Source organism: Macaca nemestrina, chromosome 20 (assembly GCF_043159975.1).
Source record: "Macaca nemestrina isolate mMacNem1 chromosome 20, mMacNem.hap1, whole genome shotgun sequence".
Lineage (NCBI taxonomy): Eukaryota > Metazoa > Chordata > Mammalia > Primates > Cercopithecidae > Macaca > Macaca nemestrina.
Window position 1 is genome coordinate 16586234 of NC_092144.1, and position 123722 is coordinate 16709955.

General features: G+C 51.4%; 6 protein-coding genes and 1 long non-coding RNA gene across 11 annotated transcripts; 2 read left to right on the top strand and 5 right to left on the bottom strand.

Annotated features, from left to right (window-relative positions):
• Positions 1-1208: 1208 nt before the first annotated feature.
• On the bottom strand, positions 1209-26835 carry PLVA (plasmalemma vesicle associated protein). Its single transcript, XM_071087622.1, has 6 exons — positions 26337-26835; positions 14304-14400; positions 13492-14204; positions 8316-8376; positions 8070-8151; positions 1209-2141 (listed from the first exon to the last, which is right to left on the bottom strand). The coding sequence occupies exons 1-6, from the start codon at positions 26703-26705 to the stop codon at positions 2135-2137; spliced, it is 1329 nt and encodes a 442-aa protein (XP_070943723.1). The 5' UTR covers positions 26706-26835; the 3' UTR covers positions 1209-2134.
• A 9532-nt stretch (positions 26836-36367) lies between these two features.
• Positions 36368-42787, bottom strand: LOC105490224 (coiled-coil domain containing 194). The gene is made up of 5 exons (XM_071087623.1): positions 42464-42787; positions 40045-40141; positions 39507-39639; positions 38816-38962; positions 36368-37553 (listed from the first exon to the last, which is right to left on the bottom strand). Exons 1-5 carry the CDS (start codon positions 42785-42787, stop codon positions 37460-37462), a joined length of 795 nt encoding a protein of 264 aa, XP_070943724.1. The 3' UTR covers positions 36368-37459.
• Positions 42788-50206: 7419 nt separating this feature from the next.
• On the bottom strand, positions 50207-52859 carry BST2 (bone marrow stromal cell antigen 2). Of its 2 annotated transcripts, XM_011755564.3 has the most exons (5): positions 52484-52859; positions 51608-51674; positions 51366-51426; positions 50916-51057; positions 50207-50603 (listed from the first exon to the last, which is right to left on the bottom strand). In XM_011755564.3, exons 1-4 carry the CDS (start codon positions 52775-52777, stop codon positions 50931-50933), a joined length of 549 nt encoding a protein of 182 aa, XP_011753866.1. In that variant the 5' UTR covers positions 52778-52859; the 3' UTR covers positions 50207-50603; positions 50916-50930.
• An 80-nt stretch (positions 52860-52939) lies between these two features.
• On the top strand, positions 52940-65404 carry LOC105490124 (uncharacterized). Its single transcript, XR_011617835.1, has 5 exons — positions 52940-53593; positions 59619-59713; positions 60230-60309; positions 61339-61436; positions 62679-65404. It is a non-coding gene; the product is annotated as an uncharacterized lncRNA (long non-coding RNA).
• Positions 65405-67449: 2045 nt separating this feature from the next.
• On the top strand, positions 67450-73041 carry LOC105490046 (multivesicular body subunit 12A). Of its 3 annotated transcripts, XM_011755322.3 has the most exons (9): positions 67460-67665; positions 67753-67851; positions 67979-68075; positions 70116-70242; positions 71272-71391; positions 71467-71573; positions 71780-71841; positions 72396-72452; positions 72685-73041. In XM_011755322.3, exons 1-9 carry the CDS (start codon positions 67576-67578, stop codon positions 72745-72747), a joined length of 822 nt encoding a protein of 273 aa, XP_011753624.1. In that variant the 5' UTR covers positions 67460-67575; the 3' UTR covers positions 72748-73041. The 3 variants fall into 3 exon arrangements, with proteins under 3 accessions (XP_024652247.1, XP_011753707.1, XP_011753624.1); XM_024796479.2 differs by lacking the exon at positions 71272-71391 and having other exon boundaries at positions 67450-67665; XM_011755405.2 differs by lacking the exon at positions 72396-72452 and having other exon boundaries at positions 67455-67665.
• A 13246-nt stretch (positions 73042-86287) lies between these two features.
• Positions 86288-99602, bottom strand: LOC105489943 (transmembrane protein 221). Of its 2 annotated transcripts, XM_011755202.3 has the most exons (4): positions 99053-99597; positions 96154-96239; positions 87676-87906; positions 86293-87023 (listed from the first exon to the last, which is right to left on the bottom strand). In XM_011755202.3, exons 1-4 carry the CDS (start codon positions 99370-99372, stop codon positions 86962-86964), a joined length of 699 nt encoding a protein of 232 aa, XP_011753504.1. In that variant the 5' UTR covers positions 99373-99597; the 3' UTR covers positions 86293-86961. The 2 variants fall into 2 exon arrangements, with proteins under 2 accessions (XP_011753438.2, XP_011753504.1); XM_011755136.3 differs by having other exon boundaries at positions 86288-87906; positions 99053-99602.
• Positions 99603-106100: 6498 nt separating this feature from the next.
• Positions 106101-114537, bottom strand: LOC105489855 (nucleoredoxin like 1). Its single transcript, XM_011755082.3, has 2 exons — positions 114155-114537; positions 106101-106756 (listed from the first exon to the last, which is right to left on the bottom strand). Exons 1-2 carry the CDS (start codon positions 114478-114480, stop codon positions 106444-106446), a joined length of 639 nt encoding a protein of 212 aa, XP_011753384.1. The 5' UTR covers positions 114481-114537; the 3' UTR covers positions 106101-106443.
• Positions 114538-123722: the final 9185 nt, after the last annotated feature.

Below are 123722 nucleotides of genomic sequence, written 5' to 3' on the forward strand. Positions count from 1 at the left end.
GTGGAATCAGAGCCCACTGCAGCCTTCAACTCCTGGCTCAAGCAATTCTCCCACCTCAGCCTCCCAAGTAGCTGGCACTACAGGAGCGCACTATCACACGCCTGGTTTTCTTTCTTTTTCTTTCTTTTTTTTTTTTTTAATTGAGACGGAGTCTTGCTCTGTCACCCAGGCTGGAGTGCAGTGGCGTGATCTCGGCTCGCTGCAAGCTCCCCATCCTGGGTTCACGCCATTCTCCTGCCTCAGCCTCCTGAATAGCTGGGACTACAGGCACCCACCACCATGACCGGCTAATTTTTTGTATTTTTAGTAGAGACGGAGTTTCACCGTGTTAGCCAGGATGGTCTCGATCTCCTGACTTCGTGATCCACCCGCCTATGGCCTTCCAAAGTGCTGGGATTACAGGCGTGAGCCACCGCGCCCGGCCCACACCTGGTTTTCTTTAAATTTTTCATAGAGACGAGGTCTCGCTATGTTGCCCAGGCTGACCTCGAATTCTGGAGCTCAAGCAATCCTCCTACTTAGGGCTCCCAAAGTTCTGAGATTACAGGCATGTGCCACCACACCCAGCCTGATTTTATTATGTTTCACTAAACTAGTTTCTGGAAGGGCCATTACAGGACTTGAATTTCTACTAGTCTTGTAGGAAAAGGCCCTTTTTTTCTACACCTTTAGTAGGTGTTACGTGTTATGGCCTTAAAAAGACATTTTCCCAGTCTGCTGGGTGCAATGTGATTTCCCTGTGTTCTTTCGATTTGCTTTTCCCTGACTGCTGGCTAATTTAGTGATATCAGTGAGCCAAAGTGTCTTTAAACTGGACACTGGTACCTTTTCTGGAGAATTCTTTGCAAACCTAGAACTTTCTTTCTCTTTTTTCTTTTTTCTTTTTTTCTGAGACAGGGTCTTGCTCTGTTGCCCAGGCTGGAGTGCAGTGGCATGATCTCGGCTCCCTGCAACCTCTGACTCCCAGGGTTCAAGAGGTTCTCATGCCTCAGTCTCCCAAGTAGCTGGGATTACAGGCACGCACCACCACACCTCGCTTTGTGTTTTTTGTAGAGATGGGGTTTCTCATGTTGGTCAAGTTGGTCTCAAACTCCTGGCCTCAAGTGATCCTCCCGCCTTGGCCTCCCAAAGTGTTGGGATTACAGGCCTGAGCCACCTTGCCCAGAAACCATGTGGTACCTTTAAAAGCAGAAATCGCACTTCTGGAGTCTTTGAAGGATTCACTAATATTTATTAAGTGCCACCAACGGGCCACAGGCAGGGCTGGGAGTGGGCGGAGAAGGAATGGCTCCCCTCCCGACAGCAGGTGACCCTCACCCCCGGATCAGGGCCCCAAGCGGGGGCTGGAAGCACTCACACTCAAGAAGCGGAGGTGAATAGCTTCCTGTTCTCACCTCCGGGTACAGGCACTGGGGGTGAGGAAGTGGCTGGGAGGCAAGGAAGCTGGAGGAGGGGAGGTGCTGGGGCCCAGGGCTGTGCGGGTGGGGGTGGGATGCTGTGGATACCTTGGCCCGTGTGCCAGGGTCGGGGGGACGTGACGCTAGGTGAGAATTGGGTAGAAAGAGTGTGTGAAAGGACATGCGGGCATGTGATGTTGGTGCCATATCTATAGGTGACGTTGTGACGGTGTGTGTTGTCACTGTGTCTGTGTATGACATCATCACCATCTGTGTGATGCCATCGCCGCCTCTATGTGACATTGACATGACGTGCGACGTCAACGTGGCCCGTGACGTCATTGCTGCATCTTATTGTGACGTCATGCCACGCCCCCCATGTCTGTATGCGACGTGCGCATCTGCGCGACGCCATCGCTAAATCTCTTCATGACCTCTACATGGCCGCGTGACATCTACATGGCCACGTGACACCATCACCACGGTGATATGTGACGTCAGCGCCGGGTCTTGCGTGACGTCATCTCCGCGGCTGCGTGTTCTGGGCGAGGGATCTTGAGGCGCGGGTGCGAGTGTGAGAGAGTACTAGGGGTTTGCATGCAGGGAGTTGTCTGATGGTGGCCCTGGGTGGTTGGGGGCGGCGGGAGGGGGTAGTGTCCGGCGCTGTGAGCATCTCACTGCATCCTCCGCAAACCGCCGAGTCGGGCCATCCCTTGGTCCTCAGGCCTGGAACCTCCTCAGCCACTAGGGCAGGAAGGGGATGGTAACACAACAGAGTGTCAGACAGAGGGAAGGGCAAACCTCGCCGGGCCCTGGAGGCTCGTCCTCAGTGGGGGCACAACATCCTGGGGACCCCGACCCTGCCTCCTCCCACCCTGGGCCCCTACTTGTTCCTCAGGACCCCAGTGCTCCTTCGGGTTTAGCCTCGCCATGAAAGTCGCATGTGTTGAACCTCCCCAGGATGGTGAGACTGCGGTGTGTTCCTCCCCATTATACAGACGAAGATACTTAGGTTCAGAGTGGCCACTTCCAAGCCCCAAGCCTCTGCTACAGCTTGTTTGACTCTCCCCAGTGCCTCCCAACATTCTAGGGATACTGAGAATTTACCCCAAAGCCTCCGCTCCCCCAGACACCTACGCTGGTTGCCAAGGCAAGGCTTCAGTCTCCCTCTTTTGCCTGCTCCTGCTCACATGTCCTCCGTGGCTCCCCAGTGCCCTCAGGACAAAATCCAAGCCTTACAACACGGCATTCAGGGCTCCACCCCTCTGCCCCTCCCAGGCATCCCCATCAGGGACTCCTACTATGCCAAAGACCCAACAATTCCAAGGGCCATCACACTGCTTCCGCACCCCCAGTCCCGCTGCCTTTGCACGAGCGGAGTTGTCTTGCTATCCGGGATGCCCTCCCCCCTCCTGGGCCTGGCAGAGGTTCCTGTGAGGGGTCAGGGGTTGGCTTAGAGGCTGTTTCCTGCTGGGGGAGGAGGGGGCTGTGGCCAAGTCCCGCTTCCGCTGGTCCTCTCCCTTCCTTCCCCGGCTCTTCCCTGGGGCCCAAGCGGCCTCACGTTCCTTGGTTGGCTCTGGTCCCTGGCCCTGGCCCCAGACTCCATCCTCAACCACCATTTACCCAGCTCTGGTCCCTGCTGCCAGCCTGCAAGGCTCCATCTTTCAGAGACGGAGGCATCGAAGCCCCCATCATTGTTTGAACTAGTGCAACCGCCTCTGTCCTGGTCCCCAGCTCCTTGTCCCCCAGTCTGTTCCCCAACAGTGACCAGAGGAACCTGTGGATGCTTGAACTGGGTCATGCACATCCCCCGTCTGCTCAGGTCCTCACAGCAGCCACAGACAGGGCTTGATCAGCTCCCATCACTTCCTTGCCCTTACCTCCTCCTCCTGTTCCCCTCAATCACTCCGCTCCAGCCACACTGGCCTCCTCCCCTCAAACACACATGGCACGGTCCCACCTTGGGGCCTTTGCCCTGGCTGTGTCCTCTGTCTAGCGCACCCTTCCCGGAATCCCTCCATGGCTCCTCCCTCACCTCCTTTGGGTCTCTGCTTCAATATCACCTCCTCGGTGTAGCCTGCCCTGTCTCTGGTAGAAAGTTCCAACCTTCTGACGCTTCCTGCCCCTTCCTCTGTCTCCCCATCACCAAAGGTCCCTCGAGTGACCCATTCATCTGATTTGTCATCCATCTCTCCCACTAGACTGTGAGCCCCTTGAGGGCAGCGGTTTCTGTGCCTTGTTCCCAGCACCTAATACCATGCCCAGTTCCCAGCAGCTGCTCAATAAATACGGCTCGAATGGACAAACAAATTATGAGAGTCGTAACAGGAACTTGAACAACATTAACCATGTGCCCGGCTCAGAGCCAGGCCTGGACTCCCATCTTAAGCCCATATGGCCAGGCGCAGTGGCTCACACCTGTAATCCCAGCACTTTGGGAGGCCGAGGCGGACGGATCATTTGAGGCTAGGAATTCAAAACCAGCCTGGCCAATGTGGTGAAACCGCATCTCTACTAAAAATACAAAAGTTAGCCGGGCGTGGTGGTGCATGCCTATAATCCCAGCTACTTGGGAGGCTGAAGCATGAGAATCACTTGAACCTGGGAGGTGGAGGTTGCAGTGAGCCGAGATCACACCACCACACTGTGGCCTGGACAAGAGAGCAAGACTCTCTCAAAAAATAAAAAAGATTAAAAAAAAAAAAAAAAAAAAAAAAAAAGGCCGGGCGCGGTGGTGGCTCATACCCGTAATCCTAGTACTTTGGGAAGCTGAGGCGGGCAGATCACCTGAGGTCAGGAATTTGAGACCAGCCTGGCCAACATGGAGAAACCCTGTCTTTACTAAAAATACAAAAATTAACCAGGTATGGTGGCTTATGCCTGTAATCTCAGCTACTTGGGAGGCTGAAGTAGGAGAATCACTTGAACCTGGGAGGCAGAAGTTGCAGTGAGCCGAGATTGCACAATTGCACTCCAGCCTGGAACACAGAGCAAGACTCTGTCTCCAAAAAAAAAAAAAATTACATTAAAATAAAATAAAATAAAAATAAAATCTTGGCCAGGTGTGGTGGCCCACACCCATAATCCTAGCACTTTAGGAGGCTGAGGCGGGCAGATCACCTGAGATCAGGAGTTCAAGACCGGCCTAGTAAACATGGGGAAACCCCATCTCTACTAAAAATACAAAAAAATTAGCCAGGCGTAGTGGCGGGCACCTATAATCCCAGCTACTCAAGAGACTAAGGCAGGAGAATCGCTTGAACCTGGGAGGTGGAGGTCATGGTGAGCTGAGATCACACCACTGTACTCCAGTCTGGGGGGCAGAGTGAGACTCCATCTCAAAATAATAATAATAATAATAATAATAATAATAATAATAAATAATACAATCTTTTTTAAAAAAAGCTCTTCCCATTGCAATTTTTGCCATATTCAGCCACATTGCTCCTGGACCAAGATTTACTTAATATTTGCCCTTTAAAAAACGTTTTAGGCCGGGCGCGGTGGCTCAAGCCTGTAATCCCAGCACTTTGGGAGGCCGAGACGGGCGGATCACGAGGCCAGAAGATCGAGAGACGATCCCGGCTAACACGGTGAAACCCCGTCTCTACTAAAAAATACAAAAAAACTAGCCGGGCGAGGTGGCGGGCGCCTGTAGTCCCAGCTACTCGGGAGGCTGAGGCAGGAGAACGGCGTAAACCCGGGAGGCGGAGCTTGCAGTGAGCTGAGATCCGGCCACTGCACTCCAGCCTGGGTGACAGAGCAAGACTCCGTCTCAAAAAAAAAAAAAAAAACGTTTTAGAGGCCGGGTGCGGTGGCTCAAGCCTGTAATCCCAGCACTTTGGGAGGCCGAGACGGGCGGATCACGAGGTCAGGAGATCGAGACCATCCTGGCTAACACGGTGAAACCCCATCTCTACTAAAAAATACAAAAAACTAGCCGGGCGAGGTGGCGGGCGCCTGTAGTCCCAGCTACTCGGGAGGCTGAGGCAGGAGAATGGCATGAACCCCGGAGGCGGAGCTTGCAGTGAGCCGAGATCGTGCCATTGCACTCCAGCTTGGGGGACAGAGCGAGACTCCGTCTCAAAAAAAATAAAAATAAATAAATAAATAAATAAAATTCCGGTGACTCTCCCCAAGTTGCCCAGTGAACCCAGAGCAGACAACCCCAGCCCACTTGCCCCCAGCGTCTCTCAGGGGAGGGGGAGTCAAAGGCAGAAGCCAGCAGGCCAGAGGCCCTTCCTGCAACCGTGAGGAGAGGAGGTGGCGAGATTCAGGCTTAAGCACACATTGTTTTCTCAGCAGATGGACGTCATTTTGGGGTAAACAATGTCAAGAGCTTCCCCGGTTCTCAGCCGAGGCCCTGACAGTCCTGGGCTGGGAGCCCGGGCCTGGCCCTGATTCTCCACCGTGTGACCCCGGGCTGCTCACTTCCCTGGGGCCTCAGTTTCCTCCTCTGAGAAGTGGGGATAATAATAGAACCTCCTTCCTTGCCGTGAGGGCTTTGGGCCAAGATGGAGAGAGGAAAATTGTGTTTGCTTGGAGTGGGGAATCTCCTCCTCACCTTTTTGTTTCCCTCCCTGTGGGCTGCTCAGGGCTGAGAACTGAGCCATCTAGAGCAAAGGGGCTGAGAGACAGCCTGGCAAGGGAGTGAGCTCCCTGTTGGAGAGGGTATGCAAGAAGGAAAAACAAAAAACAAAAAAAAGAAGAGGTGGAAATGGAGCTGGACATGCTGCATCCTGGGGAGTTGGCGGCAAAGCTTTCGGAAATCTACTTGGCCAGAAATCCCGTATTATCCCTCTGAGGCTGCAATAGACCCAGATTGACAATAGCCCCGTGGCAAAATGGTCATTGGCACAGTGTTTGGGGTCAAAGGGATCTGACTTAAAGTCCTGGTGCCTTCCTGAGCCTCGGGTCTTAAACTGCAAATGGCAGTGCCAGCCCTGACTCCGTCAGTGGTGCAGCAGGACCCCAGAGAGAGCACAGGCAGTTCTTGGGGCGGTGGCCTGAGTCACCATCCCTGTGACGCACAGGCCGCCCTCTGAGAAGTGACTGACTCTGGGAGGAGGCCGGGGGCACAGGCCTCAAGCCATGACGTGAGCATGTGCCAGGAGCCCTTGCTGCTTCCTACAGAGGCCCCTAGCCCCTTGCTCTGGCCATTTTTGGATGGCACCTTGCAATTAGCAAAGCATTTCCAGGCCCTTGACTTCAGACACTGTCTTTTTTTTTTTTTTTTCAAGATAGGGTCTCACTCTGTCTCCCAGGCTGGAGTGCAGGGATGCGATCTTTGCTTTCTGCAGCCTCCACCTCCTGGGCTCAGGCGATCCTCCCACCTCAGCCTCCTGAGTAGCTCAGACTACAGGTGCCCACCACCACACCTGGCTAATTTTTGTATTTTTTTTCCTTTTTTTTTTTTTTTTTTTTTTTTTTTAGTAGAGACAGGGTTTCACCATGTTGGTCAAGCTAGTTTTGAACTCCTGAGCTCAGGTGATCCACCCACTTTGGCCTCTCAAAGTGCTGGGATTACAGGCGTGAGCCACCGTAACTGGATTTTTTTTTTTTTTTTTTTGAGATGGAATCTCACTCTGTTGCTGGGCTGGAGTGCAATGGCGTGATATTGGCTCACTGCAATCTCTGCCTCCCGGGTTCAAGTGATTCTCCTACCTCAGTCTCCAGAGTAGCTGGGACTACAAGCGCCCGCCACCATGCCCAGCTACTTTTTGTATTTTTAGTAGAGACGGGGTTTCACCGTGTTGGCCAGATGCTCTTGATCTCTTGACCTTGTGATCCGCCCGCCTCGGCCTGGGATTACAGGCGTGAGCCACCGCACCTGGCCTCTTTTTTTTTTTTTTTTTTTTTTCTGAGACAGAGTCTCACTCTGTTGTCCAGGCTGGAGTGCAGTGGCATGATCTCGGCTCATTGCAACCTCCGCCTCCCAGGTTCAAGCGATTCTCATGCCTCTGCCTCCCGAGTAGCTGGGATTCCAGGCATGAGCCACCATGCCCAGCTGAGACTCATTTTCTAGAAATTAAAGGTCAGGAATCACTCCTGGATGCCACTCCCCCCTCTCTCCGTTTGCTCATTACCTTCCCTCACCCCTATCCAGCTTCCAGGCCTTTGACCTGGCTGTTCCTGCTGCCTGGAACACTGTTCCCCTTGCTTTCCCTAAGGCCAGCTCCGCATGCTCCAGCTCCTCCTCACCAAGGCTCTCTCTTGCCTGTTTGGGGTCCGATGGCCTGGGTTCGTGTCCCAGTTGTGCTGTGCTCCCTGGGGTACAATGCATGCCCTCCCTGTGCCTCACTCTCCTCATCTGGAAAGTGGGTAGAATAGTGGTTTGCCCTACTATTGTTGTTTAGTTGTGAAGATTACATGAATTAATCTTGCAAAGTACTTAGAACTGCGTGGGGCTCACAGTAGGTGCCTAATACTTGTAGGCTCCTTGGTAGTCCCATCATGACACTGTCTCACCCACTATTCAGGGAGTTTCATGAGGACAGAACTGGGTGTGTCTTGGATACTACTGTGTCCCTCACGCCCAACCATACATGTATACAGCAGGTGCTCAATTAAGGAAGAAGCAAGTATGAGATCAGCCTCCCTCCACCCTCAGTCCTGTCCTAGCTTTGCCCACAGCCCTAAGACTGAACAACTGCAGCCTGCCCAGTGCCTTACCTGGATGGGGCTACAGGGATGCCTGCAGGGGGCCTCTGGGACTCCAGGATCTTCCTCTTGAACTCCTCCAGGCTAGCTGGGTCTGTGGAGGGAGGGAGAGGTGAGGCTTGACCTACAGCTTCAGTAGCCCCTGCCCCTGGGCTAGGGATGGGCTGGCAGCCCAGGGGAGTGGGAGAGTGAGGCTGGGGTGGGGTTCGAGGTGGAAAGGGGCCCCTCCCCTACTTGGCTCTGTCTTTTGTCACTCACCGATGGTCTGGGGGTTGGGGACAGGGCCCATGGGCCGTGGCACTGGTATAATCGGCTGCGACTGTGAAAGAAAGATGGAGGGAGGTTGGTAGAAGCCAGGGCTTCCCAGACAGGCTTCTGCCTTTTTTTTTTTTTTGAGATGGAGTTTCGCTTTGTTGCACAGGCTGGAGTGCAGTGGCATGATCTTGGCTCACTGCAAACTCGGCCTCCCAGGTTCAAGCGATTCTCCTGCCTCAGCCTCCCGGGTAGCTGGGACTACAGGCACGCGCCACCATGCCTGGCTAATTTTTTGTATTTTTAATAGAGGTGGGGTTTCACTATGTTGGCCAGGCTGGTCTCGAACTCCTGACCTCAGGTGATCCGCCTGCCTCGGCCTCCCAAAGTGCTGGGATTACAGGCATGAACCACTGTGCCTGGCCGGGTTCTGCCCTTTCATGCCCTTCAAGACCAGTGTCTCTAAAGTCCTTCCAGGGCAGCGTAACAGACCCCATGTAGAAAGACATACATGGTCATGAACGTAGAATCACCTGCAACCACCACAAGACTTCAGATGGCTTGGGGACTTGTGGGACTGCTCACCTCAGCAGTCCCGAGGCCCCATGCTGCACAGCTGGTCTACCCTTATCTCCATCAGAGCCTCAGGGTGAATCCAGGTCCAACCCATGACCCCATCGGAGTCTACTCACCCACCACAGCCCCCTTCAGGCTGAAGTCAGCCTACCCTGTAGACCAGCTGGACCCCGATCCTAAATGCCACCCCTGGAATATCCCTGAGCCAATCCCCCAAAACCTGAAATCCAAGGCCAATTCTGAACTCAATCACCTAAAATCTGATCCCAACATGAAAAGTCAATCTCAGAATCAAGCCCCAACCTAAACCCAGTCCTAATTATAAACTGGATCTGACCATATCTTCAGATCTCATTCTGACTCCAACCATTCTCTTGACCCAACCACTATGAAAATACCCATTTCCAGCAGGGCGTGCTGGCTCACGCCCGTCATCCCAGCACTTTGGGAAGCCGAGGAGGGCGGATCCCCTGAGGTCAGGAGTTCGAGACCAGCCCGGCCAACATGGCGAAACCCCGTCTCTACTAAAAATACAAAAAAAAAATCAACCAGGCGTGGTGGCAGGCACCTGCAATCACAGCTACTCGGGGAGGCTGAGGCAGGAGAATTACTTGAACCTGGGAGGTGGAGGTGGCAGTGAGCTGAGATTGTACCACTGCACTCCAGCCTGGGCGACAGAGCGAAACTCTGTCTCAAAAAAAAGGAGAGAAAATATCCATTTCCCCAGCCCCAGCCCTGGCCTCCACCATGCCCTCCTACAAATACTTGTGCAATGTCATGCTCAGCACCCACTCAACCCCAGATCCCAGCCTCTACCTAGCTCCCATCCTAAACCCACACTCAGTTCCAATCCCAATCCAAACTTCACCCTAATCCTAAGGCCCTATCGAGCCCCTGATATTAACCGGAAACCGTCCTAAGCTGGTCAGTTACCCCAAATCCACCTCAACCCAGTTCCACGCCGAGATTGGCATCTACCCCAGATTTTACTCTCAACCCAGCCCTGATCGTCACTCAACCCCAATGTCTCCCCAGCCATAACCCAGGGTCACCCAATCCTTCAACTCAACTGCAAGCCCACTCAGCCTTCCACCAGTCACCCTAAACCAACCCGAGCTCAACTCCTAACCCATTGTCAATACCAATCCCTATGTCAATGCCAGTGAAATCTGAAATTCACCCTTGGCTGCAACCTCTAAGCATTTCTAGATGCACCAGTCACCTCCAACTACCAGAGCCTCAAATCCGACTTCAGTGCTTCAACTCAGTCCCAAAGCAAATGAGATCCTAGATCATTCTTCACCCAACCTCACCCCCTACAAGCATCCCTGACTCAATTTGCAAGCTTTTCTCACCATCCAAATTCCAAATTCAACCCCCTTCTAAAATCAACGAAATCCTAAGTGAAATCCTGACTTTAACTCAAGTCAACTCTAGACACAGCAGTGACCAAAAACTCATCTCAGCCCAACTTAAACACGAGTTCAACCTTCACATCAACTCTTCCTCTAGGCATCCTCACCCCAGTATCACTCCCAACGCTAAACCAACTCCCCTGGTTCCTCAACTCAACTCAAATACATGATTTTAACTCTGACCCTAACCCCAATCCCAATCCCAACAGTAGAATAACCCACCAGCTCCCTACACTCAAACCCAGCCTCAATTCTTTCACTTTTCTCTTTTAGGATTTGGAGCAGATTTTATTTTATTTTAGATTTAGTGGGGATGTGTGCAGGTTTGTTACACTGGGTATATTGCATGATGCAGAGGTTTGGGTTTCTTTTTTTTTGAGACGGAGTCTTGCTGTGTCACACAGGCTAGAGTGCAGTGGCGCGATCTGGACTCACTGCAACCTCTGCCTCCTGGGTTCAAGTGATTCTCATGCCTCAGCCTTCCAAGCAGCTGGGATTACAGGCGTCTGCCACCAAGCCTGGCTAAGTTTTTTTTTTTTTTTTTTTTTTGAGACGGAGTCTCGCTCTGTCACCCAGGCTGGAGTGCAGTGGCCGAATCTCAGCTCACTGCAAGCTCCGCCTCCCGGGTTCACGCCATTCTCCTGCCTCAGCCTCCCGAGTAGTTGGGACTACAGGCGCCCGCCACTGCGCCCGGCTAGTTTTTTGTATTTTTTAGTAGAGACGGGGTTTCACCGTATTAGCCAGGATGGTCTCGATCTCCTGACCTCGTGATCCGCCCATCTCGGCCTCCCAAAGTGCTGGGATTACAGGCTTGAGCCACCACGCCCGGCCCTAAGTTTTGTATTATTAGTAGAGACAGGGTTTCACCATGTTGGCCAGGCTGGTCTCGAACTCCTGACCTCAGGTCATCCACCCACCTTGGCCTTCCAAAGTGCTGGGATTACAGGTGTGGGACACTGCACCCGATCATAGAAGTCTGACTTTCCAATGGTCTCATTGAACAAGCAATGAACTCAGTCCCCAAAATGTAAGTTTTTAACCTTTTCCCCCCTCCCTCCCTCCCTTTCCCATTTTGGAACCCCAGTGTCTGTTGTTCCCATCCTTGTTTGTATCTAATATTTTGCTCCTACTTATAAGTGACAGCATATGGTATTTGATTTTCTGTTTCTGCATTAATTCTCTTAGGATAATGACCTCCAGCTGCATCCGTACTGCTGAAAAGGACATGATTTCCTTTTTTTTTTTTTTTTTTTTTAATGCCAGCCTCAATTCTTTCCTTTTCCTTTTTTTTTTTAAGATAAGGTCTTGGTCTTTCACTCAAGCTGTAGTGCAGTGGTGCAATTCCGGCTCACTGCAGCCTCAACCTCCTGGGCTCAAGCAATCCTCCCACTTCTCAGCCTCCCAAGTAGCCAGGATTACAGGTGTGTGCTGCCACACCTGGCTTCTTTTTTTTTTTTTTTTGAGACAGACTCTTGCTCTGTCGCCCAGGCTGAAGTGCAGTGGCATGATCTTGGCTGACGGGTTCACACCATTCTCCTGCCTCAGCCTCCTGAGTAGCTGGGACTACAGGGACCTGCCACCACACCTGGCTAATTTTTTTTGTATTTTTAGTAGAGATGGGATTTTACCACATTAGCCAGGATGGCCTCAATCTCCTGACCTCGTGATCCACCCATCCCGGCCTCCCAAAGTGCTGGGATTACAGGCGTGAGCCACTGCATCTGGCCTAATTTTTGTATTTTTTTTTTTTTGTAGGGATGGGGTTTTGTGTTTTGTTTGTTTGTTTGAGACGGAGTTTTGCTCTGTCACCCAGGCTGGAGTGCAATGGTGTGATCTTGACTCACTGCAACCTCTGCCTCCTGGGTTCAAGAGATTCTCCTATCTCAGCCTCCCGAGTAGCTGGAATTACAGACACACGCTGCCATGGCCAGCTAATTTTTTGTATTTTAGTAGAGGCGAGGTTTCACCGTGTTGCCCAGGCTGATCTCAAACTCTGAGCTCAGGCAATCCACCTACCTCGGCCTCCCAAAGTGCTAGGATTACAGGCGTGAGCCACCACACCCAGCCTGGGGTGGGGGTCTTGCTGTGTTGCCCAGGCTGGTCTGAACTCCTGAGTTTAAGCTATCCTCCCACCTCGGCCTCCCAAAGTGCTGGGATTACAAGTGTGAGCCACCACGCCCAGCCAGCCTCAATTCTTAATCCTTCCTCAATGTCATTCCTAATTCCAAACTCTACCCCAATCCTAATGCCAACAAACTTCTCCATCCACATGACTACAATCCTATAACCATCCGTAGAGTGGATAGCCACCAACAGGTCATCCCAGCATCCATCCTAAATCTGCCCTCCATGCCTCAACTCAACCCAAACCCAAAGGCAACAGAAATTCTAGATCCACCCCCTCACCCAACCCTAGACCCGATATCCACCCTACCTCTAATTCCAGGTTTTGTTTTGTTTTGTTTTGTTTGAGATAGAGTCCTGAGTAGCTGGGATTACAGGCACCTGCCACCACGCCCTGCTAATTTTTGTATTTTTAGTAAAGAAGGGGTTTTGCCATGTTGGCCAGGCTGGTTTCGAACTCCTGACCTCAGGCGATCCACCCGCCTTGGCCTTCCAAAGTGTTGGGATTACTGGCATGAGCCACTGTGCCCGGCACTCTAATTCCATTCTTTTTTTTTTTTTTTTTTTTTTGAGACGGAGTCTCGCTCTGTAGCCCAGGCTGGAGTGCAGTGGCCGGATCTCAGCTCACTGCAAGCTCCGCCTCCCGGGTTCACGCCATTCTCCGGCCTCAGCCTCCAGAGTAGCTGGGACTACAGGCGCCCGCCACTGCGCCCGGCTAGTTTTTTGTATTTCTTTAGTAGAGACGGGGTTTCACCGTGTTAGCCAGGATGGTCTCGATCTCCTGACCTCGTGATCCGCCCGTCTCGGCCTCCCAAAGTGCTGGGATTACAGGCTTGAGCCACCGCGCCCGGCCTCTAATTCCATTCTTAACCCTACACTCTTCGCAATGCCCATCCCCATTACAAGCTCTATCCTGATCTTAATGCCTGATCCTAGAGAGTCGTAATTCACCCAACCTAGAACAGGAAGCCATCCTCAAAGCCAACTCCAAGTTCAACGTCACCACCACCCCCTTGGCATCTGGACCTAACTCCACTGCAGCCTCCCTCTGGGGCCCGTATGCCCACCTTGGCCTTGATGCAGGTGTCCAGGGCCGAATTTCTGATGGCCAGCTCCATCCTGAGCTGCTCCGCCTCCCTCTTCTTCTCTTCCAGCTCCTTGGCCAGGTTGTCTCGTTCCTTCCGCAGCACCGCCTTCTCCTCCAGCGCTAGCTGAGTCTGCCGGGAGCATTCGGCTTGGAGCTTGGCCTCCCGGGCCTGAGCCTCCTTCTCCACTTTCTGTTTCGCCTCCTGACTGGCCTGCAGGCCCTGCTGGGCTTCCAGCTTCTGGCGTTGGAGGTCCGAGTTCTCGCGGGCCACGCGTTCGATACCCATCCGCAGGCTCCGGGCCAGCTCCTCCACCTTGGAGGTCATGAGGCTGGGCATGTGGTCGCAGGCTCTGCGGATGGAGGCCAATTCCGAGCCCAGGGGATGGTAGAGGTTGTAACCCAGGTTGTCCAGGCTGCGTGGGATAATGGAGTCCCTCCACAGGTTACGAAGATCCATCTCAAACTTGTCCTTGTCGAGGGGCAGGCAGAGGGCTTGAACCTTTCGCAGTTGCTCCTCGGCCAGCTGGCGCTCTTGATGCTGCAGCGCCCGGGTTTTCACACATTCAGCCAGCTGTTCCTCCACCATGCGTTTGTTCAGCAGCACGCTTTCCTTATCCTTAGTGCAAACGGTCTTCTCCTTGATTATCTCCACCTCCAGCGTCTTCACTTTCTGATTCAGCATGAGGAGCAAGGCTAAGGAAACAGGACCAGGAGACCCAGGAAGATTAGGGGCTGCCGCGAGCACTGGGCGGGGAGTCCACCACCCCGGCTCCCTGCGGCCTTAGTACTCACCATCGCAGCTCTTGTTCATGTCTTTGAATTGTTCTCTGCATTGTTTCTCGCTCAAGATGATGGCAGCCATGTACCGCTGATTGTTCGTGTAGATGACCTGCCCGGAAGGGAGGGGAAGGGCGCAGGACAGAGCTTAGTGTCTTGCCCCCGGGACTGCCTGGGCCCAGATCGAGCACCCTAGTGGCCGGAGTGAGCTGAATTCACAAGGGCACGGTCCCTTTATTGAGGAGATGTTGGAAGCCAGGTGTGGCAGCTCACACCTGTCGTCCCGATTACTCAGGAGGCTGAGGTGGGAGGATCACTCGAGCCCAGAAGTTTGAGACCAGCCTGGGCAATATAGCGAGATCCCCATCTCAATAAAACAAACAAACAAAAATAAATAAATAAAAATATAGTGGATGTTTGTCTGATTTTCAAAAGCTTTTACAGTTACTACTGTCTAGAAATAAAAAGACACAAAGTATAAATAAACATGGATGAACTTTAAAAATATTACATCCACATTTATGGTCAACTGAATTTTTTTTTTTTTTTTTTTTTTTTTTTTTGAGACGGAGTTTCATTCTTGTTGCTGTTGCCCAGGCTGGAGTGCAGTGGTGCAATCTCGGCTCAACGCAACCTCCGCCTCCCATGTTCAAGCAATTCTCCTTTCTCAGCCTCCCAAGCAGCTGGGATGACAGGGGCCTGCCACCACGACCCGCTAATTTTTTTGTGTGTTTTTGGTAGAGACAGGGTTTCATCATGTTGGCCTGGCTGGTCTTGAACTCCTGATCTCAGGTGATCTGCCCGCCTCGGCCTCCCAAAGTCCTGAGATTACAGGCTTGAGCCACCGTGCCCAGCTCGTTTTTTTTTTTTTTTTTTTTTTTTTTTTTTAGACAAAGTCTCACTTTGTCACCCAGGCTGGAGTGCAGTGGCCCTATCTCAGCTCACTCTGCAACCTTGACCTCCCAGGCTCAAGCAATCCTCCTCCATCAGTCTCCCGAGGAGCTGAGACTACAAGTATGCACCACCACTCCTGGCCAATTTTTTGTATTTTCCTTACAGATGGCGGTTTTACCATGTTGTCCAGGCTGGTATGGAACTCCTGAGCTCAAAGGATCCATCCGAGCCCTGAATGTTTTTTTTTGTTTGTTTTTTGTTTTTTTTTGAGACGGAGTCTGGCTCTGTCGCCCAGGCTGGAGTGCAGTGGCCAGATCTCAGCTCACTGCAAGCTCCGCCTCCCGGGTTCACGCCATTCTCCTGCCTCAGCCTCCCAAGTAGCTGGGACTACAGGCGCCTGCCACCTTGCCCAGCTAGTTTTTTGTATTTTTTTAAGTAGAGATGGGGTTTCACCGTGTTAGCCAGGATGGTCTCGATCTCCTGACCTCGTGATCCGCCCGTCTGGGCCTCCTAAAGTGCTGGGATTACAGGCTTGAGCCACCGCGCCGGGCCTTTTTTTTTTTTTTTTTTTTTAAAGAAACAGGGTCTCACTCTGTTGCCCAGGCTAGTATACAGTGGAGTGATCACAGCTCATTGCAGACTCCAACTCCTGGGTTCCAGTGATTCTCCTGCCTCAGCCTCTCCAGTAGCTGGGACTACAGGCCTGTGCCACCACGCCTGGCTAATTTTGTATGTTTTAGTAGAGACAGGGTTTCTCCATGTTGGCCAGGCTGGTCTCAAACTCCCGTCCTCAGGTGATCTGCCCACCTCAGCCTCCCAAAGTGCTAGGATTACAGGTGTGAGCCACCGCGCCTGGCCAAACTAAGTTTTGCATTTTTAGTAGAGACGGGGTTTCACCATGTTGGCCAGGCTGGTTTCAAACTCCTGACCTCAGGTGATCTGCCCCCCTCGGCCTCCCAAAGTGCTGGGATTATAGTCGTGAGCCACCTCTCCTGGCAGAAGTAGGGTCTTCAGAGAGGTAATTAAGTTAAGGTGAGGTTCTTAGGGTGGGCTCTAATCCAACATGGCTGATGTCCTTATAAAGAGAAGAGATTTGGACACAGAGACACGGACAGAAGGAAGACCAAGAGCAGACACAGGGAGAAGATGCCACCTGCAAGCCCAGTTAGAAAGACCTGGAACAAGCCAGCTGTGGTGGCTTACGCCTGTAATCCCAGCACTTTGGGAGGCTGAGGCGGGTGGATCAAAAGGTGGAGAGTTCAAGAGTAACCTGACCAAGATGGTGAAACTCCGTCTCTACTGAAAATACAAAAAAATTAGCTGTGGCCGGGCGCGGTGGCTCAAGCCTGTAATCCTAGCACTTTGGGAGGCCGAGGCGGGTGGATCACGAGGTCAGGAGATCGAGACTATCCTGGCTAACATGGTGAAACCCCGTCTCTACTAAAAAAATACAAAAAACTAGCCGGGTGTGGTGGTGGGCGCCTGTAGTCCCAGCTACTTGGGAGGCTGAGGCAGGAGAACGACGTGAACCCGGGAGGCGGAGCTTGCAGTGAGCCGAGATCACGCCACTGCACTCCAGCCTGGGCGACAGAGCGAGACTCCGTCTCAAAAAAAAAAAAAAAAAAAGTTAGCTGAGCGTGTTGGTGGGTGCCTGTAATCTCAGCTACTCGGGGGGCTGAGGCAGAGAACTGATTGAACTCGGGGAGGTGGAGGCTGCAGTGAGCCGAGATCACGTCTCGGCACTCCAGTCCAGCCTGGGTGGTGATGGAGTGAGACTCAGTCTCAAAAAAAAAAAAAAAAAAAAAGACCAGGAACAGATCTTTCCCTCACAGCCTCAGAAGGAAGCAACACTGCTAACACTTTGATCTTGGTACCACCCAGTCTGTAATACCTTGTCATGGAAGCCCTAGCAAATTAATACAAATGCTAACACCATCTCATGAGGCAAATAAGAGTCTTTTAAAAAAAAATCTTCGGCCGGGCGCGGTGGCTCAAGCCTGTAATCCCAGCACTTTGGGAGGCCGAGACGGGCGGGATCACGAGGTCAGGAGATCGAGACCATCCTGGCTAACACAATGAAACCCCATCTCCACTAAAAATACAAAAAAATTAGCTGGGTGTGGTGGCGGCGCCTGTAAGTCAGCTACAGGCTAGAGCTACGGGAGGCTGAGGCAGGAGAATGGCGGGAACCCGGGAGGCGGAACTTGCAGTGAGCCGAGATCGCGCCACTGCACTCCAGCCTGGGCGACGGAGCGAGACTCCGCCTCAAAAAAAAAAAAAAAAAAATCTTCTTTTTTTTTTTTTTAATCGAGACAGGGTCTCGCTCCGTCACCCAGCCTGGAGTGCAGTGGCACGATCTTGGCACACTGTAACCTCCGCCTCCCGGGTTCAAGTGATTCCCCAGCCTCAGCCTCTTGAGTAGCTGGGATTACAGGTGCGCACCACTATATCTGGCTAATTTTTGTATTTTTAGTAGAGACAGGGTTTCACCATGTTGGTCAGGCTGGTCTCGAACTCCTGACCTCAAGTGATCTGCCCACCACCAGCCTGGCCAATATGGTGAAACCCCATCTTTGCTAAAATTACAAAAATGAGCTGGGCATGGTGGCGCACGCCTGTAGTCCCAGCTATTCAGGAGGCTGAGCCAGAAGACTCGCTTGAATCCGGGAGGCAGAGGTTGCAGTGAGGAGAGATTGTGCCACTGCCCTCCAGCCTGGGGAACAGAGTGAGACTCTGTTTCAAAAAAAAAAAAAAATTAAAATTAAAAATAAAGAAGATATGCAAATGACCAACAAGTATATCAAAAGATACTCAAAATCATTAGCCATTACGGAAATGCAAATCAAAACCACAGTGAGATGCCACTTCACACCCACGAGAGTGGCTATTTTAAAAACCCATAAAACCCCAAAATGAACAGTAACAGGTGTTGATGAGGATATGCGGAAATCAGAATTCTCAGACAGTACTAATGAGAATGTACAATGTTGCAACTGCTTTGGGAAAGTCTGGCAGTTCCTCAAAATGTTAAACATAGTTACCACGTGACCCAGCAATTCTACTTCTCAGCATATACCCAGAGCAATGGAAACATATTCTCACATAAACTTGCCAGTAACGTCCACAGCAGCTCAATTCACAGTAGCCAAAAGGTGGAAAGAACCCAAATGCCTGTCAGCAGATGAATCGAGGCACAAAATGTGTCCTTCCATACATAGAACATGATTCAGCCATAAAAAGGAAAGAAGCACTGATCCATGTTGCAGTGTGTGTGAACCCCCAAATTATGATGTGCAAGTGAGAGAAGCCAGACACAAAAGGCCACATTGTGCGACATTCCATTGACATGAAATGCCCAGAACAGGGCAAATTCATAGAGACAGGAAGCAGGTTGGTGGCTGCCAGGGGTTGGGGGAGGGGAATGGGGAGTGACTGCTGATGGGGACGTGGGTTTTCTTCTGGGAAGGTGAAAATGTTCTAAAATAATGTTCTAAAATGGATCATGGTGATGAATGTACAACTCTGTGAATGTACAAAAAATCATGAAATTGGCCGGGCGCAGTGGCTCATGCCTGTAATCCCAGCACTTTGGGAGGCCGAGGCAGGTGGATCACAAGGTCAGGAGATCAAGACCATCCTGGCCAATACGGTGAAACTCCATCTCTACTAAAAATACAAAAATTAGCCAGGCGTGGTGGCGGGCGCCTGTAGTCCCAGCTACTTGGGAGGCTGAGGCAGGAGAATGGCATGAACCCGGGAGGTGAAGCTTGCAGTGAGCTGAGATCGTGCCACTGCACTCCAGCCTGGGCGACAGAGCAAGACTCCATCTAAAAAAAAAAAAAAATCAACAAATTGTACACTTATATATCAATAAAGCTGTTTTTAAAAATTATTTATTATTATTATTATTGAGCTGGAGTCTCGCTCTGTTGCCCAGGCTAGAGTGCAATGGCGTGATGTCAGCTCACTGCAACCTCTGCTTCCCAGGTTCAAGCGACTCTCATGCCTCAGCCTCCCAAGTAGCTGGGAATACAGGGGTGCACCATCATGCCCAGCTAATTTTTGTACTTTAGTAGAGATGGGGTTTCATCATGTTGGCCAGATTGGTTTCGAACTCCTGACCTCAAGTGATCCACTGGCCTCAGCTACCTGCCTTGTCCTCCCAAAGTGCTGGGATTACAGGTGTGAGCCACCACGCCCAGCCAGCTGTTTTTATTTTAATTTAATTTTATATTTTTTGAGACATGGTCTCACTCTGCCACACAGGCTGGAGTGCAGTGGTGCCATCACAGCTCACTGCACCCTCAACCTCCCCAGGCTCAGGCAATCCTCCCACCTCAGCCTCTCAAGTAGCTGGTATTACAGGCGCATGCCATCACTCCTGGCTAATTTTTGTACTTTTTATAGAGATGGGGTCTCACTATGTTGCCCAGACTGGTCTTAAACTGCTGAGCTCAAGCAATCCACCCACCCTGGCCTCCCAAAATGTTGGGATTACAGGTGTGAACCACCACACCTGGCCAGCAAGGCTGTTTTTAAAGAAAGTGTTCACAATTCAACAAACTAAAGCTGTGCCTTTCAAACTTTGGACGAGAACCCTCTGCAGAAATATCATAAGATATGAAGAATGAGGAGAGTTTGTCTTTCTGCAACTCTCTGTCCTTCGTCCTTTTGAAGCTGGCCCTGGATGAATGTCCTGGGGGGACATGGGGAATGCCTTCTGTTCTCAAAAGCCTTAGTCACTGGGAGGTGGAGGTGGGAACATTGCTTGAGGCTGCTTGAGCCTGGGCAACGTAATGCGACCATGTCTCTAAAAAAAAAAAAAAAAAAAAAAAATGGCCGGGTGCAGTGGCTCAAGCCTGTAGTCCCAGCACTTTGGGAGGCCGAGACGGGCGGATCACGAGGTCAGGAGATCGAGACCATCCTGGCTAACCCGGTGAAACCCCGTCTCTACTAAAAAATACAAAAAACTAGCCGGGCGAGGTGGCGGGCGCCTGTAGTCCCAGCTACTCGGGAGGCTGAGGCAGGAGAATGGCGTGAACCCGGGAGGCGGAGCTTGCAGTGAGCTGAGATCTGGCCACTGCACTCCAGCCTGGGCGACAGAGCGAGACTCCGTCTCAAAAAAAAAAAAAAAAAAAAAAAAAAAAAAAAATTAGCTGAGCATGGTGATATGTGCCTGTGGTCCCAGCTACCTGGGAGGCTGAGGTGGGAGGATCACTTCAGCCCAGGAGTTTGAGGCTGTGGTGAGCTATCATCGTGCCACCACACTCCCGCCTGGGTGACAGAGTGAGACTTTGTCTCTAAAAAAAAAAAAGGCTGTAATTTTTTAGTTTCTTATTTTTAATTTTTTTTTTTTTTTTTATAGAGAAGAAGTGTCTTGGGAGGCTGAGGCAGGTAGATCACCTGAGGTCAGGAGTTCCAGACCAGCCTGGCCAACATGATGAAGCCCTATCTCTACTAAAAATACAAAAAATTAGCTGGGTTTGGTGGCGGGTGCCTGTAATCCCAGCTACTCAGGAGGTTGAAATAGGAGAATCACTTGAACCCGGGAGGCAGAGGTTGTAGGGAGCTGAGATCGTGCCACTGCAATCCAGCCTGGGTGACAGAGTGAAACTCTGTGTCAATAATAATAATAATAATACTATAATTAAATAAATAATTTTTTTTTTTTTTTAAGACGGAGTCTCGCTCTGTCTCCCAGGCTGGAGTGCAGTGGCTCGATCTCCGCTCACTGCAAGCTCCGCCTCCCGGGTTCATGCCATTCTCCTGCCTCAGCCTCCCGAGTAGCTGGGACTACAGGCGTCCGCCACCACACCTGGCTAATTTTTAATATTTTTAGTAGAGACGGGGTTTCACCATGTCAGCCAGGATGGTCTCGACCTCCTGACCTCGTGATCCGCCCGCCTCGGCCTCCCAAAGTGCTGGGATTACAGGCGTGAGCCACCGCGCCCGGCCTAAATAAATAAATTTTTTTAAATGAAAAGACAGGTCGGGTGCGGTGGCTCACGCCTGTAATCCCAGCATTTTGGGAGGCCAAGGCGGGCGGCTCATGAAGTCAGGAGATTGAGACCATTCTGGCTGACATGGTGAAACCCTGTCTCTACTAAAAATACAAAAAAAAAAAAAAAAAAAAAAAAAAATTATCAGGGCACATTGGCAGGCGCCTGTAGTCCCAGCGACTCGGGAGGCTGAGGCAGGGGAATTGCTTGAACCCAGGAGGTGGAGGTTGCAGTGAGCGGAGACCGTGCCATTGCACTCCAGCCTGGCAACAGAGCTAGACTCTGTCTCAAAAAAAAAAAAAAAAAAAAAGGAAAAGAAAAAAGAAAAGACACCAGTTAGCCAGGTTCTGGTCTGAGAGGGGAGGCAGGGCTCTCCTCTGAGGATCTGAGGGGGCAGGCAGGACCCTATTATGAGAGTCTGAGGGAAGGGGCACAGTTGTGCCCTGGGGACTGAGGGGTGTTCCATCCCATCTTGGGGGGCTGAGGTGAGAACCACCATACTCTGGGCATCTGGGGAGACAGTGCTTTGCCCTGGGGTTTTGGGGATGGAGACAGGGCCCTACCTCTGGGGCTCTGAGCAAGGGGGTTGTGGTGCAAGTATGGCCCTGCCATTAGGGGTCTGAGGTGAGGAGACTGAGTTCTGCCTTGCGCAGGTCTGAGGGGCTGAGCTTACCTTCCCGCCCAGTGCGGAGGGCTGGGCGGTCTGAGGTCCTATGGGAGGCCTGTCTTTGCCACTGCCTTGGCCCTGGCCAGCCAGGTCACCTCCTTGGAAGACCTCGAAGCTGCCTCTTCAGCCTTTCCTCACCCCACCCTCCCATCTCTCACCCACCTCACCCTTAAGGAGAGAGCCCCACACCTGCTCCCCACAATGTCTCAGGGCAGGCAGGACACCCCGGGGACGAAGTTGTGTCTGAGAACATGGGGATAATTGTCTAGTGTGTTTGACACAAGCTAGGGTGCGAGAGTGGCGCAAAGGTCTCCAGGAGACCCCAGATTTGCATCTGTGACTGTGCCCAGAGAGCCCACCTGTTTCTGACGCTTCAAGAAAGTCAACTCGGCCCGGGCGCGGTGGCTCAAGCCTGTAATCCCAGCACTTTGGGAGGCCGAGACGGGCGGATCACGAGGTCAGGAGATCGAGACCATCCTGGCTAACACGGTGAAACCCCGTCTCTACTAAAAAAATACAAAAAACTAGCCGGGTGAGGTGGCGGGCGCCTGTAGTCCCAGCTACTCGGGAGGCTGAGGCAGGAGAATGGCGTGAACCCGGGAGGCGGAGCTTGCAGTGAGCTGACATCCGGCCACTGCACTCCAGCCTGGGCGACAGAGCGAGACTCCGTCTCAAAAAAAAAAAAAAAAAAAGAAAGTCAACTCCCCTCTCATGCCTTCACTTTCCTGCCTGCAAAGGGTTTAAAACTTCTGCTGGCCGGGCACAATGGCTCACTCCTGTAATCTCAGCACTTTGGGAGGCCAAGGCAGGCAGATCGCTTCAAGTCAGGGGTTTGAGACCAGCCTGGCCAACATGGCGAAACCCTGTCTTTACTAAAAATACAAAAATTAGCCGGGCATGGTGGGGCACACCTGTAATCCCGGCTACTTGGGAGGCTGAGGCAAGAGAATCGCTTGAGCCTGGGAGGCAGCAGTTGCAGTGAGCCAAGACCTTCCGCTGTACTCTAGCCTTGGCAACAGAGGGAGACCCTGTCAAACAAAACAAAACAAAACAGCCGGGCGCAGTGGCTCACGCCTGTTATCTCAGCACTGTGGGAGGCTGAGGCGGGCAGATCACAAGGTCAGGAGATCGAGACCATCCTGGCTAACACCGTGAAACCCGGTGTCTACTAAAAATAGAAAAATTGGCCGGGCGCGAAAAATAAAAATAAAAATAAAAATAAAAATAAAAATAGAAAAATTAGCTGGGCTGGGCGCAGTGGCTCACGCCTGTAATCCCAGCACTTTGGGAGGTCAAGGCAGGGGGATCACGAGGTCAGGAGATCGAGACCATCCTGGCTAACACCGTGAAACCCGGTGTCTACTAAAAATAGAAAAATTGGCCGGGCGCGAAAAATAAAAATAAAAATAAAAATAAAAATAGAAAAATTAGCTGGGCTGGGCGCAGTGGCTCACGCCTGTAATCCCAGCACTTTGGGAGGTCAAGGCAGGGGGATCACGAGGTCAGGAGATTGAGACCATCCTGGCTAACAAAGTGAAACCCCATCTCTACTAAAAACACAAAAAATTAGCTGGGTGTGGTGGCGGGTGCCTGTAGTCCCAGCTACTCAGGAGGCTGAGGCAGGAGAATGGAGTGAACCCAGGAGGCCCAGCTTGCAGTGAGCCGAGATCGTGCCACTGCACTCCAGCCTGGGTGACAGAGCAAGACTCCATCTCAAAAAAACCAAACCAAAACAACGAAAGCTTCTCCCTACTTCCTGGGATTTGGCAATGAGTTAATATTTCTAAATTCAACACCCAGCATACGGCAAATATGGACTGTTTATACATGCTAGAATTGAATAGGAACAAAACACTGTGAACTTTTATTCAGTCCATCCTTTTTTTGTTTTTTTGTGGTTTTTTTTTTCCATTCTGGATCTCACTCAGTCTCCCAGGCTGGAGTACAGTGGCACCATCTTGGCTCACTGAAGCCTTGACCTCCTGGGCTCAAGCGATCCTCCCACCTCAGCCTCCCAAGTAGCTGGGACTACTGGCACGTGCCACCATGCCTGGCTAATTTTTGTATGTACGTATTTATTTATTTATTTATCTATTTTTAAACAGAGTCTCCCTCTGTCGCCCAGGCTGGAGTGCAGTAGTGAGATCTCGTCTCACTGCAATCTCTGCCTCCCAGGTTCAAGCGATTCTCCTGCCTCAGCCTCCCGAGTAGCTGGGACTACAGGCACGTGCCACCATACCAGGCTAATAATTTTTATATTTTTAGTAGAGACAGGATTTTACTAGGTTGGCCAGGCTAGTCTCGAATTTCTGACCTCGAGTGATCCACCCACCTCGGCCTCTCACAGTGCTGGGATCACAGGTGTGAGCCACTACGCCTGACCTAGTTTTTGTACGTTTTGTAGAGACAGTGTTTCACCATGTTGCCCAGGTTGGTCTTGAATTCCTGGACTCAGGTGGTCCTCCTGCCTCGGTCTCCCAAAGTGCTGGGATTACAGGTGTGAACCACTGTAGCCAGTCTTCAGCCACTTCTTATTTGCAACTAGTGTGTGCTGCCACATTCTGGGAGCTTTATGCATAGTAAGTTACGGGCTCAGGACTGCCAATTAACACACAGGAAGAGAGCTAAACTTGGATTCCAAAAAGACAACGAATAATTTTTGAAAATTATATCTCGGCCGGGCGCGGTGGCTCAAGCCTGTAATCCCAGCACTTTGGGAGGCCGAGACGGGCGGATCACGAGGTCAGGAGTTCGAGACCATCCTGGCTAACACGGTGAAACCCCGTCTCTACTAAAAAATACAAAAAACTAGCCGGGCGAGGTGGCGGGCGCCTGTAGTCCCGGCTACTCGGGAGGCTGAGGCAGGAGAATGGCGTAAAAACCCGGGAGGCAGAGCTTGCAGTGAGCTGAGATCCGGCCACTGCACTCCAGCCTGGGCGACACAGCGAGACTCCGTCTCAAAAAAAAAAAAAAAAAAATTATATCTCAAATATTGTATGGAATATACTTACAGTAAAAAAAAGAAAAAAAAGTTGCTGGCTGGGAATAGTGGCTCATGCCTGTAATCTCAGCACTTTATGAGGCTGAGCCTAGGAGTTCAATACCAGCCTCGGCAGCATAGTGAGATTCTGTCTCTAAAAAAGAAGTTAGCCAGGGCGCCAGGGCAGGACATGGTGGCTCATGCCTGTAATCCCAGCACTATGGGCAGCTGAGGGGGATGGATCACTTGAGGTCTGGAGTTTGAGACCAGCCTGGCAAACATGGTGAAACCCCGTCTCTACTAAACATACAAAAATTAGCTGGTATGGTTGTACGTGCCTGTAATCCCAGCTACTCAGGAGGCTAAGGCAGGAGAATCACTTGAAACTGGGAGGTGGAGGTTGCAGTGAGCCGAGATCGTGCCACTGCACTCCAGCCTGGATGACAGAGCGAGACTCCATCTAAAAAAAAAAAAAAATTGCCAGGTGTGGTGGTGCCCACCTGTAATCTCAGCACTTTGGGTGGTCCAGGAGGGAGGACTGCTTGAGCCCAGGAGTTCAAGACCAGCCTGATCAACATAGCGAGACCCCATGTCTACTAAAAATAAAAAATGACCGGGGCATAGTGGCACGTCCATAGTGCCAGCTACTCAAAAGGTTGAGGCAGGAGGATAGCTGGAGCCCAGGATGTCAAGGTTGCAGTGAGCTATGCTCACATCACTGTGCTCCAGCCTGGGTGACAGAGTGAGACCCTGTCTCCAAAAAAAAGAAAAGAAATAAAAAAAAAATTAGCTGGACGCAGTGCCTCACCCCTGTAATCCCAGCACTTTGGGAGGCTGAGGTGAGAGGATTGCTTGAGCCCAGGAGTTCGAGACTAGCCTGGGCAACATAGTGAGACCTCATCTCTGCTAAAGATAAACATATTAGCTGGGTGTGGTGGCACATGCCTGTAGTCCTAGCTACTCAGGAGGCTGAGGCAAGAGGATCACTTGAGCCCAGGAGATTGAGGCTGCAGTGAGCTATGATAGCCATTGCACTCCATCCAGCCCAGGATACAGATGGAGACCCTGGCTCTTACAAAAAAAAAAAAAAAAATCAAATCTGTCGGCTGGGCATGGTGGCTCACGCTTGTAATCCCAACACTTCGGGAGGCCAAGGTGGGTGGATCACTTGAGGTCAGGAGTTTGAGACCAGTCTGGCCAACATGGTGAAACCCCATCTCTACTAAAAATACAAAAATTAGCCGGTTATGGTGGCACGTGCCTGTAATCCCAGCTACTTGGGAGGCTGAGGCAGGAGAATCACTCGAACCCGGGAGGCGGAGGTTGCAGTGAGCCGAGATTGCACCACTGCACTCCAGCCTGGGAGACAGAGCGAGATGGTGTCTCATAAGAAAATAGAATATTTGTCCTGTGATTGTCCCCCTCTCTTGGATGAGGAAACTCAGGCTCAGAGAGGTGAGGGGGCTTGCCCAGGGTCCCCAGGACAAGTGTCCTGTCCACAGCCTTACCCGGTCACCCTGGCACTGGCGGAAGCTGGCATTGATGCGGTCCAGGTCGCGGCGGGCACTCAGCAACATCTGCATGATGGCATCCTTGGCGCGGGTGGTGAGGTTGAGCTCCTTGGTCAGGTTGGTCTGGGAGGCCGTGAGCCCCAGGACCTGGCTGTACAGGCCCTCGGCTCGGCGCTCAGTGGCCTGCAGGTTGGACTCCGTGCTCACGTGCACGTTGCCATAGACCATGAAGAGCACAAGCCCCAGGATGATGAGGAATTGGATGAGGGAGACGAAGAGGAAGAAGTAGCGCAGGTAATACCAGCAGCCCCGAGAGCTGCTCCCGGCCCGAGCGTAGGACCCTCCATGCTCCATGGCCAGACCCATTTGCTCACTCCTGCCGTCTAGTGCACCGTCCCTGCTTGCCACCCGGCCTGCTCTGGCCTCCGCCTCGCAGGGGGGAGTGCTTATATTACTCCTCTTAATACTTCCTCTGCCTGGCTCCTTCCTGGCCCGGAGGAAACGGGGGCTGCGGGTTATCACAACACTCCCACTCTGGCTGTGAGAGGGCGGGGGTGGGGCTGGGGGCGCAGAGCCAGGGCACCGGCTGGACCCCTCTGATTAATGCTGGGTGGGGCGCTGGCTGGCTGGTCAGGCATTCTCGGCCTCTTTGAGCCTCGCGTTCGCCTTTACTTGGTGGACGGTGCTGTTCTCAGTCCCTGCTGTGATTAGATCACCGAATCATGCCAGGTGTGTTGCTGTCACCCTTGGGTGGCAGAGGAAACTGAGGCACAGGGAGGCGAAGGGGCTGCCTTGGGGTCTCACGCGGTTAGTTCAGGGGGCTTGACTTACCTGGAGACAGGCTGGCTACAGACATGCACCCACTTCACTGGGGCGGTGCTGATTAAATGCCACAAAACGTGGGAAATGTGCCGGGCGCGGTGGCTCACACCTACAATCCCAGCACTTTGGGAGGCCGAGGTGGACGGATCACCTGAGGTCAGGAGTTCGAGACCAACCTGGCCACTATGGTGAAACCCCTGTCTCTACCAAAAATACAAAAATTAGCTGGGTGTGGTGGCGCATGCCTGTAATTCCAGCTACCCAGGAGGCTGAGGCAGAATAGTTGCTTGAACCCAGGAGGTGGAGGTTGCAGTGAACAGAGATCGTGCCATTGCACTCCAGCCTGGAGTACAGAGCAAGACTGTGTTTCAAAAAAACAAAAAAAGGCCGGGCGCGGTGGCTCAAGCCTATAATCCCAGCACTTTGGGAGGCCGAGACGGGCGGATCACGAGGTCAGGAGATCGAGACCATCCTGGCTAACACGGTGAAACCCCGTCTCTACTAAAAATTACAAAAAACTAGCCGGGCGAGGTGGCGGGCGCCTGTAGTCCCAGCTACTCGGGAGGCTGAGGCAGGAGAATGACGTAAACCCGGGAGGCGGAGCTTGCAGTGAGCTGAGATCCGGCCACTGCACCCCAGCCTGGGCAGCAGAGTGAGACTCCGTCTCAAAAAAAAAAAAAAAAAAAAAAAAAAGTGTGAAACGCTTAGCTAGCCTAGGGATGGACAAGCAGTAGGTGATCAGTAATTGCACAGGAGGGCATCACGGAGGGCTGAGCCATGGATGGTGGTGGCGCTGGCTCCCTAAGCTCTGTCATTGCCCACAAAGCCCTGTTCACTTAGGTGCTCAATAAATGCTCCAGGAAACTGCAGCACAAGGAATAATGAACTTAGAGCTGGGAAGAGCTGGCTTTCCCCATGAGAGCTTGGGCGAGAGGCCTCACATGACTGTGCCTCACTTTTCCCCTTTGTGAGACAGGGTATACCGGTGCCTGGTCACTCTGTGGCTGTTGTTATGATTAGGATCATTTCCTGCTGGAGGCACTGCTGGGGGCTCTGTGAGATGGTGAATGAGAAGTGGTGGATAGGTGGGACCGAGATTCCTCCCTCGACACTCAAAACCCTATGGCGGGGCTGGGCACAGTGGCTCACGCCTGCAATCCCAGCATTTTGGGAGGCCAAGGCAGGCAGATCACCTGAGGTCAGGAGTTCCAGACCAGCCTGGCCAATATGGTGAAACCCCATCTCTACTAAAAATACAAAAATTAGCCGGGTGTGGTGGCGGGCACCTGTAATCCCAGCTGCTTGGGACGCTGAGGCAGGAGAACCACTTGAACTCAGGAGGCGGAGGTTGCAGTGAGGCGAGATCAGGCCACTGCACTCCAGCCTGGGAGATAAGAGGGAAACTCTGTCTCAAAAACAAAAACAAACAAACCAAAAAACCATGGGAATTTTCTGGCGTCGCTGTGGGTCACCCCCACAGTTGGGCCCGGAGGGGTCTTGGGGACCAGGAAGCAAAGGATTCTGTGTGTCCTGCCTATCTCCCAGAATCAGGAGCTCCAGCAAAACGCTCCCTGGAGTCCCTTCTTTGTTTGCTCCACGCTGGGTGATGCCAGGCCCCTCCAAGACGCATCAGTCCCAAGCCCAGCCACAAGCAACTCCCAGTCTTGGGAGACAGACTGGGACAGGTACCCTCCCACCCCGTGGAGTCAGGGTGGGCTAGAGGGACAGGAGCAGGGAGCTGGAAAGGAGACTGGACTCCGGACAGGTCACAATCGTGCAATTGCTGTTCTCTGTAGGGGAGTGTGAAGGCTGGGGCGTGTAGACCCGTCCTCCCATTAGCCAGGGTAACAGAGTGGGGAGGGGTCGTTGACAGAGCAGAGGGGTATTCCAGGGTGGTGCTCAGTGAGGCAAGAGTAGAGTTGAGAAGAAGGAAGTTCCCAGGGGTGGGCAGGAAACCCATGTCTGACCTTTGACCTTTGCAGCTACCCGGTGGTGGTTCCTGATTCTGATTCCGGACCCTTCCCAGCGGCGTCGTCGGTGGCTGCTAGTGGGGGAAGGAGGGCTGGGGGTTGCCATGGATGCCCAACCAGTCATTTCTCCAGGTTGGCCAGCCCCACCCAGAGCCCCCCAGAGCTGGGCAGGAGGAGAACATCCTCCGTAATGGGGGCAACATAGTCTGAGTAAACCCAGCATTACAATTTAGAGTTTTGGAGTTGAGTTCTGACTGTGTCACCTACCAGCTTTTGTGGCCTTGGAGAAGTGACTTTCCCTCCCTGGGCCTCAGTTTTCTCCTGTCCGAAGTGGAGATAGCCAGGCGCAGTGGATCACACCTGTAATCCCAGCAATTAGGGAGCCAGAGGTGGGAGAATCAATCACTGAGCCCACAAGTTTGAGAGCCTGTTCAAAAAAAAACCCCCCAAAAACAAACACAGAACAAAAATCAAGTGAAGACAACATAGCCAGTTTTCTTTTTTGAGACAGAATCTGGTACTGTCGCCCAGGCTGGAGTGCAGTGGCGCCATCTCAGCTCACCGCAACCTCCGCCTCCCGGGTTCAAGCGATTCTCCTGCCTCAGCCTCCTGAGTAGCCGGGACTACAGGAACACGCCACCATGCCCGGCTAATTTTTTGTATTTTTAGTAGAGACAGGGTTCCACCATGTTGGTCTTGAACTCCTGACCTCATGATCCACCCACCTCGGCCTCCCAAAGTGCTGGGATTACAGGTGTGAGCCACTGCGCCAGGCCTGATTTTTTATTTTCCCCCCTAACAAAAAAGGTAGGCCGGGCGCAGGGGCTCACACCCGTAATCCCAGCACTTTGGGAGGTTGAGGCGGGTGGATCACGAGGTCAGGAGTTCGAGACCAGCCTGGCCAATGTGGTGAAACCCCATCTCTACTAAAAATACAAAAATTAGCTGGATGTGGTGGTGGGTGCCTGTACTCCCACCTACACAGGAGGCTGAGAACAGAAGAATCGCTTGAACCCGGGAGGCGGAGGTTGCAGTGAGCGGAGATCGTGCCATTGCACTCCAACCTGGGCGACAAAGCAAGACTCCATCCCCCCAAAAAAAAAAGGTAAAGATAGACTTTCCTCTTTTTGCACAGTGTTATGTCTTTGAGATTCACTGACTCCTTTGGCCGGCTGTTTAGGTTTTCACCAGATACATTACAATAAAATTACGCATGGGCACTGAGATTGTTGCTGAGTTTTTTGTTTCAGTAAATAAAAGAAGATTTAAAATCAAATTTCCTGGCTATGTGCAGTGGCTCACATCTGTAATGCAAAGCGCTTTGGGAAGCCAAGGCAGGCAGATCGCTTGAGTCCAAGAGTTCAAGACAAGCCTGGGCAACGTGTTGAAATCCCGTCTCTATAAAAAATACAAAAATTAGCCGGGCGTGGTGGTGGGCGCCTGTAATCCCAGCTACTTGGGAGACTGAGGCAGGAGAATTGCTTGAATCCAGGAGGCAGAGGTTGCAGTGAGCCGAGATCACACCACTGCACTCCAGCCTGGGTGACAGCGTGAGATGGTCTCAAAAAAAAAAAAATGAAGAAAAAAAGAAAATCAAATCTCCAGAAATGAATGAAATTACTGGGTCTCAAAGCGGGCACATTTTTACATTTTGATAGTTGTCACCAATTTGTCCTTCAAAGAGGTGGTTTTCATTGACATACTTGCCTGCAAGGTCTGAAATCTCCAACATGGAGTTTATGAAAATGTTCTGTTTGTGTCCTTGGCCAGAAAAATCTGGAGGGAGAACGTGAGCGCCTGATCGAGAATCTACATGAAGTCAAATGCGTCGGCCCTGACGTGAGTGTTGGGTTTTTTTCCTGAAAACAATTTGTCATGTTCACAGGAAATTTTGCAAATGAATCCCTTCAAATTCCCTTGGAGGGGCATCAGACAATCAGGCTTGCTTTTTAAACCCTTTTGTTTTTCTAAACAGAAAACAATTGATTTGGTTTCATTTGTTTGTTTGAGTGGAGAAGGAAAAACTGTCATGAGGAAGTCAGCTCCGAGTCACTCCCTGAAAACTGACACTGAAGTCCTCATAGAGACACGAGTTAAAAAAAAAAAAAATCACTCAGAACTTCAGGAAGGTCCTTGAGGAAGTGATATTTCTGGTGAAGAAAGATTTCGGTGAAGTTCAGAAAACCCTCCACTATTTTTTTTTTTTTTTTGGAGACAGATTCTTGCACTGTTGCCCAGGCTGGAGTGCAGTGGCACAATCTCGGTTCACTGCAACCTCCACCTCCCGGGTTCATGCCATTCTCCTGCCTCAGCCTCCTGAGTAGCTGGGACTACAGGCGCCCGCCACCTCGCCTGTCTAGTTTTTTGTGCCTATAATAGAGATGGTGTTTCACCGTGTTAGCCAAGATGGTCTTGATCTCCTGACCTCATGATCCGCCTGCCTCAGCCTCCCAAAGTACTGGGATTACAGGCGTGAGCCACCGCGCCTGACTTTCTTTCTCTCTCTTTTTTTTTTTTTTTTTGATACGGAGTCTCGCTCTTTCGCCCAGGCTAAAGTGCAGTGGCGCCATTTCGGCTCACTGCAACCTCTGTCTCTCAGGTTAGAGCAATTCTTTTTTTTTTTTTTTTTTTTTTTTTTTTGAGACAGAGTCTTGCTCTGTCGCCCAGGCTGGGGTGCAGTGGCCGGATCTCAGCTCACTGCAAGCTCCGCCTCCCGGGTTTAGACCATTCTCCTGCCTCAGCCTCCCGAGTAGCTGGGACTAAAGGCGCCCGCCACCTCGCCCGGCTAGTTTTTTGTATTTTTTAGTAGAGACGGGGTTTCACCGTGTTAGCCAGGATGGTCTCGATCTCCTGACCTCGTGATCCGCCCGTCTCGGCCTCCCAAAGTGCTGGGATTACAGGCTTGAGCCACCGCGCCCGGCCTTTAGGTTAGAGCAATTCTGGCTCAGCCTCCTGAGTAGCTGGGACTACAGGTACACACTACCACCCCCGGTTAATTTTTGTATTTTGTTTGTTTGTTTGTTTTGTTTTTTTTTGTTTTTTGCTTTTTTTTTTGAGACGGAGTCTCGCTCTGTCGCCCAGGCTGGAGTGCAGTGGCGGGATCTCAGCTAACTGCAAGCTCCACCTCCCGGGTTCATGCCATTCTCCTGCCTCAGCCTCCCGAGTAGCTGGGACTACAGGTGCCCGTCACCTCGCCTGGCTAGTTTTTTGTATTTTTTTAGTAGAGACAGGGTTTCATGTGTTAGCCAGGATGGTCTCGATCTCCTGACCTCGTGATCCGCCCATCTCGGCCTCCCAAAGTGCTGGGATTACAGGCTTGAGCCACCGCGCCCGGCCAATTTTTGTATTTTTAATAGAGACTGGGTTTCACCGTATTGGCCAGGCTGGGCTTGAACTCCTGACCTCAAGTGATCCTCTCGCCTCGGCCTCCCAAAATGCTGGCTTTATAGGCATGAGCCACTGCACCCGGCCAACCCTCCACTTTTACGTGCACGTGTTTGGTTTTTGGTTAATGGAAGTGAAATTAAGTTTTGTGCTTTTGGAGGTGACAGAGGCGGCAAAGAGAGTCCTTCTGTGGGGTGGGGGAAACCTGTGATCTCTGGGACTCTGTGTTCCCTGTTGAAAAATAGGTACCTAGGCTGGGCACAGTGGCTCACGCCTGTAATCCCAGCACTTTGGGAGGCTGAGGTGGGTGGATCACCTGAGGCCAGGAGTTCGAGACCACCGTGACCAACATCTCTACTAAAAATACAAAGTTAGCCAGGTGTGGTGGCGCATGCATGTAATCCAAGATACTGGGGAGGAGGAGGCAGGAGAATCGCTTGAACCCAGGAGATGGAGGTTGCAGTTAGCTGAGATTGCACCATTGCACTCCAGCCAGGGCAACACGAGCAAAACTCCATCTCAAAAAATAAAAAATAAATAAAAAGGCCGGACGCGGTGGCTCAAGCCTGTAATCCCAGCACTTTGGGAGGCCGAGGCGGGCAGATCACAAAGTCAGGGGTTCAAGACCAGCCTGGCCAGCAAGGTGAAACCCCATCTCTACTAAAAAAAATACAAAAATTTGCCGGGTGTGGTTGTGCACACCTGTAATCCCAGTTACTCAGGAGGCTGAGGCAGGAGAATCACTTGAACTCGGGTGTGGAGGTCGCAGTGAGCCGAAATCGCGCCAATGCAGTCCAGCCTGGGCAAAAAGAGTGAAACTCTGTCTCAAAAAAAAAAAAAAGAAAGAAAGAAAGAAAAGAGAGAGAGAGAGAGAGAGAGATGACCAACAGAAACCAAGAGGGATCATTAGACAGGTGGAGACAGGGAGATAGAACAAGGACAGCTCAGTGGCTGGCTCTGTAGGGTGGGAGGCAGTTGTCACTGAGAAGTGCTGTTTGCCTCTCTGGGCATCTGGGGAGCCTCAATGCAGACCTAGTTCTCGGCCTGTCCTTCTCAAGTCACCTCAAATACTCACCGACTCTCTGTCTTATGACTTCCCTGGGGTTCAAAGCCTCCAGCCTCAAATTCCCCGCTTCCCAACATTCTTTGACACTAATTCTACTTGTGCCCCTCCTACTCACACATCTGCCACGGCTCCCTGTCACCCTCCATCCCCAGAACTGATTTTTTTTTTTGGAGACGGAGTCTTGCTCTGTCACCCAGGCTGGAGTACAGTGGCGCGATCTCGGCCCACTGAAACCTCTGTCTCCCGGGTTCGAGCAATTCTCCAGCCTCAGCCTCCTGAGTAGTTGGGATTACAGACGCCTACCACCACACCCAGCTAATTTTTTGTATTTTTAGTAGAGACGGGGTTTCACCATGTTGGCCGGGCTGGTCTCGAACTCCTGATCTCAAGTGATCAGCACGCCTTGGCCTCCCAAAGTGTTGGGATTACAGGAGTGAGCCACCACGGCTGGCTCAGAACTCATGTTCAGGAGTCCCTCAGGTATGGCCAAGATGGAGCCAGCAGGGGAAATAAATAAATGCATAATGGTGACAATGACTTAGTTCCTGTGGACAGCCCTGTGCCCTGCCCTTTACACGGGCCAGTTCTTGGACCACACAGTCCTGTGGTGAGGGGGTCTTGAGTCCCTAGGGTCCTGGCTGGAGCGAGGCCAGTCTCCAGGCTTCCAGCTCTGGCTGACTCCAGAAGGAGGAACCATTTCCTGCCGGCTTCTGGATTGACGCCAGGGCCGGGGGAGGGGGTTTCAGACCCACCCTGTCCGACTCTCAAAACTCTGGGCCCTCAGGAGGCGGCAACGGGATCTGCTGGCTGGGGCGGCCCCTGGTGGCCATTAGCGGAACACAACAGCTAGATCTCCTCTTCCTGAAGCCTCAGTTTCCCCATAGGCAGAGCCTCCAGGTGAGCCCCCTCTCAGGTGAAGGTCCTGATCAGGCACCTACAAACCCCAGGTGTGTGGGAGGATCATGAGCAGGACTGGCTAAAGGGGGTGGAACTCTGACAGAGTTCCAAGAGCTTCCAATCCCCTCTCTACACCAGCCTCTTAGGACTGTTTTAAATTTATTTTTATTTACTTAGTTTTTGAGTCAGGGGTCTCACTCTGTCGCCCAGACTGGAGTGCAGTGGCTATGACCTCGGCTCACTGTAACCTCCACCTTCAGGGTTCTCTAAGCAATTCTCCTGGCACAACCTCCTGTGTAGCTGGAATTACAGGTGTGCACCACCACGCCCAACTAATTTTTATTTGTATTTACTTATTTTTTTGAAATGGAGTCTTGCTCTGTCACCCAGGCTGGAGTGCAGTGGCACAATCTGGGCTTACTACAACCTCTGCCTCCCAGGTTCAAGTGATTCTCTTGCCTCATCCTCCCGAGCAGCTGGGATTACAGGCGCTCACCACCTCACCCCACTAATTTTTGTGTTTTTAGTAGAGATGGGGTTTCACCATGTTGACCAGGCTGGTCTCAAACTCTTGACCTCAGATGATCCACCTGCCTCGGCCTCCCAAGGTGCTGGGATTACAGGTGTGAGCCACCGTGCCCAGCCTATTTATTTAGTTTTCGAAACAGGGTCTCATTCTGTCGCCCAGGCTGGAGTGCAGTGGCGTGATCTTGGTTTACTGCAACCTCTATCTCCAGGGTTCAAGCGATTCTCCTGCCTCAGCCTCCCAAGTAGCTGGGACTACAGGTGCGCACCACTACACCTGGCTAATTTTAAAACTTTTCGTAAAGATAGTGGTCTCCCTACATTATTCAGACTTGTCTCTGGCTCCTTGGCTCAAGTGATCCTCCTGCTTCAGCCTCCCAGTGTGCTGGGATTATAGATACGAGCCACCACACTCAGCCCAGACACTTTTAAAAACTATTTTTAATTTTTAATAAGTAATACATGTTCATGGTTTTTAAAAATGCAATTTTTACAAAGGGTACATGGAGAAACATGAGAGTATGTCCCCCGCCAATTACCAGAGCCCTGGTTTGCTCCCCAGAGAGGGAGGCTGTGACCAGTGTCTCCTTCAGAGAGATTTGGATAAAAGTCACCTCCCCAAGCCCTGCATTTAAAAAAAAAAAAAAAAAAAAAGCGGGGGGACCGGGCACTGTGGCTCACGCCTGTAATCCTAGAACTTTGGGAGGCCAAGGAGGGTGGATCATGAGGTCAGGAATTCGAGACCAGCCTGGCCAACATGGTGAAACCCTGTCTTTACTAAAAAATACAAAATTTTTTTGTATTTTTAGTAGAGACGGGCTTCACCATCTTGGCCAGGCTGGTCTTGAACTCCTGACCTTGTGATCCACCTGCCTCGGCCTCCCAAAGTGCTGGGATTACAGGCGTGAGCCACCGTGCCCTGCCTCTTTTTTCTTTTTCCTTCCTTCCTTCCTTCCTTCTTTCCTTCCTTCCCTCTTTCTCTTTCCTTCTTTCTTTCTTTCTTTCTCTTCCTTCTTTCTCTTTCTTTCTTTCTTTTGCTTCCTTCCTTCCCTCCCTCCCTCCCTCCCTCCCTCTCTCTCTCTCTCTCTCTCTTTCTTTCTTTCTTTCTTTCTTTCTTTCTTTCTTTCTTTCTTTCTTTCTTTCTTTCTTTCTTTCTTTCCTTCCTTTCTTTTTGAGACAGGGTCTCAGTCACCTAGTCTGGAGTGCAGTGGCATGATCACGGCTCATTGCAGCTTCCACCTCCTGGGCTTAAGTGATCCTCCTGCTTCAGCCTCCCAAGTAGTTGGGACCACAGGTGCATGCCACCAAGCCTGGCTACTTTCTTCTCTCTTTCCCTCCCTCCCTCCCTCCCTTCCTTCCTTCTTTCTTTCTTTCCCTCTCTCTCTCTTTCTTTCTTTTCTTGAAGGTGTTTTGCTCCAGTCACCCAGGCTGGAGTACAGTAGCATGATCTTGGCTCACTGCAGCCTCTGCCTCTCAGGCTCAAGTGATCTTCCCACCTCAGTCTCCTGAGTAGATGGGACCACAGGTGCATGTCACCATGCCCAGCTAATTTTTAGTGTTTTGGTAGAGAATGGGTTTCACCATGTTGCCCAGGCTGGTCTCAAACACCTGAGCTCAAGTGATCCACCCGCCTCAGCCTCCCAAAGAATTTTAAAACAATTATTTGTAGAGACAGGGTCTCCCTATGTTGCCTAGACTGGTCTTGAACTTCAGGGCTCAGGAGATCCTCCCGCCTTAGCCTCCCAAAGTGTTGGACTTACAGGCATGAACCACCGTGCCCAGCATGATTTTCTTAATAATTTTTTTCTAACTTTAATTTTTCTTTCTTTTTTTTTTTTTTTTGAGACGGAGTCTTGCTCTGTCGCCCAGGCTGGAGTGCACTGGTGTGATCTCCACTCACTGCAAGCTCCGCTTCCCGGGTTCACACCATTCTCCTGCCTCAGCCTCCCAAATAGCTGGGACTACAGGCGCCCGCCACCTGGCCTGGCTAGAATTTTGTATTGTGTAGTAAAGACGGGGTTTCACTGTGTTAGCCAGGGTGGTCTCGATCTCCTGACCTCGTGATCTGCCCGTCTCGGCCTCCCAAAGTGCTGGGATTACAGGCATGAGCCACCGCGCCCGGCCTAATTTTTCATTTTTAATTTTTGAGACAGGGTCTTGCTCTGTCACTCAGACCACTGACGTGCAGTGGTGTGATCATGGCTCACTGCAAACTTGACATCCTGGGCTCATGTGATCCACCTGCCTCAGCCTCCCAAGTAGCTGGGGCTACAGATGCATGTCACCATGCTCAGCGAATTATTGATATTCTTTGTAGAGACAGGTTCTTGCTGTGGTGCCCAGGCTGGTCCCAAACTCCTGGGCTTAAGTGATTCTCTTGCCATGGCCTCCAAAATGTTGGGATTACAGGCATGAGCCACCACACCTGGCCAGCCTTGAGTCTGGAGGAGTCAAAGTTATGTGTGAATTTTCAACTGCATGGGGGACTGGCGTCCATAACCTTCGTGTTGTTCAGAAGTTGGAGAATAATCTACCAATTTTTCTGTAAGTCTGAAGTTATGCCAAACATAAAGGTTAAATTTAGATAACAAGCTAAAAATGTTTAAAGGTTAGAAAAACAAGAAAACCCACTAATACATTCATGTGAAATTGAGCAATATAAAATTGTCCATATTTCAATGTTTTTTACCCATATAAACAGCACTTTCTTGTGATTCAACCTATAGATTCTCTTCCTTTTAGTTGTAGCTTTTATTTTTCTTGTGTGATTGCATTGGCTAGTACTCCCAGAGGAAAAACTACTTGACAGTGGACGTCCTCACCTTGGCACTGATTTTGATGTGTTTTTTTCTCTACAATTTATAAATTTCCTCATTTGATCTATTAGTATAGCAATTAACAGACTTGGGAATATTGAACCATTGCTCCATCTCAGGCATAAGTCACCTTTGTTGCAGTGTAGGTTAAAAACATGGGCCGTGAGCAGTGGCTCATGCCTGTAATCCCAGCACTTTGGGAGGCTGAGGCAGGAGGATCACCTAAGCTCAGGAGTTCAAAACTAGCCTGGGCAACATGGTGTAACCCCCATCTCTACTAAAAATATAAAAATTAGTTGGGCGTAGTGGTGGGGGCCTGTAATCCCAGGTACCTGGGAGATTGATGCAGAAGAATTGCTTGAACCTGGGAGATGAAGGTTGTAGTGAGCCCAAATTGTGCCACTGCACTCCAGCCTGGGCAACAAGAGCAAAACTCCATCTCAAAACCAAACCAAAAACAAACAAACATGTTACTTGGTTCTTTTTGTTTAAATTCCATCTGGGAGTTTTGTACCCTTCTCACAGGGTGAGGGATTTGCGGTTTTCCTATTGTGCCACCTTTGTCAGCTTTTGTTTTCAAATCAACTCCCTATCAAGAGTCCAATCACCCATTTTACAGATAGGGTAAACTGAGACCCAGAGAGGGAAAGTGACCCTTTCCGGTTACTCCTGAGCCAGGGCTAGACCTCCAGTCTTCGTATCTGTGGGATGTCGGTAACATTGTTGTTAAAGGGGACTTCAAATCCCAGCTAAGCACTAGCTCACTGCATGATCACTTGGGCCTCAGTTTCCCTGTCTGTAGAATAAGCACTTTACATGGTCGGGGAGAGAGGGCTGAGGCTCCTTTCTGTGAAGTTTCCGTTCAGGGCGTCTCCACGGTCTAAAGGTGAGCGTCGCATCCAGCGTGGGGGCGCCTCTATACACGTCCCCGCAGACACCCCCCCACCATGTCTGTCCTCCTGGCCGAAGCCCCCTTCCGGCTGGGGGTCGACTCACCCTCGTGCGCGCCGCGCCGGCCGCCGGCAGCCCCCGGAGGGTCCGGAGCGAGAGCGCGAGCGAGGGCTGGGCCGGGGTCGGGACCCCGAACGGGGACGCGGCCGAGGCGATCTGCGCTGGGGGCTCATCTCGGCTGCCAGGGCGTTACTGCCGGGAAGGGGGAAGGGGGCTGTCAGCCTCTGGTCCCCTGTCCCCAGACATCGCCAGCCCTCATCCGCCCGAGCGTCCCTTTGCTGGGAACTCCATCCCCAGAGATCCCCATCTCCCAGGGTTCCCGCTCTCCAGGATCCGGCATCCGTTCGCCACCACCAGTCATTACCGGGACGCCTCCCTAGAGACTCCCAGCTACATCCCCAGAAGCTCTCTCTCCAGACCACCAGCCTCTCCCTCGATACTTCCTTTTCTTTGCACCCTCCTCTTCCGTTCCCCGTCCCTCTCGGGGCTCCCACCGACGCTGGATCCTGGAGACCTAAGTTTCTAGAATGTTCGCCCCAGCCTGGAATCCCAAGAGAGACCGCTCTCCTCTCCATCTTTAGGTTCCAACTCCAGGAACCTCCTATTAAATAACAATGCCCCGCCCACAATGCCACGCCCAAATTAATGATTGGCCTAAAGAATGTAGCCCTGCGCAGCCATTGGTCGCGCCCTCCCCGTCCATCCGCCCCCGCCCTCGGGCCCGCCCCTCACTCACAAGCGTTCGCGCAGCACAGCCTCCCGGGCCGCACAGGCTTCGCCCTCAGCCTCCGCCACGCCTGCGCGCCGCAGAGCCTCGTCCAGCCGCCGCGCAGACTCCGTGGCCGCCGCCTCCCAGCGCGCCAGGGCCTCTGCGGGCGCAGGGGTCGGGGTCAGGCTGGAGAGCCGGCGCCTACCCGCCCCACGCACGCCGGAATCCAAGTTGATAGTCTGCATGCCGTTTGCACGCTTTCCTTTATTTGAATTAAATTTGTGCGTACCATTGCATGGCTTCCACGTGCCATTTGCATAGCTTTTCATAGGTTTGCATTGCTTTTGTGAGTCGTTTACAAGGCGTTTGCATGTTTTGTAATGTTTGCGTTGTTTTTGTGACATTTGCATGGCCTCTGCATGTTGTTTGCATTCGTTTCATAAGTTTTTGCGTTTATTTCTGTGTTATTTGCATTACGTTTGCAATTATGCTGGTTTGGATAACTAGGATTCACCTAGGCTCCTCCCACCTCTATCCCTGCCCACTCCCTTATACCACAACGCACCTGTCAGTGCCCCGTTCTCGGCCCCCATCTGGGTCTCCTGTGCCTTGGCTTCGTCCATCTCAATCTTCAGTGTCGTTAGTTGGGTCTGAAGCCGGCTCTGAAGAGTGGAGGGGAAGTGGGAGGGGGTGTAGGCGGAGGAGGGGAGGAGTGAATCGGCCTGGCCCTTTTGGGGAGAGTGAGAAGCCACCTGCAGCCCTGTGTCCTCAGCTGTGTGGAACGTCCTTTGGGGCCTTGTAGTTGTAAAACACAGAAGTGGCTTCTGAGGCCGGGCGCGGTGGCTCAAGCCTGTAATCCCAGCACTTTGGGAGCCCGAGACGGGCGGATCACAAGGTCAGGAGATCGAGACCATCCTGGCTAACTCGGCGAAACCCCGTCTCTACTAAAAACACAAAAAAAATTAGCCGGGCGAGGTGGCGGCGCCTGTGGTCCCAGCTACTCGGGAGGCTGAGGCAGGAGAATGGCGGGAACCCAGGAGGCGGAGCTTGCAGTGAGCTGAGATCCGGCCACTGCACTCCAGCCTGGGCAACAGAGCGAGACTCCGTCTCAAAAAAAAAAAAAAAAAAAAAAAAAAGAAGTGGCTTCTGAAGCCTGGGGCACCGAGTGGTGACAGCTGCCTGCCTGGGGGAGATCTCTACCCAGGTCCAGTGCCACCAACCCTAAGCCACTGGATAGTGGAGAGTGCTTAGCTCTGATGTCAGATTCAAGTTCCACTTTCAGCTCCATCTGGGACTCACTGACGGGATTTCAAACCAACACAGTGAGCCGGGCGTCGTGGCTCACACCTGTAATCTCAACACTTTGGGAGGCCGAGGCGGGCAGATCACTTGAGGCCAGGAGTTTGAGACTAGCCTGGTCAACATGGTGAAAAACCCACCTCTCCTAAAAAAAAAAAAAAAAAAAAAAAAGTCGGGTGTGGTGGTGGGCGCCTGTAATCCCAGCTCCTTAGGAGACCGAGACAGGAGAATCGCTTGAACCTAGGAGGTGGAGGTTGTAGTGAGCTATCGCGCCACTGCACTCCAGCCTGGGCAACAGAGCATGACTCCGTCTCAAAACAAAACTAAACAACACAAGACCAAGCAACAACAAAAACCAACAGGGGGCAATTTGATGGTTGACAACGATTGAATTTCTGGGGTATGTGTAGGTTTCCTCTGGACATTCTGCAAAATGACTGGTCCGGCTTCCTCAGTGTATCTTACAGTAAGGGGGCAGAGCCAGAATTTGAACTCAGAGTAGGCTGCTCTTAACCTCGACTGCCCCAGTCCCTTCTCTTGGTGGGGGCAGAAAAGGGGTAGGGATTTATTTGGATTGATTTTATTTATTTATTTATTTATTTATTTAGAAATGGGGTCTTGCTCTGTCAGCCAGGCGGGAGTGCAGTGGTGGGATCTCAGCTCACTGCAACCTCCGCCTGGGATTACAAGCATGTGCCATCACACCTGGCTAATTTTTGTATTTTTTAGTAGAGATGGGTTTTCACCAGGTTGGCCAGGCTGGTCTGGAACACTTGACCTCAACTAATACACTCACCCTGGCTTCCGAAAGTGCTAGAATTACAGGCGTGAGCCACCGTGCCCGGCCGCATTTTGATTTTTAATATTCAGATGTTGCACTACCTCGGCTGGGCTGGGAGGTTGGGGTGGAATGGGGGCTGTGCCCAGAGGTAGACAGTAGTCACTCCATAAATGGAAATGGCTGGGATTTTGAGGACAGTTCTTTTGAAAGGCTCAGGGCTGGAAAGGGTTAAAAAAAAAAGTCTGAAGGGTTAGTCAGAGGAAAAGGAGAACCTAGCAGGTACCTCCCCCAAGAGGCCAACTTTAGCCTCCTAATTACAGGTAACATGTGTGTTCCTCTCTCAAAATAGGGCTGCTGGAAACTGGCTGGAGTGGCGCTGAGTGGGCACATGGTGGAGGGCCTCCAGTGGTCTGGGGTTTCTCCAGACACCATTTATCTGGCAAATAGCGAAGGACAATGAGACTTTTTTATTTTCTCAGATGGAGTCTTGCTCTGTCTCCCAGGCTGGAGTGCAGTGGCACAATCTCAGAACACTGCAACCTCCACTTCCCGGGTTCAAGCGATTCTCCTGCATCAGCCTCCTGAGTAGCTGGGATTACAGGCGTTCACTATCACGCCAGGCTAATTTTTGTATTTTTAGTGGAGACAGGGTTTCGCCATGTTGGCCAGGCTTGTTTCAAACTCCTGACCTCAGGTGATCCACTTTTCTGATCAGAAGATAGACTCCATGGTGAACTGACATCTAAGGGTTGGAAGGCATTAGGGCGCTATTCTCAATGCCTTCTCAAGTCTAGGAACTGGGGAAACCGAGGCACAGGGAGGGAATCCTGGGGATGTGTGGGCAGGCCCTCTCTTATCCCAACATTCTGGATTCCCGAGCTCCCCCTCCACCCGGCGCACCTACCTGGCGGCCTTCACAGGCCTTTAATGCTTTCTCCAACTCTCGCCGGATACTTTCTGCCTGGTCCAGCTGCCTGGCTAGGGCCTCCTCCCGCTCGGCAGCCTCTGCCAGCAGGCGCCGCAACTCGTCGACCTCAGGCGGCGGGTCCCCGGGCGGCGCCGTGGCATTGGCCCCCGGCTCCGGGCAGCGAGATCCCCGAGCAGCCGAGGCGGCCAGATTCCAGGCTACTAGGGCCCCGCCGGCCGCTGCTGCAGCCAGGAACACGGCCACCCCGCACAGAGCGAGCACCCGCCAGGCACGCCCGGGCTCCGGCCCTGGCTCGGCCATGCCGCGGTCCACAGCTCTGGCCCCAGACGGCCACGAATATTTAATTGGCACCTTGGGGCGCCAGGGACACCCACGGTTCCGCCCAGCCTGGCCGTGGCTTCCCGAGTCCGTTGGGAGGGGTTGGACCCCCTCCAGGGACTGGTCCAACCCGTCGAGCTCAAGAAAGGAGGAGGGATCCTGGGTTCCTGCATCCCACGTGCTGCCCTCTGTGCCTCAATTTCTCCCTCTGTGAAATGGGGAGAGTATTAACTCCTGCTCGGTAGGGCTTGGTAGGAATCAAGCTGGCACATCTGTGGGAAGCGCCAAAGACCGCATCTGCAAAGGAAGTGCTTGGCTATCATTTGGGGATATGTTGTTTCCATTATTTTTTAATCTTAAGTTTGTGTGTATGTGTTGCCCAAGCTGGAGCACAATGGCAGGATCTCGGCTCACTGCAACCTCCGCCTCTTTGGTTGAAGCGATTCTCCTGCCTCAGCCTCCCGAGTAGCTGGGATTACAGGCGCACGCCATCACGCCCAGCTAGTTTTTGTATTTTTAGTAGAGACGAGATTTCACCATGTTGGCCAGGCTGGTCTCGAACTCCTGACCTCAGATGATCTGCCTACCTCGGCTTCCCAAAGTGCTGAGATTACAGGCGTGAGCCACTGCGCCTGACTCATTTTAAGTTTCTTGTTTGTTTTTTTGAGAGAGTCTCGCTATGTTGCCCAGGCTGGTCTTGAACTCCTGAGCTCAAGCAATCCTCCCACCTTGGCCTCCCAAGGTGCTGGGATTAAAGACATGAGCCACCGCATGCAGCCTGTGGTTCCCATTCTGTTGATGGGGTAACCGAGTTGGGAGATGGGAGGACACGCCACTGACTTACGGTTGGCCGGGGTTAGGCTGCTACACTAGCTGTGAAGAGGACCAGAGGGTAGACACAAGAGTGGACCGCCCCGTCTTCCCGCCTGCTCCCCACTGGGCCGCCAGGGGGCGATGTTACAACATGATTACAATGGGGCTCTGGCTCCCCTTCCCTCTTAGAATACAACCAGTTCTCCCCTCCCCTTCCTCCCTCCTACTCCCCCTTCTCTCCCTCCTCCCTCCTCTTCCTGTTTCTCTTTCTCTATCTCCCCCTCCCCCTTCTCTCCCTCCTCACACCTACAAAGGACTTGATTACACCTTTATGGTCATTTCCTCTTCACGCCTTCCTGTGGCCTCCCCAACGCTCTTCCAAGTGCATTCCCACCCCAGGGCCTTTACACCTTCTCCTCCTCTGCCTGGCTAATTGCTGCTCTGCTGACAGGTCCCCTCCTACAGAAAGTCCCCCTCTCCAACACTACCCCCTTTTGATCAGCTCCTAGGGCCCTGACATTAAAAAGATAATTGTAGGCCGGGTGCTATGGGTCACGTCTGTAATCCCAGCACTTTGGGATGCTGAGGCAAGTGGATCACCTGAGGTCAGGAGTTTGAGACCAGCCTGGCCAACACAGTGAAAGCTCCTCTCTACTAAAAATACAATAATTAGTTGGGCTTGCTGGCGGACGCCTGTAATCCCAGCTACTTGGGATTGCAGGCACCTGCCACCACTCCTAGCTAATTTTTTTTTTTTTTTTTTTGAGATGGAGTCTTGCTCTGTTGCCAAGGCTGGAGTGCAATGTCACAGTCTCAGCCCACTGCAACCTCTGCCTTCCAGGTTCAAGAGATTCTCTTGCCTCAGCCTCCCAAGTAGCTGGGATTACAGGCACCTGCAACCACACCTTCTGTATTTTTAGTAGAGATGGGGTTTCGGCCGGGCACGGTGGCTCAAGCCTGTAATCCCAGCACTTTGGGAGGCCGAGATGGGCGGATCACGAGGTCAGGAGATCGAGACTATCCTGGCTAATACGGTGAAACCCTGTCTCTACTAAAAAATACAAAAAAACTAGCCGGGCGAGGTGGCGGGCGCCTGTAGTCCCAGCTGCTCGGGAGGCTGAGGCAGGAGAATGGCGTAAACCCGGGAGGCGGAGCTTGCAGTGAGCTGAGATCCGGCCACTGCACTCCAGCCTGGGCGACAGAGCGAGACTCCGTCTCAAAAAAAAAAAAAAAAAAAAAAGAGATGGAGTTTCACTGTTGGCCAGGCTGGTCTCGAACTCCTGGCCTCAAGTGATCTGCCCACCTCGACCTCCTAAAGTGCTGGGATTACAGGGGTGAGCCACCGTACCCAGCCTTTTTTCTTTTTTCTTTTCTTTCTTTCTTTTTTTTTTTTTGAGACCTGATCTCACTCTGTCACCCAGGCTGGAGTGCAGTGGCGCCATCACGGCTCACTGCAGCCTTGACCTCCTGGGCTCAAGCAATGCCCCACCTGGGCCTCCAGCGATGCCCCCATCTCAGCCTCCCTAAATGCTGGGATTACCACCACTGGGAGCCACGGAGCCACCCCATGCCCAGCCCCTGACCTTTTTTTGTGGGGAGATATTCCACATTGACTAGACTTCCTAGTCTTCATTCAAGCCTAGACTAAATGTTGTTGGAGATAGAGACTCTTGTGACTGTCACCTCCTTACAATAGAATGTTTAAGCAACCCCCTTAGGACATAGTCAATAGTAGCCAATCTAATCTCCTATCTGTATGCTAGCCTTTGTATGGGAAATGTATTTCTGTTCAACACCTCTGTTTGTGGCTTTATAACCCATCCAGGCCTCGAGGAGAGGTGGCTCATGCCTGTAATCCCAGCACTTTGGGAGGCCTAGGCGGGCGGATCATGAGGCCAGGATCACAAGGCCAGCCTGACCAACATGTCGAAACCCTGTCTCTACCAAAAATACAAAAATTAGCCAGGTGTGGTGGTGGGCGCCTGTAATCCCAGCTACTCAGGAGACTGAGACAGGAGAATCGTTTGAACCTGGGAGGCAGAGGTTGCAGTGAGTTGAGATCGTGCCATTGCACTCCAGCCTGGGTGACAAGAGCAAGACTCCTTCTCAAATAAAAAACAAGTGATCCACACTTTTCCCTGCATGGGAGTCACTCATCCTCATTCTTCGGTGTCCCTGTGGCCCTGGATAGACTCTGCCCTCACACTTTGACCTGGAAAAAAATCTTTTAACCAGGCTTGGCATGGTGGTTCATGACTGTAACCCAAGCACTTTGGGAGACTGAGGTGGGAGCATCACTTGAGCCCAGGAGTTTGAGAACAGCCTGGGCAACATGGTGAGACCCCATCTCTACAAAATATAAAAAAAATTAGGGCCAAGCACGGTGGCTCACGCCTGTAATCCCAGAACTTTGGGAGGCCGAGGCGGGTGGATCACCTGAGGTCAGGAGTTTGTGACCAGCCTGGCCAACATGGTGAAACCCCATCTCTACTAAAAATACAAACATTGGCCAGTGCGATGGCTCATGCCTGTAATTTCAGCACTTTGGGAGGCTGAGGCGGGCGGATCATCTGAGGTCAGGAGTTCGAGACCAGTCTGGCTAGCATGGTGAAACCCATTCGCTACTAAAAAATATAAAAATTAGTTGGGTGTGGTGATGTGTGCCTGTAATTCCAGCTACTTGGGAGGCTGAGGCAGGAGAAATCACTTGAACCTGGGAGGTGGAGGTTGCAATGAACCGAGATCACACCATTGCACTCCAGCCTGGGCAACAGAGCAAGACTCCATCTCAAACAAAACAAAACAAAACAAAAAACCCCAAACAAACCACAAAAAAAGACAAAAAAACCTGAAAAAGTCCACTAATTACCCTAGGCCTCACCGGGGCTGTTGGTGGGGATGAAATAGCTTAGTAGTTGCAAAGCGGCTTTAGCTTTTCTGCAAGCCAGGGCCACAGAAGTGAGGGCCCGCCCTGCTCCTGGGGACACTTAGCAACATCTAGAGACTTTTTTTTTTCCTTTTGAGTCAGAGTCTGGCTCTGCTGCCCAGGCTGGAATGTAGTTGTGTCATCTCGGCTCACTGCAGCCTTGACATACCAGGCTCAAGTGATCCTCCTGTCTCAGCCTCCCAAGTAGCTGTGACTACAGGCATGTGCCACCATGCCCAGCTAATTATTTAATTTTTGTAGAGCTGGAGGTTCCCCTATGTTGCCCAGGCTGGTCTTGACCTACTGGGCTGAAGCAATCCTCCCCCTTCGACCTCCCAAAGTGCCGGGATTACAGGCGTGAGCCACCATGCCCAGCCTGGAAACATTTTTAATTGTCACAACTTGGGAGGGTGTTACTTGCATCTATGGGTGGGGGCCAGGGATGCCCTTTAACATCCTACAATGCAGCTGGGCGCCATGGCTCACGCCTGTAATTCCAGCACTTTGGGAGGCTGAGGCGGGTGGATTTCTTCAGGTCAGGAGTTCAAGACCAGCCTGACCAACATGGTGAAACACCATCTCTACTAAAAATACAAAAATTAGCTGGACACGATGGCAGGTGCCTGTAATCCCAGCTACTCGGGAGGCTGAGGTAGGAGAATCGCTTGAACCCGGGAGGTTCAAGTGAGCCAAGATCGCGCCACTGCACTCCAGCCTGGGAGACAGAGCGAGACTTCATCTCATAAAAAAAAAAAAAAAAAAAAGAGGCCGGGCGCGGTAGCTCAAGCCTGTAATCCCAGCACTTTGGGAGGCCGAGACGGGTGGATCACGACGTCAGGAGATCGAGACCATCCTGGCTAACACGGTGAAACCCCGTCTCTACTAAAAAATACAAAAAACTAGCCGGGCGAGGTGGCGGGTGCCTGTAGTCCCAGCTACTCGGGAGGCTGAGGCAGGAGAATGGCGTGAACCCGGGAGGCGGAGCTTGCAGTGAGCTGAGATCCGGCCACTGCACTGCAGCCTGGGTGACAGAGCGAGACTCCGTCTCAAAAAAAAAAAAAAAAGGCCAGGCGCGGTGGCTCAAGCCTGTAATCCCAGCACTTTGGGAGGCTGAGACGGGCGGATCACGAGGTCAGGAGATCGAGACCATACTGGCTAACACGGTGAAACCCCGTCTCTACTTAAAATACAAAAAACTAGCCAGCGAGGTGGCGGGCGCTTGTAGTCCCAGCTACTCCGGAGGCTGAGGCAGGAGAATGGCGTGAACCCGGGAGGCGGAGCTTGCAGTGAGCTGAGATCCGGCCACTGCACTCCAGCCTGGGCGACAGAGCGAGACTCCGTCTCAAAACAAAACAAAACAAAACTCAACCAAAAACAAAAACAAAAATCCTACAATGCACAGGATGGTCCCCACCCAGAGAACCATTCAGCCCAAACTATCAACGCTGCTGAGGCTGAGAGCCTGCCCTAGACCTTGGGAGTGAGGAACGGGTGCTCCAGGAAGCAGGCAGAGCTTGGGCAAAGGCCTTGAGGCAAAGAGGAGCTTGGGATCAGGAAAGGTGGAGGTGGTGAGCAAGAGGAAGTGAGGGGGCAAGAGGGCCAGGGGGGGTCTGTGGCAGGGGAGGTATTTGGGGACCCTTCCCTGGGAGAGCAGTAGGAACCATGGAGGTGGAGGCCTGGTTTTATTTTATTTTATTTTTTGAGACAGACTCTTGCTCTGTCGACCAGGCTGGAGTGCGGTGGCGTGATCTCAGCTCACTGCAACCTCCACCTCCTGGGTTCAAGCGATTCTCCTGCCTCAGCCTCCTGTGTAACTGGGACGATAGACACGAGACACCACTCACAGATAATTTTTTTTTTTTTGAGATGGAGTCTCGCTCTATCACCCAGGCAAGAGTGCAGTGGCGTGATCTCGGCTCACTGCAACATCCACCTCCTGGGTTCAAATGATTCTCGTGCCTCAGTCTCCCGAGTAACTGAGACTACAGGTGCGTGCCACCACTCCCAGCTAATTTTTTTTGTATTTTTAGTAGACACGGGGTTTCACCGTGTTAGCCAGGATGGTCTGGATCTCCTGACCTTGTGATCCACCGACCTCGGCCTCCCAAAATGCTGGGATTACAGGCATGAACCCCCACGCCTGGCCATTTTTTTTTTTTTTGTATTTTTAATAGAGATGGGGTTTCACCATGTTGACCACGCTGGTCTTGAACTGAGCTGAAGTGATCCACCCACCTCGGCCTCCCAAAGTGCTGAGATTACAGGCGTGAGCCACTGTGCCTGGCCAGAGAGTTTTTTTTTTTTAATCCCACTGACCATCTGGGCCGGGGACTGTGGGACCTTAGGACAGTACAGAAATCTGGGACAAGAGGCTCCTGGCCCCATTACCACAAACAGGAGTTGCAGTTGCAGAGACAATGGCCGGGATTCGGAGAGAACTTGGAGGAAGTAAGATAACAGATAAGGAAGGGACTAAGAGGTCTTCGAATATCCAAGAAGGTGGGTGAAGGGTCTGTCGGGATTGCAGCCCTCAACTGTGAAGAAGCACAGAGGCCCTCTGGGGGAGAGGTTCCCAGAGCTGGGTACTGCACAATAAATAAGAGTTTGGGGAATCGGGCCAGGCGTGATGGCTCATGCTATAATTCCAGCACTTTAGGAGCCCAAGGTGGGTAGATCCCTTGAGGTCAGGAGTTTGAGGCCAGCCTGGCCAACATAATGAAACCTCCATCTCCACTAAAAATACAATAATTAGCCAGGTGTGGTGGTGTAGTACTGTAATCCCAGCTACACGGGAGGCTGAAGCAAGAGAATCACTTGAACTCAGAAGGCGGAGTTGGCAGTGAGCCAAGATCGTGCCACTCTACTCCAGTCTGGGTGACAGAGCGAAACTCTGTCTCAAAAAAGAAAAAGAAAGAAAGAAAAGAAAAAAAGGGCTGTGGGTGGTGGTTCATGGCTATAATCCCAGCACTTTGGGAGGCCGAGGCGGGCAGATCACCTGAGGTCGGGAGTTCGAGACTAGCCTGACCAACATGGAGAAACCCCATCTCTACTAAAAATACAATATTAGCCGGGCATGGTGGCCCGTGCCTGTAATCCCAGCTACTGGTGAAGCTGAGGCAGGAGAATCGCTTGAACCTGGGGGGTGGAGGTTGCAGTGAGCTGAGATTGCACCACTGCACTCCAACCTGGGCAACAAGAGTGACACTCTGTCTCAAAAAAAAAAAGGGAGAGAGAAAGTTTGGGGGATGAAGGAGGGGGACACATTCTGACAATGCATGGCCTGTGTGTGTACAGATCCCAGTTTAAATCCCAGCCCAGCACTTTCTGCAGGCCGGAGGGGAAGCAAGGCGATGTTACTCTCAGTTACAGCTTCAGTTTCCTCACTGGATCCCCAGGAATCAGGAGAGGCTCTAGGGAGGAGATGAGAATAAAACACCTGGGAAACGGGGAGCCCTGATGAGGGTGTACAGTCCTTATGTTGATCCCAGCAGAGATGAGGGCTGGGAGGAACCGGGGTGGTGCCTCCCCGAACTCCGTGGGCTCCTGAAAATGTCCTGGAGCAGGGAAGGGAGGTGTTGTCATCAACGGGGAGTCCACTCTCACCGGCAGGGGCGGCCCCGACGCTTAGGGACTAACACAATGACACTTCAGGAACTCGAGAGTACGGTGTGCTCCCCCTCAAAGGAAGTGTTTATTTTTTGGAGCTCAAAGACCCCAGAAAAAGCACACACCCGCCCCCCGCAAAAAAATAAAACACCCGTAACAACAGGCAGCACGTGCCCCCCCCACCGCACCCCATGCCCAATCTCAGGGCGGGAAACAAGAGGGGCGACTCATTCCCTGCCTAGTTCTGGAGGGAGACAGCCCTGGGTCAACCCGACTGTGTCCCCACACCCAGGGTTGCCCCATGGCCCCTCAAGACCTGCTCCAGAGACCCTTCTCCGGCTACCCCGTGCCCTCCCCGCTAACCGTGCTGCCCCATGACCCGCTCAGAACTGATGAGATCAAGGGCATGTCCAGGCGAAAAGTCGAGCAGGAACCGGATCTTCCAAGATATGCCTAAAGGACCAGAAGAGGGACTCAGGGCAGACTGGAGGCAGCAGACACGGGCCCCGCCCCACCCATCCATAAGCCCCTCCCCTCCATCGATAGACCCGCCCTCATTCATAGCCCCGCCCCATACTGCTATAAGCCCCACCCCCCCTCCAGGGCGCCCTTCTCACTGGATTCTCCCTCCTTCCCCAAGGCCTCTCTCCTCTGCACCCAGTCCCTCCCCCTGCAGCCCCTCTCTCCAGACTTCGGAGTCCCTGCTTCCCCGACCCCCCTCCCCAGCTTTCTTCTCCCTCTTGGGGCTGCCCCCTCCTCACTGACCAGCTTCCTGGGATCTCACAGCAGCAGAGCGCTCAAGCCCAGCAGCAGAATCAGGAGCGGAGGCTCTGCCGCGCAGCTGGAGTCCTGGGAGCTGGCGGAGTCCGTGTCCGCGATTCTCGCGTTTAAGACGTGGTTTTCTCTTCTGCGGTGCAAATGGGGGCAAATCAGGCATCTGTTCGTCCTGGCTCCTGCCGCCCTCCCTGTAAGCCCATCGCCCCCGGGAGTTCCCCCCGCACCGCCCCAATCCAAGTCACTGGGGAGGGAATGGACTGGGGCCACCCATGGCTCTGTGACCCTAGGGGCTAAGTTGTCCTTTTGTGAGACTCAAACCTTACCCCTTGGGGCAATGGGGATTTTGGGAGCAAAGGAGAGATTCTGGGTCTCGAGGTAGGGACGTGGGGGTGAGAGGAGTGTGGCGGGTGGAGGGTAGCGGGGAAGGTTATCTCTGACCTCAGTCGCTCCACCTCCGCAGACGCGTCCTGAAGCTTGTGGTTCAATGTAGTGATCTCCCCTGGTGGGGTGGGAGGACAGAATCAGGGGGCGGGGCAGCACGTGGCCATGCTGGGGCCCGGCCCCACTCTGGGACAGGACCTCCCCCTTCCCCCAACCTCCAGCCCTGGTCTCCCTGCCCCCACCCCGTCTTCCATAGCTGAGTCACCCCTCCCTAGCCCTCTCCCTTCTCTGTTTCTCACCCTCAAGCTCCTCCACTTTCTTTCGTCCTTGGGCCTTCTCTGCATCCAGGGAAGCCATTAGGGCCATCTAAGAAGAGTCAGAATCTGGGGTTCTGGCCTGGGGAGTTTGGCTGCTGTCCTTAAATGCAAACCCTTTCAGGTTTTCTTCCAACCCTCTCTGCACCATGTTCTCCAACCTTAAAGAACAGCCACAACCACATACTCTCCCAGGGCCACCCATAAGCATGTGGGTCCTCAAAATGGGAGTTTTGAGACCCCCCACATGGCAAGTTGGAGACTGTCGATAACCACACTTTAGTAGACGTTTCCAGATTGCCTGGTCTATGGCTCAAGAAAAGTTAGAGGGCCCTACCAAATCCAGAACGCAGTGGGATTTCCCAGCCCAAGTGACATGCTCAGCAAGAGTTTCAAGATCCCCCATATCAGGACCCAGGTGAATATTTCAGTTTCTTAGTGATGAAGTGAAAATTTCAAAAGCCCCCTTTTTCAGGGTCTGGTGAGGTCCCCCTTCAACCCTGAATAGGGGTTTCTACTCCCCCAGGACTGGTGCCCACTAGGAGCTTCAAGGCTCCCAACACCAGTGCCCTGGAAAGAATTTATCAACTCACCTAAGTCCTGGGGGGTATACTGAGGTCCCTGATTTGGGGGCTCTGGAGAGTTTTAACACCCTGCCCCTACACCAGTGTCCTGGACTGGGTTAGAGGCCCCCATACTCTGGTAGGGGAACCTAGGTCCCTTGATATGGGGGCCCAGGAACAGTTTTGGGACCTCCCTTGCATCTCCCTGGAGACCCACCCTGTGTCAGATTTCTGGGGAGAGATTATTGTCCTCCCTACCCCCTAGTACTAGGCCATCCAAAGGAGTTGAGGTGCTTACCACAGTCTGGTTGCAGGTGACAGCCTGGGCCTCTGCATCCCGAAAGCCCCGCTGGGCCTCGGCCAGCTCTTGTTGCAGGAGATAGGTGACATTGCGACACTCCATCACTGCCCGGAGGCCATCCTGGCAGGCCTCGCTGTTGGCCTTGATGATGAAGAAAATCAGGAGCACCCCCAGAAGCACTATGACCAGGAGCCCCAGAATTCCTACCACCAGTTTACAGCGCTTGTCCCCGTCTTCCTTCCAAATGTCATCCATGGGCATTTTGCAATAGTCATACAAAATAGGTGCCATCCAGATCTCCCCTCTAGCTGAAGGGAGTCTGGCCTGAAGTTAGGGGAGGGTACTGGAATCTTCTATGGGCCACCCCCTATTAGCATAGGAGCCGTCCTGACCAATAGCAAGTTCCAGGAAGTGCTCTGACCGGCAGCTCTTGCATGAGGCACCTACAGGCAGAGGATTAATTAGAGCTTTCAGTTTCAGTTTCCCAGAAAGGAGGTGGGCTTTTTTTTCAACCCTGCTTTAAAAGGCCTCGGGCCCTTCCCAACTGGGTGCCAGCCAACTGTGTCTGCCTGGGAGACTCTATCTTAAGTCCCTGTGCTTCTGCTGTGTGTTACTGAGTGCCTAGGCCATGGTATTCATCTGTACCATGACCTGAAGAGGCAGAGGCCATCATTGTTGGTCCAGTCTCCACCTGGGGAAACTGAGATTGCACAGTTGAGTGAGGGCGGGGCCTGGGTCTGACCCTAGGGACTTGGTTTTGTGTTCAGGTGTCTCTGTGGTGACTAGCAGGGCTTCATCCAGTGCCCCTGTCCCCGCCGAGGGGACTATGGGAGCCATGGAAGGTGTGTGAGCAGCAGGTGAGACTGGAGCCAGCTGAAAACTGGGGGACTGGATAGGCACACACAGCCCAGGTGAGAGGATACCCCAGTCAACAAACAGTGTTGGACTCTGTCCTGGCACCCGCAGGAAACAGGCTTCAACTTTCAGAAAAAGTGCTCCTGGGACTCCAGGATACCAAGTAAACTCTCTGAGCCTGTTTCTTCATCTGTAAAGGGGAATAACAGGGCCAGCCTCTCCAGGAGTGACCAGGGAGAAGATGCCAGTAAAGTAAGTGCTTTGGTATCCAGTAGGTGCTCAATGGATGCGCATGCCACCTGCCAGGCCTGTGGCTCAGGGCAGATGGATGGGAAGATAATGCTTGAACATGGACATATAGCGAGGCTCTTTCTTTTCTTTTCTTTCCTTTTTCTTTTCTTTTCTTTTTCTTTCTTTCTTTTTTTTTTTTTTTTTTTTTTTTGAGACAGAGTCTTCCTCTGTCGCCCAGGCTGGAGTGCAGAGTGCAGTGGCGCGATCTCGGCTTACTGCAGCCTCTACCTCCCAGATTCAACTGATTTGCCCACCTCAGCCTTGCCAGTAGCTGGGACTACAGGTGTGGTCCGGCCCGGCTAATTTTTTTTTTTTTTTTTTTTTTTTTTGAGACTGAGTTTTGCTCTTGTTGGTCAGGCTAGAGTGCAGTGGCTCGATCTTGGCTCACCGCAACTTCTGCCTCCCGGGTTCAAGCGATTCTCCTGCTTCAGCCTTCCTGAATAGCTGGAATTACAGGCATGTGCCACCATGCCCAGCTAATTTTGTATTTTTAGTAGAGAGGTTTAGGTTTCTCCATGTTGGACAGGCTGGTCTCGAACTCCTGACCTCAGATGATCCACTCGCCTCGGCCTCCCAAAGTGCTGGGATTACAGGCATGAGCCACCACGCCTGGCCACACCTGGCTAGTTTTTTTGTGCTTTTAGTAGAGACGGGGTTTCATCATGTTAACCAGGCTAGTCTCGAACTCCTGAGCTCAAGTGATCTGCCTGCCTCTGCCTCCCAAAGTGCTGGGATTACAGGCGTGAGCCACCGTGCCTGGCCTAGTGGGGATTTTTCTTTGAGGAAAGATAGTTGGCTCCATTTGGGATGTGCTAAACCCCACGGTCCTGGGAGACATCCCTGGAAGACGCCTGGGATGGGGCGGGTGCTGGGGTTGTTGGACACCGGGGTTGGGGGAGCACTCAGGCTGCACCGACCTGCTGTCCATGTGGCCAAGAGAGCCAGGGCTTCCTACAGGAAATCAGCCCCGTTATCGGTGCCCAACTGCTGGGTATGACGGCTGAAAGGGGACTGAGTGTTTTTCTTGTGGCTTCTTCAGCCACATCCTGACCACAGCCCAGATTCTGTCAGGTCTGCCATTTCCTTGTTTTTCTGTTTTCAGCAGGACCAGACAGCAGGCGAGGTCAAGGCCAGAGCCCAGGCCTCCCAGAAGGCCTGGGGAACTCCCCTCAGGCCCTCACTCCAACATCCCTCAGAAGGACCCCATTAAAGCCACTTAGAGCCAGGCATCGTGGTATGTGCGTGTGGTCCCAGCTACTCGGGAGGCTGAGGCAGGAGGATCACTTGAGCCCAGGAGTTTGAGGCTGCAGCAAGCTATGATTGTGCCACTGCACTCAAGCCTGGGTGATAAAGTGGGACCCCATCTCTTAAACAAACAAACAAAAAAACAAAAAAACACTTAGAACCAAGAACCAATTAACAAGCTGTGGGAGATGATCTTGCTGAAAAGTCTGAGGGTGAACTCGTCCCAGGAGGAGGGACCTACCAGCCTGGCCAGGACTCCAGGTGAAAAGACACGACCTTTGCCTGACTTATTTGACTAAGCTGACTTATTTGAGCAGCAGTGTTCTGGCCTGCAAACTTTAGGGTCAGTTTGGGACCAGGTCGGAAATCACAATTGCATGAATTGCACATTGGAGACTGGGGTGGTGCGCCTCTGGGCAAATGAATTTCCTCTCTTAGCATTGCTTTCCCCAGCTGTAAAATGTGGATAATGAAAGATTGATGTCCTTTCTAAATTTTGCAGCTGCAAACAGTCCCAGCCCTGCAAACTGAAAGTTTGTTGCTCTTCCCTTTAAAATTACAAATGATGGGACGGGTGCAGTGGCTCATGCCTGCAATCCTAGTACTTTCGGAGGCCAAGATGGGAGGATTGCTTGAGGTCAGGAGTTCGAGACCAGCCTGGTCAACATAGCAAGACCCTATCTCGACTTAAAAATACATATATATATTTAGTACATACATATTTATTTTATTTAATCTTGGCTCACCGTGACCTCCGCCTCTTGGGTTCAAGCAATTCTCCTGCCTCAGCCTCCTGAGTAGCTGGGATTACAGGCATGCGCCACCATGTCCAGCTAATTTTGTATTTTTAGTAGAGAGGTTTAGGTTTCTCCATGTTGGTCAGGCTGGTCTCAAACTCCTGACCTCAGGTGATCCGCCCGCCTCGGCCTCCCAAGTTGGTGGGATTACAGGATTGAGCCACCGTGCCCAGCCCCCCTTTTTTTTTTTCCTCTTTGAGATGGAGTCTCACTCTGTCGCACAGGCTGGTGTGCATTGGCATGATCTCGTCTCACGGCAACCTCTGACCTCCGCCTCCTGGGGTAAAGCAATCCTGCTGCCTCAGTCTCCTGAGTAGCTGGGATTACAGGCACCCGCAACCACGCCCAGCTAATTTTTGTATTTTCTGTAGAGACGGAGTTTCACCGTGTTAGCTAGGCTGGTCTCGAACTCTTGACCTCGTGATCCGCCCACCTCAGCTTCCCAAAGTACTGGGATAATAGGCATGAGCCACCATGCCCGGCCTGCCATGACTTTTAATGGCTTTAATTACATTGATTATGTTAACTAAAAGTAATGGCAGAAACCACAATTACTTTTGCAATAAAATTAGAAATGGAAACTGTTATGCTATTTCCCTTTCCTTTCCTTTTCCCTTTCCCTTTCCCTCCCTTTCCCTCCCCTCCCCTCACCTTCCTTTCCTTTCAGATAGAATCTTGTCCTGTTGCCCAGGCTGGAGTGTAGTGCTGCAATCACAGCTTACTGCAGCCTTGACCTCCTGGGCTCAAGCAATCCTCTCACCGCAGCCTCCGGTGTAGCTGGGACTACAGGTGTGCACCACCACACCCAGCTAATTTTTTATTTTTTGTAGAGATGGGGGTCTCACTAAGTTTCCCAGGCTGGTCTCAAACTCCTGGGCTCCAAAGATCCTCCTGCCTCAGGCCCCCAAAGCGTTGGAATTATAGGAGTAAGCCACTGCACCCGCCCCTGGCATTCTTTTGGTTTTAGCTTTTAAAAAAAATTTATTTTTTATTTTTATTTATTATTATGTTGTTATTATTATTATTATTTAGAGAAACATTTCAGTTGGGTGTGGTGGTTCATGCCAGTAATCCCAGCACTTTGGAGTCTGAGGCGAGTGGATCACCTGATGTCAGGAGTTCGAGACCAGCCTGGCCAACATGGTGAAACCTTGTTTCTACTAAAAATACAAAAACTAGCCAGGTGTGGTGGTGGGTGCCTGTAATCCCAGCTACTCGGGAGGCTGAGGCAGAAGAATCGCTTGAACCCAGAGGCAGAGGTTGCAGTGAGCTGAGTTTGTGCCACTATACTTTAGCCTGGGCGACAGAGTGAGACTCTCTCAAAAAAAAAAAAAAAAAAAAAAAAAGAGGAAAGAAAAAAAGAAACATTTTATTTTAATTAATTAATTAATTAATTTTTTGAGACAGAGTCTCACTGTGTCACCCAGGATGGAGTGCAATGTCATGCTCTCCGCTCACTGCAATCTCCAACTCCCTGGTTCAAGCGATTCTCCTGCTTCAGCCTCCCAAGTAGCTGGGATTACAGGCATGTGCCACCACGCCCAGCTAATTTTGGTATTTTAGCAGAGATGGGGTTTCACCATGTGGCCAGGATGGTCTTGATCTCCTGACCTCGTGATCTGCCCACCTCGGCCTCCCAAAGTGCTGGGATTAAAGGCATGAGCCACCATGCCCGGCCAACATTTTATTCTAGAATAGTTTTAGATTTGCAGGGAAAAAAAAAAAAAAAAAAAAACAGGGAAGATAATAGAAAGAATTTCCCACATTCCCTACACTCCATTTCCCCTCTTTTATTTATTTATTAAAGACAGGCTCTTGCTCTGTTGTCCAGGCTGGAGTGCAGTGGTGTGATCATAGCTCACTGCAGCCTTAACTTCCTGGGCTCGAGTGATCCTCCCACCTCAGCCTCCCGAGTAGCTGGGACCACAGATGTGCAGTCCTACACCTGGCTAATTTTTTATTTTTTGTGGAGATGGGGTTTCACTATGTTGACCAGGCTTGTCTCAAAGCGATCCTCCTGCCTCAGCCTCCTGAGTAGCTGGGACTACAGCCACTCACCACCATCACGCCCAGTTATATTGTTTGTAGAGACAGGATCTCCGTATGTTGCCCAGGCTGGTCTCAAACTCCTGGGCTCATGTGATCCTCCTTCCTCAGCCTCCCAAGGTGGTGGGATTATAGGTGTGAACCACTGCACCTGGCTAAGAAAAAAAAAAATTAAGGAGCAAAGATCATCCACAATTGTCCCTTAGCTGTTTCATTTCTGTTTATTACACTACATGTATATTTCACTTACTTTGGGATACTGAGATGTGGCCCTGGGTGGGCATCTGAGGACAACTCCATGCCTGTGGGAAGTCGCTGGCCCTGGGGTGCTCACTGGGCGGGGGCGATTCTGTTCCAGGGGACATTTTTATTGTCACCGTGGGGGCTGGGAGTGCCCCTGCCATCTAGGGATGTAGGCCAGGGATGCTGCTCAACACACTACAGGGTACAGGATGGCTCCCCACAGTAAATGATCAAGCCCCAAGTGTCAGAGGTGCCACCAAACGTGACAAGCCCTGCCCTGGGGGAACCTGAGTGCAGGTTTGGAGTCAGACTTGGGCTCAAATTCCATCATGGTGGATCAGCTCCTTTCCCTCAGGCCTCTGCTTTTCTCTCTCTCTCTCTCTCTCTCTCTCTCTCTCTCTCTCTTTTTTGAGATGGAGTCTCACTCTGTTGCCCAGGCTGGAGTGCAGTGGTGCAATCGTGGCTCACTGCAACCTCCGCCTCTCAGGTTCAAGTGATTGTCCTGCCTCAGCCTCCCGAGTAGGTGGGATCAAAGGTGTGCGCTACCATGCCCAGCTAATTTTTGTAATTTTTTTTTTTTTTTGAGGCGGAGTCTCGCTCTGTCGCCCAGGCTGGAGTGCAGTGGCGCGATCTCGGCTCACTGCAAGCTCCGCCTCCCGGGTTCCCGCCATTCTCCTGCCTCAGCCTCCCGAGTAGCTGGGACTACAGGCGCCGCCACCACGCCCGGCTAATTTTTTTGTATTTTTAGTGGAGACGGGGTTTCATTGTGTTAGCCAGGATGGTCTTGATCTCCTGACCTCGTGATCCGCCCGTCTCGGCCTCCCAAAGTGCTGGGATTACAGGCTTGAGCCACCGCGCCCGGCCAATTTTTGTATTTTTAGTAGAGACGGAGTTTCACCATGTCAGCCAGGCTGGTCTCAAACTCCTGGCCTCAAGTGATCCACCCGCCTCGGCCTCCCAAAGTGCTGGGATTACAGGTGTGAGCCACTGCCCCTAGCCAACCTCTACTTTCTTAAAAGCAGGGGTGTGATAACAGCTGCTTCCCAGTCGACTGGAATGTCCACACAAATTAAAAACTGAAACAGTATCTCCATCAACTGAAAGAAAACAGTAAAAAGAAAGTAGGTGATGACATTTCTCATCAGTTACATTCTTCTGAATTTAATTAGTGCCAGGGAAACTAATTGAAACTATGGTTATACCTAAGATAAGGCAAACATTTGAAGAAGGAGTAAAGGAAAGATTAATTTTGCAGCTGTCTCAGGGTCTGGTGGAGGGCTGATGGATGTCATCCTGTCTTTGTTTTGCACCGGGGAAAGTAAGCTTGTAATCAGTGCTGTCAGGATGAAATTCAACAGCCTGGACAAGGGGTCAGATAGAGCTTGCAAACCTAAGGTTACCTATCTTTGTTTATGGAGGCTGGACATCTTGGAAAGATTTAGGGGTAAGCAAATAATTTACATATGAACAATTTGTGAGGGCGATCATCTGGAGATGTGTGAGGGCTTTTTTTTTTTTTTTCTTTTTGTAGGCATCTGGGTAATGTACAATGCTTAACCACTTAAGACAATCAGGAAGCAACAGCCATGCATTTGGGAAATGAATTTCAGTACTGTGTGGCTCAGTCTCCAGACCTAACTTTCCCTTTGCTACAGACGCGGTGGCACTTGCCTGTAATCCCAACACTTTGGGAGGCCGAGGCAGGAGGATCACTCGAGCCCAGAAGTTTAAGACTAGCGTGAGCAACAAAGTGAGTTTCCCCCCACCCCCACCCCCCACCTCAACAAAACATTTAAACATTAGCTGGGTATAGTGGCTGCGCCTGTTGTGGCTGCGCCTGTCGTGGCTGGAGCGCAGTGGTGTGATCTCGGCTCACTGTAGCCTCCGCATTCAAGCAATGCTCCTGCCTCAGCCTCCTGAGTAGCTGGGATTACAGGCACCTGACACCACGCCTAGCTAATTGTATTTTTAGTAGAGACTGGGTTTCACCATGTTGGCCAGGCTGGTCTCCAACTCCCGACCTCAGGTCATCTGCCACTCAGGAGGCTGAGTAGGAGGATCCCTTGAGCCCAAGGGGTAGGAGGGTCCCTTGAGCCCAAGAGGTCGAGGATGCAGTGAGCCATGTTTCCATGACTGCACACCAGCCTGGACAACAGAATGAGACCATGTCTCAAAAACAAACCAATACAAACAACAACAACAACAACAACTTTTCCTTTGGCAAATTGCCTTTGGAAGATCCTCATATTTTTATTTTCTTTGACAGGAAAAAGCAATATATAGAAAGTGCTTGGCTTAGCACTTTGTACATTACAGTTCCCGGTCTGAGTTTGCCCTTGTCATTTGGTAAGTTTCAGACTTGACCGCAGGCTTTCCTTAAACTGAACTCCCAGAAGCGGGGTTACTGGGTCCAAGGGGATGCCTATGTCCCAGGCTCTCCCTTCCCCTAAAGAATTCAGAATTTGGCCAGGAGTGGTGGCTCACACCTGTAATCCCAGCACTTTGGGAGGCCAAGGCGGGTGGATCATCGGAGGTCGGGGGTTCGAGACCAGCCTGGCCAAAATAGTGAAACCCTGTCTCTACTAAAAATAGAAACTAGATGGACTTTCTGGCGTGCACCTGTAATCCCAGCTACTTGGGAGGCTGAGGCAGCAGAATTGCTTGAACCCGGGAGGTGGAGGTTGCAGTGAGCTGAGATTGCGCCATTGCACTCCAGCCTGGACGACAGAGCCAAGACTTGTGATACCCTACTTTGTTTTAACCTGAGTGACTCTCTCCTAGCAGAGAGCCGGACAGACTCCATTTTAGTTTCTTCACTTGTAACCCTTTCACCTCCCTCCAGGCATAGTCAGTAAAACTGACTCAAAGCACGTCCAGTAATGCACCTGCTGATAAGATATTGAGGCGAGCTGCACAGCAGCTCCTGGGGACGTGCTCGGCGGATGGCACCCAAAGCCCCTACATTTATCTCTTTGTGACAGTTTAAGCCCCTGCACCTGGAACTGTTTATTTTTCGTAACTGCATTTGTAACCAATTCATTTTTTAACTTTTTGCCAGTTCTGCGTCTGTAAAAATTGCTTCAGCTAAAATCCCCCTCCCCTATTTAGACCACAGTATAAAAACAAAACTAGCCCCTTCCTCAGGGCCGAGAGAATTTTGGGCGTTAGCTGCCTCTCGGTCGCAGGCTCATAAAGGACTCTTTAATTTGTCTCAAAGTGCGGTGTTTCTCTATAACTCGGTTGGTCACAACAGACTCTGTCTCAAAAAGAAAAAAAAAAAAGAATTCAGAATTCACCTGTCCCCTATCGCTGCAGTGAACGGTGAGTGGCACTCCTCTCTCACACCGATCACCGGCATTCTTCTTTTCCTTTCAGATCCTTCCCTGGCGCCGGGTCCAGGAGGACCTGGTTCTTAGGCAGCATCTGTGTCTCTGTTTTGTAAGACACACAAGAGGGACCTTAACCCACTGCAGGTATTTCACCGGGTCCATGGTCAATCTAACACCACCTTTCGGTCTCCAGCCTCTTAACCAGCCCAGGGCTGAGTGTTGTTCATAGTATTAATATGTTTCTGGCTGGGCTCAGTGGCTCATGCCTGTAATCCTGGCACTATGGGAGGCCGAGGCAGGTGGATCACTTGAGGTCAGGAGTTCAAGACCAGCCTGGCCAACATAGTAAAACCCCGTCTCTACTCAAAATACAAAAATGAGCCGGGTGTGGTGGTGCGTGCCTATGATCCCAGCTACTCGGGAGGCTGAGGCAGGAGAATGGCTTGAACCTCAGAGGCAGAGGCTGCAGTGAGCTGAGATCATGCCACTGCACTCCAGCCTGGGCAAGAGAGTGAGACTCCGTCTCAAAACAGAGAAACAAAGTATTAATATGTTCCCCTTGATCAGTGGGGTGGTTCACCCTTGTAATCCCAGCACTTTGGGAGGCAGAGGCTGGCAAATTGCTTGAGCCCAGGAGTTTGAGACTAGCCTGGGTGACCTAGCAAAACTCTGTCTGTATTAAAAATACAAAAATTAACTGGGCATGGTGGTGCGAGCCTGTAATCCCAGCGGAGGCTGAGACAGGAGAATCCTTTGACCATGGGAGGCAGAGGTTGCAGTGAGCTGAGATCACACCATTGCACTCCAGCCTGGGCAACAAGAGTGAAACTCCGTTTCAAAAAACAAAAACAAAACAAACAAACCCTCACAATCTTCCTGCACCCAACTGATGAAACCACCACTGCAAAAATTATATCAGTGAGAACATTAGAACAGTAAGCTAAGTTAACCCAAACCCCACCTTACTTTTCCCTTAATTATTCCTGGGCTATTGGGCCAAGCTAACTTTGTAAGACATTTAGGCTGTGGTTTAAATAATAGGCCTTGCCAAAACCTCAACCACTTTTTTTTTTTTTTTGAGACAGAGTCTTGCTCTGTCGCCCAGGCTGGAGTGCAGTGGTGTGATCTGGGCTCAATGCAACCTCTGCCTCTGGGTTCAAGCAATTCTCCTGCCTCAACCTCCTGAGTATCTGGGATTACACGTGAATGCCACCACACCTGGCTAATTTTTGTATTTTTAGTAGAGACAGGGTTTCACCATGTTGATTAGGCTGGTCTCGAACTCCTGACCTCATGATCCACCCACCTTGGCCTCCCAAAGTGCTGGGATTACAGGCTTGAGCCACCGTGCCCAACCTACTTTTTTTTTTTTCTTCCTTGAGACAGAGTCTCATTCTGTCACCCAGGCTGGAGCTTAGAGGCACCATTTCTGCTCACTGAAACCTCCACCTCTGAGGCCCAACTGATTCTTCTGTCTCAGCCTCCGGAGTAGCTGGGATTACAGGTACCTGCCATCACGCCTGGCTAATTTTTTTGTATTTTTAGTAGAGACGGGGTTTCACCATGTGGGCCAGGCTGGTCTCCAACTCCTGACCTCAAGTGATCCGTCCACCTCGGCCTCCCAAAGTGCTGGGGTAACAGGTGTGAGCCACTGTGCCTGGCCTCAACCACCTTTTTTTTTTTTGTTCTTTGTTTCTTTAGACAGAGTCTCGCTCTGTCACCCGGGCTGGAGTGCACTGGCGTGATCCCGGCTCACTGCAACCTCCGCCTCCTGGGTTCAAGTGATTCTCCTGCCTCAGTGTCTGGAGTAGCTGAGACGATGGGCGTGCACTCCCCCCACCCCCCCGCTACACTAATGTTTTGTATTTTTAGTAGAGATGGGGTTTCACCATGTTGGCCAGGCTGGTTGTGAACTCCTGATCTCCACTTGCCTTGGCCTCCCAAAGTGCTGGGATTACAGGAATGAGCCATCACTCCTGGCATAGAAACAGTTTTTATCATCCATTGTCCTCCTCCTCTTCTTTCTTCATCTTCCTCTTCCACTTTTTTCCGGGCAACTTTAGCAGGACCCTTTGCGCTGTCAAAGTTTCCTTTCAACTTATAGTCAGCAGCCTCCTTCTCATATTTCTCCTTCAGCTTTGCTGCGTTGGTGACGTCAGGCTGCTTTTCACTGTCACTTCAGCTATTCCACATCTCATTTTTTTTTTTTTGCCACATCTCCAATAGAGATGCCAGGGTTTGTGGATTTGATCTTGGGGTGGAATTCTGAACAGAACATGAAGAATCCAGATGGTGGGCTGGGTGTGATGGCTCATGTCTGTAATCCCAGCACTTTGGGAAGCCAAGGCAGGTGGGTCACCTGAGGTCAGGAGTTTGAGGCCGCACTTGGCCAACACGGTGAAACCCCATCTCTACTAAAAATAAAAAAATTAGCCAGACATGGTGGCACATGACTGTAATCCCAACTAATCCGGAGGCTGAGGCAGGAGAATCGCTTGAACCTGGGAGATGGAAGTTGCAGTGAGCTGAGATCGCACCACTGCACTCCAGCCTGGGCAACAAGAACAAAACTCCATCTCAAAAAAATAAAATAAAATAAAATAAAAGGCCAGACGGTGGCCTTTTGGGGACATTAGGCTCTTTCTTCTTGCCTCCTCTTTAGCTGGTCTATAATCCTTCATTTCCCGATCCTAGCGTACTTTATCCGCCTTTGCCATTTCATCAAATTTGGACTTCTCTTTCACCAACATTGTCTTCCAACTCTCACAGTACTTCTTGGAAAATTCTTTATTTTTATTTTTATTTTTTTGAGATGACGTTTCACTCTTGTTGCCCAGGCTGGAGTGCAATGGTGCGATCTCGGCTCATTGCAACCTCCACCTCCCGGGTTCCAGTGATTCTCCTGCCTCAGCCTCCCAAGTAGCTGGGATTACAGGCATGTGCCACCATGCTGGGCTAATTTTTGTATTTTTAGTAGAGACGGGGTTTCTCCATGTTGGTCAGGCTGGTCTCAAGCTCCCGACCTCAGGTGATCCATCTGCCTCAGCCTCCCAAAGTGCTGAGATTACAGGCGTGAGCCACTGCGCCTGGCCACTTCTTGGAAAATTCTGCGAAATTGACGGGGACCTCTGGGTTTCTCCTTCTCCTCCTTCTCCTTCTTCTTCTTCTTTTTTTTTTTTTTTTGAGATGGAGTCTCACTCTGTCGCCCAGGCTGGAGTGCAGTGGCACAATCTCGGCCACTGCAACATCCTCCTCCCAGGTTCAAGCAATTCTCCTGCCTCAGCCTCCCGAGTAGCTGGGACTACAGGAGCATGCCACCACGCTCAGATAATTTTTGTATTTTTAGTAGAGACGGGGTTTCACCATGTTGGCCAGGATAGTCTTGATCTCTTGACATTGTGATCCGCTTGCCTTGGCCTCCCAAAGTGCTGGGATTACAGGCGTGAGTCACTGCACCCGGCCGGTTTTTCTTATATTCTTCTCTGCACATCTGCACAAAGAAACCATAAGCACACATTTTGCCCTTTGGTTTCTTGGGGTCACCATTAGCCATCCTGACTATCGTTCACTAGTCTGGGCAGCACAGGGCACTTGTTCCCTAATTTTCTAAACTTTCCCCCCGATGGGTGTAAAAAAGCATATTATTATTACTATTATTATTTCTGAGACGAGTTTCGCTCTTGTTGCCCAAGCTGGAGGGCAGTGGCGCGATCTCGGCTCATTGCAACCTCCACCTCCTGGGTTCCAGTGATTCTCCTGCCTCAGCCTCCCAAGTAGCTGGGATTCCAGATGCGCGCTGCCACGCCCGGATATTTTTTTTTTTTTTTTTTTTTTTTTGAGACAGAGTCTTGCTCTGTCGCCCAGGCTGGGGTGCAGTGGCCGGATCTCAGCTCACTGCAAGCTCCGCCTCCCGGGTTTAGACCATTCTCCTGCCTCAGCCTCCCGAGTAGCTGGGACTACAGGCGGCCGCCACCTCGCCCGGCTAGTTTTTTGTATTTTTTAGTAGAGACGGGGTTTCATCGTGTTAGCCAGGATGGTCTCGATCTCCTGACCTCGTGATCCGCCCGTCTCGGCCTCCCAAAGTGCTGGGATTACAGGCTTGAGCCACCGCGCCCGGCCAATTTTTTTATTTTTAGTAGAAACAGGGTTTCACCATGTTAGTCAGGCTGGTCTCAAACTTCTGACCTCAGATGATCCGCTCGCTTCGGCCTCCCAAAGTGCTGAGATTACAGGTGTGAGCCACTGCACCTGGCCTAAAAGCATATTATTATAGTAAATACTTTTTTTCCCTTTCTTTCATTTTAGAGACGGAGTCTCCTTGTGTTGTCCAGGCTAGATTCAAACTCCTGGTCTCAAGCGATCCTCCCACCTCAGCCTCCCTGTTACCCTGCTACCAGGACAGCCCTGATAAAATAACTGGGAAATTGGCCGGGCGCGGTGGCTCAAGCCTGTAATCCCAGCACTTTGGGAGGCCGAGACGGGTGGATCACGAGGTCAGGAGATCGAGACCATCCTGGCGAACACGGTGAAACCCCGTCTCTACTAAAAAATACAAAAAACTAGCCGGGCGAGGTGGCGGGCGCCTGTAGTCCCAGCTACACAGGAGGCTGAGGCAGGAGAATGGTGTGAACCCGGGAGGCAGGACTTGCAGTGAGCTGAGATCCGGCCACTGCACTCCAGCCCGGGCGACAGAGCGAGACTCCGTCTCAATTTTTTTTTTTTTTTTTGAGACGGAGTCTCGCTCTGCCGCCCAGGCTGGAGTGCAGTGGCCGGATCTCAGCTCACTGCAAGCTCCGCCTCCCGGGTTCACGCCATTCTCCTGCCTCAGCCTCCCGAGTAGCTGGGACTACAGGCGCCCGCCACCTCGCCCGGCTAGTTTTTTGTGGTTTTAGTAGAGACGGGGTTTCACCGTGTTCGCCAGGATGGTCTCGATCTCCTGACCTCGTGATCCACCCGTCTCGGCCTCCCAAAGTGCTGGGATTACAGGCTTGAGCCACCGCGCCCGGCCTCTTATTGTTTTTCAGTCCAAAAAAAAAAAAAAAAAAAAAAAACCACACACACAGCTGCTTAAAGATGGCAGGCAGCCAGAGATGTCACCAGAGCTTCCTGACCCCTGACCAGATACCAGAGGAAGATAAGATCCCTAAATCGGCACAAACTGGAACAGACGACCTCTAGTTGACTTTAGATCATCAATATATATTCATCAATATATAATTATAATACTAAAATTCCTTCTCTTAAAAGAAAATCTCCCTTTTGTGTAGACCGGTTGTATGAAGATCTGGAGTCCCACCCTGCACACGCTAACATTCCTCTCCCTTCCTGTACCCAGGGGAAGAAACAATAAAACGTCATGTTTTTTACTGTTGAGGGAGAAGGGGCAGTTACAGCGAGAGCCTCTCCTCCATTCCTGGCCAGTGAATAAAACCTGATTGCCTTTTCCGATCGGATGTTCCTTCTTTGCCACCTACACAAAGTGAGGAAGTAACTCGGTTTGCTGGTGGCATCCCCAGTAGCTGGGACTATAGGCAATAAATGCTTTTATACTTCCCTTTTTTTAATATTTCCCTTTTTTTATACTTCCCCTTTTAAAGGTATTGTTCCTGTGAAACAACTCTTTAAGTTATATCCAAGATTTCATGGCTCATGATGGCTCATAGTGTTCGCTCTTTAAATCAACAGCTGCATATCTCACGATGATTTCCTTTGGGATGATTTCCCAGAACTGGAATTGTAGATTTTTCACAATGTATTTTTAGTAGAGACGGGGTTTCACCACGTTGTCCAAGGATGGCCTCGATCTCTTGACCTCATGATCCGCCCGCCTCCGCCTCCCAAAGTGCTGGGATTACAGACGTGTGCCACTCAGCGCGGCCACAAATCTCCCAACTTTTGCGTTAAGCGCTACGCTTTTCTCTAGATTAGCTATTGCGGCCGCAAGGAATTCTGGGGAACGTAGTGCAGATTTACAGAGAACCAGTCTCTTGGTCCTGTGCCGTAGCATTTCCGGCGGAAGTTGCTGGGCTAGGAAAGCCGACAAGACCTTTTTCCGCAATCGTCGCTCACGCGCGCAACCCGGGCGACGCGTGGGTCGTGGCCCCGCCTCCCCACGCCATTGGCCAGCAGCCCCTCGGGCACGCGTATACTGCGCTTCCGGGCAATCTGCGCCCCGCATGGCCTTCTGGTAGTTGTAGTTCGACCGCGAGCGCTGCCGTCGGGAGGCTGCTCCGAGGTTCCAGGCTGTCCCCCACGACCCCGCCTTCGGCGCTCCGATCGCAGGATGGATCCTGTACCCGGGACAGACTCGGCGCCGCTGGCTGGCCTGGCTTGGTCGTCGGCCTCTGCACCCCCGCCGCGAGGGTTCAGCGCGGTGAGCGACGTCGAGGGGCGGGGGTCGAATGGGGGAGGCAGCCGCTGTGGGGTGGGAGTCCGGCGCTGACCCGCGTCCTCCCGGTAGATCTCCTGCACCGTCGAGGGGGCACCCGCCAGCTTTGGCAAGAGCTTCGCGCAGAAATCTGGCTACTTCCTGTGCCTTAGTTCTCTGGGCAGCCTAGAGGTAAGGGGTGCCCACCTTCGGGACCACCAGGGTCTGCCCACCTCCCCTGCCTGTTCACTGTGCCCTATGCCAGCTGCGCTGTCCCCGCTGCTAGGCGACCCTCGCTGTGTCCCCCTTCCACCCCTAGAACCCCCAGGAGAACGTGGTGGCCGATATCCAGATCGTGGTGGACAAGAGCCCCCTGCCGCTGGGCTTCTCCCCGGTCTGCGACCCCATGGATTCCAGTAAGGCCTGCGTCGGAGGCGAGAGTTGTCCGGGTCCCTTGCAGGGAGGAGCGGGGGAGGAGGGACGACGGGCGCGCGGTATCTGAGCCTCGGCTGCCCCCGGCACACGGGGTGATGACAGGGTTGGCTGCAGACTCAGAGCGCTGCTCTAGGGTGGACCGATATTCCTTGTCCTGATTCAAAATGTGTGATGTGATTGGCACAGCCTCCATCCTCGAGTTAAGAGTTCAGTCCACGCCACCTGTTTCACTACTGTTGTGCTACTTGGGTCTTTTTACACCATAGCCAAGCAAAACCACTGCGCAGTTCTCTTTTTTCATTTCCAGGCTTTGCACACGCCGCTTTCTCTGCCTGGAACACTTTTTTTTCTCCTCTTTGTAGCTCATTCTGCCTCCTTCCTGAGATGTCACCTTCACCCTTCCCTACCCCTCCTTTTCTGAGGCCCACAACCCTAGTGTGGCCTTCCCAGCCCCACCTGAATTTCCCACCCTTTCTTGTCATTTTTATTTGACTCAGGCTATATTCATTCATACTAGAGTTGGCAAACTTTTTTTTTTTTTTTTTTTTTTTTTGAGACAGAGTTTTGCTCTTGTTGCCCAGGCTGGAGTGCAATGGCGCGATGTCGACTCACGGCAACCTCCCACTACCGGGTTCAAGCGATTCTCCTGCCTCTTCCTCCCGAGTAGCTGGGATTACAGGCATGCGCCACTACGCCCGGCTAATTTTGTATCTTGAATAGAGACGGGGTTTCTCCATGTTGGTCAGGCTGGTCTTAAACTCCTGACCTCAGGTGATCCGCCCGCCTGGACCTTCCAAAGTGCTGGGATTATAGGCGTGAGCCACCGTGCCCGGCCAAACATTTTTTTTCTTTATTTTTTTCTGAGAGTTGGCAAACTTTTATGTAAAGGGCCTGATAGTAAATATTTTAGGCTTTACAGGCCAGATGACGTGTGTTCATATTCATTTTTTTTACAATTCCTTAAAAATGTAAAAATCATTCTTAACTCATGAGCTGTATGAAACCAGGCCTTAGGCTGGGTGTGGTGGCTAACACCTGTAATCCCAGCACTTTGGGAGGCTGAGGCCGGCAGATCACCTGAGGTCAGGAGTTCCAGACCAGCCTGGCCAACATGGTGAAACCCTGTCTCTACTAAAAATACAAAATTAGCTGGGCATAGTGGCGGGCGCCTGTAGTCCCAGCTACTCGGGAGGCTGAGGCAGGAGAATTGTTTGAACCCGGGAGGCGGAGATTGCAGTGAGCTGAGATCGCGTCATTGCACTCCAGGCTGAGTGATAGAGCGAAACTCCGTCTCAAAAAAAAAAAAAAAAAAAAAAAGGAAAGAAAACAGGCCTTGAGGCCGGGCGCGGTGGCTCAAGCCTATAATCCCAGCACTTTGGGAGGCCAAGACGGGCGGATCACGAGGTCAGGAGATCAAGACCATCCTGGCTAACACGGTGAAACCCCGTCTCTACTAAAAAATACAAAAAACTAGCCGGGCGAGGTGGCGGGCGCCTGTAGTCCCAGCTACACAGGAGGCTGAGGCAGGAGAATGGTGTGAACCCGGGAGGCAGGACTTGCAGTGAGCTGAGATCCGGCCACTGCACTCCAGCCTGGGCGACAGAGCGAGACTCCGTCTCAAAAAAAAAAAAAAAGAAAAAAAAAGAAAACAGGCCTTGAGCCAGATTTGGCTCACAGGTGCTAGCTGGCCAACTTCTATAGGATTAGAGGACTCAGAGAAAGTAAGCTTTGAGGGCCAGGATGGGCACCCAGCTCTGTCTGATTCCACAGCTAGCCACCTCATGAATGCACCTTCATATCACCAAAGATCAGCCTACTCCAGTGGCTCCTAAAGGCTGCCTGGAATCCCCTCCTTCATCTATACCATTCATGATTTAACCACTCCTCCCACCCCCCATCCCCAATGCTGTCCATGCGGCTGCCTTAAACAGTACCCTGGTGAGCCTCATCCTGGAGTCATCTTTGGGCCCTCCCACCCCTTCCTGGCTTCCTTCTCTTATTCCCCTGCCCCCCACTCCCAGAGGCCTCTGTGTCCAAGAAGAAACGCATGTGTGTGAAGCTGTTGCCCCTGGGAGCTGCAGACACAGCTGTGTTTGATGTCCGGCTGAGTGGAAAGACCAAGACAGTGCCTGGATACCTTCGAATAGGGTAGGGCCACCCCCCAGTGTCTAGCTACCTTCCCTGCCCTCCCAACTCATGATCTCGCGAATCTGACCCTCAGGGACAACCTTGAGGTCTCCTGTTCCTTCTGCCACCTTCTGACCCTCGGATTCTTCATGTTAAAACCGAGACATGTATGCCATCTTGTAGGACTCATGAGGAGTCAGTGACTTGGTGTCTCAAGTAGACAGAACAGGACTGAGCGTGGTGACTCACACCTGTAATCCCAGCACTTTGGGAGGCAGAGATGGGCGGATCACAAGATCAAGAGATCGAGACCATCCTGGCTAACATGTTGAAACTCCATCTCTACTGAAAATACAAAAAATTAGCCGGGCATGGTGGCACACGCCTGTAGTCCAGCTACTTAGGAGGCTAAGGCAGGAGAATCGCTTGAACCTGTGAGGTGGAGGTTGCAGTGAGCTGAGATCATGCCACTGCACTCCAGTCTGGGCAACAAAGCGAGACTCTGTCTCAAAAATAAAATAAAATAAAATAAAAAATAAAATAAAATAAAATAGACAGAATGATGATTTGAACCCAGCAGTATTAGTTTGGTGTGGTGCTTAGGGTGCGGGTCAATGCTAAAACAAAAATCGCTTAAAAGGCTGGGTGCGGTGGCTCACACCTGTAATCCCAGCACTTTGGGAGGCCGAGGCAGGTGGATCACCTGAGGTCAGGAGTTCAAGACGAGCCTGGCGAACACGGTGAAACTCTGTTTCTACTAAAAAAAAAAAAAAATTAGCTGGGCATGGTTGCCAGTAATCCGAGCTACTCCAGAGGCTGAGGCAGGAGAATTGCTTGAACCTGGGAGGTGGAGATTGCAGTGAGCCGAGATCACGCCATTGCACTCCAGCCTGGGCCACATGAGTGAAACTCCGTCTCAAAAAAAAAAAAAAAATCCCCCAAAAGACAGAGGTCACCTGGAGGCCCAGGTCCCCTGCCTTTCCCAGGGGCTATCCTCAACCCTGGCCCCACATGGGGCCAGCATCCCTCCTACCTTCCCTCCTGGTCCAGGGACATGGGCGGCTTTGCCATCTGGTGCAAGAAGGCCAAGGCCCCGAGGCCAGTGCCCAAGCCCCGAGGTCTCAGCCGGGACATGCAGGGCCTGTCTCTGGATGCAGCCAGCCAGCCGAGGTGAGCCCTCAGGCATCGGAGTGGGGGTGGCCGTGGGGGTAGGATGAAGCTTAACCTGGGTCATCCCACCTCCAGTAAGGGCGGCCTCCTGGAGCGGACACCGTCAAGGCTGGGCTCTCGGGCATCCACTCTGCGGAGGAATGACTCCATCTACGAGGCCTCTAGCCTCTATGGCATCTCAGGTGAGCACAGAGTGGGGAAACTGAGGTATGGAGGTGGAGGGTGTGATTGTCTTGAGATTACACGACCAGGAAGGATCTTCCTACCTCCCTCTTCCAACTCTAGATTCTGTAAAGACTGAAAGAGCCAGGCTGTGTGGGGTTGGCCTCTGCAGGTGGGGTGGACAGTTCCCTGCACCTCACCTCCTCCCCTCCCATATGTTTTTCAGCCATGGATGGGGTTCCCTTCACACTCCACCCACGATTTGAGGGCAAGAGCTGCAGCCCCCTGGTGAGTTGGGGTCTCGGGGAGCCTGGGTCTCCGCCTGCCATCACCATTCTGGGTGCCAGGACATCCCTGTATCCAGCGCCCCAGCACAGAGGGCCACGTCCAGGGTTGGGGCTGGAGTGTGTCACCTCCAGGTGGCAGCTGGAAGGTCTTCAGTCTCAGAATGGGGAGGGGTCCATCCAGAGAAAGCAGCTGGACACCAGTAGCTAGAGGCTGTGACAAGAAGGGGGAGGGATGCCGGGCGCGGTGGCTCACGCCTGTGATCCCAGCACTTTGGGAGACAAGGCAGGTGGATCATTTGAGGTCAGGAGTTGGGAGACCAGCCTGGCCAACATGGTGAAACCCCGTCTCTATTAAAAATACAAAAATTAGCCAGGCGTGGCTTTAGAGACGTTGTCTCTAAAAACAAAACAAAACAAAAAAAAGAAGGGGGAGAGATGACGAGGGAATATTTGGGGAGTGTGGGGGCGGGGGGGAGAGCAGGACTCCTTGAAGAGGAGGGAAAGGGGGTTTCAGGTTGGGATCGGGCCCAAGGCTGATCCACCTCTGCCCGCCAGGCCTTCTCTGCTTTTGGGGACCTGACCATAAAGTCTCTGGCGGACATTGAGGAGGAGGTGGGTGCAGGGCTAGGGAGGAGGTGCCTGAGGGGCTGGGACCCCAACCCCCCTCCGCCCCAGGCTGTTCCAGTCTTCCCCATCCCCACGTGCCCCCAGACGCACCCCATCTCTCCAGGACTGAAGACCACTCAAGTCCCTAAGTACCCCCCTCTGCCATTCCTCAGTCACCCCCGCTTTGGTCCTCTCTTTACTGTGGCACCTGCTCACTCTCACTCTCCCCTTCCCCCAGTATAACTACGGCTTCGTGGTGGAGAAGACTGCGGCTGCCCGCCTGCCCCCCAGCGTCTCGTAGTCCCTCACCCGTCCGCGGGAAGAGCCCCCTTACGCCGGGGGCCACCCTAACTGCATCCTGGGAACCTCCGCCCTGCAAGGCTTTGCTATCTTCAGCCACTGGGCGGAGCTGCAGCTCTGGAGGAAGGGGCGGGCCGAGGCTGCGTGGTGATGGGGTCTCCACCCCCAGGCCCTGCGGGGCAGGGCTGGAGCTGGACAGAAGCCAGTGCCTTTAAGTCATTCGTGTCAAAACCCTCTGGGGTCCGGAGGCAGCGCGGGTGTCCTCCTGGCAATAAACACTACCTGGTTCACGCCCTCTGGAGTCCCGATCCTGCCGCCTCTCCACACTAGGCACGTGGAGCTGAGACTCGGCCACTCTTGCACTAGGCAAGTGGGTGAAATGGCGGGGAGGCGATGCTGCTGGTCTCCGGTTTTTGTTTGTTTGTTTGTTTCTGAGACGGGGTCTCCCTCTGTGCCCCAGGCTGGGGTACAGTGGCAGGATCTTGGCTCACTGCAACCTCCACCTCTGGGGTTCAAATGATTCTCCTCGCTCAGCCTCCCGAGTGGTTGGGATTACAGGCGTCTGCCACCACGCCCGGCTAATTTTTTTGTATTTTCTATAGACAGGGTTTCACTGTGTTGGCCAGGCTGGTCTTGAACTCCTGACCTCAGGTGATCTGCCCACCTCGACCTCCCAAAGTGTTGGGATTACAGGCGTGAGCCATCGCGCCCGGCTTGGGTCTCCCATTCTACAGAGTGGGAAACTGAGGCTCAGGGAGTGAGTGAGTCTGGATGCTAGATCGTAGAGAAGAACTCGTCTCGGCCCTCCATCATTGGGCATAACAATAAAACAAATACTGTTTCTATTGCAGTGGCCACATCCCCAACACGTGATACACCATTATTACCTCATTTAGTCTCCCTATAACGCACTGGGAAGCCCAGGTTTTGTTGCCGTTTTCCAGATAGAGAAACTGCGACAGGGATGCTAAGGCCACAACTGGGACTCAAACCCAGCAATTGCTGTTTCCTTTCCTTTCTCCCCTCCCCCCCTCCCCCTTCCCTCCCCCTCCCCCTCCCCTCCCCCCTTCCCTCCCCTCCCCCCTTCCCTCCCCTCCCCCCCTCCCTTCCCCTCCCTTCCCCTCCCCTCCCCTGTCCTGCCCTGCCCTTTCCTTTCCTTTCCTTTCCTTTCCTTGAGGGAGTCTCGCTCTGTCGCCCAGGCTGGAGTGCGGTGGCGCGATCTCGGCTCACTGCAAGCTCCGCCTCCCAGGTTCACGCCATTCTCCTGCCTCAGCCTCCCGAGCAGCTGGGACTACAGGCGCCCGCCACCACGCCCGGCTAATTTTTTGTATTTTTAGTAGAGACAGGGTTTCACCATGCTAGCCAGGATGGTGTCAGTCTCCTGACGTCATGATCCACCGGCCTCGGCCTCCTGAAGTGCTGGGATTACAGGCTTGAGCCACGGCGCCCAGCCCTTTTTAAATTTTTTTTTTTTTTGAGACAGCATCTCGCGCTATCGCCCAGACTGGGTGCAGTGGCACGATCTCGGCTGACTGCAACCTCTGCCTCTCAGATTCAAGCGATTCTCCGGCCTCAGCCCCCGCCCCCGCTCCCCCCCTCCCCGCCCCTTTGCTGCCGAGTAGCTGGAACTACAGGCTCAGGCCACCATATCCAGCTAATTTATTTTTTGTATTTTTAGTAGAGATGGCGTTTCACCTTGTTGGCCAGGCTGGTCTCAAACTCCTGACCTCAAGTGATCCCCCGCCTTGGCCTCCCAAGGTGCTGGGATTACAGGTGTGAGCCACTGCACCCGGCCCAGGCCACACCATTTTCATCCACCGATTCATACAACCTTGTTTTATGTAAGTTTGTTTAAAGACATCTTATTTAATATCTATGGTGGATTCATTCACATTGAACTCACAGCCAGCGGCACTGAAACTCATGTCTGCATGAAGCTTCCCTATAAGGGATTTTCTCCATGAGGTGCATCACAGATTTTTTTTTTAAAGTATTTTATTTTTGGTGTGATCATAGCTCACTGCAGCCTTAACCTCCCATGCTCAGGTGATCCTCCAATCTCAGCCTCCTGAGTAGGGACTACAGGCTACACTGGACTAATTTTAAACAAGTTTTTGTACTGCTAGGGGGTCTCACTATATTGCCCAAGCTGGTCTTGAACTCCTGGCCTTGGGCAGTCCTCCTGCCTCGTCTCCCAATGTGCTGGGATTACAGGCGTGAGCCACTGAGCCCAGCCATCACAGTCTTTTGGTACTTAGGAACCCTGGACAGCATTTCAGTGTCTGGGGGAATTTCAATAGCAAAATCACCAACAAAACCCACAAGAACGTGGCCAGGCACAGTGGCTCACACTTGTAATCCCAGCACTTTGGGAGGCCAAGGTGGGTGGATCACCTGAGGTCAGGAGTTCAAGACCAGACTGGCCAACATGGTGAAACCCCGTCTCTACCAAACATGCAACATGCAACATTAGCCAGGCGTGGTGGCAGGTGCCTGTAGTCCCAGCTACTTGGGATGCTGAGGCAGGAGAATTGCTTGAACCCAGGAGGTGGAGGTTGCAGTGAGCTGAGATTGCACCATTGCACTCCAGCCTAGGCAACAAGAGTAAAACTCCATTTCATTCTTTTTTTTTTTTTTTGAGACGGAGTCTTGCGCTGTTGCCCAGGCTGGAGTGCAGTGGCCGGATCTCAGCTCACTGCAAGCTCCGCCTCCCGGGTTCTGAACCACGCCATTCTCCGGCCTCAGCCTCCCGAGTAGCTGGGACTACAGGCGCTGCCACCTCGCCCGGCTATTTTTTGTATTTCTTAGTAGAGACGGGGTTTCACCGTGTTAGCCAGGATGGTCTCGATCTCCTGACCTCGTGATCCGCCCATCTCGGCCTCCCAAAGTGCTGGGATTACAGGCTTGAGCCACCGCGCCTGGCCGTAAAACTCCATTTCAAAAAAGAAAAAAATAATGATAAAATAAAAAAAGAAATTCACCACCCTAAACTCACACCATCCATCTCCCATGAGTGCATGACCATGGACGTATGCAACGGCTGCTATGCGGCTGTTTCTCCTGTTTCTCCTCTGGGCTTTTGTAGCCTTGTGGTGGCCCACATTCTGCTGCAGTTGTAAACATTCACCAGATCTCTGTGGCTTACAAAAGCTGGCCAGGCGTGGTGGCTCACACCTGTAGTCCCAGCATTTTGGGAGGCCGAGGCAGGCAGATCACCTGAGGTCAGGAGTTCGAGACCAGCCTGGCCAACGTAGTGAAACCCCATCTCTATTAAAAATATAAAAACTAGGTGTGTGTGGTGGTACACGCCTGTAATCCTAGCTTCTTGGGAGGCTGAGGCAGGAGAATCGCTGGAACCCAGAAGGTCAAATTTACAGTGAGCCAAGATAGCACCATTGCACTCCAGCTTTGGCAATAAGAGTGAAACTCTGTCTCGGAAAAAAAAGAAAAGAAAAGATAAACTAAGGCTGTCATACTTGGAGTCTCCTATCTGTAATCTCGGCACTTTTGGGGGCTGAGACACAAGGATGGCTCGAGGCCAGAAGATCGAGTCTGCGGTTTGCTATGATTGCGCCACTGTACTCCAGCCTGTGTGACACAGTGAGACCCTGTCTCTAAATAAATAAATAAGGCAGGGCGTGGTGTCTCACGCCTGTAATTCCAGCACTTTGGGAGGCCGAGGCGGACGGATCACCTGAGGTCAGGAGTTCAAGCCCAACCTGACCAGCATGGAGAAACCCCCATCTCTACTAAAAATACAAAATTAGACCGGGCGCGGTGACTCACGCCTGTAATCCCAGCACTTTGGGAGGCCAAGGCGGGCGGATCACAAGGTCAGGTGATCGAGACCATCCTGGCTAACATGGTGAAACCCCATCTCTAATAAAATATTAAAAAATTAGCCAGGTGTGGTGGTGGGCGCCTGTAGTCCCAGCTATTTGGGAGGCTGAGGCAGGAGAATGGCGTGAACCTGGGAGGCGGAACTTGTAGTGAGCTGAGATGGCGCCACTGCACTCCAGCCTGGGCGACAGAGCGAGACTCCGTCTCAAAAAAAAAAAAAAAAAAATTAGCCGGGTATGGTGGCGCATGCCTGTAATCCCAGCTACTCGGGAGGCTGAGGCAGGAGAATTGCTTGAACTCAGGAGGCAGAAGTTGTGGTGAGCCGAGATCGCGCCATTGCACTCCAGCCTTGGCAACAAGAGCGAAACTCTGTCTGAAAAAAAAGAAAAGTAAACAGCCTGGGTGCAGAGCAAAACCCTATCTCTAAGTAAATGAATAAATAAATAGCAAAGCTAAGGCTTATCTCTTAGCGGCAGTAGACTTTGGTAGTTGTAGTGGTGCAGAAACTGGCCTAATGGGAGGGTTGTTTTCTCACAGTGACGACGGTGTCGTCTAAAAAAACATCCAAGCTTTTACATAATTACAGTTGGCCAGCCATCGTGGCTCATGCCTGTAATGCCAGCACTATTGGAGGCTGAGGCGAGAGGATCACTTGAGCCCCCAGGAGTTTGAGACCAGCCTGGGCAACACGGCAAGGCCCTGTCTGTACAAATTAAAAATTAGCCGGGCATAGTGATACGTGCCTGTAGTCATGCTACTCGGGAGGCTGAGGTGGGAGGATCGCCTGAGTCTGGGAGGTGAAGGCTGCAGCGAGCCATGATTGCATTACTGCACTCCTGACTGGGTGACAGAGCAAGACCCTGTCTCAAAAAAAAAAAAAAAAAAAAAAAAAATGGGGCTGGGTACAGTGGTGGCTCACACCTGTAATCCCAGCACTTTGAGAGGCCAAGCTGGGAGGATCTATTGAGCTCAAGAGTTTAAGGGCAGCCTGGGCAGCAGTGAAACACCATTTCTATGAAAAAGGCACACATGATCGGGCATGGTGGCTCACGCCCATAATCCCAGCGCTTTGAGAGGCCAAGGTGGGCGGATCACGAGGTCAGGAGTTTGAGACCAGCCTGGCCAACATGGTGAAACCCCATCTCTACTAAATATATGAAAAAAAAAAAATAGCCGGGCATGGTGGGCGCCTATAGTCCCAGCTACTTGGGAAGCTGAGGCAGGAGAATCGCTTGAACCTGAGAGGCAGAGGTTGCAGTGAGTCGAGATCGAGCCACTACATTTCAGTATTCCAGCCTGGGCGACAGAGTGAGACTCCCTCTTAAAAAAAATGAAGGCCGGGCACGGTGGCTCAAGCCTGTAATCCCAGCACTTTGGGAGGCCGAGACGGGCGGATCACAAGGTCAGGAGATTGAGACTAGCCTGGCTAACACGGTGAAACCCCGTCTCTACTAAAAAAATACAAAAAACTAGCCGGGCGAGGTGGTGGGCGCCTGTAGTCCCAGCTACTGGGGAGGCTGAGGCAGGACAATGGCGTAGACCGGGGAGGCGGAGCTTGCAGTGAGCTGAGATCCGGCCACTGCACTCCAGCCTGGGCGACAGAGCGAGACTCCGTCTCAAAAAAAAAAAAAAAGAAAAAGAAAAAGAAAAAAAAAAATCCACACACATATATAATTCTGATGATTTTTTAAAGTAAACAAGGCTTTATTCAAGACTACTGCAGGCAAAATTGAGCTCAACTCCGAATCAACGAAGTTGTCGACAAGGGGGGATTTATAGCTGTGGAGCAGGGCAAGGGGGTGTCAGTGGAGAGAAAATTGTAAAGACTTGGGGAGTCACCTTAAACTCACTTAACAGGATCCTTGCTGAAGCCAGGCCAGGGCGATCAGCTGTCAAGAAACTGACTTAGCAGGATTCTTGCTAAAACTGGGCGAGACAGATCAAAGACAGCATGGGAGCCAAGGTCAAGGCCCAATGCAGAAGAGATTTCAGAGGACTCTGACTCAAGTTTGGCCAAGAAGAGAGTCTTTGTTGGGGCAGAGACCCGGCCTGGCCCTGGGAATCTGAGACGGGGCACAGTGAGTTCTCCTGGAAGGGGAGGTGAGCGGGGATGATGCAAAATGTACGCCCTTCCCCCAAACTCTTCAGCTGCCTTGGAAAAACTAGGTCTCTAGTGCTAAGGTACCTGCCTGCATCTCCTGGCTCCCGATGCACAGACCATCTGCCAGGTCTCGCCCAGGCTCCTCTGGCGCCGGCCACAGAATCTGATCCAGCCAGAAAGCCAATGCCATTTGTCCTCTCTGCCGTCCTTCTCGACTGCCCCAAAAGCAGCCCCAGATCTCATTTCGGGGAGTCTGTGTGTGACCAGGGGCCTGAGGATGACCCATCCTGGCCTTGGGTCCGACTAGACCAATTGTCACTGATGACAGGCCACTCGCCCCGAAAAATCCCAGCCCTCTGAGCCCAGGCAGGCCTGGGGACTGCATCACGAAAGGTTTGGAGGGGCCCGATGGAGCCCACCCCATGCTTCTGACTTGGGTATCATTGATCCTAACATTTCTAGGCTGAGCTTACATCATCTTGGGTTACAGAGGAAGGAGCTGAGGGCCCTGGGAACCACAGCACTCAGTCCAGGATCCGTGCCTATCCTTCTCTCCTTTTATTATTATAATTTTTGAGACTGGGTCTCACTCTATGGCCCAGGCTGGAGTACAATGGTGTGATCTTGGCCCACTGCAACCTCCACCTCCTGGGTTCAAGTGATTCTCCTGCCTCAGCCTCCTGAGTAGCTGGGATTACAAGCATGCACCACTACACCCAGCTAATTTTTGTAGTTTTTGGGTTTTGTTTTTTTTTTTTTTTTGAGACGGAGTCTGGCTCTGTCGCCAGGCTGGAGTGCAGTGGAGCCATGTCAGCTCACTGCAACCTCCATCTCCCAGGTTCAAGAAATCCTCGTGACTCAGCCTCCTGAGTAGCTGGGACTACAGGTGCCTGGCACAACACCCAGCTAAATTTTTTTTTTTTTTTTTTGGAGATGGAGTTTCATTCTTGTTGCCCGGGTTGGAGTGCAATGGTACGATCTCAGCTCACTGCAACCTCTGCCTCCTGGGTTCAAGCGATTCTCCTGCCTCAGCCCCCCTAGTAGCTGGGATTACAGGCACCCACCACCACGCTCGGCTAATTTTTGTATTTTTAGTAGAGATGGGGTTTCACCATGTTGGTCAGGCTCATCTCGAACTCCTGACCTCAGGTGATCCGCCCACCTCGGCAGTGTTGGGATTACAGGCATGAGTCACCATGCCCGGTCCTTATTTCTGTATTTTTAGAGAGACAGGGTTTCACCATGCTGGCCAGGCTGATCTTGAACTCCTGGCTTCAAGTGATCCACCCGCCTCAGTCTCCCAAAGTGCTGGGATTATAGGCATGAGCCAACGTGTCTGGCCTAATTTTTATATTTTTAGTAGAGATGAGGTTTTACTATGTTGGTCAGGCTGGTCTGGAACTGCTGACCTCAAGCAATCTGCTCACATTGACCTCCCAAAGTGCTGGGATTACAGGTGTGACCCACTGTGCCTGGCCATTTCTGTTTTATTGAGGCAACCTCTCATTCTGCTACCTAAGCTAGAGTGCAGTGGTGCAATCATGGCTCACTGCAGCCTTGACCTCCTGGGGACAAGCTATCCTCCCACCTCAGCCTCCCTAGTAGCTGGAACTATAGGTGTGTGCCACCACACCCAGCTACGTTTTTACTTTTGTAGAGATGGGGTCTTGCTATGTTGCCCAGGTGGGTTTCTCTCCTATTGCTTACTCCCAGGCACCACAGGGACATGGGTACTGAGAGTGGCATTTTTGGAGAGACATGATCCCAGCTCCTCTACTCAATAGCTGCTGACCCTGAGCTGTGGCTTAATCTTCTCTGTGCCTCAGTTTTTCCATCTTTACAATGGGAACCTCTTTGATCCTCTCGTTGCATGGGATACATGTACAGGAGAATGCACAGGAGCTGTGTCTCTCAGCTGCCTTTTATCAAGATGGAGAATCGCTCTGTGACCCAGGCTGGAGTGCAGTGGCGTGATCTGCGGTATCCAGGTTCACGCCATTCTCCTGTCTCAGCCTCCCAAGTAGCTGGCATTACAGGCACCCGCCACCACACCTGGCTAACTTTTTGTATTTTTAGTAGAGATGGGGTTTCACTGTGTTAGCCAGTATGGTCTCAATCTCCTGACCTCGTGATCCGCCTGCCTTGGCCTCCCAAAGTGCTGGGATTACAGGCGTGAGCCACCGCGCCCGGCCTCCCTGATGACTCTTGAATAAACATCTCTTGACTCTGCCAGGCCTTTGAAGCTGGAAGGTTCCTGCAGCCTGACATCCAGGCAGAATGGATGATGTGACTCCCCGTGAGTGGCCTCTGCTAGTGGCAAACCCTATACTTCCTGTATTCAAAGGTTGCAGAGGGGCTGGGCTCTGTGGCTCAGCCCTGTAATCCCATCACCTTGGGAAGCTGAGGTGGGAGGATCACTTGAGTCCAGGAGTTTGAGGCCAGCCTGGGCAACATAGGGAGACCCCAGTCTCTATAGAATTTTTTTTTTTTTTTTTTTCCCCAAGACAGGGTCTCACTCTGTCACCCAGGCTGGAGCACATTGGTGTGATCGCGGCTCACTGCAACCTCTGTCTCTGGGGTTCAAGTGATTCTCCTGCCTCAGCCTCCTGAGTAGCTGGGACTGCAGGCACCCACCACCAAGCCCGGCTAATTTCTTTTCCTTTTTTTTTTTTTTGAGATGGAGTCTCGCTCTGTCGCCCAGGCTGGAGTGCAGTGGCGCAATCTTGGCTCACTGCAAGCCCCACCTCCCGGGTTCACGCCATTCTCCTGCTTCAGCCTCGCGAGTAGCTGGGACTACAGGTGCTTGCAACCACATCAGGCTTTTTTTTTTTTGTATTTTTAGTAAAGACAAGGTTTCACTGTGTTAGCCGGGATGGTCTCAATCTCCTGACCTTGTGATCCGCCCGTGATCCTCGGCCTCCCAAAGTGTTGGGATTACAGGCGTGAGCCACCGTGCCCAGCCTAATTTCTTTCTTCCTTCCTCTCCTTCCTCTCCTTTCTTTCTTTCTTTTTTTCTTTCTTTTTTTAGACAGAGTCTCGCTCTGTCAACCAGGCTGGAGTGCAGTGGCGTGATCTCTGCTCACTGCAAGCTCCGCCTCCCGGGTTCACGCCATCCTCCTGCCTCAGCTTCCCGAGAAGCTGGGACTACAGGCGCCCGCCACCACACCCAGCTAATTTTTTGTATTTTTAGTAGAGATGGGGTTTCACCGTGTTAGCCAGGATGGTCTCGATCTCCTGACCTCGTGATCTACCCGCCTTGGCCTCCCAAAGTGCTGGGATTACAGGTGTGAGCCACTGCGCCTGGCCTCTGTCTTGTCTTTTCTTTTTGCATTTTTAGTAGAGACGATGGTTCACCTTGTTGGCCAGGCTGGTCTTGAACTCCTGACTTCAAGTGATCTGCCCACCTCAGCCTCCCAAAATGTTGGGATTACAGATGTGAGCCACGGCACCCGGCCATGCCTAGCTAATTGTTATATTTTTAGTAGAGATGGGGTTTTGCCATGTTGGCCAGGCTGGTCTTGAACTCTTGGCCTCAAGCAGTCCAACTGCCTTGGCCTCCCAAAGTGCTGGGATTACAGGAGTGAGCCACTGTGCCTTGCCTACTTTTCTTTTAAACAGATGGGGTCTTGCTCTGTTGCCCAGGCTGGATCGTAGTGATTCTATCATTGCTGATCTTCCTGCCTCAGCCTCCCAAGTAGCTGGGACCACAGGTGTGCACCACCATGCCTGGCTAATTTTTGATTTTTTTTGTAGAGATGGGGTCTCCCTCTGTTGCCCAGGCTGGTCTTGAACTCCTGGCCTCAGGTAATCGTCTTGCAAGACAACATCTTTGACAGACACTGTCCACACCCTAGAACATACCAGAATGCTGACAGAGCTTGTGTTTGCGAGGCCTGTGGAATTTTTTTTTTGTTTGTTTGTTTTTGAGACAGCGTCTGGCTCTGTTGCTCAGGCTGGAGTGCAATGGCGTGATCTTGGCTCACTCAACCTCCGCCTCCTGGGTTCAAGTGATTCTCCTCCTCAACCTCCCGAGTAACTGGGATTAATGGAATTACAGGCAAGGGCCACCACACCTGGCTAATTTTGTATTTTTAGTAGAGACGGGGTTTCACCATGTTGGACAGGCTGGTCTCGAACTCCTGACCTCAAGTGATCCACCTGCCTCGGCCTCCCAAAGTACTGGGATACAGGCATGAGCTGCCACACCTGGCTATGCAGGGCTAATTTTTTTTTTTTTTTTTTTTTTTTTTTTTGCAACGGAGTCTCATTTGGTCGCCCAGGCTGGAGTGCAGGGGTATGATCTTGGCTCACTGCAACCTCCACCTGCGGGGTTCAAGCAATTCTCCTGCCTCAGCCTCCCAAGTGGCTGGGATTGCAGGTCCCTTCCACCATGCCCAGCTAATTTTTGTATTTTTAGTAGAGACAGGATTTCACCATGTTGGCCAGGCTGGTCTTGAACTCCTGACCTCGTGATCCACCGGCTTTGGCCTCTCAAAGTGCTGGGGTTACAGGTGTGAGCCACCGTGGCCAGCCTAATTTTTGTATTTTTAGTAGAGATGGGGTTTTGCCATGTTGGCCAGGCTGGTCTTGAACTCCTGGCCTCAAGCAGTTCGACTGCCTTGGCCTACCAAAGTGCTGGGATTAGAGGAGTGAGCCACTGCACCCTGCCAGCTTTTCTTTTAAACAGATGGGGTCTTGCTCTGTTGCGCAGGCTGGATTGCAGTTGGTTCAGTCATTGCTGATCCTCCCGCCTCAGCCTCCTAAGTAGCTGAGACTGCAGGTGTGTATCACCACGCCTGGCTCATTTTTAAATTTTTTCTAGAGATGGGGTCTACCTATATTGCCCAGGCTGGTCTTGAACTCCTGGCCTCAGGTGATCCTCTCACAAGTCAACATCTTTGACAGCTACTGTTCATACCCTAGCACATACCAGAATGCTGACAGCTTGTGTTTGTGAGGCCCGTGGAATTAATGGAGGCATTTCTACCCTTTCGACTGGGGCCTTATGCCTATGACTTGGTGGGTAGGGGAGATCACCTCTGTTTATAAAAAAGGAAACTGAGTTTGCATGACTGTTCCTTCAGGCAGGTCTGCCCAGCTCCCGGAACACTCTGAAAGCCGCACGCCAAACCGGTATCGGGTGCCTGGAGTCTGGAGGTTTTGGCTGCAGCCCCAGGACCAGCCTTGCCCTGCGCCTCACCTGATTCTAGCTGAGATAGGAAGATGCTCAGTGACTCAGCTCTCCTTCCAGGCAGTGCAGACGAGGGGGACGGTTTTCAGCTGGGCCTCCCAAGTTGGAACCTTATAGTTTCCAAGGTTCAAGTTTGAGGTATCAGGAGGAAGAGCAGGGACCAGCCTAGGGTGAGGTTGTTGAGGTGCCCAGGGTGCAACTTTTTATTTATTTTTATTATATTATTATTATTATTATTATTATTATTTTTGAGACGGAGTCTCTCTCTGTCGCCCAGGCTGGAGTGCAGTAGCGCAATCTCGGCTCACTGCAAGCTCCACTTCTCGGGTTCACGCTGTTCTCCTGCCTCAGCCTCCCGAGTAGCTGGGACTACAGGTGCCCGCCACCATGCTCAGCTAATTTTTTGTATTTTTAGTAGAGACGGGGTTTCACTGTGGTCTTGATCTCCTGACCTCGTGATCCGCCCGCCTCGGCCTCCCAAAGTGCTGGGATTACAGTCGTGAGCCACCGCATCCGGCCTATTATATTATTTTTTGAGACAGAGTCTCGCTTTGTGCCTAGGCTGGAGAGCAGTGGCGCGATCTTGGCTCACTGCAACCTCTGCCTCCCGGGCTTAAGCGATTCTCCTGCCTCAGTCTCCCGAATAGCTGGGATTACAGGCACCCACCACCACGCCCAGCTAATTTTTTTTGGGGGGGGTGGGGACGGAGTCTTGCTCTGTAGCCCAGACTGGAGGGCAGTGGCATGATCTCAGCTCACTGCAGCCTCCACCTCTTGGGTCCCGGTTCAAGCAATTCTCCTGCCTCAGCCTCCCGAGTAGATGGAATTACTGGCGTGCGTCACCATGCCGAGCTAATTTTTGTATTTTTAGTAGAGATAGGGTTTCACCAAGTTGGCCAGGCTGGTCTTGAACTCCTGACCTTGTGATCCGCCCACTGCGGTCTCCCAAAGTGCTGGGATTACAGGCATGAGCCACTGCCCCGGCCTTGCTTTATTTTTGTGTGTGCGTAAGGGAGCATGGTGGCATGCCCCTGTAATCCTAGCTACTAGGTGGCTGAGGTAGAATTGTTTGCGCCCGGGAGTTTGAGATCAGCCTGGGCAACATAGCAAAACACCATCTCTACAAAAATTAAAAATACAAAAATTAACCTGATGTAGTGGTGCATGCCTGTAGTCCCAGCTACTCTGGATACTGAGTCAGGAGGATCACTTGAGCCCAGGAGTTTGAGGCTGCAATGAGCTATGATCACAACACTGTATTCCAGCCCAGGTGACAGAGCAAACCCCTCTCTTAAAAATAAATAAATAGGCCGGGAGCGGTGGCTCAAGCCTGTAATCCCAGCACTTTGGGAGGCCGAGACGGGCGGATCACGAGGTCAGGAGATCGAAACCATCCTGGCTAACACGGTGAAACCCCGTCTCTATTAAGAAATACAAAAAACTAGCTGGGCGAGGTGGCGGGCGCCTGTAGTCCCAGCTACTCGGGAGGCTGAGGTAGGAGAATGGCGTGAACCCGGGAGGCGGAGCTTGCAGTGAGCTGAGATCCGGCCACTGCACTCCAGCCTGGGCGACAGAGCGAGACTCTGTCTCAAAAAAAAAAAATAAAAATAAAAATAAATAAATAAATAAATAAAAAGATGTTGAGGTGAAAATCACATCAACATAGAATCAACCATTTAAAAGTATACAATTCAGATCAGGCGCGGTGGCTCACGCCTGTAGCATTTTGAGGGGCCAAGGTGGGTGGATCACTTGAGGTCAGGAGTTCGAGACTAGCTGGCTAACATGGTTAAACCTCATCTCTACTAAAAATGTAAAAACTAGCCAGGCATGATGGCCCTTGCCTGTAGTCCCAGCTACTTGGGAGGTGGAGGCAGGAGAATCGCTTGAAACCGTGAGGTGGAGGTTGCAGTGAGCCGAGATCGCCCCACTGCACTCCAGCCTAGGTGACAGAGTGAGACTCTGTCTAGAAAACAAACAAACAAACACAAAATGTAAAAACTATCCGGGCATCGTGGCCCTTGCCTGTAGTCCCAGCTTTTTGGGAGGCTGAGGCAGGAGAATCGCTTGAACCCGGGAGACGGAGGTTGCAATGAGCCGAGATTGGGCCATTGCACTGCAGCCTGGGCCACAAGAGCAAAACTCCATCTCAAAAAAATTGTTTAAAGGCCAGGAGCAGTGGCTCACACCTGTAATCCCAGCACTTTGGGAGGCCGAGGCAGGGGGATCACCTGAGGTCAGGAGTTCGAGATCAGCCTGGCCAACATGGTGAAACCTGTGTCTACTAAAAATACAAAAATTAGCCAGGCATGGTGGCGGGTGCCTGTAATCCCAGCTACTCGGGAGGCTGAGGCAGGAGAATCACTTGAACCTGGGAGACGGGGGTTGCAGTGAGCCTAGATCATGCCACTGCACTCCCGCCTGGGAGACAGAGCAAGATTCCGTCTCAAACCAAAACCAAATATAAACAACTGGTGGAGCACACGTCCCAGACTGGGGACTACAAGGGGCATGGCCTGGCGCTCACTCTTGCCCTTCCCTTCCCCGATCCAAGTCCCACCCATGGGCCTGGGCTTGGCCAGGTGGCACAATTGAATATTGAGTAACACACAGATAGTGAACATCGGAGTTTATTTGTGGGTTGTGAAAGACAGGAGACCTTTGGAGACCCCTCTGTTATTTCCTTGAGCCCCAGGAACTACCCATGTCTACACCCCAAGCAGCAGCAGCATGAGAACGATTAACACGCATCGAGGACCTATTGTGTGGGGGTCCCCAGAATGCCTTACATGAAGTCATGTGTCTCGTCTGAGCCCTTGGAGACAGGGCCACTTCTTGTCCCCATATTACAGATGAGGAAACTGAGGCACAAAGCGGCTAAGCCCTCAGCCATGAGTCCACAGCCAGGAACCTGGGTCCAGCCCTCCAGCCGTGCCTCTGGCCCTGGGCTGCTCCAAGCTTGGCACACATGGGTTTGAAATGTTCACAGCCCAAGGGGGCGCAGCGGATTTTGCAGAGTCTGAGATTTGCACATCAGCAGCCTGGAGATTACGGGGTTCAGGTGAGGATCCTGGCTCTGGTGCTCAGTCCTGGCCGTGGGCCCCCTGGTGAGTCACTGCCTCTCTTGGGGCCTTGGTTTCCTCATCTGTAAAATGGATGGAGACACTTAGAGAATCACTGCCTAAGCCCCCTGCTCCCCTTCTACCAATAACAGAATCTCATCCATCTGGATAGCCACATTTCCCAGCCTCCCCTGCAGCAAGGTGTGGCCATTTCACTCTGTTCTGGCCAGTGGGATATAAAATGAAGGGTTTCAAGGCTTCCTGGGCAGACTTCCAGGAGACACCCAGCCAGCGCTGGCCTCTGACTTTCCCTCAGAATGAGGAGGTGAAGGCTGGAGCTCTGGCAACTATTTTGTGCCATGAGGCAACCTTGAGGACAAAAGCTAAGTATGCAATAAAATGAGAGAAAAATCAAGTCCTACTGCTACTGCAGCTGAACCTGAACCTATCTGTATGGTATCCTTTTCTTACACCAGGTCTCTATTCCTTATCCCTGGGCTCACACCAGTGTAGAGTCCTTCCCCGTGCTCCCTGGTCTATGGCCTAGCATTCGACGCATCTCATGGGTAACCCCGTCCCAGTGCCCCAGGCCGGACAGTGTCCGGTGCATTCGGGTTGCAGGCAGGCTGCTCTCCCAGCCTCCCCCCAGGGCTGCAGGTGCTGTGGCAGTGGCCATGGACACAAAGGGGTCCCCAGGCTCTGGACAGGTTGAATAGGGGGTCCGACGATGGATACCCTGCTGAGGCTGAGCTCTGGGGCTGGCCTTGGAGACTTCAGCAGGGCGGGTGAGGTCATCTTCAAAGGATGGCGGGGACAACTCATGGAGCCCACGGCGGGTGGCCCGAGCAGCCCGGAGGAGAGTGTGGGTCAGCACAGCCACCAGAACCAGGGCGCCCGAGCCGAGGATGGAAGCGGCTGCTGCACCTGTCTCGATCTCGAAAAGTAGCAAGGCATAGATGGACAGTGCTGCGGAAGGAAACGACTTTCATTTATTTAGTCAACAAACATTTGCCCTCCAAGCCCTCAGGGAGTTCTTGCGCACACGGAGAAATCATGAAAAACCCTGCCACGGGACTGGAACATAGACTAGGCATCTAATTCTCCCACATCCCACACGTGCATCATCATCACATCCATTTTACAGAGAAGAAAGCTGGGGCCCAGAGAGGTTAGGAGACTCTTCAAAGCCATACAGTCAGGAAGTGACAGAGGTGGGATTTTAACCCAGGCTGGTGGGCTCCAGAGTCTGTGCTCTGAAGCACAGTTCTGCCTCCAAAGAAGACAACAGAAAGAGACTCATTTCAGCAGCTGTGGGCAGGGGCTTTCCTGAGGAGGAGCTATTTGAGCTGAGACCCTGGGGGAAGAAGTAGCAGCTTCTGGGAGAGCTGAGGAGGATAACGGCTGCAGGGGACACAGCAAGTGCAGAGGTCCTGAGGTGGAAACGCCCGAGTGTCTGAGGCTCAGAAGAAAGCAAAACGGGTTCTGGCCGGGCTCAGTGGCTCACGCCTGTAATCCTAACATTTTGGGAGGCTGAGGCGGGTGGATCACTTGAGGTCAGGAGTTCGAGACCAGCCTGGGCAACATGGTGAAACCCTGTCTCTACAAAAAAAATACAAAACTTAGCTGGGCATCGTGGCGGGTGCCTGTAATCCCAGCTCCTCGGGAGGCTGAAGCAGGAGAATTGCTTGAGCCTGGGAGATGGAGGCTGCAGTGAGCCGAGATCACACCACTGCACTCCAGTCTGGGCGACAGAGTGAGATTCAGTCTCAACAACAACAACAACAACAAAAGATAAATAGGTTGTGGTGTAACTGGAGAAGAGAGGTGGGGGAGAGATGGAGGAGTTAAGGAAGGAGTGGATGTTGGGGACCAGATGGGGGTGGAGGCCTCTTCTTCCTCTTCTTCCTCTTCTTCCCTCCCTCCTCTTCCTCCTCCTCCTCCTCCTCCTCCATCTTCTTCCTCTTCCTCCTCCTCCTCCTTCTTCTCCTTCTTGTCCTTCTTCCTTCTTCTTCCTTCTTGTTCTTGTTCTTCTTGTTCTTCTTCCTTCTTCTTTTTTTTTTTTTGTAATTTTTAGTAGAGACGGGGTTTCACCATGTTAGCCAGGATGGTCTCGATCTCCTGACCTCAAGTGATCCACCCGCCTCGGCCTCCCAAAGTGCTGGGATTACAGGCGTAAGCCACTGCTCCCAGCCCTCTTCCTTCTTCTCCTTCTTTTTTTTTTTCTTGAGACAGGGTCTCGCTCTGTCACCCCAGGTTGGAAGGCAGTGGCTTGGCTACGGCTCACTGCCACCTCAACCTCCCCAGGCTCAGGTGAGTCTCCCACCTCAGCCTCCTGAGTAGGTGGGACTACAGGTGCACGCCACCATGCCTGGCTAATTTTTGTTTTATTTATTTATTATTATTATTTTTTTGAGACAGAATCTTGCTCTGTCACCCAGGCTGGAGTGCAGGGGTGTGACCTCTGCTCACTGCAACCTCTGCTTCCTGGGTTCAAGTGATTCTCATGCCTCAGCCTCCCAAGTAGCTGGGATTACAGGCACCCGCCACCACGCTCGGCTAATTGTTGTATTTTTAGTAGAGACAGTGTTTCACCATGTTGGCCAGGCTGGTCTCGAACCCCTGATCTCAGGTGATCTGCCTGCCTCAGCCTTCCAAAGTGCTGGGATTACAGGCATGAGTCACGGTACCCAGCCTAATTTTTGTATTTTTAGTAGAGACGGGGTTTCGCTTTGTTGCCCAGGCTGGTCTCCAATTCCTGAGCTCAAGTGATCCTCTCGCCTTGGCCTCCCAAGAGGGCTGGGATTACAGGAGTGAGCCACTGTGCCCCACCGTGTTTTCTTCTAAGAGCAATGATTAGGGGGATTTTGGAGCTGGAGAAGAATGGGACCTGCTCGCTCTCTTTTTTTTTTTTTTTTTTTTTGAGACGGAATTCCGCTCTTGTTGCCCAGGCTGCAGTGCAGTGGCGCAATCTCAGCTCACTGCAACCTCTGTCTTTCGGGTTCAAGCAATTCTCCTGCCTCAGCCTCTCGAGTAACTGGGATTACAGGCATGCACCACCATGCCTGGCTAATTTTTTTTTTTTTTTTGAGACGGAGTCTTGCTCTGTCACCCAGGCTGGAGTGCTGTGGCCGGATCTCAGCTCACTGCAAGCTCCGCCTCCCGGGTTTACGCCATTCTCCTGCCTCAGCCTCCCAAGTAGCTGGGACCACAGGCGCCCGCCACCTCGCCCGGCTAGTTTTTTGTATTTTTTAGTAGAGACGGGGTTTCACCGTGTGAGCCAGGATGGTCTCGATCTCCTGACCTCGTGATCCACCCTTCTCAGCCTCCCAAAGTGCTGGGATTACAGGCTTGAGCCACCGGGCCCGGCCCTAATTTTGTATTTTTAGTAGAGACGGGGGTTTCACCATGTTGGTCAGGCTGGTCTCAAACTCCTGACCTCAGGTGATCCACCTGCCTCAGCCTCCCAAAGTGATGGGATTACAGGTGTGAGTCACTGTGCCCAGCCACCTGCTCTATCTCTTAAGAAGCCTCCCTAGCCAGGCACGGTGGCTCACGCCTGTAATCCCAGCACTTTGGGAGGCCAAGGTGGGCGGATCACGAGGTCAGGAGATTGAGACCATCCTGGCTAACACGGTGAAACCCTATCTCTACTAAAAATACAAAAAAATTAGCCGGGCGTGGTGGCGGGCGCCTGTAGTCCCAGCTACTCGGGAGGCTGAGGCAGGAGAATGGTGTGAACCCGGGAGGCGGAGCTTGCAGTGAGCCGAGATCATGACACTGCACTCCAGCCTGGGTGACAGAGCGAGATTCCGTCTAAAAAAAAAAAAAGAACCATCCCTGTTGGTGGAATACCCATATGAGGGAATATGATGCAGCATGTAAGGAATGAGGCACCCTTCCATTCTACAATGTGGATGAAACAGGAAAACACGATGCTGAGTGAGAGAAGCCAGATGCAAATAGCCACAGAGTGTGAGGTGTCATTGATCTGAAATGTACAGAACAGGCAAATCCCGGCTGGGCGCAGTGGCTCATGCTTGTAATCCCAGCACTTTGGGAGGCTGAGGTGGGTGGATCACCTGAAGTCACGTGGTGGAGAACAACCTGGCCAACATGGTGAAACCCGGTCTCTACTAAAAATACAAAAATTAGCTGGGCGTGGTGGCGCGTGCCTGTAATCCCAGCTACTTGGGAGACTGAGGCAGGAGAATCGCTTGAATCTGAGAGGTGGAGGTTGCAGTGAGCTGAGATCGTGCTGCTGCACTGCACCCTGGGCGACAAAGCAAGACGCTGTCTCAAGAAAAAACAAAAAAAAAGAACAAGCAAATCCATAGACAGATAGTAGATTAGTGGCTGCCAGGGATGAGGAAGGGGGAATGGGGAGTGATTGCTAATGGGGACAGCGTTTCCTGTTGGGTGATTAAAATATTCTGGAACCAGATAGTAGCGATAGTTGCCTAAAACCGTGAATGTGCTAAATCCCACTGAATTGTACACTTCAAAGTGGTTAAAGGCTGGGCAAGGTGGGTCACACCTGTAATCCAGCACTTTTGGAAACTGAGGTGAGAGGTTGCTTGAGGCCAGGAGTTCGACACCAGCTCAGGCAACATAGATAGACCAGTCTCTACAAAAAATAAGAAACTATCCAGGAATGGCAGTGCTTGCCTAGTTGTGGGGCTGAGGCAGAAGAATTGCTTGAGCCCAGGATATGGAGGCTGCAGTGAGCTATGATCACACCACTGCACTCCAGCCTGGGTAACAGAGCAAGACCCTGCCTCAAAAAATAGAAATAAAATACACTGGTTAAAATGCTAATTTTTTTTTTTTTTTGAGACAGAGTCTTGCTCTGTCGCCCAGGCTGGAGTGCAGTGGCATGATCTTGGCTCATTGCAAGCTCCGCCTCCCGGGTTCATGCCATTCTCCTACCTCAGACTCCCAAGTAACTGGGACTATAGGTGCCCGCCATCACGTCCGGCTAATTTTTGTATTTTTAGTAGAGACGGAGTTTCACTTTGTTAGCCAGATTGGTCTCAATCTCCTGACCTCATGATCCGCCTGCCTCGGCTTCCCAAAGTGCTGGGATTACAAGTGGCAGCCACTGCGCCTGACCTAAAGTGGTAATGTTTTTGTTATGTGTACTTTGCCACAATGAAACTGCAACTTAACTGGGTATGGTGGTGCACACCTGTAGTTCCAGCTTCTTGGATTGGGAGACTGAGGCAGGAGGATTGCTTGAGCCAGGAGTTCAAGTCCAGCCTGGGCTACACGGCAAGACCCTGTCTCTAAACAAACAAAACCAGAAACACCTCCAGCAACTCAGCTCTCAGGGTCCTGTATCTCTGTCTGTCTCTGCCTGGGGTGGGGGTGAGGGTCAGGGTGGGGGAGCCAGCCTCTGCTGCCTACTGTCCGGTGCCCACAGGTTTGCCACGCCCCAGGCTTGGGGGACATTGAGAGATTCACAGCCTCTCTCTGGCCTCAGTTAGCCAATGTGAATAAGAAGGGACCTTGAGGGACCAGGTGTGGTGGCTCATGCCAGTAACCCCAGCACTTTGGGAGGCTGAGGTGGGCGGATCACTTGAGGCCAGGAGTTTGAGACCAGCCTGGCCAACATGGTAAAACCCTGTCTCTGCTAAAGATACAAAAATTAGCTGGGCGTGATGGTGGACTCCTGTAATCCTGGGTACTTGGGAGGCTGAGGTAGGAGAATGGCTTGAACCTGGGAGGTGGTGGTTGCAGTGAGCTGGGATCACTCCGCTGGGTTCCAGCCTGGGCAATACAGCAAGACTCCCTGTCAGAGAAAAAAAACAAAAAAAAAAAAAATAAAGGAAGGGACTTTGAGGACCTGCGCTAGCTAGCCCTCCATCAGCCTCTCCAGCATACAGTTGGCACCATTCTTAGTGGTGGTGCATCACAGGTCGTTTAGCAGCTTTTACCCACTAGATGTCAGTAGCATCCCACCCTCAACTCTGTGGCGACCACCAAAAATGTCTCTAGGTAGTGATAAAAGTCCTCTGAGGCCAGAATCAGTCTCAGTGGGGAATCCCTGGTCTGGTCCCTATCTCTACACTGCGGAGTGGATTTGGGATCACTGACCCACTTTGGCATCAGTGAGGTCCTCATTGGGCCAAGCTCAGCCAATCAGAGCATTAATTGCTTCCCATGATGTTAGTGATTGGTGTAGGAATATTACATGGCCCAAGCTCAGCCTATCAGAGTCAGCCCTGAGACTTTAGCTTGGGCTATTGGGACAGATACATTTTCCTGCAGTGTCTCGGGTATTGGTAGGAAAGCGGCCCAGAACACAAGGGGGACTTTTTTTTTTTTTTTGGCACTTTCCAGGCTGTTTATACACATTCTCTGGCTCTGTACTGTTGCTTTGGAAGATATCACACTGCATGATGTCCGACATATGAAAGCAAGGCCAAGGACTTTTTTCTTTTGCTGGAAACATTTTGAAAGGGATTTTGTAATTATTCTTTTAGTTCTAGCTAGCAATGAATGGATGATTGGTTGGATGTGCTTAGGAATTCTTGCTGAATGAGGTCACCTAGCCTCAAAAACAATCTAAATGGGAGGTGAATGAATTCTCAATTTTACGCTTAGTGAGGCTGACATAATGTTACCTTTTTTTTTTTCTTTTGTAATTGTTCTTGTATTTTAGAATGTGGAGATCTTATTCCCTAGGTCTTTAATATTTCTGTCGGCCTGTGCAAAGACTCATGGCTCCAGGCATCGTGTCAAAAGTACTTACAGATAGAGTCAACTTTCTCAGAGAGATGCCCACTCAGGGAACAGCAGATGAAGAGGTGAAGTGACAAGCATTTCTGTTTCTTTTTTCTTTTATTATCATTTTTGAGACGGAGTCTCGCTCTGTCACCCAGGCTGTGCAGTGGCACGATCTCAGCTCACTGCAACCTCCACCTCGTGGGTTCAAGCGATTCTCCTGCCTTCAGCCTCCTGAGTAGCTGGGACTACAGGCAGGAGCCACCATGCCTGGCTAATTTCTTTCTTTTCTTTTCTTTTTTTTGTTTTTTTTTGAGACGGAGTCTCGCTCTATTGCCCAGGCAGGAGTGCAGTGGCGTGATCTTGACTCACTGCAACATCCACCTCCCAGATTCAAACAATTCTCCTGCCCCAGCCTCTGGAGTAGCTGGGATTACAGGGGTGTGTGCCACGATGGTTGGCTAATTTTTGTATTTTTAGTAGAGATGGGGTTTCATTATGTTAGCCAGGCTGGTCTCAAACTCCTGACCTTAAGTGATCCACCCGCCTCGGCCTCCCAAAGTGCTGGAATTACAGGTGCAAGCCACCACACCCGGCTGAGAGGCATTTCTGATAACCTAATTTGAGTACCTGGATCCAGCCGCACCTGAGGCCAACTTCCCTGATAATTTCAGAGGCATAAGTCATCCATCCCTTCTCCTTTTTTTAAAAAAAACTACCTCTGGAGCATTTCATTAAGTCAAACAACAAAAGTTATGCAGCGTTCCGTGCACTTCGTATATATAAATTCCCACAGTGAACCTTAGGCTCACATCTCATTAAAAATATTTTAAATATGTCTTTTTATTTATTTATTTTTTGAGATGAAGTTTCACTCTGTCACCCAGGCTGGAGGGCAGTTGCGTGATCTCAGCCACCTCTCAGGTTCAAGCGATTCTTCCACCTCAGCCTCCCGAGTAGCTGGGATTACAGGCACCTGCCACCAGGTCTAGCTAATTTTTTTGAATTTTTAATAGAGGGGGGATTTCAGCATGTTGGCCAGGATGGTCTTAAACTCCTACCCTCAAGTGATTCACCCACTTCAGCCTCCCAAAGTGCTGGGATTACAGGCGTGAGTCACCACACCCAGGCTAAATATCTTTTTAAACTTCTATTTTTCTATGGTGGGACTATAAAAAAAAACAGTAATAGCAAATCCTGTTTCTCATTCAGTGGGATATTTTTTCTTCCTGTAAATCAGATTGTTTACAGGGCTGGCAGGGACTTATATATGATTCAGCGTTGAGTCCCCAGCATCATCAACACATTTGTTTCAAGATTAAAACAAATATAAGGCATTAGGAGTCTCTTGAAAGACACTTAATGATTTGGTTCCTTTACCAGCCCGGATGGATGAAGAAAGTTGATTGAAGAAAAGTTATTATAAATCAGGAAGGAAGGACAGTGTGGAACATTCTGGCATCTGGGGTATCCTTTTTTTTTTTTTTTTTAATTTTCTCAAGCCATTTTTGAGCTGGAGATTGATATTTGTAACCAAAACAGCTTTCACTCATTCCAACCTGTAAAATGCTTTTTTTTTTTTTTTTTGAGACAGAGTTTTGCCCTTGTTGCCCAGGCTGGAGTGCAGTGGCGTGATCTTGGCTCACTGCAACCTCTGCCTCCAGGGTTCAAGTGATTCCTCTGCCTCAGCCTCCTGAGTAGCTGAGAATACAGGCGCCTGCCACCATGCCTGGCTAATTTTTTTGTATTTTTAGTAGAGACGGGGTTTCACCATGTTGGCCAGGCTGGTCTCGAACTCCTGACCTCAGGTGATCCACTGGCCTCAGGCCTTCAGAGTGCTGGGATTATAGGCGTGAGCCACTGCGCCTGGCCAAAATGCTATCTTTAGACACCACCCAGGCCATGAAAATTTTTGTTCAAACAAATGTATAAAACTGATGAATCAGAAGTGTTCTGATGACAACTAGCATTTGTGGAGTCCCTACTGGAGTCAGATGCCATCCACAGGCTTTTTTTTTTTTTTTTTTTTTTTAATGAGACAGGGTCTCGCTGTATCACCCAGGCTGGAGTGCGATGCAGTGGTGCAATCATGGCTCACTGCAGCCTCAACCTTCTGGGCTTAGGTGATCCTCCCACCTTAGCCTCCTGAGTAGCTGGGACTACAGGTGTGTACCACCACACCAAGCCTAAGTCTCCCAAATTGCTGGGATATAGATGTGAGCCACTATCCCTGGTCCTATGGGCTTTCATGAGGATTAAATCTCAGAATCTCCTCAAGTGGTTCTGTGAGGTAAAGACAGTTATTCCCATTGTACTGATGAGGAAATCAAGGCACAGAGAGAATTTGCCCAAGGCACCAAAGCAAGGAAGTGTCAGAGCCTGGAGCTGAACTCAAGGAGACTGTCTGCGGAGTTGATCCCAGTTAGGGGACCATTGCTGCTCTCTACCCAACCCCGGATCCTATGCCCCACGTTCTATTTCAGCACACACCTGCTAAGTAGACGGAGATCCCACAGCAGAAAAGGCCAAGGGCCACGTGTCTGAGGAGGCGGCAGTCATAGAGAAACCAGTCCGACCTGGAATGAAGGGAAGCAGGAAGATAAAGGGTTCAGGAAGTGGAGCTGGTGGTGGGAGGTCAGTGAGGACAGGGAGGGAGAGCAGCTTAAATGAGACAAGGACCCAGCTTTCAGGGACCCAAAATCTATCAGTACCTAACCATCATCCATCTACTCACCCACCCATTTATATCCATTTACTTATCCACTCTCCATCTATCCATCCATTCATCCATCAACTCATCCATCCATCAGCCCATCCATCCATCTGTCCACCCATTTATCCATTCATCCATTTATCCACCCATTCATCCATCTGTCCACTCATCTATTCATCCACCCATCCATACATCCGCCCATTCACCCATCCATCCATTTATCCACCCATCCATCCATCCATCCACCCATCCATCCATCCATCCATCCTTCCGTTCACCCATCCATCCACTTATCCATCCATCCATCCATCCATCCACCCACCCACTTATCCATCCATCCATCCATCCATCCACTTATCCATCCATCAACCCAGTCATCCATCCACTCATTCATTCATCCATCCACTTATCAATTCATTCATCCATCCACTTATCTATCTATCCATCAGCCCCATCCATTCATCCATCCATACAATCATTTAGATATCCACCATCCACCTATCTGATATCTATCCATTTATCTATGCTCCATCCATCCACCCATCCATTTTTCCAAGTCAGTGTTCACCATCCATTTACCATCCATATTCACTGATTATTCGACCAGCACTCATATACAGCCTTCCATTCATTTAACCATGTGCTATTAACCCATCCATGCATTCATTTAAACACCCTCCGCTATCCTATCTATCCCTCATCCACCCATCCACTGGTCATCCATCTCCCATTCACTATCCATCCACCCCTCATCCATCCATCCATCCATCCATCCCTCCTTCCTTCCATCCATCCACCATCTATTCTCTTTCCCCTATAATCCATCTATATACATGAGTCCACTCAAACACCCAACACTCAGGAAGCAGCTACTACGTGCAGATACTTGCTACACACCTGGCTTCCATTATTTTACAGACCACAAGCTTCTTTGAGAGATGAGGAAACTGAGTTTCACGTGCTGTTATTGATGGTACAAACAGCGACCCCAAGAGGTGAGACTATTGAGGAGGAAATGGAGGCTCTGAGAGCTTCCATCCTCACTCAGCTCCCACCAGTATAATGAAAGTGGACGCCTTCCCTTCCTGCCGCCTTCCCTCCTGTCCCCTTTTCAGCACAGTGGCTAGAGGTGGTCATTAAAAACCTAAATCAGATCACCTTCCTCCTCACTCACAACCCTCCTACGCCAGAGAAATCCCAAAGTCCTATCCCCTCTCTATCCCATCTCTCTTCTTTCCTTCTCAGCACTCATTATCATCTGCTATTATTATTATTAGAGATGGGGTCTCACTATGTTGCCCAAACTAGAGCGCAGTGGTTATTCATAAGCATGATCATGGCTCACTGCAGCCTTGACCTCCTGGGCTCAAGAGATCCTCTTGCCTCAGCCTCTCAAGTATATGGAACTACAGGCATGCACCACCACACCTAGCTAATTATTATTTTTTTCTTTTTGTACAGGGAAGGTCTTGCTATATTACCCAGGCTGGTCTCAAATTCCTGGCCTCCCAGCACTTTGGGAGGCCAAGGTGGGTGGATCATTTGAGGTTAGGAGTTCGAGACCAGCCTGGCCAACATGGTGAAACCCCGCCTCTACTAAAAATACAAAAATTAGCTGGCTGTGGTGGTGCACACCTGTAATTCCAGCTACTCGGGAAGCTGAGGTGGGAGAATCGCTTGAACCCGAGAGGTGGAGGCTGCAGTGAACCAAGATAGCGCCACTGCACTCCAGCCTGGGTGACAGAGCAAGACTCTGTCTCAAAAAAAAAAAAAAAAAAAAAATTCCTGGCCTCAAATTAATCCTCCTGCCTCTGCCTCCCAACGTGCTGGGATTGCAGGTGTGAATGATCACGCCTGGCTCTTGTTATGTTTCCTTATTTTCTGTGACTCCACGAGAGCAGGTCTGGGTCCACTTGGTCCCTGCTGTGTCTCTGATGCCCCGAGCCAGACCCACCCCCCTGCAGGCAGGCACCCAACACATGTTTGCTGACCCATGGGACCCATGCATTTCATTGTCCCTTGGGTGGAAGGTGTGTGGTCTGAATAGGATCTACCCCAGTAGTGGAAGTTCTCATCTGCTCAATTTCTACAGAATTCTGGTTTAGAATTTGGGCTCCTCTCCCCCGACATTCTGGAGGGAAACACTACCATGTGGGACAGCGGGGTCCTCAGCTCAGGGAGGGTTCCTCCTTCTGCAACCACTGCCCCTGATAGAGGTCCCTCAATGAGCACATCCCTGAGTTCAGGTCCCTGAGGAAGGAACTCAATTTCAGGCCAGGACACAGGCTCTGGCTGGCTCTACCCAGAACCAAGTTCAAGTACAGCACTCTCCCGCCCCCTACCCACTTTCAAGCCAGACAGCCTTAGAGTTCAGCCTCCCCTGTTTGAGATCCAGGCAAGCTGATCCTGGACCCTCTTTGGGCCTCAGTTTCCTCATCTGCAAAACGGGAGACACAGCAGTGGTTGCGCCTGCCGCAAAATTTAACAAATATAGAATGGAGGGAGAGAGGGAGGAAGAGAGGAAAGGAGGGAGGCAGAGATGCACGGAGTGGTGGGGAGAGGGAAGTGGGGAGGGAAGCTGTCATCCCAGCCTGAGGCCAAAAGAGGGAAAGAGGCTCATCCAGGTTCACCCAGCCCCCAGCCGGGCCTCCGGGGCGGTGAGGCCGGTCCTCCTACCTCCTGGGGCCAGGCCCCCGCGCCAGCTCGGCGCCCAGGTGACCACAGAGCGCAGCGAGCAGCAGGCAGGTGAACCCCAGCACCAGCACCAGCGCGGCCAGCGCGGCGGCCAGCGGCAGTAGCGCCCCGGCCGCGTCTTCGGGCAGCCCGGGGCCGGCGCCCAGCTCCTGGCCCAGCCCGTCCGCGCGCAGTCCCCGCAGCTCGGCGCGGCCCGCCTGCAGCTGGAACAGCAGCTGCGCGCCCAGCGCCGTCAGCACGGCCGCCGCGATGCCCAACAGGGTCATTGCGGCCAGCACCCGGCCGCCGTAAGAGCGAGACATGGCGAGGGTTCCCTCTGGCCGGGGGAACAGTTGAGGAATCGAAGTGGTTTTAGGGGGCAGGGGAGTTGGGGGGAGTCCGAGGGTCCCCAGTGGGTCCCTGAGGGGGCGGGGCCGCAGGGAGTGTCTGAAAGTTCGGGGGCTGGGCTGGGGGTCGCCAGATGGACAGGGGCTCCGGGGTGCTGGTCGCAGCGGGGACGCCGAATCTCCGCGAAAACTTGGGACAAAGTCTTTTCTCCTCCCTCCTGGGGCCCCGCGGGCGCCCCCTCTTGGTCCGCGGGGCCTGGCTGGGCGGGGCCTGGCACGGGACACAGGGCGGGGAGGCCCCACGAGGGACTGGATCGCGGGAACCCCACAGCTCTCTAAGTTCAGAAAAGGGCACCACCTCGCCCCCTGCCGCCCTAAGCATCGATTTTATTGTTGTTTAAAGCAAGAAAAAGGAGGCCTGGCGCGGTGGTTCTCGCCTGTAATCCCAGCACTTTGGGAGGCCAAGGCGGGCGGATCACAAGGTCAAGAGTTCTAGACCAGCCTGGCCAATATGGTGAAACCCAGTCTCTACTAAAAACACAAAAATTAGCCGGGTGTGGTGGCCGGAGCCTGTAATCCCAGCTACTTGGGAGGCTGAGGCAGGAGAATTGCTTGAACCCAGGAGGCGGAGGTTGCAATGAGCTGAGATCATGCCATAAATAAATAAATAAATAAATAAATAAATAAATATTTAAAAAAAATAAATAAATAAAAAACAGAAAGGAGGCCAGGCGCGGTGGCTCTCGCCTGTAATCCCAGCACTTTAGGAGTCCCAGACGGGTGGATCACTTGAGGTCAGGAGTTCAAGACCAGCCTGGCCAACATGGTGAAAAAAAGAAAAATTAGCTGGGCATGGTGGTACATCCCTGTAATCCTAGCTACTTGGGAGCCTGAGGTGGGAGGAATGTTTGAATCAGGGAGGTAGAGGTTGCAATGAGCCGAGATTGCACCGCTGCACACTCCAGCCTGGCTGACAGAGTGAGACTCTGTCTTAAAAAAAAAAAAAAAAAGAGAGAGAGAGAGAGAGAGAGAGAGAAAGGGCTGGGTGAGGTGGTTCACGCCTGTAATCCCAGCACTTTGGGAGGCTGAGGCAGGAGGATGGCTTGAGCCCAGGAGTTTGAGACCAGCCTGGACAACAGAGCCAGACCTCATCTCTACAAAAAATAAGGAAGTTAGCCTGGTGTGGTGGTGCAGGCCTGTGGACCCAGCTACTTTAGGGACTGAGACAGGAGGATCGCTTGAGCCCAGGAGGTCAAGGCTGCAGTGAGCTGAGATCACGTCACTGCACTCCAGCCTGAGCGACAGAGCGAGGCTGTGTCTCAAAAAAGAAATAACAAAATTTAAAAATTCACTTTTCATTTTATCTCAACCCAGGGACTCTGTCATTGGCTGTGATTTCCCCTCTACTTACCTCCTTCAAGGCTTTGGGTAAATGTTGTTTCCTCCAGGAGGCTAGGGAGAATCCTGGATCCCTTCCCCAACTAGTCCCCCTGTTATTCCCACAGCACTTTAAAAAAATCGAAATGAAACTTACATAACATAAAATTAACCATTTTATTCAGTGGCATTTAGTGTTGTCCAACCATTACCTCTGTCTAGCTCCAGAAGATTTTCATCCCCCCAAAAGGAGACCCCGTCCCTATTAGAAGTCACTCCCCATTCCCCCTCCTCAAGAGGCTGACAACCATTAATCTACTTCCTGTTTCTGTGGATTTGCCTATTCTGGACATTTCATATCAATGGAGTCACACAAGAGATGGCATTCTGGCTTCTCTCACTCTGCATCATATACTCAAGGTTCATCCAGGTTGTAGCATGGATCAGTGCCTCATTCCTTTTTATGGCTGTGTAATATTCCATAGCGTGTCTGGAACACATTGTGTTCATCCATTCATCCATTGATGGGTATTTGTGTTGTTGCTTCCTTTTGGTGGAGGTGACTAATGCTGCTATAAACGTGTATGCACAGGTATCTTCTTGACTCACTGCTGTCAACTCTTGTGGGGTGTGGACTCCTAGGAGTGGAGTTGCTGAGTCACATAGTTACTCGATTTTAACTCTTTGTGGAACCCTCAAGCTTTTCCATAGCAGCTGCACCACTTTCCATTTCCACCAGCAATGTCTGAGGTTTTTAAAAATAATTTTCTGCACATCCTCCCCAACACGTGTTTCCTTCTGCCTTCCTCCTCTTCCTTCTCCTCCTCCTCTCCTCCTCCTCCTTCTCCTTCTTCTTCTACTGTTTTTTTTTTTTTTCCATCAAGGCCTTGCTCTGTCACCCAGGCTGGATTGCAGTGGTGTGATCATAGTTCATTATAGCCTTGACCTCCTGGGCTCAAGTGATCGTCCTGCCTCAGCCTCCCCAGGTAGCTGGGACCACAGGCAAGCACAGCATGCCTGAATAATTTTTAAGCATTTTTTAATTTTTTTTTTTTTTAGATATGGGGTCTTGCTATGTTGGTCTGGTCTCAAACTCTTTATACCCAAGTGATTCTCTCACCTCAGTCTCCCAAAGTGCTGGGATTACAGGAGTGAACCACCACACCCAGCCTCCTCCTCCCTCATCATAACCATTCTTCCTCTTCTTCTTCTTCTTTTTTTTTTTTTTTTTTTTGAGATGAACTCACTCTTTTGCCCAGGCTGGAGTGCAGTGACGAGATCTCAGCTCACTGCAACCTCCACCTCCCGGGTTCAAGAGATTCTTGCACCTCAGCCTTCCAAGTAGCTGGAATTACAGGTGGCTGCCACAACACTCAGCTAATTTTTGTATTTTTAGTAGAGATGGGGTTTCACCATGTTGGCCAGGCTGGTCTCAAACTCCTGGCCTCAAGTGATCTTCCTGCCTCGGCCTCCCAAAGTGTTGGAATTACAGCTGTGAGCCACCATACCCAACCAGTTTTTTAAATGTTTTTGTAGAGTTGGGGTCTCGCTATGTTGGTCTGGTCTCAAACTTCGTATGCCCAAGCTAACCTCTCACCTCAGCCTCCCAAAGTTCTGGGGGATTACAGGGGTGAGCCACCACACCCAGCCTCCTCCTCCCTGAAAATAGTCGTTCTGATGCTTATGAAGTAATATCTCATTGTGGTTTTTATTTGCATTTCGCTAATAACTAATGATGTTAAGCATCTTTTCATGGGCTTTTCGACTGTTCATATATCTTCTTTGGAGAAATGTCTATTCAAGTCCTTTCTCCATTTTAATTTAATTAATTTTTTGTAGAGATGGGGTCTTACTATGTTGTCCAGGCTCATCTGGAACTCTTAAGCTCAACTGATCCGCCCACTGGGCCTCTCAAAGTGCTGGGATTACGGGCTTGAGCCACTGCACCTCGCCTGGAATCAATTTTTTTTTTTCAGGTTTGAAAATTCTGGGGTCCCTTGAAAAGAGTTTGTGGGCCCTGTGCCCTCAGCCTTGTAGGTAAAATGGCCCCAAGGAAGATTATGGGGTGAGGGTGACCCTTCCTTTCCAGGTGGCCTCCTTCTTTGCTGTGTGACCTTGGGCACATCCCTTAACCTCTCTGGGCCTCCTCATCTGTAGCAGGAACCTGTTCCTTCTTTCAATTAATTAATTCATTCATTCATCAGGCCTCAGACTAACACTCACTCGTTCATCATCACCAGTGTTAGGGTGAATTTTCCATGTTTTCCAGGTAAGGAAAAGTCTCAAATTGAGGGGCACAGCAATTCATTTGGATCAGGGCTACAGTTTTGTTGTGGGTGGTGGGAATACAGAGATATAAGATACTTTCCTGTATTCATTCGAGGAACATCAGTGGAGAGCCCGTCTATGTGCTGGGCTTTGAGAACCCAGGGGTGACCAAGACAGGCCCTGCTCTCCCTTCCAGTGCTCACAGCCTGCCTGGTGGGGGAGGTGGAAACATACATGAAATCCCACAATAAGGGGACACTTACCTAAGGTGGCCAAAATTCATTACAGTGCTGTCTTAAGTTTTGCCGTTATTTGTTGGGGGTTGCGGGAACACAGATACCAAGGTCTGGTCCTGCTGTTTGTATGTGGGATGATTCTCTAGTTTGGGGGTGTCTGGCTTCAACTTGGAATGTTAACCCTGCTAACAGGCCCCACTCTGCTCATGGTAGATGGTGACTCATCTACCTTGGCCTTTTGCTAAGCTGCCCTTCTCATTCCAGCTCAGACAGGTGGGGAGTGGGTAGGTGGGGATGGGGGGGTGAGACTTGGAGAGTTCCACTATATAGTTCAAGTCACACGGCCTGACAGGGACAGAGGGTGGACTTCCTCAACCTCACTGCCCAGACAGGGACGGCTGGTCACTGCATGTTGGCTGGAACAATAGTAACAATGCTGACAGGTTGCATAGCCTGTGATTTGTTGGGAAAAGGTAATCTGGTATGAGGTACAGATAATTTAAGTGATTTTTATTTTATTTTTCGGGGGGACAGAGTCTCCCTCTGTTGCCCAGGCTGGAGTGCAGGGGCGCAATCTTGGCTCACTGCAACTTCCGCCTCCCAGGTTCAAATGATTCTCGTGCCTCAGCCTCCTGAGTAGCTGGGACTACAGACGCGTGCCACCACGCCGGCCGATATTTTTTAAGTGGAGACGGGCTTTCGTCACATTGGCCAGGCTGGTCTTGAACTCCTGACCTCAGGTGATCCACTTGCCTCGGCCTCCCAAAATGTTGGGATTACAGGCATGAGCCACCACGCCCAGCCTCAATGCACCCATTTCACAGATGTGCCTCCTGGAGTCCAGAGAGGGCTGCTGGAACATGAAGCATCAGACAGCACCAGGATCCTGAGCTGGGTCAATTTTCCAACCTGGAGGTTGGAAGTGGAGGTGAGCATGAAATGAGGTGGTCATCCAGTATTCAGGACCCTCTGGCCTCCCAGGCCCCCAACCACCTTCCTCCTGTCAGCCAGACTCCCGCGCACCGTAGTCACGCTTGCTAGTTTCCACGGACACACGTGGCCTCCCAGGAAACCCTTTCCGCAGACCGGACACGAGAGGAGTGGTTTGCATCTCATTTGAATGTTAGGCCCCGCCCCGACGGTGTATCAACTCATCTTGCCGCTAGGGGGCGCCAGAGGCCAAACCAAACAGTTGGTGAGCCGAGCAACTGCTCCTCCTTCTGCACCGACGTGCCTGGGAGAATCTGCCTTAAATCTAATTTTTCAGAGGAAGGGATTAGGGTTTAGAGAAGGTAGATAGTCTCACAGTCTCAAAGCCAGGAGATGGTTCTAGATCGGAGTTTTTGATGTCTATATTCTGCTGTCTTCCCTGGTAATGCCCCGGTCCACGAGGGACTGAGTGAAACCTGGGAGACTCTTGGCTCCTGCGGGCAGCCGCGAACCCCCAGCCCACGTGGTACGAAATATTGAAATACATCCCATGTAACCTATAAATCCGTTGTTAAAGGATTGTTGTGATTTTGTGTATGAAATATGTGGGCAACTCGGCAGGGCGTGGTAGCTCACGCCTGTAATCCCAGCACTTTAGGAGGCTGAGGCAGGTGGAGCACCTGGGCTTGGGAGTTCGAGACCAGCCTGACCAATATGAAGAAACCCCATCTCTACTAAAAATACAAAAATTAGTCTGGTGGTGTGCCCGTAATGCCAGCTACTTGGGAGGCTGAGGCAGGAGAATCGCTTCAACCCGGGAGGCAGAGGTTGCGGTGAGCCAAGATCATGCCATTGCACTCCAGCCTGGTCAACAAGAGTCAAACTCCGTCAAAGGAAAAAAAAAAGTGGGCAACTCATTTAATGTAGGATGGGCTCGGCCTTTTCGGCACGTTTGTTCTATTTTAGTTTGGATTTTCTCATCTTTTGATCCATTGATTACTCCTCCTCAGCCAGGTCTCAGAAATATTTATAGAGATCCTTGAAAAGCTCTCCCTGCTTTATCGCCCTGACCCGGGAGACTCAGATGCGCACCTGGAAGACCAGAACAGACCCCTGGGTGTGAGGGGATATCTCAGAACAGAGAACCCCCTGCCACTCGCTCCATCCTAGCTCCCACCCTCCCCTGCATGGGGATCAGAACAGACTCCCCAGGTCCTGTCCTGCGTCTCCCTGTGCATCTTATCACAGTCCCTCTGCTCTGACTCCTCCTCCTGGGGATGGGCTCAGAACAGACATCACCCCTCCCCCTCCCCACTTCGCCTCCACCCCTCTTCATCAGGGAGCTCAGAACAGCCCCCCAGGCCCGCCTGCCCCCGGAGGAGTGCTTGGAACCCAGACAGTCCCCTACTCCGTGCTCCCACACTGAGCTCCGTCCCGCCCTACTCCTGCGGAGATTTCGGACAATCCCCTCCCCCTCCCCTCTCCTCGGCTCCCAACAGGCTCATTACAGATTCTCCACCCGCGGCCTGCCCACCTGGGGCAGAGGAGGACTCAGAACAGCCTCCCGACTTCCATCCAGCCCTCTCACCCCGCAGTCGGGGGGCGGGCTTTTCATAGACCCGCCACTCCTCCACCAGTCCTCCCCAACTATGGGGTCAGAAGAGCCCTGCACGGTCCCGCCCTCCGCCCTGGCCCTCCCACCCCACATCTCCACCCCGACTCCCTCCCAGCTCTCCACCTCCGGAGTGGAGGGGTTCATAACCAAACTCCAACTCCTCCACCCTAGGCGGGTCATAACAGCCGCCCGTGGCCCTGCTCTCCGCCGTGGCCCCACCCACCCCCACTCCCACCCTCACCCCCATCCCGCTCTCTTACGGGGGGGGGCGGGGGAGGAGGGTTTCCTTTTGTTTCTTTGGGAACAGGGTCTCCCTTTGTCGCTCAGGTTGGAGTGCCGTGTGCAAGTGGAGCGATCACGGTTCACTGCAGCCTTGACCTCCCGGACTCAATCCATCCTCCCACCTCAGCCTCCGGGCTAGCTAAGCCACAGGTGCGCGCCACCACACCGGGTTAATTTTTAATTTTCGTAAAGTCAGGGTCTCACTCTGTTGCCCAGGCTGATCTCGAACTCCTGGGCTCAAGCGATCTTCCTGCCTCGGCCTCCCCAAGTGCTGGGATTACAGGCGTGCGGGGTGGAGGTTCATCACCAAACCCCACGCCTCTCCTCCACCCTAGGGGGTCAGAACAGCCCCCCGGCCCCGCCCTCCTCCCCACCCCCTCCCCCGGGGTCGCGACCGCCTCGCGCCGCCTTTTCCACGCGGTACTTGCGGCGGCGCAGGCACTCGGTAAGGCTCCGTGGCTCCTGGTCCTCCAGGTCCTCTGGCAGCTGGAAGTTGCGGTCCAGCACCTCGGCTGCCTCCTGCCAGTTGGCAAAGCAGGCGGTGCCCAGGCGCTGGATCTCGTCGGCGCCGTCGCGAGTGAGCACGTCCCCGTCCGGCTTGAGCACCACAACCGCCGGCAGGCGCTCCACGGAGAACTGGCGCCCGAGGTCCCTGCGGAGCGGGCAGGTCAGTCTGGACGGATACACATCCCTGATGCTGACCCAGAGAGCCCCGCATCCCTCCTCCCAGTACTTAGGCAGCGCCTTCTGTGTGCGCTGTCTCTTGCCAGGCACTGGGTAGGTGCACACCAGGATCGGAACAGGGCCAGACACTTTGGTCCTCGCGCTATGTTTCCAGCACCCCAGGCACGCTCCAACCTCGGGGCATTTGCGCTGGCTGTGCCATGCGCTTGGAGCGCTCTCCTCAGACATTTGCAGGCTAAGACCCTGTAGTGTGGAGACCTCACATTGCAAGACACAAGGACAACATAGTAAGACCCTGTCTCTACCAATAAATAAATAAATAAGTAAATAAATAAATACATAAAGCAGGGCGTGGTAGTGCGCTCCTGTAGTCCCAGGTACTCAGGAGGACTAGGTAGAAGTAATAGACTGAGACCACCACTTCTCCTGTTGTCCTTCCCAGCTTTTCCCCGTCTCCCCTGTTCCTTAGTTTATAAGACAGGAGAAGGGGGAGAAAGCAAAAAGTTGGAAAGAAACAGAAGTAAGATAAATAGCTAGACGACCTTGGCACCACCACCTGGCCCTGGTGGTTAAAATAATAATAATAATAATATTAACCCCGACCAAAACTACTAGTGTTACCTGTAAATTCCAGGCATTGTATGAGAAAGCACTGTAAAACTTTTTGTTAGCTGATGCATGTAGCCCCCCGTCATGTTTTCCACACTTGCTTGATTTATCATGACCCTTTTACATGGATCCCTTAAAGTTGTAAGCCTTTAAAAAGGCCACGTATTTCTTCTTCAGGGAGCTTGGCTCTTAAGACACGAGTCTGCCGGCGGAATGAAAAACCTCTTCCTTCTTTAATCCGGTGTCTGAGGAGTTTTGTCTGTGGCTCATTCTGCTACAGAAGGATCGCTTGAGCCTAGGATTTTGAGGCTGCAGTGAGCTATGATTGCATCACTGCACTCCAGCCTGGGTGACAGAGCCAGATCCTGTCTCAAAAATAGAATAAATAACATCCCAAGGCAGTGTTTTTCTCCCAAGTGCCTTTCAGCATCCAACATCATGTATGGTTTTAAAAATTTCTCCTGCTTGGCCGGCGTGGTGGCTCATGCCTGTAATCTCAGCACTTTGGGAGGCTGAGATGGGTGGGTCACCAGAGGTCATGAGTTAGAGACCAGCCTGGCCAACATGGTAAAACTTCATCTCTGCTAGAAATACAAAAAAATCACGGCCGGGCGCGGTGGCTCACGCCTGTAATCCCAGCACTTTGGGAGGCCGAGATGGGCGGATCACGAGGTCAGGAGATCGAGACCATCCTGGCTAACACGGTGAAACCCTGTCTCTACTAAAAAATGCAAAAAACTAGCCGGGCGCGGTGGCGGGCGCCTGTAGTCCCAGCTACTCCCGGAGGCTGAGGCAGGAGAATGGCGTGAACCTGGGAGGTGGAGCTTGCAGTGAGCTGAGATCCGGCCACTGCACTCCAGCCTGGGGGACAGAGCGAGACTCCGTCTCCAAAAAAAAAAAAAAAAAAAAATCGGCTGGGTGTGATGGCGAGTGCCTGTAATCCCAGCTACTCAGGAGGCTGAGGCAGAAAAATTGCTTGAACCTGGGAGGCCAAGGTTGCAGCGAGCTGAGATTGTGCTACTGCACTCCAGCCTGGGCAGCAGAGCGAGACTGTCAAAAACAAAAACAAAAACAAAAAACATCATAGAGAGATATGAAGCAGGGTAAGGGGTTGCTGGTTAGAGGGCATCTCTCCAAGGAGAGACGAGCTGCAATCTCTGAGCTGAGATCTGTGGGATGAAGGGGGCTGGAGAACTGGGGGAAAGGTGACCCAGGCAGTAGGCACAGTACATGCAAAGGCCCTGAGGGTGGGATGGTCATTGGGGTACAAACCTGATCACACAGGCCATGTAGGGTCATAGTAAGGAGTATCAGTTTTGTTCTTTTTTTCTTTTTCTTTGAGACAGCGTCTTGTTCTGTCACCCAGGCTGGAGAGCACTGGTACAATCACAGCTCACTGCAGCCTCAACCTCCCAGGCTGAAGCAATCCTCTGGCCTCAGCCTTCCAAGCAGCTGGACTACAGGCTCGTAACACCATGCCTGGCTAATTTTTAAATTGTTTTGTAGAGACAGGGTCTCACTATGTTGCCTGAGCTGGTCCCAAACTCCTGAGCTCATGCAATCCTCCTGCCTCAGCCTTCCAAAGTGCTGGGATTACAGGCATGAGCCACTGTGCCCAGCCTCAGCTTTGTTCTAAGTCTTAAGGGAAGTCAATGGGAAGCTCTCCACACCCCTAGGAGACCCTGGACCAAACCCCTCATCTAGGCCCAAATCCTGCACCCTCCACCCTCTCATCCTGGAGTAGAGGCAGCTGCCAAACTGGGCCCAACGCCCAGAGTTCTGTGTTTTTGTTTTTTTTTTCTGGCCTTGAACTCCTGGGCTCAAGAGATCCTCCCGTCTCAGCCTCCCAAGTAGCTGGGACTACAGGCACCAGGCTCAACCCACAGTCCTTTATTTTTATTTTATAATTAATTATATGTATTTTTCATTTTTTCAAAATTTTATTTATTTATTTATTTATTTATTTATTTTTTGAGACGGAGTCTCGCTCTGTCGCCCGGGCTGGAGTGCAGTGGCCGGATCTCAGGTCACTGCAAGCTCCACCGCCCGGGTTTACGCCATTCACCTGCCTCAGCCTCCCGAGTAGCTGGGGCTACAGGCGCCCGCCACCAAGCCCAGCTAGTTTTTTATATTTTTTAGTAGAGACAGAGTTTCACCATGTTAGCCAGGATGGTCTTGATCTCCTGACCTCGTGATCCGCCCGTCTCTGCCTCCCAAAGTGCTGGGATTACAGGCTTGAGCCACCGCGCCCAGCCTATTTATTTATTTTTTTGAGACAGAGTCTCTCTCTGCCGCCCAGGCTGGAGTGCAATGGCGTAATCTCGGCTCACTGCAATCTCTGCCTCCCCGGTCCAAGTGATTCTTCTGCCTCAGCATCCCAAGTATCTGGGATTACAGGCGTCTGCTACCACACCAGGCTAATTTTTGTATTTTTAGTAGAGATGGGGTTTCACCATGTTGGCCAACCTGGTCTTGAACTCTTGACCTCAGGTGATCCACCTGGCTTGGCCTCCTAAAGTGCTGAAATTACAGGCATGAGCCACCACGCGCAGCCTATTTTTTAATTTTTATTTTTTGAGATGGAGTTTCGGTCTTGTTGCCCAGGCTGGAGTGCAATGGCGCGATCTCACTGCAACCTCTGCCTCCTGGGTTGAAGCAACTCTCCTGCCTCAGGCTCCCAAGTAGCTGGGAATACAGGTGAGTGCCAACACAAAGCGGCCTCCCTGGGATTACAGGCATGAGCCACCACGCCCGGCTTTTTTTGTTTGTTTGTTTAAGACAGAGTCTTAACTAGCTGGGTGTGGTGGCGGCGCCTGTAGTCCCAGCTACTCCGGAGGCTGAGGCAGGAGAATGGCGTGAACCCGGGAGGCGGAGCTTGCAGTGAGCTGAGATCCCGCCACTGCACTCCAGCCTGGGCAGCAGAGCGAGACTCCGTCTCAAAAAATAAAAAATAAAAAATAAAAAAGACAGAGTCTTGCTGTGTTGCTGAGGCTGGAATGCAGTGGCATGATCTTGGCTCACTGTAACCTCTGCCTCCTGCGTTCAAGCGATTCTCCTGCTTCAGCCTCCTGAGTAGCTGGGACTACAGGAGTGTGCCACCACAATCAGTTAATTTGTGTGTGTGTGTGGTTTTTTTTCTTTTTTTTTTTTGAGACGGAGTCTTGCTCAGTCTCCCAGGCTGGAGTGCGGTGGCGCGATCTCGGCTCACTGCAAGCTCCGCCTCCCGAGTTCACGCCATTCTCCTGCCTCAGCCTCCCAAAGAGCTGGGACTACAGGCGCCTGCCACTACGCCCGGCTGATTTTTTTGTATTTTTAGTAGAGATGGGGTTTCACTGTGTTATCCAGGATGGTCTCGATCTCCTGACCTCGTGATCCACCTACCTCGGCCTCCCGAAGTGCTGGCATTACAGGCATGAGCCACCGCGCCCGGCCAATTTTTGTGTTTTTAGTAGAGATGAGGTTTCACCATGTTGTCCAAACTGGTCTCGAACTCCTCACCTCCAGTGATCCGCCTGCCTTGGTCTCCCAAAATGCTGGGATTACCGGCATAAGCCACTGCGCCCGGCCATAGCTAACGGTTCTTAATTTCAGCCTGCTGCATCCTTCCGTGGCCCTTTTCCAGACTGCCACAAAGAGAACCCATGATACTTACAAAATCCCCTGAGTAGATTGCCAGGTTTAGCAATTAAAAATATAGGACACTCCCTCTCTTAAAAAAATAAAAATAAAAAGTTGAGACTAGGTACAGTGACTCACCCCTGTAATCCCAGCACTTTGGGAGGCCGAGGTGGGAGGACTGCTTGAGCCCAAGGGTTTGAGACCAGCTTGGGGAACATAACGAGACCCCATCTCTCTCTATTATACATATACATACACGCAGTATTTAAATTTGAATTTCGAATAAATAATGAATAATCTTTTAGTATAAGTATATCCAAATGTATGGGACATACTTATACTAAAAGAAAGATTATTTATTGTTTATCTCTTTTTTTTTTTTTTTTTTTTTTTTTTTTTTAGAGAGAGCGCCTCCATCTGTCACCCAGGCTAGAGTGCAATGGTGGGATCATAGATTGTGCTAACTTCAAACTCCTGGGCTCAGGTGATCCTGTAGCCTCAGCCTCCTGAGTAGCTGGGACTACAGGCTTGAACCACCACACCTGACTAATTTTTTTAAAAAGTTTTTGTAAAGATATGGTCTTGCTATGTTGCTTAGGCTAGTTTTGAACTCCTGGCCTCAAGTGATCCTTCCACCTCTGCCTCCCGAAGCACTGGGATTATAGGCATGAGCCACCGCACCCAGCCTGAAATTTCATTTAACTGGACGTCCCATCTATGGGGGCTGTGGAATGGGAAATGCCCAGATAACATACTAGTCTGGGTGAATGTTTTGTTGAGAGGACCCTGTCTCAGGCAAGATGAGCATTTGTCTGCAGCTGGTGTCTCTGCCTCAGGGAAGGAAATGTTGCTAGCGTCGTGGAGGAATCTCCTTAGCTGCCGAGGGCAGTGGGCAGGATTCAGTGTCCAAACTCTGATGATGTCCAAACTCTGATGACCAGAAACTTCCAACTTGTTGAGTAACAAAAGGCATGACATTGGGAAAATGTCATGAAGTCTGCAAGTCACTTTCAAATCGTTTAGCACAAACTATACACATGTGTGTGGACAAAGTGAATATGGCAAAATGTTAATAATTGTGGTGGGTTTCATTGTACACTTCTTTCAACTTTTTGCTATGTGTGAACATTTCTTCATAATAAAAAGTCAAACTATAATACTGTTTACTGGGCAGCTCCTTTTGTAATTTTTTTTAAGAGGATCTTTTTAAATTTTTTCTGTTTTTTGAGACAGTCTCGCTCTATTGCTCAGGCTGGAGTGCAGTGGCACGATCTTGGCTCACTGCACCCTCTGCCTCCCGGGTTCAAGCGATTCTCGTGCTTCAGCCTCCTACATAGCTGGTACTTCAGATACCCACCACCGCGTCCGGCTAATTTTTGTGTCTTTAGTAGAGATGGGGTTTTGCCATGTTGGCCAGGTTGGTCTTGTACTCCTGACCTCAGGTGTTCCACCCACCTCGGTCTCCCAAAGTGCTGGGATTACAGGCATAAGCCACTGCGCCAGGCCACCTTTCATAATTTTTCTTTTTATAATTTTAGAGATGGGGGTGGTGGTGTCTTGCCGTGTTGCCCAGGCTGGTCTTCAACTCCCAGCCTCAAGCAATCCTCCTGCCTCAGCCTCCAAAAGTGCTGGGATTGCAGGTGTCAGCCACCATGCCTGGCTGGACATCTCCTTACAAAGCTTGAATCCAACTACCTCTCCCTCAGTTCTAATGTCCACTATGGCTCCCTGCTACCCTGAGGATCATGTCTATACGCGTTAAGGTGGCTCTGCACCACAGACCTGTCACACCTTAAGAAGATTATGACAAATGCGTAGGCGGTAACAATAACATCGTAAATTCAATCCTCTCCGGAATTACAGTCTCCCTGAACTGGTCATTCTTTCTCTGACAGCCTCCAAGCCTTTCTGCTGTGCCCTCTGCCTGGAACCCCTCCATTTCCTCACTCTCCATCCTTCTATCTTTCTTCTCCTTGGAGTCTCCCTGTATTTTATTTATTTATTACATTTTTCATTTTTTATTTTTAGTTTTGAGATACGGTCTCACTCTGTTGCCCAGGCCGGAGTGCAGTGGCACCATCTCGGATCACTGCAACTTCCGCCTCCTGGATTCAAGCGATTCTCCTGCCTCAGCCTCCTGAGTAGCTGGGACCACAGGTGTGTGCCACCAGGCCTGGCTAATTTTTGTATTTTTAGTAGAGACGGGGTTTTGCCGTATTGGTCAGGCTGGTCTCGAACTCCTGACCTCAGGTGATCTGCTCACCTCGGCGTCCCAAAGTGTTAGGTTTACAGGCGTGAGCCACCGTGCCTGGCCTTACTTTTTTAAGAGACAGGGTCTAGCTGTATTGCCCTGGCTGGAGTGCAGTGGTGCGATCAAAGCTCACTGCAGCCTCAAACTCCAGGCTCCAGTTATCTTCTTACCACAGCCTCCCAAGTGGCTGGGACTATAGGCACGAGCCACCACGCCCAGCTAGGGGTCTCTCTTTAAAGTCACTTCCTCAGGGAAGCATCCTCTGACCCCGGAACCTCACCAAGGTTTCCCTCACTGTATTTCCACTTTGTGGCCTAGCTTTGTCCTCTGAGCACTACTGCAGTTCGCTGTTATGTATTTGTTTTTTGTTTTTTTTAGACAGAGTCTCCCTCTGTCGCCCAGGCTGGAGGGCAGTGGCGTGATCTCGGCTCCCTGCAGCATCTGCCTCCCAGTTCAAACGATTCTCCTTTCTCAGCCTCCCAAGCAGCTGGGATTACAGGTGCCCACGACCATGCCTGGCTAATTTTTGTATTTTCAGTAAAGACAGGGTTTCACCATGTTGATCAGGCTGGTCTCGAACTCCCGATCTCAGGTAATCTGCCCGCCTCGGCCTGCCAAAGTCCTGGGATTACAGGGGTAAGCCACCACGCTTGGCCTTGCTATTACATAGTTGAGTGTCTCTTTTGCATCTGTTCCTCTCACTGGGCTCTAAGCTCCCTGGGGTGGCATGGAAGTTGGCATGTGGAATTGGGCACCCCTCTCTGTACCCCTAGTTCCCAGTATATGGACTGGCACACAGGGGCTGCTCATTCACTCTAGTTAGAATGGATGCTTCACTTTCAGCAAACATGCCCCCTCCTCCAGGAAGCCCTCCCTGCCCCTCCTCACCTCCTCAGTTCATCCTCAAAGGGCAGGAAAAGCCACTTCTTTGGCATGTCCTTGAGGAACAGGTCTTGCTGCTCCTCCGTGGAGTCCTGGGACACGTACACCAGGGCCAGCTGCGCTGCCCGCAGCACATAGAACTCATCTGTGAGCCGCACGAAGAAGTCCTTGAGGATGGGCACGAAGGCCTGGCACTGAGGACAAGCCCCGGCGCCAAAGAACAGCAGCACCAGCCGGTTCTCCAACCTGCGGCTGACCTCGGCCTCCGTGTCCAGCTCGTCCTGGTCATTGTTGTTGCAGATCAGGATGCGGCCAGAAAACAGGGAGGCCATGGTAACCTGGGCTGGGTGCTGGGAACAGCGCGGCGTGTGGTCCCCTCTCTGCAGACTGGCTCCTCTCCCAGAAATAGAAATCTTCAGGAAGCCAGCTTAGGACTTCACTAATCTGCCTAAACCTTGACCTGAGGGGCCTCTAAGGGCAGGGGGCAGGGCTCTCTGTGTGGCCCTTCTCAGGAGAGAGCTGCAAACGAACGCATTAAGAAAACACGGAACAGACGGGTGCGGTGGCTCATGCCTGTGATCCCAGCACTTTGAGAGGCAGAGGTGGGAGGATCATCTGAAGTCAGGAGTTCAAGACCAGCCAGGCCAACATGGTGAAACCCTGTCTCTACTAAAATTACAAAATTTAGCCAGACGTGGTGGTGGGCACCTGTAATCCCAGCTACTCGAGAGGCTGAGGCAGGAGAATCGCTTGAAGTTAGGAGGCGGACGTTAGAGTGAGCTGATTGCACTCCAGCCTAGGTGACAGAGTGAGACTCCATCTCAAAAAAAAAAAAAAAAAAAAAAGAAAGAAAAACAAAAAAAACCCACATGTAGCAGACAGTGACTCACGCCTGCAATCTCAGCACTTTGGGAGGCTGAGGCAGGAGGATCACCTGAGACCAGGAGTTTGAGACCAGCCTGGGCAACAGTGTGAGACCCCATCTCTACAAAAAATTAAAAACTTAGCTGGGCATGGTGTTGTCATGAGCCTGTAGTCCCAGCTACTTAGTTGAGATCACTTGAGCCTGGGAGGTTGAGGCTGCAATGACTGCACCACTGCACTCCATCCTGGGTGACAGAGCCTAGTGTCTAAAAATACAAAATAGGCCGGGCACGGCAGCTCACGCCTATAATCCCAAAACTTTGGGAGGTCAAGGCAGGTGGGTCACCTGAGGTCAGGGGTTTGAGACCAGTCTGGCCAACAATGGCAAAACCCCATCTCTACTAAAAATGCAAAAATTAGGCCTGGCACGGTGGCTCACGCCTGTAATCCCAGTGCTTTGGGAGGCTGAGGCGGGCGGATCACCTGAGGTCAGGAGTTTGAGACCATCATGGCCAACATGGTGAAACCCCATCTCTATTAAAAATACAAAAATTAGCCAGGCGTGGTGGCGGGCACCTGTAATCCCAGCTACTCGGGAGGCTGAGGCAGGAGAATTGCTTAAGCCTGGGAGGCGGAGGTTGCAGTGAGCCGAGGTCGTACCACTGCGCTCCATCCAACCTGGGCAACAGAGCAAGACTACATCTCAAATTAAAAAAAAAAAAAAAAAAAGCAAAAATTAGCCGGGCATGGTGATGCATGCCTGTAATCCCAGCTACTTGGAAGCCTAAGGGAGGAGAACCGCTTGAACCCAGGAGGCAGAGGCTGCAGTGAGACGAGATCGTTCCACTGCACTCCAATCTGGGAGATAGAGCGAAACTCTGTCTCCAAAATAAATAAATAAAAATAAAAATTTAAATATCTGACTTTTTTGTATGTATATTTTTTGAGACTGGGTCTCACACTGTCAAGGCACCCAGGCTGGAGTGCAGTGGTGTGGTTATGGCTCACTGCAGCCTTGATCTCCAAGGCTCGAGTGATCCTTCTATTTCAGCGTTCCTGTTAGTGGCACTAGAGTTGCGTGCCACCACGTCTGGCTAAGTTTTTGTATTTTTAGTAGAGATGGGGTTTTGCCATATTGCCCAGGCTGGCCTCCAAATTCTGGGCTCAAGCAATCCTCCAGCCTCGGCCTCCCAAAGTGCTGGGATAACAGGCATGAGCATGCGACTGGCCACACCTTTTCATAAATATATTAAGTCACATTGATTCACATGGACTCCACTAATTACTTCAAGGTCTAAGTTAGGGTGAGCATCTGTGATATTTTAGGGTGTCTCCTATAATCAGGATGTGATATGAAGTTATCTTTGATTTCCACAGGTGACAAAGTTCCGGGGCTAGCCAGTGTCTGCATCACAGTGAGAGGACCTGATGAATTCCAGTTAGAGGCTAATGAAATGGGCTGGGCACAGTGGCTCAAGCCTGTAATTCCAGCACTTTGGGAGGCCGAGGCAGGAGGATCATCTGAAGTCAGGAGTTCAAGACCTGCCTGGCCAACGTATAGTGAAACCCCATCTCCGCTAAAAAATACAAAAATTAGCCTGGTGTGGTAGCGCACGCCTGTAATCCCAGGTACTCAGGAGGCTGAGGCAGGAGAATCGCTTAAACCTGGGAGGCAGAGGTTGCAGTGAGCTGAGATCACGCCATTGCACTCCAGCCTGGGCGATAGAGCCAGACTCTGTCTCTAAAAAACCAAACCAAACCAAACCAAACCAAACCAAACCAAACCAAAAAAGGCGGGACAGGCGCGGTGGCTCACGCCTGTAATCCTAGCACTTTGGGAAGCTGAGGTGGGTGGATCACGAGGTCAGGAGATCGAGACCATCTTAGCTAACATGGTGAAACCCCGTCTCTACTAAAAATACAAAAAAAATTAGCCAGGCATGGTGGTGGGCGCCTGTAGTCCCAGCTACTTGGGAGGCTGAGGCAGGAGAATGGCGTGAGCCTGAGAGGCGGAGCTTGCAGTGAGCCGAGATCACGCCTCTGCACTCCAGGCTGGGTGAGAGAGTGAGACTCTGTCTCAAAAAAAACAAAAAAGAAAAAAAAAAAAAAAAAAGAAGCAGCAGCAGCTACTGAAAATGACCTTGGATTTTTTTTTTTTTCTCCATCCTCCTGAATTCTGTCTGGATCACTGACACCTTAAGATTGTAGATGTGTAGGAGTAGAAGGTTGAAAGTCATGGCCATTATATTATGCATCTCCAACTCCAACCCTGTCAAAGGGTAGAGATTAGTTCTGCTCCCCTTGAATCCAGGTAGGTTTCATGACTTGCTGTGACGTATCAAATGTGGTGGAATGGACTGGGTGCGGTGGCTCAGCCTGTAATCCCAGCACTTTTGGAGGCCGAGGAGGGTGGATCACTTGAGGTCAGGAGTTCGAGGCCAGCCTAGACAACAATGGTGAAACCCTGTCTCTACTAAAAATACAAAAATTATCTGGGCGTGATGGTGCACACCTGTAATCCCAGCTACTCAGGAGGCTGAAGCAGGAGAATCACTTGAACTCGGGAGGCAGAGACTGCAGTGAGCTGTGATCGGCCATTGCACTCCAGCCTGGGAGACAGAGCATGACTCCGTCTCAAAAATAAATAAATGAAATAGAATGTGATGGAATGTGTGAGTTCCAAAGATATCTTCATTTGATTTTATTTTTCAGAGACAGGGTCTCACTCTATCACTCAGGCTGAAGTGCAGTAGTGCAATCATAGATCACTGTAGTCTTGACCTCCTGGACTCATGGGATCCTCCCGCCTCAGCCTCCTGAGTAGATGGGACTACGGTGCATGCCAGCATGCCCATCTAGTTTTAAAATGTTTTGTAGAGGTCGGGTCTCACTCTTTTGCCCATGCTGGTCTGGAACTTCTGGTCTTAAGCGATCCTCCCACCTTAGCCTCCCAAAGCGCTGGGATTACAAGTGCAATGTGCCTGGCCTGGAGAGTATCTTTAGTTTCCTTCTGCCTCTCATTTTACTCTTGCAACTCTGTGTTGGGACCCCATGTAAGAAAACCGATCTAGGTGGAGTGACTTTGCTCACGCCTGTAATCCCAGCACTTTGGGAAGCTGAGGCGGACGGATCTCTTGAGCTCAGGAGTTCGAGAGTAGCCTGGGCTACATAGCAAAACCCCGTCTCTACAAAAAAAAAAATACAAAAATTATCTGGGCATTGTGGTGCACCTGTAGCTCCAGCTACTCGAGGGTGCTGAGGCTGGAGGATCACTTGAGCCTGAGAGGTCAAGGATGTGGGGAGCTAAGAGCATGCCACTGCACTCCAACCGCCAGGCAGTAGAGTGAGACCCTGTCTAAATAAATAAATAAATAAATAAATAAATAAATAAATAAATGAAAGCAGATCTAGGTATGGCACAGTGGCTCATGCTCATGCCTGTAATCGCAGCAATTTGGCAGGCCGAGGCAGGAAGATTGCTTGACCCCAGGAGTTCGAGACCAGCCTAGGCAATGTGGCAAAACCCTGTCTCTACAAAAATTAGCCAGGTATGGTGGCACACGCCTATGGTCCCAGCTTTTTGGGAGGCTGGGATGGGAGGCTCTCCCTCCCGAGCCCAGGAGGTCAAGGCTGCAGTGAGCTGGGATCGCACCGCTGTACTCCAGCCTTGGCCACGGAGTGAGACCCTGTCTCAATTATAAAAAGAAAGAAGGGGCCGGGCGCGGCGGCTCACGCCTGTAATCCCAACACTTTGGGAGGCCAAGGCAGGTGGATCACGAGGTCAAGAGATCGAGACCATCCTGGCCAACATGGTGAAACCCTGTCTCTACTAAAAATACAAAAATTAGCTAGGCATGGTGGCGCATGCCTGTAGTCCCAGCTACTTGGGAGGTTGAGGCAGGAGAATCGCTTGAACCCGGGAGGAGGAGGTTGCAATGAGCCGAGATCACACCATTGCACTCCAGCCTGGTGCCAGAGTGAGACTCTGTCTCAAAAAAAAAAAAAAAAAAAAAAAAAAGGAAAGGAAAGAAAGAAAGAAAGAAAAGAAGGCAAGAGAAAGAAAGGGCGGGCAGGAAGGAAGGAAGGAAGAGAAAGAGAGAGAGAAAGAAAGAAAGCAAGCTCTAGCCCGGGGCTCTGCGCCTCTTGTCTATAGAGGACTAGGAGGTAAACACTTTCATCTCTGCAGTCCTTATGGCTTCTGTTGAGAACTATAGCTCTCATCTTTCCTCCTGCTATAGTGGGTTGAACTACAGCAGGCTCTCCCCAAAAAGGTAAATCCATGCCCTCACCCCCGGAATCTGTTAATGGGACCTTGTTTGGAAGAAGGAGTCTTTGCCGGTGTTACTTAGTTAAGGATCTTGAGATGACATCATCCTGGATTTTCTGAGTGGGCCCTAAATCCAATGACTGATGTTGTTATAAGAAGAGAGGGGCCGGCGTGGTGGTGCATGCCTGTAATCTCAGCATTTTGGGAAGCGAGACGTAGCTAGACTTTGGAACACTATGGCCTTGGGAGCATTACAATCATTCCATACAATTGAATTCACTAGGAAAGGTCCCTTTGTAGGTTCCTTTGAGCAATCTGACAGTCCTTTTGTTTTATTGCTTTTAGTAGTGACAGGAACCCTCCATTCCTCATGTGGATTAAGTTTAACAGTCATAAGTTGAAAAGAATTGCTGCTGAACACGTTATGTAGTTGATAAGAATCATTACTAGAGGATGGTACGGTCCACATCCAATCTGATAAGAATAAACTAAGCAGCCAGGCAACATTCCAATGCACAGTGGTGGATATTTGTAGCCAACTGACAAGTTAAAGTGCATACCTTCTTCTGGTAAGCTGGAAACGTGTCATCATTAGGGACTGGCATGAATGCACTATTATCAGTGTAAACTTCCACCGAGCAGTCCATCCAGGAGACGGACCGAATTAAAGGGGGAAAAGGAACATATGCCCAGTAGGTACAATTTTCAGTTGCCCCCACCGCTGGTATACTCACCACTGCACTGACCACCCCAAAGGCAGCCAGAATTATATTACCCGTCGTTTTCAGAATTCCTTATGGTAGGCCACACGGCAAGATTTTGTTGTAATGTTGAGGTCATGCAATTTATGTGTCAGGAGGCAAACCTTGCCCTTCGATTTCTGACGGCTCTTTGCCTTTTGTTTCCGAGAGCTCTTCATTATGGGGAAAAGAAAGTGATGATCAGATTGTTACTGTGTCTATGTAGAAAAGGAAGACGTAAGAAACTCCATTTTGATCTGTACTAAGAAAAATTGTTTCTGCTTTGAGATGCTGTTAACCTGTAACTTTAGCCCCAACCCTGTGCTCACAGAAACATGTGCTGTATTGAATCAAAGTTTAATGGATTTAGGGCTGTGGAGGATGTGCCTTGTTGACAACATGCTTGCAGGCAGTATGCTTGGTAAAAGTCATCGCCATTCTCCAGTCTCGAGTACCCAGGGACACAATGCACTGCGGAAGATCTCAGGGACCTCTGCCTAAGAAAGCCTGGGTATTGTCCAAGGTTTCCCCTCCCACTGAGACAGCCTGAGATATGGCCTTATGGAAAAGGAAAGAGCTTACCATTCCCCCAGCCCGACACCCATAAAGGTTCTGTGCTGAGGAGGAGGAGTGAAAGAGGGAGGCCTCTTTGCCGTTGAGAGAAGAGGAAGGCTCTGCCTCCTGCTTGTCCCTGGGAATGGAATGTCTTGGTGTAAAGCTCACCATTCCCATTCGTTCTATGCTGACATAGGAGAAAACCACCTTATGGTTAGAGACGAGATCTGCTGGCAGCGATACTGCTCTGTTACTGTTTGCTACACTGAGATGTTTGGGTAAAGAGAAACATAAATCTAGCCTACGTGCACATCCGGGCACAGCACCTTTCCTTGAACTTTTTCATGATACAGATTCCTTTGCTCACATGTTTCCCTGCTGACCTTCTCCCCATCTGTTGTCCTGCTACACTCCCCTCACTAAGATAGTAAAAATAATGATCAATAAATACTGAGGGAACTCAGAGCCCGGCACCAGCGTGGGTCCTCCGTATGCTGAGTGTGCCGGTCTCCTGGGCCCACCGTTCTTTCTCTATACTTTGTCTCTGTGTCTTATTTCTTTTCTGAGTCTCTCGTCCCACCTGATGAGAAATGCCCACAGGTGTGGAGGGGCTGGCCCCCTTCACTTCATCCTTGGAGAAATACCCACAGGTGTGGAGGGGCTGGCCCCCCTTCACTTCGTCCTTGAAGAAATACCCACAGGTGTGGAGGGGCTGGCCCCCCTTCACTTCGTCCTTGAAGAAATACCCACAGGTGTGGAGGGGTTGGCCCCCTTCACTTCGTCCTTGGAGAAATACCCACCGGTGTGGAGGGGCTGGCCCCCCTTCACTTCGTCCTTGGAGTTATAATGCAATTTCAGTTGCCAGGAGGGAACCCACATGGGTTATTGTCCTTCTCCTAGGAAAACACAAGCAAAACCCCTACCCCATGTTACCACAGTGCCTAATTCCCATTTGTCAGTTTCCGCATCCTTCCACCATACCCGCTTTCCGTTTTGTGGATCAAATTTATTTCCAGGGAAATGTTGTTCTGCTGCTGTAAAAGGTTGATTTCTTGCCAGGCTTAAGAAATTTAGCGTAAAAAGGCCAGGCGCGGTGGCTCACGCCTGTAATCCCAGCACTTTGGGAGGCTGGGGTGGGTGGATCCCGAGGTCAGGAGTACAAGACCGGCCTGGCCAAGATGGTGAAACCCTGGCTCTACTAAAAATACAAAAAGATTAGCCAGGCAGGTGGCTAAACATTAGCCAGGTGGTGGCAGGTGCTTATAATCCCAGCTACTCAGGAGGCTGAGGCAGACAATTTCTTGAACCTGGGAGGCGGAGGTTGCAGTGAGCCGAGATGGTGCCACTGCACCCCAGCCTGGGCGACAGAGCAAGACTCCATCTCAGAAAAAAAAAAGAAAGAAAGAAATTTAGTGTAAAAAGAGCCAGATTCAACTGAGCATGAGGGGTAGGAGCCTCCCTCTTCGCTTTAGTGTCCTGTTTTCTTTCACTTGCGTCCATGTGAAGAGACCACCAAACTGGCTTTGTGTTGTGGGCGGTAAGTCACCCAGGTGCTGAGGCAGGAGACCGAGGGCACGAGCTGTTCCAGTATAATAAAGAAAATATATTAAATAAGAATAGTTACACTAGATATAGATCATAGATATGATGATATATTGTCTCACACGTCCGTGTGAAGAGACCACCAAACAGGCTTTGTGTGAGCAACATGGCTGTTTATTTCACCTGGGTGCAGGCGGGCTGAGTCCGAAAAGAGTCAGCAAAGGGTGGTGGATTCTCATTAGTTCTTATAGGTTTGGGGATAGGCGGTGGAGTTAGGAGCAATGTTTTGTGGGCATGGGGTGGATCTCACAAAGTACATTCTCAAGGGTTGGGAAAATTACAAAGAACCTTCTTAAGGGTGGGGGAGATTACAAAGTACATTGATCAGTTAGGATGGGGCAGAAACAAATCACAATGGTGGAATGTCATCAGTTAAGGCTATTTTCACTTCTTTTGTGGATCTTCAGTGGCTTCAGGCCATCTGGATGTACACGTGCAGGTCACAAGGGATATGATGACTTAGCTTGGGCTCAGAGGTCTGACATTCCTGTCTTATATTAATAAGAAAAGCAAAACAAAATAGTGAAGTGCTGGAGCGGCGAAAAATTTTGGGGGTGGTATGGAGAGATAATGGGTGATGTTTCTCAGGGCTGCTTCGAGCAGGATTAGGGGCGGCGTGGGAACCTAGAGTGGGAGAGATTAAGTTAAAGGAAGATTTTGGGGTAAGGGATGATATTGGGGGTTGTTAGAAGGAGCATTTGTTGTATAGAATGATTGGTGATGGCCTGGATGCAGTTTTGTATCAACTGAGAAACTAAAAGGAAGACACAAGGTCCAAATAAGAGGAGGAGAAAAACAGGTATTAAAGGACTAAGAATTGGGAGTACCCAGGACATTCAATTACAGAGTGTCAAAGGGGGTTCAGCGTAATTATTTGTTTGGTTGGGGAGTTTTTGGGCTCTATTCTTGAGTTTTTTTATGTTGTCATAGACCAGATTGATTAAGGTAAAAATGACACTCTTCATTTAAAAATATACAGAGTCCCCCCCCACCTTTTTATTTTATTTTATTTTATTTTTAAGCAGTGAGTAAGTCAGGGCCTGGTCGATTTTGGAGGAAAGAGAAATGCAAAGCCAGCAATTGTTTGTTAAAGAAGGATTAGAAACGGCTAGGAGAGAGTGAGATTGACAGTGTGTGGTGGAGATTGCTGGGGAGAGGTAGAGGGTGGCGTAAGAACAGGAACAAGAATAAGAGTGAGTATAAAAGTAAGGAATAGGACTTCATCAGGGTGAAAGTATCGGAGGGTATTTTGTCACTGAAGATCTTCTATCCACTTAAAGAGAGACTTAATGGTGGCAGTTTGAGGTAAAATCAGGCACCACTGAATACCAAGAGCCTGAGAAACTGCTTGGGTGATTTGACTGGTAAAGGCCGGTCTGTTATCGGACTGTATAGAGGCAGGAAAGCCAAACCGAGGAATTTTTTTCTGACAGAAGGGAAGAAATGACTGTGGTGGCCTTCTCAGACCCTGTGGGAAAGGCCTCTACCCATCCAGTGAAAGTGTCTACCCAGACCAAGAGGTATTTTAGTTTCCTGACTCGGGGCA

What these genes read in the sequence shown, in the direction of transcription:
- PLVA (XM_071087622.1), bottom strand. Translation starts at nt 26,705, where the DNA reads ATGGGTCTGGCCATGGAGCATGGAGGGTCCTACGCTCGGGCCGGGAGC. An exon ending in CATGAACAAGAGCTGCGATG is followed by an intron (nt 14,205 to 14,303) that starts GTGAGTACTAAG and finishes CTGTTTCCTTAG; the next exon opens with CCTTGCTCCTCATGCTGAAT. An exon ending in CCCCAACCCCCAGACCATCG is followed by an intron (nt 8,152 to 8,315) that starts GTGAGTGACAAA and finishes CTCCCTCCACAG; the next exon opens with ACCCAGCTAGCCTGGAGGAG.
- LOC105489855 (XM_011755082.3), bottom strand. Translation starts at nt 114,480, where the DNA reads ATGGCCTCCCTGTTTTCTGGCCGCATCCTGATCTGCAACAACAATGAC. An exon ending in TTTGAGGATGAACTGAGGAG is followed by an intron (nt 106,757 to 114,154) that starts GTGAGGAGGGGC and finishes CCCGCTCCGCAG; the next exon opens with GGACCTCGGGCGCCAGTTCT.
- LOC105490224 (XM_071087623.1), bottom strand. Translation starts at nt 42,787, where the DNA reads ATGGCCGAGCCAGGGCCGGAGCCCGGGCGTGCCTGGCGGGTGCTCGCT. An exon ending in CGAGAACGGGGCACTGACAG is followed by an intron (nt 39,640 to 40,044) that starts GTGCGTTGTGGT and finishes CTGCGCCCGCAG; the next exon opens with AGGCCCTGGCGCGCTGGGAG. An exon ending in GCTGTGCTGCGCGAACGCTT is followed by an intron (nt 38,963 to 39,506) that starts GTGAGTGAGGGG and finishes CCTTCCCGGCAG; the next exon opens with TAACGCCCTGGCAGCCGAGA.
- LOC105490046 (XM_011755322.3), top strand. Translation starts at nt 67,576, where the DNA reads ATGGATCCTGTACCCGGGACAGACTCGGCGCCGCTGGCTGGCCTGGCT. An exon ending in CGCCGCGAGGGTTCAGCGCG is followed by an intron (nt 67,666 to 67,752) that starts GTGAGCGACGTC and finishes TCCTCCCGGTAG; the next exon opens with ATCTCCTGCACCGTCGAGGG. An exon ending in GATGCAGCCAGCCAGCCGAG is followed by an intron (nt 71,392 to 71,466) that starts GTGAGCCCTCAG and finishes TCCCACCTCCAG; the next exon opens with TAAGGGCGGCCTCCTGGAGC.
- LOC105489943 (XM_011755136.3), bottom strand. Translation starts at nt 99,372, where the DNA reads ATGTCTCGCTCTTACGGCGGCCGGGTGCTGGCCGCAATGACCCTGTTG. An exon ending in CGGGGGCCTGGCCCCAGGAG is followed by an intron (nt 96,240 to 99,052) that starts GTAGGAGGACCG and finishes CCTTCATTCCAG; the next exon opens with GTCGGACTGGTTTCTCTATG. An exon ending in GATCTCCGTCTACTTAGCAG is followed by an intron (nt 87,907 to 96,153) that starts GTGTGTGCTGAA and finishes TTCCTTCCGCAG; the next exon opens with CACTGTCCATCTATGCCTTG.
- BST2 (XM_011755564.3), bottom strand. Translation starts at nt 52,777, where the DNA reads ATGGCACCTATTTTGTATGACTATTGCAAAATGCCCATGGATGACATT. An exon ending in TCACCTGCAACCAGACTGTG is followed by an intron (nt 51,675 to 52,483) that starts GTAAGCACCTCA and finishes GACTCTTCTTAG; the next exon opens with ATGGCCCTAATGGCTTCCCT. An exon ending in GCGGAGGTGGAGCGACTGAG is followed by an intron (nt 51,058 to 51,365) that starts GTCAGAGATAAC and finishes TTTGCACCGCAG; the next exon opens with AAGAGAAAACCACGTCTTAA.